The 136415-nt window shown below is 31.9% G+C and overlaps 4 protein-coding genes across 8 annotated transcripts in view; 1 reads left to right on the top strand and 3 right to left on the bottom strand.

The window, feature by feature from the left end:
- Positions 1-9564, bottom strand: part of LOC143067435 (uncharacterized) — a 16047-nt gene extending 6483 nt beyond the window's left edge. Inside the window, exons 1-2 of one of the 2 annotated variants that reach the window (XM_076240704.1) lie at positions 9393-9564; positions 6014-6148 (exon numbers count right to left, since the gene is read on the bottom strand). In XM_076240704.1, coding sequence (XP_076096819.1) covers positions 6014-6148; positions 9393-9442 — 185 coding nt within the window. In that variant the 5' untranslated portion in view covers positions 9443-9564. The remainder of the gene's footprint in view (positions 1-6013; positions 6149-9392) is intronic. The other variant, XM_076240705.1, reaches the window with a different exon arrangement.
- A 15561-nt stretch (positions 9565-25125) lies between these two features.
- On the bottom strand, positions 25126-45833 carry LOC143067437 (signal peptidase complex subunit 2-like). 3 transcript variants are annotated; one of them, XM_076240707.1, is made up of 6 exons: positions 45753-45776; positions 38153-38167; positions 35238-35321; positions 27676-27836; positions 27110-27244; positions 25126-26550 (listed from the first exon to the last, which is right to left on the bottom strand). In XM_076240707.1, exons 1-6 carry the CDS (start codon positions 45759-45761, stop codon positions 26364-26366), a joined length of 591 nt encoding a protein of 196 aa, XP_076096822.1. In that variant the 5' UTR covers positions 45762-45776; the 3' UTR covers positions 25126-26363. The 3 variants fall into 3 exon arrangements, with proteins under 3 accessions (XP_076096822.1, XP_076096823.1, XP_076096824.1); XM_076240708.1 differs by lacking the exon at positions 38153-38167 and having other exon boundaries at positions 45753-45833; XM_076240709.1 differs by lacking the exon at positions 38153-38167 and having other exon boundaries at positions 45721-45808.
- A 139-nt stretch (positions 45834-45972) lies between these two features.
- On the top strand, positions 45973-73466 carry LOC143067436 (intraflagellar transport protein 81 homolog). Its single transcript, XM_076240706.1, has 15 exons — positions 45973-46050; positions 51712-51874; positions 53200-53291; positions 57887-58067; positions 59610-59765; positions 60572-60682; positions 64531-64615; positions 65863-66026; positions 66762-66857; positions 67595-67741; positions 68363-68512; positions 68798-69016; positions 69596-69682; positions 70650-70807; positions 73112-73466. The coding sequence occupies exons 2-15, from the start codon at positions 51731-51733 to the stop codon at positions 73356-73358; spliced, it is 2037 nt and encodes a 678-aa protein (XP_076096821.1). The 5' UTR covers positions 45973-46050; positions 51712-51730; the 3' UTR covers positions 73359-73466.
- Positions 73467-82952: 9486 nt separating this feature from the next.
- On the bottom strand, positions 82953-94383 carry LOC143067438 (monocarboxylate transporter 12-like). 2 transcript variants are annotated; one of them, XM_076240711.1, is made up of 6 exons: positions 94233-94381; positions 89456-89614; positions 88322-88465; positions 86520-86666; positions 84367-85491; positions 82953-84030 (listed from the first exon to the last, which is right to left on the bottom strand). In XM_076240711.1, exons 2-6 carry the CDS (start codon positions 89604-89606, stop codon positions 83909-83911), a joined length of 1689 nt encoding a protein of 562 aa, XP_076096826.1. In that variant the 5' UTR covers positions 89607-89614; positions 94233-94381; the 3' UTR covers positions 82953-83908. The 2 variants fall into 2 exon arrangements, with proteins under 2 accessions (XP_076096826.1, XP_076096827.1); XM_076240712.1 differs by lacking the exon at positions 86520-86666 and having other exon boundaries at positions 94233-94383.
- Positions 94384-136415: the final 42032 nt, after the last annotated feature.

Raw genomic sequence — 136415 nt, forward strand, 5'->3', positions numbered from 1 at the left:
TTATTCACATCTTTATTATATCACATTCTAGACTCGGGCGAGAATTTATTCATATCTTTGATATATCACATTCTAGATTCGGGCGAGAGTTTATTCACATCTTTGATATACCACATTCTATAGACTCGGGCGAGAGTTTATTCTCATGTTTGGTATACGACATTATAGACTCGGGCGACAGTTTATTCACATCTTTGATATACCACATTCTAGACTCGGGCGAGAGTTTATTCACAATTCTGTTGTTGTGTGGAGACAGTGTACTGATAAAATTCAGAATGGAAATGGGGAATGTGCCAAAGAGACAACAACCCGACCATAGAAAAAAACAACAGCAGAAGGTCACCAACAGGTCTTTAATGTAGCGAAAAATTCCCGCACCCGGAGGCGTCCTTCAGCTGGCCCCTAAACAAATATATACTAGTTCAGTGATAATGAACGCCATACTAATTTCCAAATTGTACACAAGAAACTAAAATAATACAAGACTAACAAAGGCCAGAGGCTCCTGACTTGGAACAGGCGCAAAAATGCGGCGGGGTTAAACATGTTTGTGAGATCTCAACCCTCCCCCTATACCTCTAGCCAATGTAGAAAAGTAAACGCATAACAATACGCACATTAAAATTCAGTTCAAGAGAAGTCCGAGTCTGATGTCAGAAGATGTAACCAAAGAAAATAAACAAAATGACAATAATACATAAATAACAACAGACTACTAGCAGTTAACTGACATGCCAGCTCCAGACTTCAATTAAACTGACTGAAAGATTATGATTTCATCATATGAACATCAGGCACAATCCTTCCCGTTAGGGGTTTAGTATCATACCATCATAACATATATGAGAAGAACATAACCCGTGTCATGCCAACAACTGGTTTTTGAATAAATGTGTTTAGTTCCGATGCAAAGACCCTATAAGTGAATCAATATTCACACGCCAAAATATGCAATCTTTAATGACCTGACAACAGTATCGTAACTATATCCCCTCTTAATAAGTCTATTCAAAGGTTTTGTTAGTTTTTGAGGTGAATACTGACACCTTTGTGCTTTATAAAGAATATTTCCATAAAAAATTGGATGTGAAATACCTGAACGTATAAGAAGTCTGCATGTTGAGCTATATTTACGAATGATGTCCTTATACCGATGATAAAATTTAGTAAATGTTTTGACTAGTTTGTGATATCGAAAACCCTGGTGTAATAATTTTTCAGTAATACATAAATTTCTCTCGTTAAAATCTAAAACATTGTTACATACACGAGCGAATCGTACAAGTTGAGACATTTAAACACCGTAAGATGGTGACAAGGGAACGTCACCATCTAAAAATGGATAATTAACGATAGGAAATGAAAAATCATCTCTTTTATCATACATTTTAGTATTCAGCTTTCCGTTAGTGATATAGATATCAAGATCGAGGAAAGGGCAGTGGTCATTGTTAGTATTAGCTTTATTTAAAGTAAGTTCAACAGGATAAATTTCTTTAATATACATACTGAAGTCGTCATTATTGAGAGCCAAAATATCATCCAAATATCTAAAAGTATTATTAAATTTGTTTATCAGATGTTGTTTCGATGGGTCTTTGCTTATTTTTGTCATAAATTGTAACTCATAGCAATTCAAAAACAGGTCCGCAATAAGTGGTGCACAGTTAGTCCCCATTGGAATTCTGATAATCTGACGATATACGGAATCCCCAAAGCGAACAAAAATGTTATCTAGTAAAAATTCAAGGGCATATATAGTATCAAAGCATGTCCAATTGACATAGTTTTTTTGTTTATTGCTACTAAAAAATGACCTAAAAGAGTTTGAACATATATATTCACATTCTGATTTTTTAAATGCCCATTTAATTAGGTGTGTGAATTTTTTCTTAATGAGAATGTGAGGCAATGTGGTATACAGGGTAGAAAAATCAAAACTTTGAACAGATTCAAAATCACCAATATAAGCATGCAATTTATCAAGTACTTCCAACGAGTTCTTGACACTCCAAAAGTAATTAATTCCACTATTTTCGAAGGCCTTATTTGAACAATTTATTATCAGGTTTTTAATGGTACCAAGTGTGCTGGTAAGAAGAATAGACAATTTAGTAGTGGAACAATGGCTTGAAGACGAAATAAATCTATATTTGTAAGGTGTTTTGTGTAGCTTCGGAAGCCAATACATAGTTGGGACTTTCATTGTATTTGGCTCTGCTTGTAAAGCGGTAGATAAAAGTTTATGTTTGTTACAGATGTCGTTTTCTGAAAATGGAGTCAGTTGGAATGTTGGTGAATTGGTGATTTCTTTTTTCAGAACCTCAATGTAAAATTTACGTCAAACAATAATAATATTATTAGCAGCTTTATCGGCCGGGACAAAAACAAATTTCTTGGCTAGTTCTTTTAGTTTATGTTTGATACGAGAAATAGGTTTATTGTGGTTATTGTTAATAGTAAAATGTTCTTTAAAATGTTGAATACGTATATCAACTATCTTCATTACTGAATTAAAAAATTCGTAAGGGTTCCATGGAACCCAGTGTCTCGCCTACTTTTGCTGTTAATCGCAGACTCAACAAAAATGAGGAAAAACATCAATAAAAATTTCCCTCTCGATTGAAAGAAGCTTCCAAGTTTGGTAAAAAAATCCAGGATAGTTTATGAATCTAATAAATGTTTTATAAACTTTAACTGCAGACTGTATGTAATGTTAACTGGAAGAAAAACTAAGTCCATTTATAAGTAAAATACGGAAAAAGTGATTTTTTTTTTACAAAATTGACTTCTGAATAATATCTTATGATCAGAAACAAGCTTTTGTCTAAGTTTGGTAGAAATCCAGGATAGTTTAAGAACATTGTAAAAATTTTAAAAACTTAAACCACAGAGTGAATGTTTTGTTTCTGGCAAAAAAATTAAGTCCATTTATAAGTAAAATACGGAAAAGTGGAAATTTATTTTTACAAAATTTTCTTCTTGATACTATCTTATGATCATAAACAAGCTTCTGTCCAAGTTTGGTACAAATCAAGGATAGTTTATGAAAGTTATTAAAATTTTAAAAACTTTAACCACAGAGTGAATGTAATTTTTCCTCGCAGAAAAACTAAGTCCATTTATAAGTAAAATACGGAAAAGTGGAAATTTATTTTTACAAAATTTTCTTCTTGATACTATCTTATGATCATAAACAAGCTTCTGTCCAAGTTTGGTACAAATCAAGGATAGTTTATGAAAGTTATTAAAATTTTAAAAACTTTAACCACAGAGTGAATGTAATTTTTCCTCGCAGAAAAACTAAGTCCATTTATAAGTAAAATATGGAAAAGTGGAAATTTATTTTTACAAAATTTACTTCTGGATACTTTCTTATGATCATATTCAAGCTTCTGTCCAAGTTTGGTACAAATCAAGGATAGTTTATGAAAGTTATTAAAATTTTAAAAACTTTAACCACAGAGTGAATGTAATGTTTCCTCGCAGAAAAACTAAGTCCATTTATAAGTAAAATACGGAAAAAATGGAATTTTATTTTTACAAAATTTACTTCTGGATACTTTCTTATGATCATAAACAAGCTTCTGTCCAAGTTTGGTAGAAATTCAGTATAGTTTAAGAAAGTTATTAAAATTTCAAAAACTTTAACCACAGAGTGAATATTTGTGGACGCCGCCGACGACGACGGAATGTAGGATCGCTTAGTCTCGCTTTTTCGACTAAAGTCGAAGGCTCGACAAAAAAGAGTCCAAAGATTTTTTGTCAGCTTTTTCCCGTTTTATCCATTTCATACAGTAAGTATGGAGTGAGTCGTGGATGATATTACGACACTCATTCCAATTAATAGTTGACGGGGGACGATATTTAGGTCCTTTACTGAGGAATGATTTTAACTCTCGGTCTTGAACGATGTTAAGATCTCCTGTTATAACATGGGAAATGGGTCCATAAATATATTCGGAGGTACTACAATTACATGAAGTAGGTGTATTTTCACTGATATTAACAACTTTACACAATTGACTATAATTAAACACAAATTTCCGGATAGATTTCGTGTAAATGTAACAAATAAGAGGTAGCTCAGTATTGTCAAAATATCCAGGAATTTGTTCTTTAACAGAATGGTCGTTAAATATACCGGCAATATTTACAAAATCAAAACCTTTATTGACATAATTTATTTTAATAAAATGTTTTTTATGATCTTCAGGGCGATCAATTTTGGGAAATAGTTTAGAATAACAATATGCCATAATAATTTGAACAATTTCATACTTAGGACTGCTATATGAAATTGTGTTGCAATCCTCCAAAATTTTATTTAACTTATTAACCGGTAATGAACAGAGTTTTGTTAACAGATAATGTCTGTCGTTGTTTTTTGAAATAGAAATTAGGTCCGAAATATTGGTATGATTGGTCCGAAATTTTCTTTGATTGCGATTTGTTCTACGACCGTGAGAACGGTTTTTACGAACAGTTTTAGAAACTATATCCAAAATGTTAACGGAATCGGTTCTAGATATATTACCAATTCCCATGATATTATCATTAAGACCGAGAGGGTAGACTGTCTGTAATTTTTTAATCCAATTTAATTCAATAATTTTCCGTGATCGTACAAACTTTGAATGAGATTCACCAGGCTGCTTATTTACTACTTCTAAAGGTTGAACTGGTAAATATTTAAAAGGATGGTTGTGCTTCTTAAGGTGTTGGTAAATGATACTTTTGAATTTATTGGGTCTTTTAAAACGATACAGATGTTCTTGAGTGCGTTTAGATAAATATCGTCCAGTTTCTCCTACGTACTGAATACCACATCCCGGTTTGTTTCATGTGAGTAAATAAATAATACTGTTTGTTTTTCAAGTTATATCAGTTTCAAAATTCAAAGAAAATGTGCGACCATTAAACGTGGACCTTACCGTATTGTTGGTGGAAAGACGGGGACATGTAAGTCATTTTGTGGCATGACACTTATCGATAGAAGGGTAACCACGATTTTTATTGTTAAAAATGTTAGCGATGGTAGTATTTTTAGATAACCGATTTTGAAGATTGAGACGTGTATATACCCTTTGAACAAGTTTAGTATTTAATATTTTTCCATTTCTTAGCTTCATAATTGTTTTTTGTTAGTGAATAATGTAATAAAGGAGCAAAGACCGGCGTCCAGAATATGAACCAGCGATGAATCTGTATATATATGTCTTTAGAAATGTTTGTGTTGTTTGGTTTTTGTCTCCTTGACTTATACTAGCATACAACTCTTAATTCTTTGAAAAATAAAACAGATAAAAATGTCTAGAGATAAGTTAATCGATTGCATACATTTATCATACTGCAACATCTGAAATTCATTGCTTCATCACACACGTGGTAAACTTTTGATCTCAATATTTGTATTGCTATGAGAACATGTTAATTCGTGTGTAAATCATTATTCCTAACTACAATAATGATTATAACGTTAGTAAAGTGCGAGATCTTATTGAATGTCTGTTTTTCATCAGCACTGTCCTTTCCGCACGTGTAATCAGACTAATTACTTAATATTGGAATCTGCTTAAAATGTACTATTACACAATGATTTTTCTAGGTACAAAGATATAGTTTATAACAATGCATACTCAAAATTATAAATGAGCTTAGAACATTCTGTAAAATTCTCTGAAGAAATGTGAAAACAGAGCTTTTTCTGAACATACTTTAATTTTAGCTTTCAAATTGTTACAAATTGTTATTTCACGTTCAGTGGCAGAATTTCATTCATATTCAAGAAAACGGAATATGAGTTTTCATACTAAATTTAATAATAGTCATTTTTTTACAAAGAGTCATATTCCCTAAAAGAAATCATGTGTTTGTTTAGCATAGTCATAGAAAAACACAGATACGTTGGGAGATATTCATTTTTTCTGTGAAATAAAATTTAAAGATTTACTTTAAAACTATTATAGCACAAATATTGATCATTGTAAAGCATAATGGCGCATATTACCATCCCTTTTCTATTAGAGACCCAGGGAACAATTCTTCAACTTTACTGACACAGTGACCAAGTTCCTTATCTCTTATGCTTGGTACTTTCCTAGAATATTCAAATGCAGTAATATCCAATTTCTGACTGAAAGTCCTGAAAAGAAATAACATAAACAGTTTATGATATTTAATCAACATCATTGTAGTTACAATTTTTGATATAAGTTGATGGATAAAGTATAAGAAAATATCGCTATATGCTCACGTCACATGTTTCTGAAATAACTTTGACCAGGTAAGCTGGAGTATAAACGTTTAAAGAGCAATTTACGATAAAACATTGAATCTCAACTATTTTTTGTTGTTCTGGTTTTTGTCAAGTTATCCTTTTATCTTAAAATCAAAACACAAATAATTCTGTAAATCATAATGGCAAATACGTAAACGTTGACCGAAGGAGTTGTTACCTTGAGTTTAGAATGCATACATAGTTTATAAACTCGGAGACACAAAGACAAAAAGTGGTATTTATATCATATCGGTAGCGGTACCGATACATTTGCAACTGGTTGGGTAGTAACTGCATGATCGACAATCAGGACTACTTAGGTACGGACTATATACTGTTATTCCAATCTCCTCGTTGGAATTACGCGAATGGTATAATCCTGTTTTCGTGTATCCAACAGAAAAGAGGGACGAAAGATACCAAAGGTACAGTCAAACTCAGTAATCTAAAATAAACTGACAACACCATGGCTAAAAATGAAAAAGACAAACAGACAAACAATAGTACACATGACACAACATAGAAAACTAAAGAATAAACAACACGAACCCCACCAGAAACTAGGGCTGATCTCAGGTGCTCCGGAAGGGTAAGCAGACCCTGCTCCACATGTCACGGGCACCCGTCGTGTTGCAGAATGTTTAAGAACCTTGACGACCAATATTTTTTTTTACAGAAACTGCCGCAGTTCAAAGCAAAATTGGCATTGGTATAATATATACAAGTGTGAGGTCTATTGGATGAAGAACAAAACATCTATAGTATATGAATACTTCGACAGTACAACACAAGCCCAAAGGAACATTTCAGGCTTTTCAATTTTTGGTTCCAGAATTTTAACGACGATTTTCTTTCAGGGTAAATTGAACAATATTCTGTCGGCTAGCTTTCAAACATTTTGACGAACCAATTGGGCTAAGAAAAAAGATTCAGTTTCAATCATTCAGAAATAAGTTCAATTAGATCAATATTAAAACTGATATCCGGGTCGTTCGGTGTATATTTATAGGTACAATTGATTATATTAGATGTAATAGGTGTGGCCGTTTCTGCATAAGAATGAATTCACAAATCACCATTAATTAACTGGAAACTAAACTTTATCAACACTTTTGTGATCCTGGATCACGAATCAATGTATTAGATTGCATTTTATGCATTTTTAATCCAACTAATATATATATATATATATCAGTTTTATGTTTGTGGTTTCCTTTAAGTGATTAATATTCATTTGATGTAAATTTTCATCAGTCTTAGATCTTAATTGAGGTACAGCAAATAATTAGATGTAATGTATGATCAACCTCATACGTGAAAAAAAACTAATAGACAACAGAATTTAAAATGCATATATTAAAGGATAGTGTCTGATTACACTTTTATTAATTTTTACAAGCTGCATTACATGCCAAGATATAAAGTGTCTATACGAATACTTTATGTACTTTTCGAACTTCACAATTATAGTAAACAAAGAACTACGTTAATCCACATGGCTTATAGTGGATGCCAAGTCTCGTCAGGGGTTAAAACCAGAAAATTCTGTAATTTTGCGAAAACATTATTTAATTACGTTTCTCAACTTAGTTTGCTTTCTTAATTTTCGTTATCTATGCCAAGAATGTAACATGTTGTTGCCAACCAATTAAATAGATTACACATAAAAACATCTTAATTCTTAATCGTTAAATGATCGCGTAACATCTAATTGAATTTAGATTGCATTTATTTATTTTTATTTTTTTTTTTTGCTTTTTAGCTGGAGTGACTTTTTATACCGTCTTCGATCTAATTTGTTTTAACTGCTAGTAACTAATTTATAGTTATTTGGTATAAATCCCTTGAGTAGCTAAGTAACATTTCGGGCACCTTCAGAACGAGAAAACATGTGGTTATTTATCAACGACGTACACTATCTGTGAAAAAGGAGGCATTTGAAGTATGTATGGAAATGTTGTCTTACAAAAGTCACTTTCTTCCTATTCTTTAACCATGGGGAAATGTCGAGGCCTTAGCACATTTTTATTTACGCCGGTATTAAAATCTACACAACAGCCAAACGGAAACTTTCTAAAAATTGATTGTGCTGTAGACGAGAAGTAGTTTCCTAGTCATGGCGTGAATTTGCATGCATTAGACAGTGTGGTTGAGAACTATAATGTATTTTCTACACGTTTAATCTGTATAATGAACGAAGATTCAACTTGCTCTACCTCAAATATAGACTGATTATTAGAAAAAACAAAGGGTTCAACTCCCTCAGGCAAAGTTGCTCATCAAAGAGTCTAAGCTATTATTTTAAGTCCATTTTATTCATGTATATAGCTCCTACCTTTCCTACTTGGGGATCTAAATTAAGTTTGAATTTCAGCGTTATTGATGACAGACAGTTAATTCACGAAAGCGACTGAGTTCGGCGCACGAATTTTAAAGTGTTTTTTTTTTTCTATAATAATTATGTATCGTCTCGTAATGCTTCAAGTTATTTTCTTACTAAATTATTTCAACGTTTATCGAGATGGTCATGTATTTTTATTATTTGTACTGCGAATTCATTATAATTCGAGGGATACCAATTTTCGTGGGAAAAGGTGAAGCAGTGCCTTCGTGATGGCGTAAATGTTGTTATAATTCAGGATATTGATGAAATATTTGCAACTTGATGTTGAGGCAAACAAAAAACAATCTACTTATTCTTCTTTTCGATTTTGAAAATCAGTTAAATAAGAGTTCATGGCCAATGATGGGTGAAATAGTTTCTTTTTCATCGTTAAGGCAAACGTCTATTACAAAATATCAAAACAACAAATTCATTAAATTCCATTTATGACCAACCGATTATTTAAAAGAGAAACACTTTTCATTTTTATTTCCTTGAGATTTCCGAGCCTAGTTTAGTATTTCTAGTAAACCTGACGTATCGTATGGATCAGAGGGTATATTTACAAAGTTTCGTAACGTATGTATGCATGGTATGTACCATCAAACTGTAGTAGAACAAAACCAGTCTTTTGTATTTTTAGAAAAATAAAAAATAATATCAAGACAAAACATTAATATCTTGCACATTTAAAGCAATATAAATATATTCAAAAGAAAATCCTACCTTCCAGAAAAGTTAATTAAGAATGCAGTTATCACAATAATAAATTCCATGTCTTTGAAGGCGAATGCTGATACGAATTACTACATCGTACGCACATGCACTAATATTTATATATACAACATATAGGTGCCAAAATTCATGAATTAAAGAAACATGAGATTATTATGACGCTATTCTGTGGGTAGAGTTTTACGTTATTATCCTGTTACTGAGCACACAAGGTGAATTACAAATTCATTCATTTATCATTAAAATTCTAAAAGGTTACCTCGAACAAACGAACTGGAAACACGTTAAATTAATTACAAGTTATTTACACTGGGAGTAATACATAAATGTATAGAAGTCCTAGCATTAAATGAAATAATTACGAGCCGAATTTATCAATGAATAAGGAAAAATCGTCTGTATAATACATTTAGTGATACGTTTTGGTATATACAGCTGGAACCTGTCCGCGTAAACAAATTGAAAGAATTTCAGAAGAACAAGAATTTGAGAGTCCCACTATTATCATCATGAACATCTTTGGTTTTGAAAACGAATAACTGGTGTTCTCAGATTTTAAAAATAATATGTTTGTGTTTGATAAGAAAAAAGGATTTGGAAAAGTTTAAAAGGTAAAATTGTACATTTGACCAGAGACATATAATACAATTGTATGTTCACTGTACGATGTTTAACAATTGACAAATATATCAAATATTTGTTCCTAATAGCAAGCTTGGAAGGTCCATACATGACAAAATGAAATTTAAAATAGATTTGGCATAATAAAAACCTGCAGAATGTTGTATGACATACATGTAGGAAGTAAAGTTTAAAAGTAAGACAAATAGATGTTGTATAATAGGCTCTACAAATTCAAATTTCTTTTCAACTCTAAAATATTATTTTTTTTTAATTTAGAATACCAAAAGAGGAAAAGATGTAGTAAGTTAACAAAAGGAGTTAAAAAGAAAGGTAATCCTCGACCATGGACAGCTGTTGATACCATTATGGAGGAGATATCTGTTGCAGTTTCAATCCACACTGAAGATGAAAAGGGTCATCCAATTATGACACATCTCTGGTCGAGTTTGTACGTTCTGAGGAAATTTCTATTACATCAGAAGAAGTCAAAGGAGAACTCTTGTTAGATGAACACTCAGACCACACTTATGCAGCAAAAGAACAGCCATTTGAGAATGAAAAAATATGTACGCTTGAATTTGATTGCCATGCTGATTTTTTTCTTGCACCACTGGAAGGCACAGAGCAATTGATTACACAATACATTTGTAATTGAGATATTTGCAGTGAATGAGACACACAATGAACATGAAGAACCTTGCCTTTCTCCCATTCTCCCTTTCAGACTTTATGCAATTTATTACAAGTTAGCATCAATGATACATGTACATATATCCTTAGCTGTACAGATACCGAAATTTGCATACAGTTGAACTGTACCAGATCAGTTGCAGGGAAATTAGCATGAAGCTCTCAGTTATCATTGACAGTAACATTATAAGTGAATGTTTGATAATAAAAATATTATTTATACCTGGAATGAGTTTTGTTCTCTTATATCTTGGTTTAATTATTGAAAAAGGATGGAATGATGTGTAGTGATAGTCTAGATATATTGTATACATAAATACTTGTTCTGATTCTCAGTCTGACTGGTCCTTTTCATTTCAGAATAATGGGATGTATGACAGTATTTTTTTACAGAATGATGTAATTTGGTTTATCCAAAAGCCACACCAAATTAATTGGTTTATATGATTTATAGATATGCTTACTGTGGGGGGAAAACATAACAAACAAAAAACAAACAAAAACATAAAATTGTACGGCTTGTGATAATGGTGAAATATATTATCATGCCTTTATTATCTTTGTGTCTTTCCAAAGTAAGAAGCATGTAATTCACTTGTGGTTTGTTGCTGTATATCATATTTGGATTTTTTTGTACATAAATCGGGCGGTTAGTTTTCTTGTTTGAATTGTTAAACCTTTTTCATACATGTAAATAGACCTTGTATAGTTCGCAGTGCAGTATGGATTTTACTCATTGCTAAGAGCCTTATGGTTACCTACAGTTGTTAATGTCTGTATCATTTGGTTTCTTGTGGAGAGTTCAATATTATATTGCATATACTGTACAGAAAAGAAATGTCATACACTCGCACATCAATATATTAAAAATATGCCATGAAATATTTTCCACTGGACGTTAGGCAACCATCAATTAAATCAGCCTGATCAACAACAAAGGTAGGCGCATTTTCGTGCAGTTTGTATAAAGTAAAGCAAAAAGGTTTTAACTTACAAATCAAGTCAAATAGTTGTAAAACTATTTACACATGTGCATGTCCGTTTCAAAACTAAAAGGAGATTTTAACTAGTCCAAAAGTTAAAAAGAAAGAAAGAAGGGAAACATGTACATTTCGAAACATTTAGATATCAATGTGGCATTAAAACTGGTGTATGCTTTGAAGTCAACCTACCAAGCTGACAGAAGTATAACAGTAAAATGTTTCTTCTTACAAAAATTGTTACATGAAAAGGCAGCAATACCTGCTGCTCTGAGTCTTTATCGTATATTTATCAGTTCCCTACACTTAAAATATGGTTTAATCTCTTTCTATTCGAGGTCAAAAGTGAGACTTATAATGCCATTTTCTATTAAATGATCATTAAATGTAAGTCCTAAATACACAATCCGTGAAAAGGAGAAACCATAAATAAACCGACAATCACAAAAAAAAAAAAAAAAAACTCAATGCAAGCTCATAATGTAAATTTTGAAAAAAACACATTTAGAAAACAATTTACCGACAATCATAGAAAAAAAACTAAATACAAGCCCAATTAATAATGAACACAATAAGTATTCAATTTTTAATGATCTATACAAATTATGAATATAAGACGAAGTCGATCATGATAAACGATAAATAAACAAACAAATTAATTATCTTTTTCTACACATTAATTAATTTTATATATTTTGTAAATAGTATTTTCGGAAATAGTCTGGACACCTGTGGTGTAACAACTTCTTGTGTACCAGGTGTCAAATAAAACTCTTTTTAACAGGTTGTGATTTACCTGACCACCGAATAATTCAAGCCTAATATACATGTTACACTGTGAAACTATGTCTCCGAGACAGGTGTATATTTAATAGAAACCCATTGTGAAAGTATCAAATAAAATCACGGAACTCTGATACAATTTATTAAGTGTTAATTATTTAATATTGGTTTTTTTTTTAATTCAATATCAAATTATGTCTCTTTTTCAATAATACAACTAATACAAATCAAAATTAAAAGGACATTGAAATAAATAATTATGAACGTATGAACTCAAATTATTTAATTAATTATGTTAAATTTAACACTGAAACAGTTAATTTATGCTTAAATATTCACCATTACCTCGAGTACTTTTAATACTTTGATAATAACTCTATTACCCAAAGAGATCTCGCGAGGTTTAAATCTGGCCGTGTGATATTACGGGATCTCGCCGAGTTGCCAATCTCTTGTATTATGTCTCTGATTTGACACACTTACTTTCATATTTTGTTTTGCTGATAAATAGACGCGGCTTGTTTAACGTTTACAGTTATCTAAACATTAGCAGCTTTGCCAGATCTTCAAGGAATTTTACGAAAATTGGACAAAAGCTTTATTATATTTTATTGTCAAAAAGAGTCAATTTTTTAAAAATGTTTATTTTTAATTGTTCTGTATTTTATTGATAAAACTACTTATTTTTTTGCACTAAATTATTCTTGTAAATTGCTGCATTTAGTGTTGCATAAACAGGCAGAGAGGTGCATCTAGCAAATAGTCCCAAAACCCTACTCTTTCGCCGTATACCTGGGTCTGTAACGTTTTGGATTTCAATGAAGATAATCTTTTTTTGCTAGTAAATTATAATTAAAGTCCAGGATAGTTGATACCACACACTGCTTAAAACTTTTATTAAATTCTCTCATATAAAATTCAAATATTTTGTTATGGAAGCTTTGCTGTACCTACAAACGAGGGAGCAAAACCTTAACTTTCACGGTGATGTTGTTTATCGAGCCTTTTAATTAAGATACGATCCGGGTAAACATATTGATCTTTAAATAAACTTATTCTTAAAGGTGACCAACACTGTAATTTATCTTTGAATATTGTTTTTAACGGTATACATATAAATTTTATCAACAAATCAAAGCCTGATTTAAAAAACTAAACACTGTTGTTATGCATCATTGTTACATTCGAAGCCTATATTTGGGTGTTGCACAAAGTAAAGTTTTTACCACGTCTTCTTATTTCTATATACATTGATTTGCTTACAGTATTTGAGAAACAGATCAAACCCCCAAAACTTAACATTGACAATTGTGAACCACGAAATTGATCAATTGTTGTTTGCTTAATGTCCAGTGGATAATATTTCCTGCATTTTTGGGACAAGAACTAATAAACAATAAATGTAAGGGCACTTGAGTCATTTAAGTAGGGATTTTTGGACTACGCTGAAAACTAGTATTGGATAGGATTAGAAATTTGACATTGCAACAGGCCATCTATATATAGACCCATCAGAGCTGTTACAATGATTTTTTAACATACCAAGAGCTTGACACCATTAGCTAATGCTGTCATGGTTCTACGACCAAAAAAAAAAAACCAAATCAAATGAGTGTTGGTGTGACAAAAATGCCCCTGCCTGCATATTTCTTTTTAAAATGCAGTTAAATTAGAACAACATCGATCTATAAGTCTTCATAATACAATTCAGTTCCACATCTGAAGCCTACACTAGTACAGTTTTCATGAAAAGTTAGAAGCCAGAAGAAACAAAGAGCAAACTCAATCTTTAAGTCATCACTATTTAATGAACCCGAAAAAACATTCAGATCTGATAACTATCTGGTGTAATGATAAAATAGTACAACAAAGGTTTGTATATACAATACTTTGTTTATTTATGTATCACTGTCATTTTGCATTTAAATAGTATCTTTTGTTACCTTTCTGACATCGGACTTGGACTTAAGTTTAAACTAAGTGTAATGATGTGTTTCTCTTTATTCTTCATTGGCTATTAGTAATGGGGAGGGTTGAGATCTCACAGCATGTTTAACCCGCTGCATTTTAACGCCTGTCACAAATTAGGAGCATCTGGCATAAAAGAATGCAATAATGTATAATACTTTATTCAGTGGGGTGCCATATAGAACTCTTTCCTTTAATGTTAGTTCATTTGTATATTTTGGAGTTTAGTATGACGTCCATTTTCACCGAACTAGTACACATTTTTATTTAGGGGCCAACTGAGGTCCACCTCGATGCAGGATTTTCTCGCTGCATTGAAGACCCATTGATGGCTTTCTGCTGTTATCTGCTTTTGTTGCCTGTTTGACACATTCCCAATTTCCATTCTCAATTTTATTTATAAACCCTTGGTAGGCTAGCAATACAAAAATGTATATGCTAGCCACTTAAAAGCAGGGGCATACAAACTAAAGTTAACTTTGCAGTTGCTAAGGTCAAGGAAATTGGACAATTTAAAAACTATAAGATATCTACATATTAGATACGGATTATCTAGCTGTGCTAGCTTTTGTTCAGTTTTGTTACAGACTAGACAAAAAAGGAATTTTCCCCAACAACGGTCCATAAGCATCAACTCAAATGCTCTTTACTTTTCTGGTTTTCAAAATTTTGATAAATTTATTGGCGACAATAGCTCAAACTATCATTACTTCTAGTTTTAACTGTTAACTTCAAATGCATATTTGTTAAATATTTTAAAACATCATTTCGTGTAATCATTGAATTTCAACTTGTTAACACAGCTCTCTTTCAATTCTGCCAATTCCAGCTCTATTACAAGAGTGAACATGTTTAAAAGTCTTAAGGGGCTCTCGGGTCTAAATGATTTTTTTTATTTAATATAGGATTTCTCTATATTTTTCTATAAATGAACTTTATCTTATACTTAATAGAACCAGATGCTCCGCAGGGCGTAGCTTTATACGACCGCAGAGGTTGAACCCTGAACGGTTGGGGCAAGTATGGACACAACATTCAAGCTGGATTCAGCTCTAAATTTGGATTGTGATTAAATAGTTGACACAGCATAGGTTTCTGACACAGAATGAATGTGTTCTAATGAACTTAAAATTTTTGTTTTCTCTTAGAGCAATTCACTATGCTGTTGAATATTAATCCTCTCAAAAAAATGTTTGAAGAAATTTTCTTTTTTATTTATGAAATTTCAAATGAGAAAAATTGAACCCAATTTTTTTAATCACATCCCCCTTTCCCTTATTCCAAATCTAATCTCAATTAAAATTTCTAATGGAGTTTGCAACAATAACTACTCATTTAAATACATCATAAAATATTAAGATGTAAAAAAACTGCTTGTTATCACTGAATGGTAAAGATTATTTTAATTTATCAGTTGGTAGTAAAAAGTGAATATACATTGTATATTGTATATAACAAAAATTTAAGTTGATTCTGGACAAAGAAAGATAACTCCAATTAAAAAAAAATCTTGCTATTGCACAATATTGTGCAATTAGATATTTCTTGCCATTGCGCAATACTGTGCAATTGAAAAGACTTGCTATTGCACAATACTTAATATAATAATTTTAGATCCTGATTTGGACCAACTTGAAAACTGGGCCCATAATAAGAAATCTAAGTACATTTTTGGATTCAGCATATCAAAGAACCCCAAGATTTCAATTTTTGTTAAAATCAGACTAAGTTTAATTTTGGACCCTTTGGACTTTAGTGTAGACCAATTTGAAAACAGGACCAAAAATGAAGAATCTACATACACAGTTAGATTTGGTATATCAAAGAACCCCATTTATTCAATTTTTGATGAAATCAAACAAAGTTTAATTTTGGACCCCGATTTGGACCAACTTGAAAACTGGGCCAATAATCAAGAATCTAAGTACATTTTTAGATTCAGCATATCAAAGAACCTAACTGATTCATTTTTTGTCAAAATCAAACTAAGTTTAATTTCGGACCCTTTGGACCTTAATGTAGACCAATTTGAAAACGGGACCAAAAGTTAAGAATCTACATACACAGTCATGACAGTTAGATTCGGCATATCAAAGAACCCCAATTATTCAATTTTGATGAAATCAAACAAAGTTTAATTTTGGACCCTTTGTGCCCCTTATTCTGTTGGGACCAAAACTCCCAAAATCAATACCAACCTTCCTTTTATGGTCATAAAAATGTTTAAATTTCATAGATTTCTATTTACTTATACTAACGTTATGGTGCGAAAACCAAGAAAAATGCTTATTTGGGTCCCTTTTTGGCCCCTAATTCCTAAACTGTTGGGACCTAAACTCCCAAAATCAATACCAACCTTCCTTTTGTAGTCATTAACATTGTGTTTAAATTTCATTGATTTCTATTTACTTAAACTAAAGTTATTGTGCGAAAAACCAAGAATAATGCTTATTTGGGCCCTTTTTTGGCCCCTAATTCCTAAACTATTGAAACCAAAACTCCCAAAATCAATCCCAACCGTTCTTTTGTGGTCATAAACCTTGTGTCAAAATTTCATAGATTTCTATTAACTTAAACTAAAGTTATAGTGCGAAAACCAAGAAAATGCTTATTTGGGCCCTTTTTGGCCCCTAATTCCTATAATGTTGGGACCAAAACTCCCAAAATCAATACCAACCTTCCTTTTGTGGTCATAAACCTTGTGTTAAAATTTCGTAGATTTCCATTCACTTTTACTAAAGTTAGAGTGCGAAAACTAAAAGTATTCGGACGACGACGACGACGCAGACGACGACGCCACCGTGATAGCAATATACGACGAAAAATTTTTCAAATTTTGCGGTCGTATAACTAGAGGCTCTAAAGAGCCTGTGTCGCTCACCTTGGTCTATGTGAATATTAAACAATGGACACAGATGGATTCATGACAAAATTGTGTTTTGGTGATGGTGATGTGTTTGTAGATTTTACTTTACTAAACATTCTTGCTGCTTACAATTATCTCTATATCACAGTACTTTCTGTGGAAAATGTTATTGAAAATCTTCAAATTTTAAGAAAATTGTTAAAAATTGACTATGAAGGGCAATAACTCCTTAGGGGGTCAATTGACTATTTTGGTCATAGTGACCTATTTTTAGTTCTTACTTTGCTGTACATTATTGCTGTTTACAGTTTATCTCTATCTATAATAATATTCAAGATAACAAAAAAAACAGCAAAATTTCCTCAAAATTACCAATTCAGGGGCAGCAACCTAACAACCGATTATCTGATTCATCTGAAAATTCCAGGGCAGATAGATCGTGACCTGATCAACAATTTTACTTCCTGTCAGATTTGCTCTTAATGCTTTGGTTTTTGAGTTATAAGACAAAAACTGCATTTTACCCCCATGTTCTATTTTTAGCCATGGCGGCCATCTTGGTTTGTTGGCCGAGTTACCGGACACATTTTTTTAACTAGATACCCCAATGATGATTATGGCTAAGTTTGGTTAAATTTGGCCCAGTAGTTTCAGAGGAGAAGATTTTTGTAAAAGATTACTAAGATTTATGAAAAATGGTTAAAAATTGACTATAAAGGGCAATAACTCCTAAAGTGGTCAACTGACCATTTTGGTCATGATGACTTATTTGTAGATCTTACTTTGCTGAACATTATTGCTGTTTACAGTTTATCTCTATCTATAATAATATTCAAGATAACAACCAAAAACAGCAAAATTTCCTTAAAATTACCATTTCAGGGGCAGCAACCCAACAACGGAATGTCTGATTCATCTGAAAATTTCAGGGCAGATAGATCTTGACCTGATGAACAATTTTACCCCATGTCAGATTTGCTCTAAATGCTTTGGTTTTTGAGTTATAAGCCAAAAACTGCATTTTACCCCTATGTTCTATTTTTAGCCATGGCGGCCATCTCGGTTGGTTGGGCGGGTCACCGGACACATTTTTTAAACTAAATACCCCAATGATGATTATGGCCAAGTTTCGTTAAATTTGGCCCAGTAGTTTCAGAGAAGAAGATTTTTCTAAAAGATTACTAAGATTTACGAAAAATGGTTAAAAATTGACTATAAAGGGCAATAACTCCTAAAGGGGTCAACTGACCATTTGGGTCAGGTTGACTTATTTGTAGATCTTACTTTGCTGAACATTATTGCTGTTTACAGTTTATCTCTATCTATAATAATATTCAAGATAATAACCAAAAACAGTAAAATTTCCTTAAAATTACCAATTCAGGGGCAGCAACCCAACAACGGGTTGTCCGATTCATCTGAAAATTTCAGGGCAGATAGATCTTGACCTGATGAACAATTTTACCCCATGTCAGATTTGCTCTAAATGCTTTGGTTTTTGAGTTATAAGCCAAAAACTGCATTTTACCCCTATGTTCTATTTTTAGCCATGGCGGCCATCTTGGTTGGTTGACCGGGTCACCAGACACATTTTTTAAACTAGATACCCCAATGATGATTGTGGCCAAGTTTGGTTAAATTTGGCCCAGTAGTTTCAGAGGAGAAGATTTTTGTAAAAGTTAACGACGCCAGACGACGGACGACGGACGACGGACGCCGGACGCCAAGTGCTGAGAAAAGCTCACTTGGCCCTTTGGGCCAGGTGAGCTAAAAATGAAATACACTCACAATCTACTTTCGAAAGAAGCATACATTTTTGTTAATGTCCTTTTTTTCTGTTGAACTAATAGGAGAAATAGCGGTAATATCGAAATAACTAGAGGCTCTAAAGAGGCTGTGTCGCTCACCTTGGTCTATGTGAATATTAAACAAAGGACGCAGATGGATTCATGACAAAATTGTGTTTTGGTGATGGTGATGTGTTTGTACATCTTACTTTACTGAACATTCTTGCTGCTTACAATTATCTCTATCTATAATGAACTTGACCCAGTAGTTTCAGAGGCGAAGATTTTTGTAAAAGATAACTAAGATTTACGAAAAATGGTTAAAAATTGACTATAAAGGGCAATAACTCCTAAAGGGGTCAACTGACCATTTCGGTCATGTTGACTTATTTGTAGATCTTACTTTGCCGACATTTATTGCTTTTTACAGTTTATCTCTATCTATAATAATATTCAAGATAATAACCAAAAACAGCAAAATTTCCTTAAAATTACCAATTCAAGGGCAGCAACCCAACAACGGGTTGTCAGATTCATCTGAAAATTTCAGGGCAGATAGATCTTGACCTAATAAACAATTTTACTTCATGTCAGATTTACTTTAAATGCTTTGGTTTTTGAGTTATATGCCAAAAACTGAATTTTACCCCTATGTTCTATTTTAGCCGTGGCGACCATCTTGGTTGGTTGGCCGTTTCACGCCACACATTTTTTAAACTAAATATCCCAATGATGATTGTGGCCAAGTTTGGTTTAATTTGGCCCAGTAGTTTCAGAGGAGAAGATTTTTGTAAGATTACTAAGATTTACGAAAAATGGTTAAAAATTGACTATAAAGGGCAATAACACCTAAAGGGGTCGACTGACCATTTCAGTCATGTGACTTATTTGTAAATCTTACTTTGCTGAACATTATTGCTGTTTACAGTTTATCTCTATCTATAATAATATTCAAGATAATAACCAAAAACAGCAAAATTTCCTTAAAATTACCAATTCAGGGGCAGCAACCCAACAACAGGTTGTCCGATTCATCTGAAAATTTCAGGGCAGATAGATCTTGACCTGATAATTAATTTTACTTCGTGTCAGATTTGCTCTTAATGCTTTGGTTTTTGAGTTATAAGCCAAAAACTGAATTTTACCCCTATGTTCTATTTTTAGCTGTGGCAGCCATCTTGGTTGGTTGGCCGGGTCACGCCACACATTTTTTAAACTAGATATCCCAATGATGATTGTGGCCTAGTTTGGTTAAATTTGGCCCAGTAGTTTCAGAGGAGAAGATTTTTGTAAAAGATAACTAAGATTTACGAACTAGAGGCTCTAAAGAGCCTGTGTCGCTCACCTTGGTCTATGTGATTATTAAACAAAGGACACAGATGGATTCATGACAAAATTGTGTTTTGGTGATGGTGATGCGTTTGTAGATCTTACTTTACTGAACATTCTTGCTGCTTACAATTATCTCTATCTATAACAGTACTTTCTGTGGAAAATGTTATTGAAAATCTTCAAGTTTTAAGAAAATCGTTAAAAATTTACTATGAAGGGCAATAACTCCTTAGGGGATCAATTGACTATTTTGGTCATACTGACTTATTTTTAGTTCTTACTTTGCTGTACATTATTGCTGTTTACAGTTTACCTCTATCTATAATAATATTCAAGATAATAACAAAAAAACAACAAAATTTCCTCAAAATTACCAATTCAGGGGCAGCAACCTAACAACCGATTATCCGATTCATCTGAAAATTCCAGGGCAGATAGATCTTGACCTGATAAACAATTTTACCCGTCAGATTTGCTCTAAATGCTTTGGTTTTTGAGTTATAAGCCAAAAACTGCATTTTACCCCTATGTTCTATTTTTAGCCATGGCGGCCATCTTGGTTGGTTGGCCGGGTCACGCCACACATTTTTTAAACTAGATACCCCAATGATGATTGTGGCCAAGTTTGGTTTAATTTGGCCCAGTAGTTTCAGAGAATAAGATTTTTGTAAAAGTTAACGACGACGGACGACGCCGGACGCCGGACGCCGGACGTAAAGGGATGGGAAAAGCTCACTTGGCCCTTCGGGCCAGGTGAGCTAAAAATTTGTAAGGGTTCCACGGAACCCAGTGTCTCGCATACTTCTGCTGTTAATGGCAGACTCAACAAAAATGAGGAAAAACATCAATAAAAATTTCCCTCTCGATACTGTCTTTTGATTGAAAGAAGCTTCCAAGTTTGGTAAAAAATTCAGGATAGTTTAGGAATCTAATAAATGTTTTATAAACTTTAACTGCAGACTGTATGTAATGTTAACTGGAAGAAAAACTAAGTCCATTTATAAGTAAAATACGGAAAAAGGGAATTTTTTTTTTACAAATTTAGCTTCTGAATAATATCTTATGATCAGAAACAAGCTTTTGTCTAAGTTTGGTAGAAATCCAGGATAGTCTAAGAACATTATAAAAATTTTAAAAACTTAAACCACAGAGTGAATGTTTTGTTTCTGGCAAAAAAACTAAGTCCATTTATAAGTAAAATACGGAAAAGTGGAAATTTATTTTTACAAAATTTTCTTCTTGATACTATCTTATGATCATAAACAAGCTTCTGTCCAAGTTTGGTACAAATCAAGGATAGTTTATGAAAGTTATTAAAATTTTAAAAACTTTAACCACAGAGTGAATGTAATGTTTCCTCGCAGAAAAACTAAGTCCATTTATAAGTAAAATACGGAAAAGTGGAAATTTATTTTTTCCAAAATTTTCTTCTTGATACTATCTTATGATCATAAACAAGCTTCTGTCCAAGTTTGGTACAAATCAAGGATAGTTTATGAAAGTTATTAAAATTTTAAAAACTTTAACCACAGAGTGAATGTAATGTTTCCTCGCAGAAAAACTAAGTCCATTTATAAGTAAAATACGGAAAAAATGGAATTTTATTTTTACAAAATTTACTTCTGGATACTTTCTTATGATCATAAACAAGCTTCTGTCCAAGTTTGGTAGAAATTCAGTTTAGTTTAAGAAAGTTATTAAAATTTCAAAAACTTTAACCACAGAGTGAATATTTGTGGACGCCGCCGACGACGACGGAATGTAGGATCGCTTAGTCTCGCTTTTTCGACAAAAGTCGAAGGCTCGACAAAAATGGTTAAAAATTGACTATAAAGGGCAATAACTCCTAAAGTGGTCAACTGACCATTTTGGTCATGTTGACTTCTTTGTAGATCTTACTTTGCTGAACATTATTGCTGTTTACAGTTTATCTCTATCTATAATAATATTCAAGATAATAACCAATAAAGGGCTGCGCTTTAGCGCATGATACGCCCGTTGCTCTTTTAACTTGTCTTTTATGCTTTAAATGAATTTATATGATCAACTAGAAATATATATACAAATCAAAAGGGATGTTACATTAATATATTCACCAAAGTTTCATAAAATCCCCCTTTTTTAAGTATAAAAATTCATTACTTAAGAAAACGTAAAATCTAAAATTTATAAAAATGGAAAGGGAGCTTATGTCAATAGATATAAACAATTTATCCAAGTTGCATAAAATTTTGTGAAAGTGTTAGTTATTGTCCCAAAATTGGAAAATCCCCCCTTTTTTAAGCATAAAAATTCATAACACGGAAATGTAAAATCTGAAATTTATAAAAATTGAAAGGGAGCTTACATCAATAGATATAAACAATTCACCAAAGTTTCATGGACATTGGTGAAAGCCTTTTTGAGTTATTGTCCGAAGTGTTGAAAATCCCCCTTTTTTTATGAATAAAGCCCCATAAATCCAAAACTTAAAATCTGAAATTTATAAAAATTGAAAGGGAGCTTACATCAATAGATATAAACAATTCACCAAAGTTTCATGGACATTGGTGAAAGCCTTTTTGAGTTATTGTCCGAAGTGTTGAAAATCCCCCCTTTTTTATGAATAAAGCCCCATAAATCCAAAACTTAAAATCTGAAATTAAAAAAAAACGAAAGGGAGCTTACGTCAATAGATATAAACAATTCACTTAAGTTTCATGGAAATTGGTGAAAGTGTTTTTGAGTTATTGTCCGAAGTGTGGACGACGGACGGACAGACGGACGGACAGACGGACGGACGGACGGACAGACGGACAACGGTATACCATAATACATCCCGTCTAAAAGACGACGGGCGTATAAAAACAGCAAAATTTCCTTAAAATTACCATTTCAGGGGCAGCAACCCATCAACGGAATGTCCAATTCATCTGAGAATTTCAGGGCAGATAGATCTTGACCTGATGAACAAATTAAACCCATGTCAGATTTGCTCTTAATGCTTTGGTTTTTGAGTTATAAGCCAAAAACTGCATTTTACCCTTATGTTCTATTTTTAGCCATGGCGGCTATCTTGGTTGGTTGGCCGGGTCACCGGACACATTTTTAAAACTATATACCCCAATGATGATTATGGCCAAGTTTGGTTAAATTTGGCCCAGTAGTTTCAGAGGAGAAGATTTTTCTAAAAGATTACTAAGATTTACGAAAAATGGTTAAAAATTGACTATAAAGGGCAATAACTCCTAAAGTGGTCAACTGACCATTTCGGTCATGTTGACTTATTTGTAGATATTACTTTGCTGAACATTATTGCTGTTTACAGTTTATCTCTATCTATAATAATATTCAAGATAATAACCAAAAACAGCAAAATTTCCTTAAAATTACCAATTCAGGGGCAGCAACCCAACAACGGGTCGTCCGATTCATCTGAAAATTTCAGGGCAGATAGATCTTGACCTGATAAGCAATTTTACCCTGTGTCAGATTTGCTCTAAATGCTTTGGTTTTAGAGTTATAAGCCAGAAACTGCATTTTACCCCTATGTGCTATTTTTAGCCATGGCGGCCATCTTGGTTGGTTGGCCAGGTCACGCCACACATTTTTTAAACTAGATACCCAAATGATGATTGTGGCCAAGTTTAGTTTAATTTGGCCCAGTAGTTTCAGAGGATAAGATTTTTGTAAAAGTTAACGACGACGGAGACGGACAACGGACGCCAAGTGATGAGAAAAGCTCACTTGGCCCTTTGGGCCAGGTGAGCTAAAAAAAAACTAAATTACAGAAATCGCTAAATTTTACAATTATTTAGTTTATGTACAGCTTATTCGAAAACAATAAAAAATATAGGTCACCGATGAGTTAAAAAAGATATTTCAATTTTAATGCAAAAAATGGCATTTTTTGCACCAAAGGGAGATAATTTGAAGCTTTTTAAGTGATATCTACATTTTAAAAGTCCGCTGGGGCCAACACGAATTGATTTTTTGGAATGATATCTGTACCACATGATAAAGTAACAACTACTTAAGGTAATAAATAAAATTTGTAATGAAAAATTAATGTTTAATTTTTTTCTGAAAATCTTATACCCGCGAGCCTCCTCAAGTCTTGTCTTATTTACTGATGAGGGAATCGTCTGTTGCAAGTAGGACTTCAGTTTGTGTTTTACAAACATTCAAAATCTGAAACTTTGGACTCCATCCTTAATAAATTCTGAACAGCATGACATAGATAATAGTGCCAAGAAAGTGATATTAACATCCAACAATCAGTCAATTTAACAGAAATATCTCAATAAGTATATGGCAATGTGTATACAGGGAATGGATTATTCAGGAAGCTTTTCTACCATCTAAATCCTAAAACTTTATATAAATAATTCACACCTTCACGTCTGCTGACAGGTTATCATCCTTATGTCTCATATTCAAAGACAAAACTCAAACTAAAACAAATTGTTTTCTGGTCCCTTTCAGTGATCATTATACTTTAAATGGTTTGATCGATTTACTCGGCATTTCTATTTATTTCATGGTAAATACTCAAAGGGACATAAATCAAATTAACAGTTGACATCAGGTGAAATTTCCCAATATTTCATCTGAAGTGGTCCACAAGATTTTGTCAAGACTTCTTTGATAATTAAAACAGAAAAGGCATCACAAAATTAATCTCCTCATTGCATAAAAAAAGTATCTCATATGTATCATTTTTATATACATTTATTCCTTAACCAAGAAGTTTTACAAAATGTTTTACAACAAAGGTACAAAATGTTCTCACTATTAACAGCACCTACTAACAAAACTTCAATTATAGAATTATAATATGCACATACAACATAAGAAGGCACAGAATAGAGTCATTTCTGTCATAAAGATTACTTTCCATCACTTCCTTCCTTAAATAAATGTTATTAATCAGCAATTAATGGTAAAGTTAGTATTGATTTAAGAACAACAACACATTCAAATTAGTATATGGATTAGGATAGGTACAGAAAAAGAAATATAATTTAAGCCAAAAAGTATTTTTTGTAATAGTAGGAATTAATAACAACAAAACATTGAGTTGCATGCAGACAAAATTCAACTCTAGAATAAAGCTCCTTTTTTAAATAATCATTCAAATGACCAAGTTAACTTTAAAACCATTAATGGACAATAGACAATACTTTATTAATAAACCTCAGACACATAGGTGTACAAGAGAATTAATAACAGATTCTTTTTAAAAACATAATACAAGAATTTTATGTTGTTGCACCTCAATATATTAAACTGAATAAAAATTTAATTCACAATTTTGTACATCCACCATAGCATATAGAATAAAATGAATATATATGGTGTTTTTTAAACAATAATGGCACTGGTATTCAATGGGTGAAATAAAGCTACCATTGTAGACTTATTTGACATTATCTGTGATTTTATCAGAAATAATTTTGAACAAACCATGTCAATTAAAAGGGGGAGATAATTAAACACAGTTGCACTGAATGTGTTTATTTTTATAACTTTTATAATTCTTTTGCATTAGATTCATTTACAGGGTACAATGTTGTTTCACTTTCCATTTTCAGAACTACATTTTGAATTGATTTTAAAATGGTTTCAAATAATAAGACAGTTGGTACAACAAAATTTGTCACATTGCGTAAGCATGTTCAAAAGCAATAAATTAAGCTGCTTGAAATTTTCTCTTTTTTACAGTGAAAAACAGATATAATGAATCATGGTAACATCTTACTCTCAAAATATAAATTTACATTTTCTTACATAACATGAAATGATTAAATAAAATATTTTCTAAAGAAATGACTAGTCAAAACTGATTTTTCTTCATAACATTACTTCAACTTCTGAACATCATAATTTAAAACCTTTTTTCTTATAGCACTCAAAGACACCAACAATTAATGAAAATTTATAACAAAATGTGTCATTCTTTTTTGGATGCAGCAGCTATTCTACCCTGTAGTGTTCTAACTTCAGGTTCAAACAGTTTAAATAATAAAGTGCCTTCTTCATCAAAATAGTTGTTGACTGGTCTCTCTATTTCTTCTGATCTGCAAAGGCCTGTTTTTCCATTGGTAAATGTCATTTTCAGTTTATACAGGTGAGTGTACCTTTAAAATATAATTGCAGAATAGTATAATAAAAATTCCTTTATAACTTATGTATAACATACTGGTATGTTTCATTATAAACTGACAAAACTTATCTATGCTGTGATGCTACACTATTAGTTTTCCTGTTTGAATAGTTTTACACTAGTAATTTTTAGAGCCCTGGAATAAAGCAATTGAAATAAGTAAATTTCTTCTAAATGTGGACAAATTAAAGAATTTTCCTCAGAAAAAAGTATATGTAAATAAGTTGTATAATTAAAACTATCCATTTAGTTATTGCATGATTTTTTAAATCGAGATTTCATATGACTATAAACTTTAGTTGATTTCTGAGTGTTGTACACTATTTTATTTAGGGGCCAGCGGAGGACCACCTCAGGGTGCAGGATTTTCTTAGTGCATTGAAAACCCATTGATGGACTTCGGCTGTTGTCTTTTCTTTGGACGGGTTGTTTTCTCTTTGACATATTCTCCATTTCCATTCTCTACTGTATTGAGTAAGAAAATCGTATTGGAAAACTATATGACTTTTAAGGCCAGGTCTTAAATAGCTTACTTTTTTAGTGTTGAGGCTAATTCCCATTTATCATCAGGTTCTAATCCTGCTTTGTCTTTATCTGCTGCTACCAAGAAAATATTCTGTTCCATATATGTGGTATATAATGTCAAAACTCCCATCAGCATGAAATATCTGGTGTAGAGTTAAAGAAATTCATTATGATGTTAAGATAAATAGCTATTTCAATTAATCCTTACATTGAAATATTTTACTAGAATGGGTGAAAGCAAACAAATGACCCAGTTTTGTAAGAAAAATATAGCCCCTAGAGGAATAAAAGAACTTGAATTGCTCAGTCGTCAATCCATGTACATCATGGTCGGACATAGGGATCATTTACCCAATATGAATTTTTACAGGTATTCCAAAAACTGATGTCATTGAGATATTTCTTGTCTGTTTGTTATTTGATTGCATAATACAAATGTTGATATTTAATTGGAAAACTTGAATGTGAAAATTTTGCAAAATATTCAAGAATTTATGATGGACAGATGTAAAACAGTATACACTACCACTTCCTTTAGAGTAGAGGAATACAACCTATTTAAAGATAAGGATACGAGAGAACGCAAATGATGAGAATTGGTCGAGATTCAGGAAACGGTCTGATGTAGTCCCATACAAGGGCAAAGAGGGAAAATCCTACAGCTACAGTACAAATCAGTAAACGCAGGTCCATCAATCTGTGTTCTTCTTTAAAACCAAAATTTTCTGTCATCACCTGTAAATATCAACCAAGAAATGATTACTAACTAAAGTTTGTATGATAGAGGCATGTTTTATGAATATATTGCTACCTTTACTTTAGCTGTCAAACTAGTTTTTTTTTTAATAGTACCATGAAATTAAAGATTTTTTGTACCAGTAAAACCACTATTTAACCTACACAAGTCAACAAATTCAATAAGTAGTGTTCAGGTAAGAGTTACAAATGAAAAGTATCTGTTGAGATTATCCATACATTTGTTAGCAAAAAGTTGTTTTAATTTGTTGCTTAATAATAAACTTTGTATTGTCCATTTTCTGAGTAAAAGAATGAAATTAAAGTCATGTCTGGTATATAAGGTGTGTTTCCTATTCATGATCACAAGATAAAAAAGGTCCTACCCTTTATACCAAACTCAAGTTTAAAATGGCTCTTGAAAACGGTAATGCCTGGACAAGCCAGGAGTATGTAATTCAGTGATTCTCATTTGTTACTGTGCTACATCAGCCTACATGTTTGTTTTTTGTTCATTTTTTGTACATTAAATAGGCTGTTAGTTTACTCATTTGAATTGTTTTACATTTGTTATTACAGGGCCTTTTATATGCAGTAAGATCGTTGTTCATTGATAAAGGCTGTACTGTGACCTATAGTTGTTCATTTCTGTGTAATTTGGTCTATTGTGAAGAGTTACTTCATTGGAAATCATACATCTTTTTTACATGTTATACTTCATCCATTTTTTTACATACCATTAAAGTAAAAAACAAACTTTTTAAATTTAAATATTCAACTACAGTGTATTAAAAAAATATTGTGTTTAACCCTACGTGATGAAATGACTTATCTTTTAGGAGATATTCTAGTTTTGTTGCTACTTGATTTAAAATCATGTGCCATAAGTTTATGGTAAACGCTTATTTTGTTAAACACTGAAATGAGTTGTTCATCTCCAAAAAATTTATTTTAAATTTGAGTAATGTTGTCACTTTTGACATTCTATTTGAAATAGGTCTTTTTGTAACGAGGTCAGTGTTCTCCCCAGGCCGTTTTAGCGTCGCGATACCACGACGCTATATTTTTTCACCGTGATGCTATAATAATTCCCGCGACGCTATAATTATTTTGAAGATGCTATTTTACTTGCTATAATTATTTTGAAGATGCTATTTTACTTGTCCTCAATTTTGAACTTTCATCTATTATCGATTATGATCATAAAAATTATATCACCTTTAATTGTAATCCCTTTAAGTCGGACACTAAAGGTAATTAAGAGATTAAATAGCTAGGTGTTAATTGCCCTCAGGGTGATAACTGTTTGGATGCGAATATCCCAAGCTGACACTTGTGACATGACTAAGAGACGACATCAAAAGAGCGATGTAGGATAAAAAACTTAAATCAAATAGTTTGGGGGTGGGGGGGGGTCAACATTGCTGCAAGTTTTGTTAATAAAAAATCGATTTTACTTATATCCATATAGGTAAATCAATTTTTCTCAAATTAAGTTAAGATGGGGGGTGGGGGGGTCAGTGAAAAAACTATGTGAATTAAGTTTTTTATCCTACATTGAACTTTTGATGTCGTCCCTAATACCACGTGTCTGCAATCACCAATATCGACATGGAAAAATGCAATCACAAAACAATTCGAAATCTACGTTTTGTATTACGAAATTTCAAAGATTGAAACGATTTTTATTTTTTTTTAAAAGGTTGTTTATTTGTGAACGGGCGTGTTTTATTGGTCTCTTCTGTACATCTCCAGAATGTCTTCTGGTGAAGAGTTCAAAAAAATGAATCTGGACCTCTTCTGGAGATATTCTACGGAAGATCAATAAAATAAAAAATTTCAATTGCCGTCGATTACAACAGGTTCTTGTTATGTTGGATGAATTAAATTAAGTTTACGATTTTTTTAAGAAAATTAAGATACGTCCAGTAGACATGACTGTAAAATTGTGCTCTGTTCGTTACAATTTTCTTTATGCTTTTCTTCAATTCAATGTTGCTAAACAAATCAGGCTTTATACCCCACTATTTGATTTTTAAGAACAATCTTATCCTGCACAAGAATTCGTTAATATTTGTCTGGAATATGACTCGGATCAATTTACAAAAAGGACATCTTAGTCTATCTATTTATTTTTTAAAGTAACCGAACTGGATTATTTTTGTATAAAGCAAAGCTTTCAGGAAGTTCTCAAAATCATTTTTTTCTGGTGGTCCTTGAAGAAAATCTCCTCAGGTCCTAACTATTATTTCTAATGCAAAATTTCGATGGTCAAAACCTTCGGACTACCACTTTTCAAATGCTTTCATTATATATCGATCCATATGTTAGTATGCAACGTAAACCAGACGTTTCCTATACTTTTCTTTTTAATAAATTTTAACTGTTGGTTGTGTACTGATTGATACTTCAGTCTGGGAGAACAAGATTTATTTCAGAACTAGTTGCAACTAGCTTTGAACAAACTTCCAGTAATTGCAAATACTCTTTGTTCGATGTTTTGAGTCTATAGTCTTAATGTTAGTTGGCCGGTTTCTTTTGAGTATCTCGTACCGATCTTTTAAGTTAATCAAATTGCAACTGATTTGCACAGGTTGTTCTTATATTGTACTGCTACACTACTGTTTCAGCTTCGAGGAGGATCGAGCGCTCACAAACTAGTTGTTGTACTGTTATATCACTGTCCCTGGATAGGAAATGGTTGGAATCCCGCTACTATGTTTAATCCCGCCACATTCTGTATGTATGTGCCTGTCCCAAGTCAGTAGCCTGTAAGTCAGTGACTTACAGGCTACTGACTTGGGACAGGAACTCGGCGGTTGCCGTTTGTTGCTGTGTTACTTCTTTGTTTTTCGTTCACTTTCAATGACTTTATTTTATACATTAATTAGGCCGTTAGTTTTCTCCTTTGAATTGTTTTACATTTGTGATTTCGGGGCCTTTTATAGCTCACTATGTGGTATTGGCTTTGCTTATTGTTAAAAGCCATATGGTCAGGTGACCTATGGCTGTTAATTTTTGTATCATTTTGTCTCTTGTGAAGAGTTGTCTCATTGGCAATCATACCACATCTTCGTTGTTATATACTCAACTTCTGCCATATTCTTTATGAACCTGTCCTGTAGTTTAGTGTTTGTCGTTAGATCATGTCTCAACTCATATTTGGTATTTTTCAAATTGTTTTGTTTTGTATAATTAGGCCGTATTAGTTTTATCGTTTGAATTGTTTCACACTTTCGTGGCGTTTTATAAACGCCTTTACAGTATCGGTTTTTTTTATTGTTGAAGTCCTTACGGTTTCCTATTATTGCTTTCATCCACTACTTCATATTATGATAGTTGCGTCATCAGCAATCAGATCACATCTCTTCGTTTTTATATTATATACCCGACTTTTTCTCTCGTGTTTTCCTGAACATGCATGAAATATTTGTCACTGGGCGTTAAAAATTAGCATCATTTTTGTGTTAGATAAGAAAAAACCATCTGATATTTATTTATTTGTTGGGATGGGGGACAGGAGATTTTCGTTTATGAATATGGTTGCCTGGTAAGAGCAAAACAAAAATAGGCATGATTAGCGACAAATAAAAATGAATAATGATGTCCTCTTTCCTTCTTCATTCCTCATCTATTGATTTAAACTGACTACTAGCCCAATCATGAGTATTGAAATTAGCGTTAATCACAATGAAAATATAATAAAGAAAATGTAAAAAATTAAAAGTTCAATAAAATTGTAAAGTTTAATAAATAAAAGAAAAATTGAAATGAACTAGCAACCTCAATCAGGCATGCGCCGGGAAATCTTCAAAATGTTGATGGTTTTCTGTACCTAAAGAAGAATCAAAATCCCGTCTCTAGAATTTCAAAGAGTTGTCCCTTAACTGTTACTGTCCGTGTAGTTCTTATATTCATCCAGCTTATCGTCCTACAGATATGTCCTACTAAGGCTGTCATACCATAAAAACGTTTATAACAAAGCTCACATTCTAGTATATCTTCATTAATTAATTTATGAATGTCATTTAGACTAAACGACGCCATGTTTGTTTTGTTCCTCTGCTGTCTAAACCACCTATTTAAAAAGAAGAGGTGGAAGAGAGCCAGAAGATCTTCCCAATGCAAAAAAATAGAAATGGACCTCTTCTGGCTCACTACCAAAGAACAAAAAAACACGCCCCAACTCTCAAATTACTTTCTTTCTCTTCCGGTAGGTATGGCAAACCAATGGGAGATAACTCCAAATTACCCTAAATAATTGTACCCAGATGTGTGTAAAAATAAAATCTTTGGGTGACCTCCAATTACGGTCTTTTATTAACTTGTTAAGTCTCAGAAGGTTCTGATTGCTTTTGATAGATATTATATGAATATTCATGATTCTGTATATTATAATTTTCGGGAATATGATGAAATATTTGAGGTACAAACAAGGGTTTGAAAGTTACATTTGTTTCAAAAAAATACAAGGGAACTTTATACAGCCATAAAATGTACTTTTTTATTAAGTTTAATATATTAATTAAATAATAAGGTCCAAAAAATAAATCTAGAGAGCTGTGTTCATATCAAAATTATTTTTTATAAATTACCCTCCTTTTTGTGTATACAGAGTTATTTCCCTTGCATGGACAATTTTTGGTTAAGTTTTGATTGGAATTCAGCGGTGATAGTTTTTTTTTGCATTATACAGCCAGTTTATTGCCATTTAACGATAGTTTAACCACTTGCCATTGCACACGAGGTAGTAAGGATACTGAATAATGTGGTTTAACAACAATCAATATACGTGACTGTATGTATTTTCAACATGTTCAACTAAAAACATACATAGGAATCCATGCAGTAGCGGCAGTTCAATTCGAATGCTATTCACATTTAATGCATTTCGAACTTCAGTCCTGAATAAAATTGGTTTACAGATTTCACTGTATAAGTATTGTAACTGATATACAGATATGAACATGATGAATTTACTTTACTTTTACATACATACAGGTATTTACAGTACATAATCTGACATAATTATTTTCTTTGAAATTAGAATAATTGTTAGAAGGTTGTTGTTTATTTTTATTTATAAGCATTCACTATACATGCCATATAAGATTAAGATATATTAATTAAATAGAATGTTAATGAAAAGGGAACATTCTAAAACTATCACATGTATCATGACTATACAAAACTTTTCTTGTCTCTCATGGTACAACTGATTTTTATAGTTCATTCTTATGTTGTACTGTCACAGGTCAGGGGGAGGATTGGGCGTCCGCTAACATGTCTTCTGACATCAGACTCGGACTTCTCTTGAATTGAATTTTAAATGTACGTATTGTTATGCGTTTACTTTTCTACATTGGCTAGAGGTATAGGGGGAGGGTTGAGATCTCATAAACATGTTTAACCCCGCCACATTTTTGCGTCTGTCCCAAGTAAGGAACCTCTGGTCTTTGTTAGTCTTGTATTATTTTAATTTTAGTTTCTTGTGTACAATTTGGATATTAGTATGGCGTTCATTATCACTGAACTGGTGTATATTTGTTTAGGGGCCAGCTGAAGGACGCCTCCGGGTGTGGGATTTTCTCGTTGCATTGAAGACCTGTTGGTGGCCTTCTGCTGTTGTTTTTTCAGTGGCCGGGTTGTTGTCTCTTTGATACATTCCCCATTTCCATTCTCAATTTTATTAACACCGCCACATTCTGTATGTGTGTGCCTGTTCAAAGTCAGGAGCCTGTAATTCAGTAGTTGTTGTTTGTTAATGTGTTAAATATTTGTTTTTCATTTATTTTTTTTTACATAAGTTAGGCTGTTAGTTTTCTCATTTGAATTGTTTTACATTTGTCATTTCGGGGCCATTTATAGCTGACTATGCGGTATGGGCTTTGCTCATTGTTGAAGGCTGTACGGTGACCTATAGTTGTTAATTTCTGTGTCATTTGGTCTCTTGTGGAGAGTCATGTCTCAGATGGCAATCATACCACATCTTTTTTTATAGTCACACACACTAACATACATTTGTATATAAAGAGTAATATTCATATTTATATTTTGTTTCTTTACATTCAAATGTTTATAAAGTTTTACTTTACATTTTCAATATACCTGATGCTCTGAAAAAAGGAATATGTAAAGGTATCGTCATGTTATGTGACTTTGGACGATACAATTTCATGAGAGTGGTCGACATTTTCATGCTTTATGCTTCTATTTTGACCAAAAACCTGAATATGGAGGATTGAAATTGACTAACAAGATGTAAAAGAAGCAATATAAACAAAACTATAACCCAAATGATTAACAAAATATATTTTATTATTTTTTAAAGAGAGGAAACAGTTTTTCCAGAATAGTAAAAAATTTTCGTTTTGAAAAGTTGCAATTTCTTCGTTGTTATTATGTGTATAGATAAAAGTGAAACTGTTTTGAAAACGTCTTCACAATGCCTTTTAAATGAGGTAAAGTTTTCTTAGATCGGTTGATTTAAAAAAAATCACTTTCCGTACCTACTTCCGGTAATACGAGAGCGAGAATTTTGGTTTAGAGCTAAAATAAGTTTAATACTTCTTTAAAAAGTTATCATAATTGGCTTCAGTTTATGTCTAATCCATTTAATGCATTAAAAGCGTCTTATTCATTCACAATCTCTTGTCAAACAATGTTTATTCTCGGACTCATTTTCGTAAATTTAACTACGGCCGCCATTGCACATTTTTGTGTAAACTACTGATCGGAACCGGACCAGATATGACAAAAATCCGCATTTTCACGATAATGACAACAGATGAACAGTAGACAGAAAAATTAAACCAAGAGAGAAAACTACGCATTACCAGACTATTTGTTCGATAACTTTGTTAAAAATACATATGATTTTGATGTAAAGATAAGAAACAACTGGGACTAATTCATTGAGTGGCATGAAACAATGAATTTCATAAACATGATAAAAAAATTTAAATTGATTTTTTTTGCTTCTTTTGTTACTTTATCTTTACTTGATATAATATAAAAAGCAGTTAATTTTGTGTACTAGATAATTTAGTTTTATATATATACAGGTTGCACTATAATGAACCATTCATTCATTTGACTTATTGTTGGGTAACTGAAACCACATATTTATTTTTATTTGGCACAAGAGGAAAAAAATAATTCTGTAACTATAAATGAATAAAGAAGACATAAACTGAAACAACTGTTTTTGTGGTTATAGTTTAATTGTATTCTCAGTTATGAATTTAACAATATAAACTAAAATGTATAAAGGAAATAGCTAGAGCATCAATGCGACGCGACAAACGACATTAAAAAAACACAGTTATTTTTTTTTTACGCAAAATGTGATGCTATCCAAAATTTCTGGGGAGAACACTGGAGGTTGATATTAAATCCTACCTTTTTAGCAGCATCATCTAAGGCATTTTTTATAGCAGAACCGTCCCATTTATCTATCTTTACAGGCTTATCATCTGCTTTCCACTGAAATCATAAAAACATGATGGATTTATATAATGATGATAAAAGTTTATTTTTTCATACGCCAGAATGAGGTTTCTCTTCTAATTTAAGGCATGTTTGTTAGTACAAATGAGGTTTGTTTAAAAACAAATACTTGCAGTTGGTAAAGAAATGAAGTGCTTGTTTGTCTCTGGACTCCATTTTAGTCTCAGAGAACATGATTTATCAACTAGTAGTAATTGGCTTTGACTAGCTTTCAGTGACTGTAAGTACTCTTATCTGGGTGCTTTGTTTCTTTTGTATTTGTGCTTCATTCCAATCTTTTGAGATAAGTCATTTGATATTGATTTTTACCATTAGTTTTGAAGTTGTGCTGTTACATCACTGTCCCAGATAAGGGGAGAGTTGAGAACTCACAAACATATTTAACCCTGCCACTTTATGAATGTGTCTGATCCAAGTCAGGAGCCTGTATCAGTGTTGGTCAAGGATTCATGTCTATCATATCAGTTTTTGTAATTTTATGTTATAAATAAGGCCATAAGCATTCTTGTAACATTGCAATTACCTACAGCTTCTGTATTTGGTGGATAGTTTTCTCATTTGCAATCATACCACATCTCCTTATTCTTATAATGTAAATTGGGATGGGTAGGGAAATGAAGATGTCCGTCTCTAATTTTCATGTTGCAGTTGGTTGGGCAAAAAAGTTGGTTGATTCCTTGCATGCAGTTGACAGAGCAAGGAAGGTGTCTATCTCCCATTTCTATTAATAAAATTGATAATTGAAAGTAGTGGTTGTTTATCTCTTTATAGTATGATTAAAATTACTAGAAAGAACAAGTTGGACTCTCCATACTGAATACAATGACTTTTTTTTATTATTATGTTGACATTTCACAGGGTAAAGACAATGTCCGTCTTTTGATTTGCAAAATCTATTTGTTTCTCATTTCCATGTGGCCATTCTTGAATTTCCTTGTTATTTTGAAAAATTGAAGGTGCTTAGGTGGTTGAATTTAAGACAGAAAATGTCCATTTTCTTATAGCTTATAGTTACAAATCTTCTGGATTTATGTATATTATACCAAAATATTTACTTTTTACATTATAGAAACAAAGTATGTGCTCTCTTCAAGATTTTCAAGAAAGGTGAACATGACAAAAAAAATTACAGTGGATTCATTTATTTTCGTGGGTACCAATTTTCATGGATTGATGAAAACTTGTATTTTCATAGACATTTAATTTTGTGGTTTTGCCCAAGTCTGCATACATGATACAATGTCATAGGAAATTTGTAAATAGTTGAACATTTAAATTAGTGGTTCACATTAACCCACAAAATCCATGAAAATTGGTATCCAATGAATAATAGTTAAACCACAGTCACTAAAACTATTATTTCTGGTCAATTCCAAAAAATTACCTAGTAAGAAAGCTATATACATATGATATCTACACAGAATAATTTCAAGCATCAGATTAAATTCACCATCACCATATACAGTAAAAAGATATAAAATATTATAACCAACAACTCAAATAAGGATTGCTTTGAGAAACATCTAAGGACAAACAGTATACATGGTATATGCTGACTTTCTTACTCTTTGGATTTCCGTGTTGGTTGATAAGATTGTAATATAATCCATCAACTAAAATATAAACCAGAGGATAGACATTGGACCATCACAGAGCCCCCCCCCCCCCCCCCTCCCCTCCAGCTTGCATAAAACTTTCTACAGGGACATATCTCAAGAAAAGTTGCTTCAGGTAATTTTTCTATATTTCTAAACAGTCATAATTCTGGAACGGTAGTGGTACCAACAAAATTCAAACTTGATCTGTGGTAATAAGCATTGTGTATCAAATTTATAACATTTGGTTGAGGCAATTTTAAGTTAGATTTCCATTTGTAAAGGGACATAACTCTTAAAAGATAAACGTGACACCACCAAAATCCAACCTGGATCTGTATTTTTTGGTAATAAGCATTGAGTAAAAGTTTCATAACATTTGTTTGAGGAAATCTAATATTAGAGAACGAAAAACCAATTTCATGATGTACAAATGAAGGGTTAAACGAATCAATGATATCCCTGTTCTAAATAGGCATTACATGGTCCATGCACATTGATAAGGCCAAATAAAAATATATGTGTGGTTCCAGTAACCCTACCTTCCCTACTTTTTTGTCTAAAAAATAGCCTACCCTAAAGATTTTATTGTCATTTTTCTTTAAGCACTGTTAAAGTCAGAATGTTGCTCCCATAGACTCAATGTAAAAAAAAACATAAAATAAAAAAAAATCCCTACCTACCTACCCTAACTTTTTTTTAGATGTAACTGGAACCACACATACTTTTTTATTTGGCCTAAACAATGGTATACCCAGACCGGTTCATTTAACCATCATGCAAAAAAGTTTAACAGAGATCAATCAAGTATTAGCAATGATTAGTCCATAGTAAAAATGTATTGAAATTGCAGTCTGTAGTTTATGATTTTTAGCCCTTTTTGTGCCCTCTGGTCAGAATGTATAATTATGCACAACTTAGTTGTGTTTGAAAACTCAATTATTAAGATTTTGCACATTAATTTTCTATATTTTATGAAATATTCTGGCATGCATAAAAACGTTAAACATGTTTAAAAATGATAGAATTTTATCATACCCTTTGACACTTGAATAATTTGGAATGTCTTATAAAAGAGATGCAAAAATCACTGTTGGCATTTTCAGGTTTATAGCCTACTTGATATAATTAACAAATTTCTTTTAGTTCAAGATGTTCATCTACAAATGTATATGGTGCTCTACAGATTGATCTCTGAAACTAAAAACTAACCTGTTCTGATTCTTTCTACAATTACAAAAGTTCAAAAGTATAAATAACATTCCTTCAAAGCCATAATATAAAGCCATTACAATAGAGGTAACTGCTTTGTTTGTATTGACGACAACTAACAAAGATTAGGACTTTGAACCAGCTCATGAACATTGTAATAGCTTAACAAACACATTTTGTTACTTCAATGTTCAGGATGACAGTTCAAAGGCTAGAGATATAAATAAGACCAGAATATGAATATGACCAAACCAAAACCAAAATAATTTCCATTTATACAGTAGAAACATTAATATATTAGTAAATCAATGTTTCAAGTACTATTTGGCGGGGCAAAGAAGACCTCTTTCCCCTGTTTTCTTGCTTGCAGTTGATAGAGGAAGACAGTTATCTGTCCCTTGTTAAGAAGGTTTGTATCTCATGTTCATGCTTGTAGTTAGTACAGTAAGGCAGATGCTATCTCCATTCTATGCATGAGGTTAGCAGGGGAAGGGAGATAACTGACTTTTACTTCCACAAATGAAACCAATATATATGGTGTATCAATTCATGTAAGAACAAGTTTTGGTATATTTAATAAACTAAATATTATAACAAAGTCAACATTACATGACACTAAACTGATATTTTGTAAATTAAATTTTTATATGTGTCAACTGTATAATGTATTTTTACTTCTTGACAATTACTGTTTGCAGATGACAAGAATCATTCAGATTCCCTAGATCATGACATTTTTTTAATAAATAAATGGCTTCATAAATATATTATAATAGAAAACAAAGTACAGGTATACACATAATATTTTCAAGCAGCAGAACTACACTTGTAATACACCATTCCCCATGCCTATATATACATGTAATTTTCAAGAGTCGTCTGAGAGTTTTCACCTGAATGTCATCATGTTTAAAATGACGTAAATGCAGCAAAAGCTTCTGTAAAATTTTTGCAGAATTTTTGCAGAATTTAAATTGGATTGTTTTAAAACTCTAATTAATGCAGTAAAATAAGAATATTGGTTCTGTAGCATAGAACAACGCAAATTGACATTTGTGTTTGCACATACATGTACATGTAGGTTACAAAACATAATATGTGGATTTACATGGGAGTTAAATTGCAAAAAGTAAAATCACAAAAATACTGAACTCTGATGAAAATTCAAAACAGAAAGTCCAAACTCAAAAGCAATGCAACAGACAATTGCCATAAATACATAAATCTGTGAGTCTGCACCAAGAAAGAAGGGAAAGAAGCAGGACATTTTAAATTCAACATTAAAACACATGTAATTTAAAAAAAAAAACTTCTTCTTACCCTCTTATATTTTAGACTATTGCCATTCAGATGGTTTCATTTATTACCATTTATTTATCAAAATCAGGTAGGTTTTTTGAAAACATGAAAACTTATTTTTATATTCATATGATACATTGTGAAGTTTGGAGATTTTTTTTCCGGACTGAGGTATTCATGCATATGGTATTCAGAAAACCCTGTTAAACACTGTATCATATCAATGTTAAAAATGACCTGTCACCAAATCTATGTAATATACTGTTATGTCAGTGACAAATCGGGTGTTACATGTATCTTATGAAAAAATAAATGGTGAATGTATCAAAATATTTATTAGCCTGTACACAATAACCTATAGTCCAATCTGAATCGACCATAACATGGTTCATGCACTTGATAATTAGACTATTTAGAACTGTCCAATAAACCATCATGCAAAAAAAAATGAGAGATCAATCCTTTGTTCATAATAAAGTATATTAAATTATATGTTGACACTTGTGTCATGAAAACTAATTTTTTAAAGAAGGTAAATAATATCTATCCTGAGATAATCCAGCATGCATGAAAACCTTTAAGAATTGATAGAATTTTGTTTAAAAATCCTGTATTGGAAAAGAATTCATCGAGAATACAGCTTTCAAATAGTTAACTTATTTTTAAGTGTATCAAAGAGTACAGTCTTCTTTCTATAATAAAATTCATTTGCATTTTCATCTACAGATTGATCTCTGAAACTAAAAACTAACCTGTTCTGATTCGTTCTACAATTACAAAAGTTCATTGTATAAATAATATTCCTTCAAAGCCATAATACCAAACCATTAGTGGATCATTATTATGGTGGCATTTTTTCTGTCTTTGTGCATGTTTGTATATATTGAGTTGATTGGGTAAACATGTAGTCTGGCTGAGACAGCAACCCTATGACAAAAAGCTAAATCATTCTTGAGCAATATACATGAACATGTACAGCAGTTGCACAAGTCCAAACAAATATGCAAAGCCCTTATTTTGCACCAGGTTTATAATGTAGTAAATATTAAAAGTCAGCACAGTCATATATATATATACTAAAATATGTTTTTGATCACTCAAGATTCAAATAAAATTAAAAAAGAAAAGCATTCACCTGACATCCCTCTATTTTCATTTGAAAAATACTGTACCAAATATTGATCAATTATTAAAGGTAAAAAGATTAAAGTACATTATTATGCATCAAATAATTTACAGGACTGTATTAATTTTAATAGAAGTGCAACCTTGAGCTCCTGATTCATGTACATTTACATAAGTTGAAAAGTAAAATCAATCATGCAAACTCCACCTGTTAAAATAACCCTCAGAAACTGATCAGCTAGAACCTTATTGGGCTGATTTAGTGGGGGCATAAATGTTCATCCCGCATTTTAATAACAAAATTATGAATATTGTATTGAACTGAACTCTTGGAGGGGCTGGGGAACTGTATCTTTCAAGTCTTTGTTCCATTTTTTGGATAATTTGCAGTCCGATTTGGCTACACTGGGTCAGAGCTCCAGATAAGAATTCACAAATTGGGTTTTTTACCCACCAATTTCTTATATAATTGGGTGATAAAGTTTTTTAATTGCATTATCAATTCCAATTCACCCCTCATGTTAATATCAAATTGGGTTTTTCACCACCAAGCTCCTGAATGTATTGGGTTTTTTCATCAACACAATATTGAATATTTAGGCAATATCAACCCCAGATTTTTTTCCATCTTAAATATGTTTCTTTCTTTGTTTAGCTGTTTTATTTGGTTTAGGGTTAGGGTTAAAGGGTTATTTGCTAGCTGTTTTATTTGGTTTATTCACTGAGGAGCAATTGTAGGTTTAATTTGTGTCCCGTTCCAAACCTTCTGCCAGTTTTGTATTTTCTCACAAAAACGGATATGTGTATTCACAGGCACTCGTCTTACACCTTTATATAATAAATTCTGAGACCAGTGCCTGTGTGTGTATCCATTAATTAACCGTAAAATGAAAAAAAAAATACTACATAAACTCTAATTATACTTGAATGATTTTGGTTTATTCAATTTATATAAATCTGGGTTGTCTTTTATTAGAACTTTTGGTTTCTCATGCTTTATCATGTCATAATTGATTTGGCCTTTCACTTTTTCCAACTGATTTCGTTTTTGAAGAAACCCCGTGTTTATTAGCAATGTTGTCGTTTGAAGGTACGCAAACACGCCCGTGCTTTCGATGGGCGCTTCCTAAAAACACTGGCTGAGTCTTGTTATCATAACTTTCCCTCAGCTTTTCAAAAGAAGCAGAAAACATGCTTCTATTTAATATTTTTACCGGACATTCACTTTCGTTTTAATTCAATGTATGTTATGATAAATCTTGAGCAATGCAAAAAAAATATGACTAAATGACACACGCTAATTGGCTAAACGCCGAGAGGACCGAAATGTTTTCAAAAACACGTGTGTAAAGCAAAATATTGTCCTATGAAATATTGTTCCACAAGACAATATTTCATAACTATGTATCATGAAATATTGTCCTTGTCTATGGAAAAATGTCCAGAGAAGGACATATTTTCATAGTGAAATTTTGTCTTTATATAGACAATATTTCACAGATGAATACTGTGGAACTTCGTCTTGTTAACGGGAGGTTATATTTTGTGTGATTGAGACAATAAATGTCAATATTTCACAGATGAATACTATGAAATTTTGGTCTGTTAAAGGGAGGTTATATTTAAGTAATATTTTGTAAGTATTGAGACAATATTTCATAGACAGATTGTCATGGAATTTTGTCTCATGAAGGGGAGGTTATCAACATATATTTAAGTTAGAGAAGGTCTATAGGAATTTTTGTGTATATATTTACAAAATAAGTGATGGTCAGTACATTTAATACTTATATTTGTACAGTATTATAGGGTTATTGCATGAATATTGGGGAATATTGTCCCGAGTAGAATTTTATATTGCACGAGCTTGCGAGTGCAATATATGTTCTACGAGGGACAATATTCCGCAATATTCATGCAATAACCCTTTTATTGTATAGCAATATAATATTTGAAAGTAAAAATTGGTTTAAACTAAGATTTTGTCGTTAATGACGTCATGAATTTTGAAGATTTATTGCACTAGTGCAATATTAGAATTTATTGCACGCTAACTTTTGGTTACGTTCTGTGGGAAATATTATATTGCTATACAATAAAATGTAATACAATGAAACATACAATGGAGAGTTGTCTCATTGGCACTCATACCACATCTTCCTATATATTTGATAATTCTTTATTCTATAATAAACCATTTGTAAAGTATCTATGCAAATTTGAAACTCACTACTAGTAATGATATAAATTCCTTTCTATACAAAAAAACCATTTTAGTTATAAATCTAGAAATGTGCATGATGCATGCTTGTGTACTATTCCTAATTGTGTAACAAATTTGATTAAAAAAGATTTTCAAAGCCAGAATTGATCAGTATTTCAAAGAAAAGTATTGTCATGAACAGATTTTCATGGTGAAATATTGTCCAGAAGGAGGTGACAAAATTTCATGGACAAAGACACTATTTCATAATAAAATATTGTCAAGGACAATATTTCATTATGAAATACTGTCAGTGGACAATATTTCATTATGAAATACTGTCAGTGGACAATATTTTATATGAAATTTTGTCGGATAGACAATATTTCATGGAGGACAATATTTTATGTTACACGTGTACCTATTGAGCAATGGAAAACTCCAACAGGGACCCATTTCAGCTACTTCATGCAGGGATCTATTTTTAGAACGAAAGGAAATTTCCAATTATAAATATTATAAACATAGATTTACGCGACGACTGTAAACAGATAAGGGTAAATAACGCAAACAGTAGCCAATTAAAGGGTTGAGAACTCATGGTTTGGGCATATAATTGGGTTTTCCTTTGAATTAATTGGGTTATTGAACCCTGCAATGGGCAATTGCATTGGGTTTTTTATTATTTGTATTGCGTGATCACGCAAATACGCAGCTTATCTGGAGCTCTGCTGGGTACTAATTGTACCAGATCAGAGTTCGTGAAAATGGTCGGTCCAGTGATTTTCCTGGTGTTTAGGGGAAGGGTCCTGGGGCCCATGCAATTGGGAAAAAAAATATGGTTTGGGAAAAATATGATTGGTCTTTACGACGGCGGGCACACGGCCTAAGCTGTGTGCGCCTCGCTAGGGGGGTTTGGGGGCATGCCCCCCCCCCCCCCCCCCAAGAAAATTTTGAAAATTAGGTGCAAAATCCTGCATTCTGAGAAGGATTAACTGCATGAATTGCCTACAAAATAAGCTATCTTTTTAAGGAAAAGGATTAAAAATAAAAGTTGAATGTGTCTGAGGACACATTTGCATGCACTCAAGCTTTGTAACTTTACTCTTGAAAGGTAAAATTCAACCTATCCCTTCTGATTCTATTTATAATGATGAGAATCTATAGAAATTCTAAAAAGACACATTTGAAATCTGAAGCATTTATTTTTTAGTTTTATTTAAAATTCCAAGTTTTCCTTCATGTTTATTTTTAAACATGTCAACTAGTTGTTCCAGTTCTGTATCTGAGAGTCGGTATTTTCCTTCTTTCACTTGTTTCATCAGAAGGAAGTAGAAACGACTTTTTGAATCCAAAAGCTTCCAGCTTCCGGCATTTACTACCGTCCGCCGCCTTTAGCTTCTTTGTGTAATATTTGGAATTATGAGACATGATCTACGTTCATTTTGTTTACATTATGTCTCATTTTTTTGCTTTGTCATTGAATTATTCATTCGGATGTTTCAAGCGCAAACGTGACCAGAATATCGTAGATTGCAATGCAATCCAAAAAAGATTGCAAACCAATCATCGTCTTAAGTGAACGATAATGATAACTCCCGAAATACCCCGAACGCTCAGAGATTTGTCAACAAAATAATACACGATACGGAGATACGACAATAACAAAATCTCGCGACGATGTCCATATACGATTGGGAATTTTAGAGCTGAAAATTGGGAAAAAAAGAGAATATTTCTCTTTGGGAATGGGGCCGAAATTCGGCCCCAAAATGAGGGTTGGAAAATCACTGCGGTCCTATCGGTCAAAATGAGGCTCGGACCAGTATTTTGCAAGCTATTGCTGATCCCCATGACCGAAGTAAAAACGGTCGTTGGAGTGCATTTTTTATCGGTAATTAGTTGTCCCGCAACTAATTCCAATATGTGTTTACATCGTTCTTCAGATGTACAATCTGCTAATTTCCGGTACTGGTTTCCTGTTATAAACAAACTGAAACCTATGGAAACCAAAGTGCTGATCTACACGTAGCCTGCTAAATTTGTTCATGGCAAACAATCGGCGATTGAAATCTTAGATGGAGATAACAAATACTGAGAAAATGATTCAGATGATGAAATGGATAAGAAAATGACGTTAATTAAGAACAATCAGAAGATCAGAACTGGTCCTTCATTATTAATTTGTCCATGTTTGTGAAAAATATAACTTATAATAATAAAGTTACTTTTGGATAAAATATGTTATTATTTTTTTATTTTAGGATCAAATTGACAGATTTTTGTAGGACTGGCTAAAATTTTGTAGGACTGACAAATAATCTTGCTTTGTTGGTACCATGACCAACGGGCCAAACAAAGTTTTCGCAAACTCTGCCAGATGCTGATGTAACAAGGTGCCGATTAGACTGGAATTGCAGTTCTGCAGTTGCATGTACCAATTGCACTATTTGTTTCATCAATATACACCTTATCACTATTTGGCCGCGATTACTGCATATCACACAGGCTCCCATAAACTTTTGACGTCATAATACAAAATATCTGACACCACAATTGAGAAATGACTGTTGTATCATGTTAATAGTTCAAGCGGGACAAAAAATCTGAGATTGTCAGGTCTGTGGGAGATAGCGATAAGGTGTATTTAACATTAAGGACAATAACCCTAACCCTTTTCATCGATCCCTAGATCAGCCCTGACTGGAAAATCATTTGTTATTCTGATCAATTTAAATGCGATTATAAAAATTATAATCACTACAGTATACTAGCTCTATTGGTTGTTGGGCAACCAGATTATAGACATAGCTTTGCTATAAAGCAATATTTTTCGCATATGGAAAGTGATTTTCCGAATTTTAACGCAATACCATTGTTCAAACAGGCATGCAATCTGAAGAGCAGATATTGAAAATGTTTTGTTTACTGTTTAAATTACAATAGTTCTCATCATAGTTAAAGTAAAATTACTTTGTCCATCAAGCCGGTCTTTTTCGAAGCCATCTCGTAAAATGAAACAGGAAGTACACGTATAGAATAATCGAAAACCAAATAATGTACACCTAATATTAATCAATATACCATAAACTTTATTCTGTTTGCTATATTTATTATAATAATAAGATTTCCTTGTGTATTAACTAAAAATACTCAGAAACAAAGTAATATAAAATTTATAAAAAAAAAGTTCGAGATTATTAAAATCGTAACCGGAAGTTGTGGTAAATTCCATAGAGAAATTTATTTTGGAGAGCAGATTAGAAGATAGGTATGGTTATTTTTAAAATTTCACCTTTATGGGAAAAACCAAATGAGGTAGAAGTCAATTTAAGACATAATGCTAAGATAATTCTTCTAAATTTGAAAGTTGTTTTAGGTATTCTTTACATGAGACAATCGTTCCGATCACAAGGTCAAATTATGTGCAGTTTACTATCCTCACCCGTCACGAAAAATCATTACAATAACCAAAAAATGAGACAAACCATCCATTTCAATTACATCATCAATGATCCTGAAATCAGTGTCATCAAACCCATACTTAGGTCTAGGAGCTGTACATATTTTCTCAATTCACTTATTATTTATATACTCTAGGCTCCTTATTTTCTAACGACACCCTAATACCAACCACGAAAAATAATACGTATACGTATGTCTCAATTATTTGCAGTGAAGTTATTTCTGTATTAATAAAGACAAACACCATTATAGAGACAGCCAGGTGCGATGACCATCTTCATGATTTATTAAACACATAAAACACAAGACAAATGTCCTCAAATAGTTTTCACCACCAATGGTATCAGTTCATTCAAATAATATACAATGGCATCAGTTCATTCAAATAACATACAATCTACAAAAGAAAAGTGCATAATTAGAATATGAACTCTACATATATAAGGCATGAACTGTTATACTGAAGATTAATCTTCCTATACACAAATACATGTATACACTACTCGTTAGATGGTCTCCACTCTTGTCAATAACTTTTCTCGTGCACACACGACTTTAAATACTTAAGGAACTTCTTACTCTATTGTTATAACAATTAGCCCACTACCTGAACTCGAAAATTCATTTGCCTGTCTTAAATAAATACAATATCATTGGACAAACAAGTTAACAAAGTTGTCATTAAAGGAAATAGAGCAGCTACATGTAGGCTTCATACAAAGAAATGTTGGATCCTGTCCTGAGGAAGTAAAAAATAACCCTATTTTAGCTGTTTCGACGTCACATTTAATACGCCTGCAGCCCATGGGACCTCACCTACAAAAACATATCTACTACATGTAGATTCATTGAGATTGCCTAGCGCTCTGGTGCACACTTTATCAAAAGCAACTACAATGTACTTAAGAGAGCCTGGAACAGTTACACCACTTTAAAAAGAACTTAACCTGATTGTCCCGAGTCTAGAGCCTGTAATACAGTGGTTTTTGTTTGTTAATGTGTTACATATATTTTGTTATTTGTTTCTTTTTGGTACATAAATTAGGCCATTAGTTTTCTTCTTTGAATTGTTTTACATTAGTCATTTGGGGGCCTTTTATTGCTGATTATGCAGAATTATCTTTCCTCATTGTTGAAGGCTTAACAGTGACATAAAGTTGTTAATTTCTCTGTCATTTGAGCTCTAGTTGAGAGTTGTCTGATCATTGGCAATTATACCACATCTTCTTTTTTATATGATAAACAAATTGTGTAATAAGGGTAATAACTTATGATCAACACTGGTGCTTTGAATAATTTAGTTGTACATGTTTTATTAAGATTAACTTGGGTAAGTTATATATGGACCATAATTTGGTATTCGGCCTTTGGTTTCTTTTTGTATCCTTTTTTATAAGTTCTAAAACTTTTAACTTTTATTCTGTGGGTTGTGTTGCTGTTAGAATAGTATTAATGGAACAATTGAGTTTTTCAAGAAAAAATTAATACATTTTGATTCACCGTTTACGTGACAGGAAACCAAACAGGAAACCAATCTTTATTTTCTTTATTTTGCACAATATATTTCAAAAGACATAAATGAACACCATTACTAGAGTTACTTGCTTCATGTTAATATTTAAAATCTATTTTCAATGTTAAATTAAAGTTTTTTTAAACGCGACAGGAAACCATAAGAAACCGAAAGCATTTTTTTTAGTTTTATTTCATTGCAAAATCTGCTTAAAATAATCTGAACAGTATACTTTTTCTTAAAATCCATCTTAAATGTAACAGTATTATAAAACTCCTAAATATGTGCTTGTTTTGAAAACAATAAGTACAATTTATTCAGAAATTTCCATATTTTCTTCATTGATACAGGATACCATAATCGTTGTATCTTGATGTTTTAGCCAAAAAAATGTATTTATATTTTGTTTTGAAATTCCAGTTATATACAATTTATTCCAAATCATTGGCAATGTAAAATTCTTTAAATCCAGTAAAGAAAAAAACTTTTAACTTGTAATTAAAATCTTTAAAATAGGCACCATGTGATATTTGTGACCTGTACACCATCTACATGATTTCCACATTTTAACCTACTTTAGTGGGCTTAAATCAATAAAGTACTTCCTTTCAAGTCATGCATGGTAAAAGTTTACTTCTCCTTTGACAAGTTTATTGCGTTTCTGGAAAGTGTTTGCAGAACATGAATAAAAAAAAATAATTAAAAATTGTGACAAAGATACCAACTTTGTACATTCCAAGTGTAACGGTATATTAACATGTATTTTTGATTAAATTATCTTTATTCACCTAAAATATCCAGTAATATTCAGGGCTCACACTACTTCAGAATTATAGGGAGAAGTGACTTCTCTTTTTGAAACTGATAGGGAGAAGTGGTGAGATTTGAAAGAGAAGTGCTCATTCGCGCGGTGCGCTACAATGTTTGGATTTTACAATAGTATAAAGGGCCATATGTAAATAATGCTCTTTTTATATTGTTAAATTCATATCTGAGTAAAAAAAATACAATTAAAGTAACATTTGAAAATAAAAGTTGTTTAAGTTTTACTAAGGTTCTTGTGAGAAACTTATTCCAACTAAATATCTAGCACTAAAAAAAAAAATTATTTAAAAAAATGTAAAGAAATTATAATATATCATTATTACAATTTAATTAAAAATTATCTTGTGTATGAAATTCAGTGTTTCTCATAAAAAAATATAAAAGTTATTAAGCTGGGCCATAATATATTGAAATTAGTATAATAGTCTCAGAGTTAAGCAACTTAATCAATAGTTTGAAACAATCCATAAAAAATATAGGGAATTATATACACCAATCAATTAGATGTAACCAAAAGTCTCTTAATGTGTGTGGAATGCGTAATTTTTCCCTTTGGGATCAATATTCTTCTGTCAGCTGTTCCGTCCGTGCGTCCGTAGTAATTATTGTAAAAGTATGGATTTCGGTCATAGCTGGTCCGGTTCAGATCCGTAGTTTAGAAATCGGTCAATGTATGTATGTATGTACTCGAGATTCCGCCAATGTAGACGCACCCCTTGATTGACTGCAAGGGTACAGCGGATCCATGTACACTCCCTAAGGATTAATGGAGATGTGTCCTTTACAATATTATCCCACCACCAGAACAATCCCCACCCAACACCGCCCAAGGGAGCGTGTAGGACACCGGGAAGTCTGTTATTATGTCGGAGGAAGCCGAAGTACTCGGAGAGAACCACCGGGTCACTCGGTGGAAACAGACAAACCAGAGAGATATCAGAAGATTGATCTCCTGGTCAAAGTAGGGGACAACTTTGACCAACCGAGGCCCCCAAAGTACCCATTCTAGTTTAACTGGTGTGGGTACCAGAGATGTGTGTGAGAGGGTGAAAATTACCCTTCTGATGTACTGATATTTTTAGCACCCCGAGTGAGAATCGAACTCGGGACCTTCAGCACTGTAGCCATCGGTCTTAACCACTAGACCACGAACTCACAATGGCGGACGAATGCAAGAAAATTTACAAAAATAAACGATGTTTGACAAGTTATTTGAAAAGAAACATGACGTTTTTAATGCAATAAATGGATTAAACATTTACTGGAGGCAACTTTTATCACGTTTAAATGAAGTAACAAACTTATTTTGCCGCCGAAATTTAGGTTTATGTACGTTTTCGAGTAACAAGCACTGGAACTTGCGAAAATGCATGAAGTGATAAAAAGTTGTATTTTTATCAAATAACCTGCTACACACTGCGAAGACAATGCTTCAACCTCTTTTCCAAAGATAATGAATCGTTTATGTCTGAATTTCTTTAATTATCAATAAAAAATTGATGTTTCATCAACTTGGTAAAAATTGAAAATGTCCGACTGAAAGCAAGTATCGTCAAGAACAGGGCGACTTGATTTCGCTTTTGGTGGTCGGGGAAAGCGAAGTGACGGTCGGGAAGGCGACTTCTTTGCCCAAGTCGCCTGGTAGCGTGAGCCCTGAATATTTACTGCTGAAGCAAAATCAATCCAACGAGCATCGGCACAGTGATAAGAGACGTAATGTCGATTGAATTTTCCAAGGACGCTTTACATCGTTATCCGTAAACGAAGTGTGTTATAACGTCTGTCAAATCTGAAATCGATTTTGTCAAGTCATTGGGCATTTATTTTCACACAAGATCGTATGTAACATTATGCACATAGGAAAAATAATAGACCCCCGGCGCAATCTCTTTGAAAATTGTATTTTCCTTTTTTAAACAAGACGAAACAGGTCTACAGATTATGTTTGCTAACATCCCGTTGGAAACAAAAACAATGTTTAGACCTAGTATTTCATATATCCGGCCGTAAGGGCGTGATCACATGTGAGTCACATGTTTCACGTATGACCGGAAATGTAACTCATAACGATAACGTCATTTTCTAACTTAATTATTACGAAGAACAAAATTAAACTAGAATGTAAATCATCTCTGATTAACCTGTTTGAACATCTCGCGAGAGTTTATATTTGCATATTGTTATAAAGAATTCTATTACAACAAAGCAGATTACATCATCTAAAATTTGCGTTACGAAATCGGAAACCAAAGTAACGCTAGTGTTCTTACACCTGCTACAGAAATACTTATAGTTCTCAGCATTTTCTTGTGACTATTCTTATTGGTCGATGTTCTTTATTTTTTGAAAGCAAAAGTTACGAATTTGCCGGTGACGATTATCTATAAATCAGTCAGCGTTATACACTGCGGAAGCGAAAAGTAACGCGAGAAACGACACAAAAATATGGTCGTATAATCTTTGAAATTTGTTAATTTCAATTTTTTTTCTAGGGAAGAGTAGCATACCCTTGTATGTTGATAAAAATAAAGGCATCTTTAGATGTAGTTACAACTTTTCTTACAGTAATACACATTTTTATCACTTTTCTATCGTTATAGGAAACGAGCCCAATAGCAAATTATGGTCCATATGTGTTAACTTTGATCATACAAATGTTTTAATGTTATGGTTCAAGTCCTTGACTTATATGTACAAAAAATGTATACTGGAAAAAGATGGTGTATTTATGTTTTGGTAGAAACTTAATAAAATAACCATGCAACATGTGTATTTATAGAGCGATTATTCTATGCCTTTTGTATTAACAAAACCTGCTTCAAAGCATATATACATATTTTGAATCTGATACATTTGTTTGATTGCAGAAGAAAAGTTACTTTTAAATCTAATTTTAACAATCGACTCATGATAAGATCCAAACCTGAATGGGTATCATCTCCAGTCATGTACATTTTCAAGTAACAAATGTTACTTATATATAAATATAATACCAAAATGAACATGTACATATCAATATAAAATATGAAAAGCAATGTTGAAAAAACATCTTGAAAATCCCATTAATTTCAATACTAGGCATACATTGTACATGTTGTATCATATGTGTACCCTTTTTTTTCGTTTCAGGGAAACTATTTGTTCAGCCATGAGTGAACAATTGAAGTTCATCACTCAGGAACTGAAAAAAGAACCATTCAGTAAGACCTACAACTTGATATCCTTTGATTCTCTTGAACCACTTCAGCTGTTACAAGTTCTCAATGATATCATTGCTGTCATTGATCCCAAGGTAATGAGAAGAATAACTGAATATGAACGGAAAACAACACAAAACTTTTTAATATAAAATCCACTGATCCTTTCCATGATTTTTTTATTCAATGTACATGTAGTACAGTAAAAATAAACACCAGGGTTTACCATGTGTAAATTTTCTTTTTTCACAAACTAACACATTTTCAAGTTTTCATTCTTTCTAACAAAAACAATCACTTTGCAGCATTGTTGTCATGTTTACTATACAATCCTACTTTTCTATTTCATCATGTTTATAATTAATGTACAATACAATTAATGAACAGTTTAGTAGGCTAAATAAAAATATATGTGTGGTTCCAGTTTTCGGGCCAACCCTAGTTTAAACCCCAGACCCTAGAACTTTTTTTTGCACTTTGGAATAATAAATTTTGAACAAACCCATTCTTGGAATGTAAACTTCAATAATTAAATGCACTAACTTCTGTCATCTAAAATGTATCCCAATTGTCAGTCTGTGCCCAAACTGTTTTAGGGTTTGTCTGATCGAAAGAGAAATTTGACTTTTTCTTCTATCATGTCTATATTGTCAACTAAAAAATTTAGAAATAAGTGTGACAAAATGATTTTTTGTCTGACATTTTGTTAGGCAAACAGAGTTTGGGATACATATTTTGTTTAATAAGGATAAAAAAGCAACTAATTCTTAACAGAATCTAACTTAACCCTCAGTTTTTGGTGGGGTTAGTGTAGCCTAGTCTTTAGTTTTCTATGTTGTGTCTTCTGTACTATTACATTTTTGTACTTTTCTGTTTGTCTTTTTATTTTTATGCCCCACCTACGATAGTAAAGGGCATTATGTTTTCTGGTCTGTGGGTCCGTTTTTTCAGTCCGTTCGTCCCACCCCAGGTTAAAGTTTTTGGTCAAGGAAGTTTTTGATGAAGATGAAGTCCAATCAACTTGAAACTTAGTACACATGTTTCCTATGATATGATCTTTCTAATTTTAATGCCAAATTAGAGTTTTTATCCCAATTGCAAGGTCCACTGAACATAGAAAATGATAGTGCGAGTGGGGTATCCATGTACTTGGGACACATTTTTGTTTAGTCATGGAGTTGTCAGTTTATATTCAATCTATGAGTTTGACTGTACCTCTGGTATCTTTATTCCTTCTTTTAATCTTACTGTTAAAATTGCAGATAAAAATATCATGCCCAAAATTGTCAGAGGACTTGGGTTTTTGGTGATTGTTGTAGGCTGTTGTACAGTGTGGTATCCTATATATTCAACTCTTGTTATCATTTTTGTATGAAATGAAAAGGTATTAAAGGTTTACTAATTCAAATTTCTTTTTCAGCAAAAACTAGATATAAGAGAAGAAAGTCCTGATCAAACAGCCATACGAATATTTACTACTCTTCGTGTGCTGAAGTACAAACCTCCAAATGAGTAAGTTTCTAATCTGAGAGATCCACTCAGAGACAGTAATAATATAATGAAAAGACATTTTGTAAAACAAGTCGGCTATATTTTATTTCTATATATACTGTCTTAATTGTTTCTTATGTTGGGTAACTGTCTCATTGACATATCCCCACACCTTCCTTTAGAATGAAATTCATAACAGTGTAGCTACGGCCATTCATTGACTGGGACAAATTAGGTGAACGTTCTTCTGTTATGGCCACTGCTCACAACGTACTTATTATAGAAATTTAAACTGTGAGGTCACCAAAGGTTCTCAACACCTAAATAAAATAATTAGAAATACTAATCAAGAATAACCTAAATGTGATTTGAATATAAATAAAAATGGCCTTCAACACGGAGCCTTGGCTCACACCGAACAGCAAGCTATAAAGGTTGAATACTTAAACTTCTTTACTTGATTTTTGTCGAGTCTGCAACTTTTGTTGCAGAAAGCTTGACATAGGGATAGTGATCCGGCGGCGGCTATTGCGACGGCGTTAGCTCACTTCTTAAAAGCTTTATATTTTAGAAGGTGGAAGACCTAGATGCTTCATACTTTGTATATAGATGCTTCATGTTACGAAGTTTCCGTCAGTCACATGTCCAATGTCCTTGACCTCATTTTCATGGTTCAGTGACCACTTGAAAAAAAAGTTCAAATTTGTTGTAATGTTGAATTCTCTCTTATTATAAGTAATAGGATAACTATATTTGATATGTGCGTACCTTGCAAGGTCCTCGTGTCTGTCAGACAGTTTTCACTTGACCTCAACCTCATTTCATGGATCAGTGAACAAGGTTAAGTTTTGGTGGTCAAGTCCATATCTCAGATACTATAAGCAATAGGGCTAGTATATTCGGTGTATGGAAGGACTGTAAGGTGTACATGTCCAACTGGCAGGTGTCATCTGACCTTGACCTCATTTTCATGGTTCAGTGGTTATAGTTAAATTTTTGTGTTTTGGTCTGTTTTTCTCATACCATATGCAATAGGTCTACTATATTTGTTGTATGGAATGATTGTTAAGTGTACATGTCTAGCGGGCAGATGTCATGTGACCTTGACCTCATTTTCATGGTTCAGTGGTCAAAGTTAAGTTTTTGAGTTTTGGTCTTTTTATCTAATGCTATATGCCATAGGTCAACTATATTTGGTGTATGGAAATATTTTATGATCTTTATGTCAGTCGAGCAGGTTTTATTTAACCGTGACCTCATTTTCCTGGTTCATTGCACAGTGTTAAGTTTTTGTGTTTTGGTCTATTTTTCTTAAACTATAAGTAATGTGTCAACTATATATGTTGTATAGAAGCATTGTTAGCTGTACCTGTCTACCTGGCATGGTTCATCTGACCTGGACCTCTTTTTCAAGGTTCATTGGTCTTTGTTTAGTTATCTTGGTTAATGTTAAGTTTATGTGACAGTTGTAATAAAGCTTAGCTTTATACTTGGGACTATCAACATAATATCAATGATTAGTATAGAAGGCGAGACATTTCAGCGTGTGCACTCTTGTTTGTTATATTTTGACTATCAATTTTCCTAATATGATATCGCACGTTCTTTCAGAAAAAAAAATGACTTAATTGGCTTTAAAAGTTACAATGCATGTTGTCGTCTGTTTATGTAGAATGTGTTTCTCGTTTCTTGTTTTTATATAGATTGGACCTTTGGTTTTCCCGTTTGAATAGTACTAGTAGTTTTTGGGGCCCTTTATAGCTTGCTGTTCGATGTGAGATAAGGCTCCGTGTTGAAGGCTGTACCTTGACCTATAATGGTTTACTTTAATAAATTGTTACTTGTATGGAAAGTTGTCTCATTGGCTGATTGATCAGCTTTTTTGCGGACGTCCAAGCGATTTAACAACTGCGTTTGTCGAATTAAGTCATCTGGTCTTAAGTTTTATTTTAGAACAAATGCATAATCCACTTTCAAAAGTTGTGCAAATACACATACTTGCCATTCATTGGAAAGTCAAAAAGCTATTTTGATTAAACCTTGTGAAATTTGAATTTACATTGATGTATTGGTAAAATGTAAAAATAAGTGTATATAGGAAACTTGAAATTATTTTGTTATTTTGTGTCATGAATTTGTATTGGTGCCATCTCGTATGTTTTTAAATATTAAATAGGAATAAAGGGGTAGTCAGTTTGTCTTATACGCCAATGAGACACAAAAAAAAAAAACAAGAAGAAAAAAGGTGCTACATTCATTCTTCAACAAAAGAATACATCACAAGTATATAAGTTTTGTTAGAAACGTGAGAAATTGTGTTGGACTTGAAGATAAGGCAAAGTGAAATATATCTGAATGAATGAATCGTTTTATGGTATTAAACAAATTAAAAGATTTTTGAATTATCCAGAACTCTTCACAAACAAAACCCACATGTATATATGCATTGAATAAATAGTAGGCCATTCTGAAATGATCACACCGTAGAAGTATTTATTCTGTTAATCAATGAGATATTTTGTGAATTAACCCTGTTACCCCATCAACTTAATAGGTTTTTTTACAATGGATAAACCTATTTTTTTATTATTATTAAATGATATCAGCTCTGAACATTATTATTCTTATAAATGACACAGTTGTAAGTGATGATATAACAAGTATTTAAAACAAATTCCTTTAAAACTTTGTAAAAAGAAAGTTTCATTTTATGTATCGAAATGTGTAACAAGTGAATATTTCAATCCCCACTGGAAGGCCTCTAAAAGACTGGGTGAGCATAAAATCATGGTCGTTGACAAACAAGTTACAACTTACAAACGTTTTACCGTCGACCACACTGTTATGAAATTAATTCTATTAATTAAACCATCACACTGTCAATGTTACTTTTTTCATACTTAAAATCTGAAATTCAGGAGAAAGGATATATTGCAGCATTAATCAAAGTATGCCGCTGAAATCACATTTATTACTAGACATTACATGTATTAACTTTATTCTATGGCTTAAACATTTAGCTTTGAACTGAAACAGATATATGAATATAAATAATGATGTATTTTATTTTATTTCTATAATAGTGATGTGTAAGTATTGTTTGTGAACTTTTGCTGTGATGTAGAAATCTGCTAGTTGTTTTATCTAACTAATAAATCTATGCATGTAGCGTTTTCCCAGTTACAAGTACTTTATAAGTTACTGTCTTACAGTTCTTCTTTTAAAGCATGCAAAACAAATAATTGATTAACTTGCTTGCTATATTTGTTTGGATGATTGTAAACAATAGGTAGGTAGTCTATTTCAGTGTGTTTACTATTTACTGGAATATGATTGGACAATAAACATTAAATTCATTTCATATCAATTCTTATTGTCCAATCAAATCCCAGTAAATATAAAAACAGACTGAAACTCCGCCTACCTATTGTTTGCAAACAACCAAGCAAACATAGCAAGCAAGTTGACCAATGTTTTGTTTTGCATGCTTTTATAGAAGAACTGTAAAGAACTCAAGTAGTTTCACTATAAAAATAATATCAAAAGGATTTTAACATTTTAGAAAAAAATAAAAATTTACAAAAAGATATTATGGAGGGGATAAGGAATTTCTTGATCCTACTATTTACTGAGATTACCACTTTTTAAATGAAGATTTTTTTTTCAATTACTTCACTTGTTGTTACAATGTTGTGACATAACAGAAAGACCACTTTTGAGTAAGTAGAATACATCTATGAAGTCCTGTTCTTTGCATTAACTGACTTGATATTTTAAGTAAGTAGAATACATCTATGAAGTCCTGTTCTTTGCATTAACTGACTTGATATTTTAAGTAAGTAGAATACATCTATGAAGTCCTGTTCTTTGCATTAACTGACTTGATATTTTAAGTAAGTAGAATACATCTATGAAGTCCTGTTCTTTGCATTAACTGACTTGATATTTTAAGTAAGTAGAATACATCTATGAAGTCCTTTTCTTTGCATTAACTGACTTGATATTTTGTTTTGTAGTTTATTTTGAAATATATGAATGAAATAACTTGCTTTTTGATTGACATCTTTTTCTGACAGTTTATAAATTGTAACACACGAATGGGAAAACTCTATTGTAAGTTACTTGATTATCTTTGCTCTGTGCAACTAATTGCATGTACTTTGTGTGTGGTTAGAGTTCTGCTTTTATTTCTATAGGAGCAATCTGTTTTGAAACCCTAAATAAGAATTCAGTATACTTATGTGCATGTCAATTCTTTTTCTATTTGGGTTAGAAATATTCAGATTTTGCTTTTAAAAAAGATAATGTATGGTAAATTATTTAAAGAAATATTTTTTTTGTAATTTTCATGTATCTGAAACATGGTAATGTTGTTGGTTCTATGTGAAATGTTTAAATGAGGAGAACATTCTTTAAATGTATTATAAGTCATACATATTTCTAATTTAAATGTATAACAGAACATTTTTTCCCTCAACTTAAATGTCTGCAAATTATTTGAGATGATCTCTTATGTAAACAGCAATACATTTTATTAGTATACTAGTACATGCTGATACCTGTTTTCATCAATCTGTGTCAAAAATAAACAACTTTCAAAGATTGTCTTCTTATAGGTCCACATTTAGAGCTGGATTGGTTCAAGGAGATAAGCTAGTTATTTACCCAATTTTAGAATGGCTGTTGAAAAGGGTACCAGAATTGCAAAAGAGGGCTTATTTAGCTCGTTTTTTGGTAAAAATAGATGTCCCATCAGAGATCATGGCTGAGGAAGGTATCCCAGATTTGTATGCTCAGGTAATTTTACAAATTAATGTAATATAATTCAAATTAAAATTGAGAATGGAAATAAGGAATGTGTCAAAGAGACAATAACCCAACTGAAGAGCAGAAATCATCATAAGACCATCAATAGGTCTTCAACACAGCCAAAAAAGTCTGCACCTGGAGTCTGGCTTCATCTGGCCCCTAAACATAAAATACTTCAGAGAAAATGGGACGTCACACTTAACTTCCAAACATGTAAATGAACTAAAATTAAAAAAACAGTAGACTTAAAAAGGCCAGAGGTTCCTTACTTGGGACAGGTGCAAAAATATGGCAAGGTTAAACATGCTTAGTTAGATCTCAACCCTCCCCTTATACCTCTTGCCAATGTACAATAAACAAACACATAGCAATACACACAGTACAACTTGGTTTAAAAGAAATCCGAGTACAGTGTCATAATAGGTAGCACTCACACCACATATTCCTATATCTATAGCAGAAGAAACTAAGGAAACTGACAATGATGCATAGAAATTTACAAATGACTACTATTAGTTACTGATATGCATTATTGATCAACTGAATGCCTACATCTTGTCCCTGGATGCACAGGTCTATGTGTTCAATCTCACAATTTACTTATTTAAAATATGCAATCGACAGTGGTGAATCGAAGTTGGAAAGATCGCTCTATGAATCGAGTTTAGAAAAACACTTTAATTTAATATATAGTAGTTAAAAATAACATGGATCGATTATAAATTCATTTACAGTTCAAATGATGTGATTCTTACAGTAATGTTCAATCCATGGCGTTTGTAACATCATGTTTTGTCACCCTAGAGCCCCTTTATATTTCACTTGAACGTCGCCATTTTATGTAAACAATATATTTTGGGTAAATGTGCTTGTCCCTTCATGCATATTCCAGTTTGGGTGTTTCATATTTCACTGATGAGTTGTGGAACTGCAATGTTTGTGTACAGTCTGAGGAGTAATGAACTATGAACATTTTTAAGGGGAAAAAAAGTTTTCCAAACAATACACATTTTAATTAATTTTAGAATCTCTGAGTTTCTGTGAATATATTACTATTTCAGTAAAATTTAAATGCCAATTATCAGTAAAATGTTCATTTTATCAATTAGGCATAGATCATAATTCTTATTTTATTTTTATTCTGAGGTTTTTATAACACTATCGAGAACTGGTCAAGTTGTATTTAAAGTTGGCATATTTTTAGCATGTGAATCAAGCATGCCCCAAGGTGACGTCATTATAGGAATTAAACAACCAATCGGGTCCTTTTATTTCAAATAAGGTCAACTTTGATCAAACAAAAGGTCATGAATTGGTTTGCAGGATTATGTCGGTAAAGAGTAAAAACCAGTGTTAAATTATCGAGCACTGGTCAGTAGAGTCTAATACAATATTTGAAGATTTTACAATAAGACTCCTTGAAATCCTGACAAAATTCAAATTTAGCATTTCTTGTTCACTTTTTTTCTTATAAAATTTGTATGAAACTGAAAGTATTTATCCATGTATTTTCTTTGATGTTATTTATAGTATGAAGAACTTATGGATCAGTTCAAAGATTTACATAAACAAGCAGAAAAGTTGAGGAGTTCTGGGTTTAATACGGGTGAAATTAGAAAAGATATATCTAACATGGAAGATGAGAAAGAACAATTGAATAAAAGGATAGAAAGATTGAAGAGAAAGGTAAAGTAAATAAAAGGATAGAAAGATTGAAGAGAAAGTTAAAGTATATAAAAGGATAGAAAGATAAAGTAAATAAAAGGATAGAAAGATTGAAAAGAAAGGTAAAGGAAATCATTACATAATGTCGGATATAAGGATAGAAAGATTGAACAGAAAGGTAAAGAAAATCTTTACATAAAGTCTTATATAAGGATAGAAAGATTGAAGAGAAAGGTAAAGACAATCTTTGCATAATGTCAGATATAAGGATAGAAAGATTGAAGAGAAAGGTAAAGAAAATCTTTACATAAAGTCTTATATAATGATAGAAAGATTGAAGAGAAAGGTAAAGAAAATCATTACGTAATGTCAGATATAAGGATAGAAAGATTGAAGAGAAAGGTAAAGAAAATCAACACATAAAGTCTGATATAAGAAAATTCATAATAGAAGTTATTGCAATTGTGAAAAACCTGTTACTTGAAGTGATTTTTGTGGAATTTGACCACTGACATGCTATTTCTTTATAAGAATTTTAAATCCATTTTAAGAGATGTTTTACTTTGTGTTGATGTTAAAGATAAAAAGATTCCATTACCTCGTCTCTGATGTTGATTATTTTGTGCTGATGAGGTGTAAAGCAATCACAAATCAATCATTACCTCTGCACAAAGTTAAAGATTTATTTAGTATTTATCTTCAAGTAGAATTTTCTGGTATGATGCTTCAGTGAACTTGATTATTTAGCAGCTCATTTCAAATCTTTATAGGTTTCAGGTACTTTTAACCTGATTAATGAAGAAACTGATGTTTTGTTTTATTTGTAGGTAGAATCTCATCCAAACTCCCAAACAATGATGAATGTAGCCAGGAATTTAAGACTTGAGAGAGACAAAGAAAAGAAGCTTGCTGAACAAAGACAAGAACAAGCCACATTGGTAATTATCTGAATGTAATTGAGAGCTGGCTCAAACTAAAAGTTTCTGATTTTTATACAACTTTTGAGCACATTTTATGCCCCATTAATGGGCATTATGTTTTCTTTTATACAACTTTTGAGCACATTTTTATGCCCCATTAATGGGCATTATGTTTTCTGGTCTGTGCATCTGTTCGTTCGTCTGTCTTTTCTGCTTCAGGTTAAAGTTTTTGGTCAAGGTACCGTAGTTTTTATACGCCCATCGTCTTTTAGAACACCTGTCGTCTTTTAGACGGGACGTATTATGGTATACCGTTGGCCGTCCGTCCGTCCGTCCGTCCTTCGTCCACACTTCGGACAATAACTCAAAAACACTTTCACCAATTTCCATGAAACTTAAGTGAATTGGTTATATCTATTGACGTAAGCTCCCTTTCGTTTTTTTTTAATTTCAGATTTTAAGTTTTGGATTTATGGGGCTTTATTCATAAAAAAGGGGGGATTTTCAACACTTCGGACAATAACTCAAAAAGGCTTTCACCAATGTCCATGAAACTTTGGTGAATTGTTTATATCTATGGATGTAAGCTCCCTTTCAATTTTTATAAATTTCAGATTTTAAGTTTTGGATTTATGGGGCTTTATTCATAAAAAAGGGGGGATTTTCAACACTTTGGACAATAACTCAAAAAGGCTTTCACCAATGTCCATGAAACTTTGGTGAATTGTTTATATCTATTGATGTAAGCTCCCTTTCAATTTTTATAAATTTCAGATTTTAAGTTTTGGATTTATGGGGCTTTATTTATAAAAAAAGAGGGATTTTTAACACTTCGGACAATAACTCAAAAAGGCTTTCACCAATGTCCATGAAACTTTGGTGAATTGTTTATATCTATGGATGTAAGCTCCCTTTCAATTTTTATAAATTTCAGATTTTAAGTTTTGGATTTATGGGGCTTTATTCATAAAAAAGGGGGAATTTTCAACACTTTGGACAATAACTCAAAAAGGCCTTCACCAATGTCCATGAAACTTTGGTGAATTGTTTATATCTATTGATGTAAGCTCCCTTTCAATTTTTATAAATTTCAGATTTTAAGTTTTGGATTTATGGGGCTTTATTTATAAAAAAAAGGGGGATTTTTAACACTTCGGACAATAACTCAAAAAGGCTTTCACCAATGTCCATGAAACTTTGGTGAATTGTTTATTAGTGTTGTTCCGATGATCGGAATAAGTCAGAAATCAGTTGGTTGGGCCTGGCGATGTCGATAATCGATTGGGATTTTGTTCAATCGATTGTCGTTAAAGTTTCCGGACTTTTAGCTTGTCAACTTCCGGTCCGTTTACGGTTTGCATTTTATATGCGCAGTCAAACAAATAATAACAAAAATACAAGTCGATGACAATTACAATGTCAAACATCCTTTAATTACCAATAACCAATTTCCTTCTTTATAAACGTGACAAAAGCATTGACTATACATATTTGCAGATTGAAGGAATGTTATTTAAGATTAATAACTTTGTATGAAATACTTTCCTTCAATACCGGTACTTGTTACGGTATTTACTTGTTACTTGAGAGCGTACAAATCATTCTGATTTTAGACAAAATAATTTCTTTGCTTCATTAGAACGTATTGCAAATTGCCTTTCATTAATGTTTTATCCATTTGTAGCATAAAAAACGTCATATTCCTTTCCAAATTGCTTGCCAAACATCGTTTATTTTTGTAAATTTTCCGAAATTTGTCCGCCATTAATAAATATAAGAATCACGAATCGGATACGGTTCAACTATGTAATAATTCCGCATTCTTGCAATTATAAGTTCAGACGCACAAATGACACAATTGACAGAAAATAATGATCACAAAAATGAAAAAAATGCATTCTACACGAATTAACAGACTTTGGCTTAATCCCCTTTGTTTACTGTATATATTATAATGCAAATGCATTGTTTTATTTTTTTCTGTTAATTTTAAATTTCTTAAAGTTAAAAACTTAATATATCTTTTCCTAATTAGAAGCATTCAAATGTTTATACAGTTATGTTATTGAAATTTTATTGTTAGTTACACCATTGAAATTTAGAAATGTTAGTGTCACTGTTGGTAATTAATGTTGTAATTATGAGATAAAATATCTTTAATATGAATCGTGATTCTTATTAATTCATTGTTTCAACTGCTAAATAAATAATTATCAAAGGTACCAGGATCATAATTTAGTACGCCAGAATATGAAAGGGAAATAAAAGATTATAAATATGAATATATAAACTCTGCAATGATATGGAATATACACATTAGACATGTACAATGAGACTAAATGCATGATTTCATTTAAAACAAAAGGGCAAGGTATTATGAAGCGATTATAACCGATAGTCGGTTGGTTGCTGTCATCCGATTGTAATAGATAATCGGTTGGTAATTTCAACCGATTATCCAACACTATTGTTTATATCTATTGATGTAAGCTCCCTTTCAATTTTTATAAATTTCAGATTTTAAGTTTTGGATTTATGGGGCTTTATTCATAAAAAAAGGGGGATTTTCAACACTTCGGACAATAACTCAAAAAGGCTTTCACCAATGTCCATAAAACTTTGGTGAATTGTTTATATCTATTGATGTAAGCTCCCTTTCAATTTTTATAAATTTCAGATTTTACATTTCCGTGTTATGAATTTTTATGCTTAAAAAAGGGGGGATTTTCCAATTTTGGGACAATAACTAACACTTTCACAAAATTTTATGCAACTTTGATAAATTGTTTGTATCTATTGACATAAGCTCCCTTTCCATTTTTATAAATTTTAGATTTTACGTTTTCTTAAGTAATGAATTTTTATACTTAAAAAAAGGGGGATTTTATGAAACTTTGGTGAATATATTAATGTAACATCCCTTTTGATTTGTATATATATTTCTAGTTGATCATATAAATTCATTTAAAGCATAAAAGACAAGTTAAAAGAGCAACGGGCGTATCATGCGCTAAAGCGCAGCCCTTTATTGATGAAGTTGAAGTCCAATCTAATTGAAACTTGGTACACATGTTCCATATGATATGAACTTTCTAATTTTAATGACAAATTAAAGTTTTTACCCCATTTTGACAGTCCACTGAACATAGAAAATGATCATGTACTAGGGACACTGTTCTAGGGACACATTTTTGTTATACAACTTTTGAGCACATTTCAAAACATTTTTGTTATACAACTTTTGAGCACATTTCAAAACATGCTTATATCACATTTTTTCAAAAATTTACATAGTGGAAACAGTCGAGGATCAAGATATAAGTAGTCCTTGCATATTATAGGTACAAAATTATATTTCACTGAGAAATCTACTCAATATCATTACATGTATATTACATTGGGTGCAATGGATTATCATGAATTGGCAGTGAAGTATATATAAACCTATTATTTCAAATGTGAAATGAATGAGATAATTTAACTCCTCTGAGTATTGTCAAGATGTTGCCGATGAAGTTGCATCAAAACTGTTTAAAATGTCTCGAAAAAGAACAATTTCCATTCATTTTCTACTTTATTTCCAATAAAAAGTCCATGCTAAATGTTATAAGAAGAATAGCTTATCCAAGATTTAAGATATAAAAAAATATTCAACTTATGACGGAACAACAGTGATAATCAGCACATTTGAGAATAAATGAATTTTTAGTCACTGGTTAAACATTTTTCTATATTCCAATTCTTGGATCAATGATTGAATGATAAACAAGATTATGTATTTTTGAAATGTAATGCAAAAAGTTTATCCTAGTTCTAATATAAGAGTATAAACATGATAAAGAAAATCTCTACTTATGTGATTACAGATTCAACATGAAGAACAGAAAATCAGAAGACTTCAACAACAACTTCATGATCAGAGACAAACAAGTGTTGGGGCTAATCCAGACAGTATGTGCAATTTAGTATTACACCCTAATAGATCAAATCCTTAATAAACAAAATATAAAATATTGACGTACAACTGGTGCTATCCAGTTTGATAAATTTTGAAAAACCAAATGTTGATTATATTTGTGATAGATAATTTCCTACTATAACCATTTTGTAGATTGTCCTAGGCATGTTCCATATTTCATAAACTAATTCAACCACTTTACCCTGTTGACTACAATATTATATGCTTTTTCTTTGAACTTTGAAATGCTCTGTAAACATCAAAGTTTTAGGTAGCAATAAACAGTTAGGAAAAAATACTAAAATTTGCCCTTATGAATTTTACTATCCCCTTTTCATTGCTTTCTTGCAATATCAAGCTTACTGTTTGTGTCATATATGGGCATATGTATGTAATCAGAATCTTCCATAGATTTTTTATCCAGTATATAAAATGGTAAAATATAATTTCTTTTTTGGTGTATCCATGGCAACAATCTGCATTTATTTGTTATAAAATATTGCAAAAAGGGGGGGGAAAGATGTCACATATTTCCCCAAAATTTTATTAAAAGTAGAATTTCATTCGCTTGAAGTAATACCTTTTCTGAAACTGTGTATATATATCATTCAGTAAATCCAAAGAAAATCATATGTCTTTCGTCTCATTTTTTTGTAAAATTGCGTCAAAAACTTCGTGTAGAAAAAGAGTGTTTGTAAACAGTACATTAATTTCTGGACCGATGGCCGGTCTAGCTATGAAAATACGGATTGTCAAACAGAAAACAGCCCATAAAACATGTATAAAATAATCTTGATGCTCTTATTAACCATCTTTGAAGGCTAAATTAGCACTCATCTGTCTAAAAATGAATTTTACTACACAATAACTTTCCTATTTGAAAAATCCACAGGGGCCAAAATGCGAAACTATACTCCTAACTGTGTATTGCTACCTTAAGTTAGTATTTATATAACAATAGGAAAGAAACTATACATATTTTTTACATAAATAGTTTATTTAAAAGTTTTATTTTGTAGTTTAGAAATATATTGAATATATACCAAAGTTAAGTGGACCAATAATTTCCATAGATGAATTTAATATTCGTGCATTTTCGAATATGCTTCCAATGTCAGATTGTTAATGCTATTACATTGCAGTAAAGAAAATAAAGAATTGATGTCATTTATGCTAATTTATCTCTTGTCAACAAACTACACTAATTTATAAAGAATTATTCAACATTAATCTATTGTAGCACTTTTACAAAGACTTGAAGAAGAAACAAGGACCAATAAATACATTGTAACTGAAAGGTTACCAAAAGATATAACTGGACGTCGTAAGACTTTACAAGATTTACAACGTGTAGTTGCTGAACCAGCAATGGGACAGTCAGACTTGGATCAGCTTAATTCACAGGTATTATCACTGGAATTTATGGTACTAACAATTTTTTATTTCAATACATATTTGAGCAGTCAAAATATATTTATTTTATGATTTTTCCTTTAAGATATATACAAGAACTGACAGCATAATTGTTTTTGATGTAAAAAACTTGTCTACCTGGTATTTCATTAATTATTTACATATGATATGAATTTCGTTTTAATGTGGTTGCATGTATAATTCCCTTTACCCTTTGAGCTAACTGCCAGGAAATTATATGAATGGTAAAAAATAAAATTAAATCAAACCAAGTAAACTAATTCAGATGAAAGAAACTCTTTTTTATATGCTTCAAGTAAAATTTTCAATTTTCATTTTTCATGTCCTTGCTTTTAAATTACATTATTTTGACACATGTTTGTGAATTGGAAATATTGAGAACATTTAAGGAATGACTGTAATATTTGGTGCACACTGAATAACGCGCGTAGCTGGATATTTAACAGTGTGCAGCACATTTTTTATGTTATTTCGAGCCAATCAGAAGACGTGTTACATCCCAAATTAAATTATTCAAGTACCACCAAAATCTATGTATTTTGCACATCACAACTACATTTATAATGATTTCATGTAGGGAAAACTACACATTTTTAATTATGTATTATCCCAACATTAAAACAGACATAAATTAAAACCTGATATAATTAGTTCACTCCCCCTATCCTTTTGTTAACCTTGTTATTACACCATATACTATTACAGATATCTGAGTTAAATTCTGAGATAAATCAGCTGATGGAGAAGAGAATGTTAGCGAGTCGTGACCCAGATGATAAATCTAATCTCTTTAGACAACAGGTATGTACTTATATTATAAATTGAGAAATTTATGAATTTGCCTTTCATATCCAGAAAACTAAGGCAAATTGAGATTTGGTAACCATATATATAATTCCTAGCTTAAAAATGGGAATCGAGTCAAATGATAAAAATAAGAAGATGCGGTGAGATCGCAAATAAGACAAATCTCAATGAGAGACTGAATGGCACAGAAATTAACAACTATTTGTCACTATACAACCTTCCAACAATGACCACACCTTAATAGTAGGCTTTAAAAAAGACTGTCTGCTTCAAATTTATTTTAGAAGTTCTAATTTGCCCCTAAGTTTTGTCCAAAACATTTCAATTGATATCGGTTTCTTTGTATTCATGTGTGTACATATTATGCCGCTAATAAAAGATATTGTCACATTTTCATAATAAATGCTTTCCATTGGTGATGAATTGTTACACAAATGGTGCTACTATTTTCTTTGGACAATCAATAAGCAGATAGTCTTATTTTGCCTTGTCAATGTAAGAACTTTTGAATTCCAATTTCTTAATTTGAATTGTCATAAGATTTCTGTCTTGCAAAAGGAAAACAAGTATAAAAAATACTTTTTTTTATCTTTGAAGTTTAAAGATATAGGAGATGGGAACCATGTTTTGGGTATTTACTAAGAGTTGGCTATTGCAACTTATTCTTATATCACAGATTTTAATTGATAAGATTTTATTTCAGATATTAAGTATCTTTCTTATTTTTGTAGGCTTCTATCATTGCTCACAAGAAAGAAGCTGCAGTGGAGACTTACAGGGGACTGAGAGATGAGTATAATCATATTCAGCAGGAAATTGAACAGAAAAGAGACATGGTAAAGGAAGCTGGTGGCGGAGAGGTTCTCAAAGGGGAAGATGTAAGTATAGATATATATCGGGGGATGAGAGATACTCAAAAGGGAAGATGTAAATATGCATATAGAGGCTTATCCCTATTTTTATGCCCCACCTACGATAGTAGAGGGACATTATGTTTTCTGGTCTGTGCGTCTGTTCATCCTTCTGTTTGTTCATTCGTCCGTCTGTACCGTTTCAGGTTACAGTTTTTGGTCAAAGTAGTTTTTGATGAAGTTGAAGTGCAATCAACTTGAAACTTAGTACACATGTTTCCTATGAAATGATCTTTCTAATTTTAATGCCAAATTAGATTTTTTACCCCAATTTCACGGTCCACTGAACATAGAAAATGATAGTGCGATTGGGGCATTTGTGTACTATGGACACATCCTAGTTTATTTATCATGTTTTATGTCAAGGTCTAATTTTATATGGTTTAATGGAATTGATGCAGGTTTAATAAAGTTCTATGTGCAATTTTGTATTATACAATATATTTGACTTAAATACCATTTACAATATATATAACATACCAAATCAGATTGGATGAAAATTGTATTTTACTCTTATGTACTGTTGTTTTTTTAAAAAGGAAATGGACTTTATTTATGTACTGTTTAATTAAAGTATATTGATTTCAGTTCAAGAGGTATGTTAATAAGTTGAGGAGTAAAAGTACTATTTACAAGAAGAAGAGACAAGAAATAGCAGAAATACGAGCTGAAGTTGGTGTGCTATCAAGAACAGAGGAAATCTTAAGACAGAGGGATGAAAATATGAACATGCAATTGGTATGCTATAAATTATTTCATTATGAAATACATATATAAATTAATTTTATAAATTTGTATGTTGGTATAGTGTTTTTATTTCAATAGAAATTGTTTGTTACCTGTAACTTTTATAAATGTATATATATATTTAGTCTTTGAACATTTGTTTGTACAGATAATTTTGAATGTTTCAAGTATGGGTGATATAAATATTATTACATTATTTTAAATGAAAATGATCCTAAAATCATTTATATGTGTAGTATATACTGTCTTCATTCAACTCTTGTTAACTTATTGTAGTCTGCCCTTGAAAACAAAAAGGGTGTAGCAGGCTACAGACAGACTCAGGAAGATTTAGAGAAAGTGTCCTCAGTGAAGAGTGAATATGATGATAGAAAGGGCAAAACATTGGAGGATATGTCAGATATGGTTACCAGGATGAACAGAAAAATAGCAGAGAAAAAGGGAGCTTTGGCACCAATTATAAAGGAACTAAGACCACTAAGACAGAGGAATACAGTAGGTTTTGATTTTTAATGAATGAATTTACTATTTAAGACAATCTTTTGATAGTTTTTATACACATGATAGTTGATTTGGAATGTTATAGTACAAGATCACATTTTACCAGTAAATGTGAAACTGTAGAAATAGAAACATAATTTATATATTATAAAAAAAACCATTATTGATAATTGCTGTTGTTGTTGGATGTTGATTGTTGATTTGATACTGTGGATTCATGGATATTCTTTAGATATTCATCAGATACCAATTTTCATGTATTTTAAAACAAGTAGGGAGAAATTGCAATATTTAATTACCTCTAAGTTGAAAAAAAATTCCTACCACAAATTCAAACAATAATAAGTTATGAAATGAATAGTCAGTAACTAGTCGAAGTTTAAAGTCTCATGGATTTTAGCTCAATTTATTTGAGAATTTCTATATATAAGTTAAAGCTTGGAACCAAATGGAATTTTCCCTGACAATTAAGGATTTTGATATAAATACAATGTCTTGGTTCAGCGTTAAGCATTTACAAAAGGAGAATGAAGAATTGATGAATTTTAACATGTGATTTTTTTGGTCTTCTAGGAATTAACAGCAATTTTTGAAGAGAAGAAACATTCTTATGAAACTGCTAATGCAGGACTAGAGAGTAATATGGCAAAACTAGAACAGGTAATTTGTTGTTAACATATAACTTGGTTATTAAATAACGATCATGATTAAATGATTTGGTCCAAAGCTCAAGTTCAGCCGTAATCTGTTACCAACATCTGATAAAATATTCATCTGACAAATTCAATATTAACTGTAAGTTAAAACGTTCAAGTATTTCTGTCCAGACCAACTTCTTGTCCTTTGTTTGATTCATTTGAAATTTTGTAAAAAAATGATCATGATATTCAAATATCACTATGTGATGGACATTTTATTGTTTTGTTTATATAAAGTTATGCCCCCTTGACCTACACTTGTTTTACTTTTTTCAGAACAGACTATATGTCATTGTTATTCATCCTAGAAGGTTTATTGTATCTATGCACAATTTGATGAAGTGTTAGATTCTAAATTTGAGAATGAAAACTGTGCTTTGTGGATAGGATGATTTAGTCGAGACATCTCCTCCTAGGAAAAAAAATTATTGCCCTGTCTAGTCCCTTTTCACTTGAACTCCTCCAAGGTTAAATATATCTTCACTGAAGTTAGTTCACAGTTGGATCCTAATTTGCAGATGTGTATATGGTTAGGGTTTTCCAGTCCATTGAGTTTCCAACGATAAAATGACCATATGAACTTTGAAAGTTGGCTTGTCTTGATGCTATCTTGTCATCTCTCAAAGATGGTTCATTATATATATATATATATATTCAAAACTAAGTATGCTGTTAAATCCTGATATGGAACTAATCATGTTTGTAAGATGTACATGCATTTGATACAACATAAAATAAAACTCAAGAAAAAAGTCCAAATTTATATTATCCACTTCTTTGATTCTGGGTCACTTGCAGAATTCCCCTTCTATCAAGGATGCAGGGGAATTTGTCCAGCTTAGTGGTCAGTTCAAGTTATTTGATCAGCATAAGAATGAAGACATGACAGCATCAATTTCTTAAATGCATGTTTCTTTATTTGTTTACAGGAGGTCAGAGGTTATCATGAGGAATGTAAGCAGGAAGAATCTCGTTACCATTACCTGAATTGTATGATCAGAATGATAGAAATGCAACAACAGAAAGTAGCTGAGGAAATGAAAGCTTATACTTCATCTGATCCTTATACAAGGAAGAAAACTTTCAGGTACAGAAAAAAAGGGGAAAGTAGTAGAACCAGTAACCTCAATAAATGCCCCTGTAAAGATTTATTTATTATCTTAAATTGTTTGAGAAAATCTAATTTGTAAAATAAAAAAAGGACAATGTTTGTCCTATTTCTTAACCTATATTACCCAGGAATGCTGATAGCTTACATTTAACTGTAGCCTGCATAGAGAGTGGAACTAAATGAACTTATGTACCACAATAATATTAAAGTCTGACGGAAAAATGGGTGGGGAATGGCAGTCTAGCTAAGAAAGGCCATTTTCACCCAAAAATCAAGACTCTACAGATTTTTTTTTCTATTTTTGACTTCACTTGCAGTGTTCTCCCCAGGCCGTTTTAGCGTACCGCGACGCTATATTTTTTCACCGTGATGCTATAATAATTCCCGCGACGCTATTATAATTTTGAAGAAGCTATTTTACTTGTCCTCAATTTTGAACTTTCATCTATTATCGATTATGATCATAAAAGTTATATCACCTTTAATTGTAATCCCTTTAAGTCGGACACTAAAGGCAATTAAGAGATTAAATAGCTAGGTGTTAATTGCCCTCAGGGTGATAACTGTTAAAGTGTTTGGATGCGAATATCCCAAGCTGACACTTGTGACATGACTAATACCACGTGTCTGCAATCACCAATATCGACATGGAAAAATGCAATCACAAAACAATTCAAAATCAACGTTTTGTATTACGAAAATTTCAGAGATTGAAACGATTTTTTTTTTTTTTTAAAAGGTCGTTTATTTGTGCAACTCTCCAAAAATTACTTTCTTTCTCTTACGGTAATACGAAAGCGAGAATTTTGGTTTAGAGCTAAAATAAGTTTAATACTTCTTTAAAAAGTTATCATAATTGGCTTAAGTTTATGTTTAATCCATTTAATGCATTAAAAGCGTCTTATTCATTCACAATCTCTTGTCAAACAATGTTTATTCTCGGACTCATTTTCGTAAATTTTACTACGGCCGCCATTGCACATTTTTGTGTAAACTACGGATCGGAACCGGACCAGATATGACAAAAATCCGCATTTTCACGATAATATCAACAGATGGACAGTAGACAGAAAAATTAAACCAAGAGAGAAAACTACGCATTAACAGACTATTTGTTAGATAACTTTGTTAAAAATACATATGATTTTGATGTAAAGATAAGAAACAACTGGGACTAATTCATTGAGTGGCATGAAACAATGAATTTCATAAACATGATAAAAAAAAGTTTTTCAATTGATTTTTTTTGCTTCTTTTGCTACTTTATCTTTACTTGATATAATATAAAAAGTAGTTAATTTTGTCTACTAGATAATTTAGTTTTGTATAAATACAGGTTGCACTGTAATGAACCATTCATTCATTTGACTTATTGTTGGGTAACTGAAACCACATATTTATTTTTATTTGGCACAAGAGGAAAAAAATAATTCTGTAACTATAAATGAATAAAGAAGACATAAACTGAAACAACTGTTTTTGTGGTTATAGTTTAATTGTATTCTCAGTTATGAATTGAACAATATAAACTAAAACATATAAAGGAAATAGAGCATCAACGCGACGCGACAAACGACATTAAAAAAAATACAGTTATTTTTTTTTAACGCAAAATGTGATGCTATCCAAAATTTCTGGGGAGAACACTGACTTGGATTTCCCAAATGATATTTAGAATATAATCATGTTTAGAAATTAAAACTGTTAGAAGTTTATGATCTCAGTTCTATGTGGGACCGACTTTAAAGCCCCTCTCCCCCAAGTACACGCACACAAATTAAAAAAAAAATGTTTTTTCTCAAATTTCGGTTCAAACCTGATCTGATGAACATAAGGTCTAGAATTCAAAGCCTCAATTTAAGGGGACATCAATTATCTTATCAAAATATTTAAAAGAGCCATTGGGACCAAAGAAGGAGATTTAGAGAAGAGGTCATTATATTAAGGCCTCTCATGGGGAGGGTTAGAAAGTTAATGAAAGCAAATACTTTTTGATGTTTGTTTTTCAACTAAATTATATGTATAACAATTTTGAATTATTATTTTTGTAAACTTTCCAAAATGTTTTTACTCTAATATTTTCTTAAAATGATTGTTTAGGTATAAAAGGTTGTTATATATATGAACAAGGTAAACTTTATAATTATGCTTTGTCTTTTGGAAGTAGATTGTTGATAAATGACATGAAGCAAAACAGTTTATTGTCTTGGAATCACAAATTATGTTGAATAGAGATCAGTATAACCAATGTTCTAAATATTGGAAATATTTGTTTTTTAGAGAGTTATATCAGAGAAAAGTTCAGGAGCAAGAAAATCTTGGTAAAGGCCTAAGAGAACAGCAGAAAACTGTTCGTGAAAGTCATGGTCCAAGTATGACACAGATGAAAATGTGGAAAGACTTAGAGCGACTAATGGAATGTAAACGACAGTGTATGGAGCGTAATGCTGGAATGACTGCCCAAGGAATATCTAGTTATGGGGAAGCACCTCCAGCTGTTTTAGAAGATGACCGTTTAGTTCTGTGATATAACATTTGATCTGTTAAACTGATCATTTATTTATTTTTTATGTTTGTATTGTTGTAAAGTAACATTCCATTCTACTGTATTCCGTCCAATAAATATGGTATACTTTGATGAATTGTTATTTCAATAGCCGTCTCTCTACAGTATTCATACACAAATATCAGTAGCAGTGATTTTGCCTGTGCTTATTAATTTCACCATTTTCAAAATGAGGAGAAAAGTACCTAAAAGAGAAAAAAAATTGCCTATTTTATACCTATACAATTTGACCTGGCAATATATTTGTGACCAGTTTATAACCCCAAGATAGTTAATTGCAACAACAGGTGTCATCATTTGTGAAATGTAATTCGTTTATCCCATTGGTCATAATGAACCTCAAAACCAATATTCTTTTGAAATAAGAATAGGTCTTCAACAATTCTTTATTTTTAAGCAATTTTTCTCCTTTTTAGCTCACCTGGCCCAAAGGGTTATTATCTTGAATATTATTATAGAAAGAGATAAACTGTAAACAGCAATAATGTTCAGCAAAGTAAGATCTACAAATAAGTCAACATGACCAAAATTATCAGTTGAACCCTTAAGGAGTTATTGCCCTTTATAGTCAATTGTTAACAATTTTCATAAATTTTTAGGAAATACTTTCCACTGTAATTACTGGGCCAAGTTCATTATAGATAGAGATAATTGTAGCAACAAGAATGTTCAGTAAAGAAAGATCTACAAACACATTACCGTCACCAAAACACCATTTTGTCATGAATTTAACTTGTTTAGTTTAGTTTAAACATATTTTATTTGCTGAATTAAAGCAAAATGGATTAGACACAAGTAAATCATACTTATGAAGTCTTCTCCATAATACAATATAAAGTTACAATAATAGTATAATATAATGGACATCCATATAAAACATACAATTTATGCAATATAATACTAGCTTTGATAGGTGAACAAAGAGGACAGAAAGTAAAAAGAGAAAAAAGAAAGTTTGAAAAGTCGTATAAATCTGTGACGATGACTTGTGAATTGATGACAATGATGACGTTCGGTGTCAGTAATAATAACGTTCTATCAAGGCATAAGAAATCTGTTTGACCTTTTTATGAAATTTTGAACATGTTTGAAAATTTGAATATTTTGTTCGTTCTAATTCCAAGTGTCCGCAAATTAATAGTTTTGTATCTAAAACAAAGTTTTCAGATAGCCAGTTAAGGTTATGGAATAAGGTTTTTCTACATAGTTTGTATTTTGGGCAAACGAAGAAGTAATGGTAGACATCCTCAGTATCGGACCCACAATGGCAAGAAGGATCATCTATAATATTAGCTCTAAATATGTTATTGTTTAAGAATGAAGCGGAACATCGCAATTGCGTTAAGATTATATTTAATTTCCTTTGGCCGTACAAATAAAACGTTTCAATTTTACATAATAGACTATCGTTTTTTAATTCTTTCTTAAATTTAGAAATAGAGTCGACACTGCGAATTTTTGGATCAAGTTTATTCCATTCACGTATAGTAGAAGGAATAAACGATTCAGTAGTAAGGGAAAGTCTACAAAATGGAACAATAATATCATGACCATTTTGCAACGGGTAGTTGGTTGTACTTTGTACACAAGGAGGTACAAGATTACATAAATATTCTGGTGCATGCTTTTGGTTCATGTTATAAAACATCTGTAATTTTCGTCTCCTTCTTTCAAAAAGAAATTCCCAGCCAACCTCAGAATATAAAGTTTCAGTTTTTGTAAATATTGGTAGACCTGTTACTATTCTTGCGGCCTCTGATTGCAAATTTTCTAATTTATGTGAGTAGCCTATTCCACAATTATCCCACACTTCCGTGGCATATTCAAAAATGGGTCGAATAAAAACTAAGTATAGTTTTTCTAAATTATTTCGAGATAATCGGTATTTAAGTTTACGTAGAACATTTAAGTGTTTCTTTACACTTGTAATTATACTTTCAATATGATTGTTCCATTTTGCGTCACTACTGAAATTAACTCCCAGGTGCTTATGAGATGTACTTAAAGGTATATTTTTACTATTTAAGGAAAAGCTAAGGTCTGGAGTCTCAATATTTGAAAATATCATAATTTCGGTTTTATCTGGGTTAAATGACATAAGCCATTTAGAAGACCATACATCCAGCTCTTTCAAGTCGCGATTGATAACAGATTTAATCTGTTCTCCGTCGTTACCAGAATAATTGAATGATGTGTCGGCAGCAAATAGCCGACACAGTGAAGTAAGCTTATCAGCAATATCATTAATATATAAGACAAAGAGAAGAGGGCCCAAAACTGATCCCTGGGGTACACCAGCTGAGACATTACAGAAGGAAGAAGACGAGTTATTTAATACTACTCTCTGTTTTCTGTCGTGTAGATAATCCTGAAACCAATTCAATACGTTTAGTCAACACCATACGCTTTCATTTTACATATAAGACCCCTATGCCAAACTTTGTCGAAAGCTTTAGAGAAGTCACAGAATACAAAACAGTTTATATCTCTTTTTTCCAAGGAGTTTAATATGCAATTACATATTTCTAGGAGTTGATGAACAGTTGAATTTTTAGGGAGAAATCCTGATTGATACTCATAAATTAATTTATTAGCTTTTAAATGATTGTATAACGGTAAGTTCTTAAACACAACTCTTTCCATATCTTTTCCTACACAACTAATTAAGGATATCGGTCTATAATTTGATGGCAGAGATGAGTCTCCCTTTTTGAAAATGGGTATCAGATTTGCTATCTTCCAGCTAGTTGGGTATATCCCCTCTCTTAAGGACTAATTAAATATAATATGCAGCGGAACTGCTACCTTTTCTGGACACAGCTTTAGCATCTTATGACTGATCACATCAGGACCAGATGCTTTGTTTGGATCTAATATCTGAATAATGTCTATTATTTCTTTTATATTTACTTGGATGTCTGAAAACTAACTATTAGTTTTTGTATCAAATTCGGGCAAATCAACATGATCATCATCTAGCTTTGAAATCATACTAAAATATTTGTTTAACAAATTACATTTCTCCTCATCTTAATATACAGTATCATTCAGTTCATTATCATTTATAATATTTTGGAGAGGGGGTATGTTTTCTGAACCTTTTTTGGATTTAATTAACGTTTTAATTAATTTCCAATACGTTTTGGAGTTTGAGGGTTGTTTCGATATTAGACAGTCTAAATTTGTTTCAAAATTTTCTTTGGCGATTTTTTTCATATTATTTACTTTATTTCTCTGTTTTTTGTACTTCATAATATTATTTTCACAATTATATTTAATCGCTTTTTTTCTTAATCTATCTCGAATTCGAATTTCACGTCTTATGTCATTATTGAACCAGTGTTTGTCATTATGTCGTACAGTTACTATTTTAGTAGGAATGCATTTTTGGTGGAAGAAGACGTCAAGTCTTCTGAAGACCTATGGGACCGACTTTAAACTCATTGAGCCTCCGTATGCCGCATTCGTTTCTGTGTATTACAATTTCATAACAACTTAAGATTCCTGACACCGATTTTTACACATGATTAAGCATCTGAATCATTTAATTTGTAAATTAGGATTGAAAAACAATTTTATTCCTTTCTCAATTTTATCTATCGTAAATATGACCTTTTTATTTATGTAAATTAATAGATTTCATCTCATCCACACGAAATCCATGAACGTTATTTGTTTACTTGTAACCGGATGTTTTTGCTGTAGATATTTGTAGTACGCATGCGTGACTTTGGTATCGGGACAACTCGCCCTGTTTACAAGTTCGCCCTTGAAGTTACGAATTTGCAATCTTGCAGACAAGAGGATTTTGTTTTTAATAAATAAAAAGGATCTATTTCTTATTAAATTGGTGTCTTTATTCATTGTTTTCCTTGTCATGTGAATTAGATGCCTTTCTACTTCAAATGGTTTGAATCTATTTATAAAATTATTCAAGACTCAGTTGACAAGAGCAGTACGTTACTGTTGGGAGAATTTGATTAAACTCTAAATGCTCATAGAATAAGAAATATAATTGAAACTGAATGTACCTCCTTCTGAATAATTTATTGCAATTTAAATATAAATCCCTTTTGACAAGAGAAATCTGACTTTTGTCAGAAATATTTTTTTCACATGTGCAAAGGTTAGCACGTGTGGCGGCCATATTGGTTTGTTTACAAATATGTGAAGAAGCCTGTAGAACCATGACCTAAACATAAATAGTCTCTGAAAGCGTAAACTTTATGCAATACTATTTTATCAATCATGATTATTTTCATAAATTTAAATTTGATTATTTAAAGAAATAAAATTATAACAATTACGATTTTAGATAAGAGATTCTACTCAGACATGCTGTGATCTATTTATAGCCAAATTAGTTTACCTGTGTGAAAATGTAAATAATTTGTTTACTAAACAAGTAAAGACAAACTATGGATGGAAGATGATAATTTACATAAATATTTCATGACATTTGATTGATTTTAATAAATATAGGATTTAAAAACTGCAAGTGGAAACAAATTTAATCATTAGCTACATAATCAGCTGATAATTTTTCTCGCAACCATCGTGGTGATGTAACTGATAAAAATCACTCCATCAATCCTCCAACCCTTTCACATATTAAGCAATAGATCTACTTATTATTGTAAAATATTCATTGAATATACATTCATCGTCTAATTGAATATATCGGGTAATCGGATATTTTTAGCTGAAATTTTGGGTATCCGATTGTCCGGAGTCTACTGTACTACCATAAACATGATAAAGATAGTAAATAGTATTTTTTTTCACTAATTTATTGACATAATACTGGTTGTAACATATTTTATTTTTTTATTCAGGTTGGGACCCCCCCCCCATTATGAGTGGTGTCCCTTAAATAAGGGACTGTTCCTAAAACAAGGGGTCATTTTACTGTTGAAAAAAATAGAAAGAACATTTTTAAGATTTTTATTAAACTCAAAAGTGGGAAAATTCTTATATTTGGAACAACTTTTCTAAATGAGGGGTCAAGTTAATAAAGAAGATATAAGTTTAGAAACAACAGAAAATTCTTTTGACATATTTTGACCATTTAGTACTTAATAGATGCATAGTTCTTGGGGGAAAGTTTCATCAAATAATATGAATAAAAATGTGCTCATTTTTTACAGTGGGTTGTAATGTTCTTCCAATAAGGTTACCCCTCATTTGGAGTGTTGTTCCCAACCTGTTAAAGGTCCATCTTTGTGTGCATAATTCAAAATTGAAAATTTCAACAAGCATCTAATATTCTTACGCAAGAAAATAAACACTGATCTGCTAGCTTCATCTCTTCTACCGATTAAATAACTAGAATCATACAAACAGACTTAAGAAAAAGGCATGTAAGTTCATCATACAAATATGACACTATTTCTAGACAATCAAGATCGTACAAAATACTTCGCTTAAAATTGTAACCTTAAAATTGTTGTTGTGCACTAAAAACCCCTATGGGAACTTTCAACAGTTGGCGGGTATGTAACAAACCTTACTATTTTTATGCTCCATTTATGGGCATTATGTTTTCTGGTCTGTCCGTTCGTCCTGCTTCTGGTTATAAAGTTTATGGTCGAGGTAGTTTTTGATGAAGTTGAAATCCAATCAACTTGAAACTTAGTGCACATGTGTTCCTTATGATATGATCTTCTTAATTTTACTGCCAATTTAAAGATTTTACCTAATTTTCACAGTCCACTGAACATAGAAAATGATTGTACGGATGGGAAATCCATGTACTTGTACATGACCTTTTCTTGTTTGAAGAAAAAAAATATACATCATAACGATAATGGATCAAAGCAGCCTTGGTAAGTGGGGCTGCTTTCGTGGTAATTCAGGTTACCTTTTATTCACCTTCTTCCACCTCAGAGCTATCAGCTCTTTGATTTTAGCTATTTTCAAAAATTCTATTGTAAAACATTCACACATCTCATTAGTGGTTTTACTTTCGGGAAGCATAGTATTCCAGTCTATTTCGTCTAATTTCTCAGCAAATTTGGATTTATCAGCCCGATCGTATAGCCATATTTATCTTTTAAAAGATTTAAAGTCGGACATTGGACATTCGAGAAATGCAATAGGTGCATCATGATCACTAATTGCAGATGGAGTTTTTAGAAGATTTGAAAAGGAACATGACATAGAGTCACTAATAATAATCGGATCTAGCAGAGTGCTACTATGGTCCGTTACTCTAGTAGGTAATTCAATAACGTTGGTTAAATTGAACAAATTTAATGTGTCAATCAGTTTGTTATTATGCGTAGTAAGTAAGTTCAAATCGCCCGTTATTACCATCCTCTCATTGACCTGCAAACCCATCCCAATTGCATGATTTAATCGTGTCCAGTAGTTATTATCTGAATTAGGCGATCGATAAGTGTGACACAATAGGAAACTTTGACCTTTAACATGGATATTGACAAAAAGGGATTCGTCTTCTTTCGTTTCGAGTGCATATATTCGATTGAGTCCGATATCATCTTTGACATAAATGAGTAAACCACCACCAAAGCTGTTTCTATCTTTTCGGACTATATTTGAAGAGAAGGAATCAAGTTTTATATGAATTTATCTGTGTCTATTGTTAATATGCACATAGACCAAGGTGAGCGACACAGGCTCTTGAGAGCCTCTAGTTGTATTTATTTTGTAAATTATTGTCCAACCTTAATGTATTACCACCAAATCATTCTCTATTTTCTTTTTTTTTACACATTTTCTATTTTCTTTATACCACAACCAGAACTTTGGTAAGGAGGACAGTAAAATTTACTCTTTTTAGATCAATCATGTGTGTAGTCTAGTGATATGACTCAGATCAAACATACTTTATTCTTTGATGTGATATGAATCTTTTTTTTAATCATACCAGCTGTTATGTTTTAATCTGTTTTGTTACTGTCGAACCTCATGTTGTCAAATTTGGTTGTGCCAAAGACTGGAATGAGTGGAATGAGTGGAAATAATTTCTGGTTTCAGGTAAAATTCCTGTCTGATCAATGAATAATTACCTCTGATGAGTCAACTCAGTTGTTTCCAATACTTGGTTACGTCAAGAAAATTTAATGTCCCGTCAATGTAAATGTAAATTGACCCGGCCTTGGAACAGTAGATATAGCATAATATATACATTCCTGATTGACCCTGATGTTTCGAAGTTTGAAAGTAAAAATTATCAAAAGATGCAGACCTAATGATAAAAATGCAGATAGCATGTATTTCTTATCAGTGCTGATCCAGAAATTTTCATTGATGGGGGCCCACTGGCTGCCTAAGAGGAGGCCCCGCTCCTGTCACGTTCCAGTTTCCCTATATAACCAATCAATTTTTTTCCATAAAAGGGGGGGGGGGCTCCAACTTATGTAACTAATCATTTTCAAAAGAGATTAAAGCTGGGTAAACATACTTGTTTGAATGACAGTTAAAATGACATGTTTATGGTGACCCATAATTAAAACATTTGTTGATAGTCCAAGCAAAACATTAGTGTGTTGAACATATTTCAGCTGACAAAATAAACGAAACAAATTTAAATGACACAAGCTAAGATTGAATGAATTGTTAGAATTTAAATTCATTAATTACAATTAATAAAAGATTGAAAGCTATGAAAAATTTATAATGATATAATGTAGAGTAAAAGACCTCATCAGGGACCATTCAAAACTTGTTCAGTTCCACAGGTGGTTTCATAATTTATAGTGACTGACCTTTGTAAATATTTGTGTATACTTTTGATTTTATCTGTGAATGATTTGTTTATGTACTTTTGTGCTTATTTATGAGATTTGAATACACAATCAAAGTACAAGTCAAACACTTTCGTCCAGTCCTTTCCACTTCAACATAAAATGGTTTGACAGTATATATTTATTTGCATTCTTATGAAATGTTGAACAAGGAAGACAGCAAACTGGGTTTTCTGTATTTTTAAAGGCGCTTTCAGCTTTTTTTATCATGCCAAATTATATGCCTATTTTCCAATCTAACAAGAACCATCACTACAGAATGGCAAATGAAAAATGCCAATTTATAACAGATAAACAGTTTTTAATGTAGTTAAAGTCCAATCAACTTGAAACTTAGTACACTGTTCCCTATGATATAATCTTTCTTATTTTAATGCCAAATTAGAGTTTTTACCCCAATTTTACGGTCCACTAAACATAGAAAATGGTAGTACGTGTGGGGTTTCAGTGTACTATTGACACATTCTTGTTTAAATCAGTTTCAACATACATGCATTTAAATTCTAAAGGCATCGGTCAAGTGGTTAATTTGTAATTGCACTTAAACGACATAAACTTAAAGTACCATTAGATCCTAAACGGTAAACGAGGAAAATCATCAATATTGAATATGACCTCAATTTTGTCATCAGGAACAACATATTACAAGTTGAAAACCAATGGTTGAAGGTTTTATAAGTAATTGAAGATCATCGAACAAAAAAGACATAAAGTGCCAATTGCCAAAATATCATGGACCACAACTCCTGAACAGTAAAAGTGAAAAATTCAATTTTGAACTTGACCCCCATTTTGTCATTAGAATCAACATATTAAAGTGTGTAAAGCATTGGTTGAACACCTATAAAAAAAAAGAAGTTACCAGGTGACAAAATAAATTAGAAGTCAAAAAAAAAAAGAAAACAACAGTATCAACTATAAAAAGTTTGAAAAATGAACACAAGTTCACAAAATAGTTTGCAGAAAAATAAATGAATCGTGAATGAATTACAATGGTATTGAAAAGGGATAAGCAAAAACATTCAGTAAGCACTCAAGTTTTGGTAATAGTCATAAACAATTTGAACAGACAGTAGATTGATATTGTAAGACACATATCATGATAGCTACGATAAAACTTTCCAAGAGCGGACTTCCAAATTTTAGAATCACAGGTTTAATATCATAGATTCAATCAAAGAAGTCCTGAAAGGATTGATTGATTGTTTATTTGGTTGCTAGCTTAACGTCCATTTTTGTATAAACGGTGTATATTTAAGTATCGATTTGTCTAGGATACTTATCAGAATAATGAACCATTTTGACAGACACTTTTTTCTTCTTAATTGATTAAATAAGATTATTTACTGAGGGATATATATGTCTTCTCTCGGTAATATTTCATTCTCGATCTGATTGCAATGCTTGACAACCGTTATTTATTCTTTCACGATCATTTCTCTCGATAAATCAAATGACACCCGATAAATCAAATGACACCCTTGTTTCTGGGTTTATCAAATATATCAACCGCGTTCAAACGTTGTGCAGTTTAAACCTATAAACCAACAATTCAACGGTATCTTCAGAACACCTAGCTGCGGAACCGTACTGCAGCTACAGAACACATGCCAATATTCTAAAGCCTATTCCTGCATTTCAGACTAATATTGTGACAGATATTTGACATAAATATTGGACATAGCTGACGTTACAAATATAAATTAAATTTTACTTTTAAAAATAAGAAAGGTAATTATTTTGTTAATCAATATGTATACTGTGGAATAATGCAAACAGTTCTCTGGTCATTTAAAGATTATTTATTATCACCAAAGTCAAATTGACCTCTCTATTATATATGGAACATTCACTTATGCAACATTTGACCTTATTCCGGACAGTAACCATAGTAGGTAATTTCTAATTAAATCGTGACAAAGAAAGCCACGTTGGCATAACATCAGTTAAATGATTGCTATAAGTGGAAATTCTGCTTTGAGACGTCAAAGTTTGAATTTTGAAACTTATAAGGTGTCAGTCGATCCCAGCCTGCATCTACATCGGCAACAACGCCCGAAATGTCTTTACAGCCGCAGCAATGCCATACACCATCAAAGGCATTGTTCCCAGCTAGTTTCCCCACTAAGATGTTCCCAGCTAGTTTCCCCCATCATGGAAAGATTCCAAGACCACCCCTCGAAGAGTCATTCGTCTGTTGAGAGTTTGGGTCTTTAAAGAACAACTAACTATGCAGACCAACATACTACATAACATGAACAATACGAATTCTACACAAATAATTTTGTTATAATACTAAGACAAAATTAAGTGACAATTTAAGACTTTATGCATGATTTTTTTTTTATTGTTTTCTAAAAAACAAACGAGATTAAAAACGTTATCACAGAGATTTCTTTTGTCCTATAACACCCCACATGAAAATAAGGACGTGTTCTCAGAGATTTCTTTTGTCCTATAACACCACCATAAAAACAAGGAAGTATTCTCAGAGATTTCTGTGTCCTTTAAAACTACACATGAGATTAAAGAAGTTATCTCAGAGATTTCTGTTGTCCTATAAAACCACACATGCGATTTCGGAAGTTATCTCAGAGATTTCTGTTGTCCTCTCAAATCCCACATGAGATTTCGGAAGTTATCTCAGAGATTTCTGTTGTCCTCTCAAATCCCACATGAGATTTGGGAAGTTATCTCAGAGATTTGTGTTGTTATTTAACTCCTAACATCAGATTACGACAGTTATCTCAGAGATTTCTGTTTAACAAGGAGACCACATGTAAACACAACAACTGCAATGAATTCACATCCGGCCATAAAAAGGAACGATGTTATATAGGTTCCAGTCACGTCTCTAAGGTACCCTGAAATAAAAAAAATAAAAATAAAACAATAATGAAGTTGACAGCTGTTGTCTTATTTTCAGCTTTGCAAATGTTAACATTTGCCGGTAAAACTCAATACAAGTATATCATTTCAGTGTTGGTGTTTAGTATTGTTAACTATACTTTTTGTATGTTCATTTCCAGTTTATTAAACATTACATTTATGTTTTTATTCTAAAACTGAGATTGTCAGACCCTTTTGGTTTTATACCCTAAAACTTTTTATGATGGCTTTCCAAAATTTTATTTTTAAAAAACGGACGAAGGAATTCACAGCAGTTTTTCTTTTATTAGAGGTACTCCAATATGACTTACCTATGAATGGAGCTGAACACCCTAACGTCACACCTTGACCTAATACCAAAATTCCCATTGCCGACCTAAAATTATCTATTCCTAGAAAATCGGCCACAACTGATGGAGTCATAGCAAATATACCTCCAGCACAGAATCCAGCAATGACGGCAAGTAACACAAAGTGCCAGTACTCAGTGTATAGAGGCGATAGTGCCAAGCAAACAGTTGTTATGGACAATGTTATTAAGATTGATTGGTGGTTTTTTAGTATTTTTCTGTCTGTTATCACTCCATTCACTAATCTTCCACTAAAATCACAAGCATTTACAATTGAGACGAGACTGGCTACTCTCTCTGGACTGACACCATTGTCCTTTGCGAATGGAGCAATGAAAATGATTACATAAGCAGATCCAATGCTTCCGAAACAGTACACGAATAAGAATACACACATAAACCAATGATGAAATACAGTACAATCAACAAAGAATTTCAATCTGTTCGAACAATTCAATGTGACATTACTTTCAACAGAATCACATGACTTGAATGTATCAACTTTCAGTTCCGAAAGAGACATGCTTACTACACCACTCTCTCCTAGTACACGTGTAATGTTGGAGTTTGAAATTTGATTAAGAAATTTATTAAATGATCCACTATGTTCTGTCACTCCTAAATGTTGTGACGAAAATGAATTGATCTTTAGACCATTCACATTATCAATCATTGGATAAGTTAAAGATTCACTGTAACTTCGTTCTCGATCATTATTTCCTAGTAATAGCTGATGTGATGTTTTGTCTATGGAGTCTTTAGTGGGTAATTGATAGAGTGAATTTGCTTTCTTTATATCATCATTTGTTTGATCTTCCATGAGGATTTCAACATCCTCCTGAGCCTTCAATCGTTTTGGTCTTAACAGTAAAGCAATAGCTACAACATTTAGTTGTATTCCTCCAGTTATCAAGGTGCCTCCTCGAAGTCCATATTCTTTTATAAGATACGTATAGACTGGCGGGAAAACAAACCCGCCAAAACTAAACCCAGCTACAACAACGGCTTGAGCTAGATTTCTTCTTTTAACAAAGTAAAGACTGATCAGATACAATAAAGGACCATGACAGAGAGAAAATGCAGCTCCTAAAAAAGAAAAAAGGAAATATTAAAAAGCATTAACACAGCGTGAAAATAAAAAAAAAATATCACAAACTAAATACATTATAGGGGATTCGTTTTTGTTACCAAAACTGCAATAGAAGTATATTGAGGTATAATATATAACATTTGAACTGATTGAAGATTGATTATTGTGTGTCATATGCAATAGTTGCGTGAATTTCTAATACTAAAAAAAGTCTATTACCTAAAATGAAAAAAAGCTCCAAAGTGTAATCATGTTAACATCATTTGGATAGCACACGGATTTTCTATCAAACCCATGGCAAATCAGTTGATAAGATACAACTTTGTTTTACATAAACCTAATTGACCAAAATCAACGAATAAGAATGGATCTCAAAATGTTTCATGAAAACTATAGCAAAGACATGTACAATTCTTATAAATTCGTTTATTTGTATATTAATCAAATTTTGGGGTAAATTTACCATTAACATACTGACAATGTTATCATATTCAAAATGAATGTAATAAAGACCTTCATGTATACAGACGGTTGCATAATTGGGCAATGTGCGAAGAAAATGTTACCGCAATCCTGACCCGCTTGTATCGTAGCTACGATAAACTTGCGTCGAAGAATCTTTACGCTTATAGTAAACATGTCAAACAATGACTCGGATACATGAAAATCATTATTTCACCACCAATTTTGAATTATCTTTACGCATTGTCTTTTATGAAATAATTGTACATTCTTTGCTGTTCTGAAGAAATTGTTTGATAATAACGGTGTTGTGCAAAAAAAGCGCCCATTTGAGTTTTGTATTTTTCAACTTTTTTTTTTAATCTTTTTTAGACGAAAAAAATCCTGAATTTGATGAGTTTATTTGATGAACATTTTTTTGGGGGTATAGAAAGCTAACTTGGACATAGTATTTCATTAAAAGATACTCTATGCAAATGTTAACTTTAAAAGCTTTTAAAGTATTTTAACTGACTGCTAAACAATAACACTTGACTTATAACTGCCAATTGTCAATTCGTACCAATCATAACACCATTCGTTATTATAAGTATATGGACTGTTTCAATAAAACTGCAGGAAATGAAAGCAGCACTTGCCAGTAGCCCAGTGACTATGCAAAACTGTCTGGTAGTGAAGTATCTTAATCCAATAGTCAGCACTGGAAGAGCTATAAATAGAAAACATATAATTCATGGTTCTGTAGCACAACACACAGTATTTGAAGTTTAAACTTGGTTTCCAGAATTTGAAATTAATGTTCAATAGCCATGGTGATTTCTGAGAGGGAAATTTTTGAAACAGTTTACAGACGGGCGGACGGACGGATTGATGACAATAGTCCTGGTGATTTCTGAAAGGAAGTTTTTCGGAACAGATTACAGACGGGCGGACGGATTGACAACAATAGTCCTGGTGATTTCTGAGAGAAAGTTGTTTGGAACAGTAAATACAGACAGGCAGACGGATTGATGACAATATTCCTGGTGATTTCTGAGAGGATTTTTTTCGGAACAGTTTACAGACGGCCAGACTGATGCACGACAATAGTCCTTGTGATTTCAAAGAGGAAGATTTTTGGAAACAGTTTACAGACGGGCGGACGGATTGATGACAATAGTCTTGGTGATTTCTGAGAGGATTTTTTTCGGAACAGTTTACAGCCGGTGGACGATTGACGACAATAGTTTTTATGATTTCCAAGAGGAAGATTTTTGGAACATTTTACAGACGGGCGGACGGATTGACGACAATAGTCCTGTTTATTTCTGAGATGAAGATTTTTGGAAAAGTTTGCAGACGGGCGGACGGATTGACGATAATAGTCCTGGTGATTTCTAAGATGAAGATTTTTTGGAAAAGTTGACAGACGGGCGGACGGATTGACGACACTATTTTTTGTGATTTCCAAGAAGATGATTTTTGGAAAAGTTGACAGACGGGCGGACGGATTGGCGACAATAGTCCTGGTGATTTCTGAGATGAAGATTTTCGGAACAGTTTACAGACGGGCGGACGGATTGGCGACAATATGCTTGGTGGTTTATTGGAGGATATTTTTTTTTGGAACAGTTGAACGACGGTCCGACGACAAAGGATGATAATAGCATGGGAGCTAAAGCTAGTTTTACCAATTATCATATTTCTTTATCTTTACAAATAGCTTACCATTCTTTGTAATTTTTTCAATAACTTTATATTTTTGTAATTTGGTGGTAGTGATAGATCTTTCATTGTCTCTTTACAATTTATTCACAACTTTTTTCGACTGAGAAATTTAGAGCTTCACATATTTAAAAGACACCAGTGTATTGTTGAAGACTTTATGTTGACCTCTTGATGTATTTTGATTGTTTGTGTCGTTTGGGTTGCTGCCTTGTTAAAGTATACACCACATATCACACCATGCAAATATAACATACAACTTAACAGAAACAAAGCGACAGGAATAATAAGTGCTAACAATAACTGATCTTTATCGTTGCGAATATTCACTACTACTGTTATTCAACATGTTGAAAACAATTGCACTGAATAACAATAAAAAAAGAAGATGCGTTATGATTGCTAATGAGACAACTCTCCACAAAATACCAAAATGACACAAAACTTAACAACTATAGGTCACCGTACGGCCATCAACAATGAGCAAAGCCCATATCGCATATTCAGCTATAAAAGGCCCCGAAATGACAATGTAAAACTATTCAAACGAGAAAACAAACGGCAATATTTATGTACAAAAAAATGAACGAAAAAACAAATATGTAACACATAAACAAACGACAACTATTCTTCATCATATAACACACCATTGATACTTACTAAAAAGGCTATATGTACCCTGTAGTACACCAGGTATAACGGCAGTGATCGAAGAACTAGCACCAAACTCATCTATAAAACCATTGAAGAATACACCAAATCCTTTCATTGTAGATCCAAATACACAAAAAAGAACTGTTGATCCTTATATAAAACAAAAGAAAAGAAAGTTTTTATGCAAGCTTAGTACTTTTAAGATATTTTGTTTATTGCTAAAAGATAAAAACTAGTAGAAAATGTTTGTATGTGCGTTTTGGCTGTCTTAGCCATAAATGAATGTATATGCCGTCTAACCAATATATATTGTGTTGATGTTGTCTTAACCATATATTAGGTGTTTATACGGTCTTAGTCATATTTAAGGTGTTTATGCCGTCTTAGTCGCATATTATGTATTATATTGTCTTAGACATATATAAGGCGTATATATTGTCTAAACCACATATGTTTATGATGTCTTAGCCATGAATAGGGTGCATGTTTATGCTGTCTTAGTCATATATGAGATGTTCTTGCTGTCTACTCTTAGTTCAATATATGGTATATATATACTGTCTTAGCCATTATGAACAACATATGAGATGTTCAGGCTTAGTCATAAATATATGTGGTGTGTCTGTTGTCTAAGTTATATTTAAGGTCATAGCCGTATATTAGGTGTTTATGTTTTCCTAGACGGACGGTAATTTTGTTATGTTACTTTTGGCAATATATAAGGTGTTTAATATGTTTTGACCAAAGATGAGGGTTTAGATGTCTTGAAATTAAGATGCTTACATTGAAACTTTTGATATTTTTAGTCAGAGGTCACATTTTTATTCCAACTTCACAAACTTTGTCAAACCCAATCACCATGTTATACAGGTTAAAGAATAATATCTTATGAAAAAATGTAGTTTTTATGTAAACACCCAGTCTTCTCAGTCATCGCTTAGGAATCCGCATCGATAAAGCGATGATTTTTTTTTTAAAGATTTATAAACTATTTTTTTCATATTTGATGGGTTTTAAAACTGTAAGTGTGTTTTGTTTAAATATTTACAATACTTTCTGTGTCATTTGGTCTCTTGTTGAGAGATGTTTCATTAGCAAAAGTACCACATCTTCCCTTTTATAAACCCGACTGATATTTACCTGCTAAGACGACCCAGGCCCATCCACCGTCAACATTCTTATCGTCATGTGAATCTGAATCAAGGTTATCCCCTGTATCGGTTTCGGCTTCAGAACCTTCAGTATATGAATCGTTTTCATATTGGTTCACTGTTTTTTCACATTCTGTCATGACGCCCTCTGCATGAAATACATTCATAAGATAGAAAATAAAAAATGCTTATAAACACATATGCTAAATTTATTACTACAATGATTTGTTTTACTTTCTGTAACTTTATAACCTGGACATTCTATTGTAATAACTTTGTGCGTAAATACTATGTTGAGTGAGCAAAATTTGGCAGAACTATGGAATAAATGATTTTATACTGCTTTATTTCCTAAATATAGTAACACTACGGAAGCGTATTAGGGACATAGAAAAAAATAAAATTGGCAGTGAACTTTTTTTTCAAAGTCGAAATTTTGACTTTACAAAATCTCGAAATTTTGACTTTAACTTGAAATTTTGACTTTTCAAATCCCGAAATTTTGACTTAAACTTGAAATTTTGACTTTCTAAAATCTTGAAATTTCGACTTAATGAAAAGTCGAAATTTTGACTTTTTGAAACTCGAAATTTCGACTTATAAAAAGTCGAAATTTCCATTTTAAACTCGAAATTTCGACTTTTTTAAAACTCGAAATTTCGACTTTTTTAACACTCGAAATTTCGACTTATTTAAAACTCGAAATTTCAACTTATTTTTAAACTCAAAATTTCGACTTTTTTAAAACTCGAAATTTCGACTTATTTTAAACTCGAAATTTCAACTTATTTTTAAACTCAAAATTTCGACTTTTTAAACTCGAAACTTCGACTTATTTTAAACTCGAAATTTCAACTTATTTTAAACTCAAAATTTCAACTTATTTTAAACTCAAAATTTCGACTTTTTGTAAACTCAAAATTTCGACTTTTTTTTTAAATCGAAATTTCGACTTTGATCTCAAAATTTCGACTGTTGAAATCTCGAAATTTTAACTTTTTCTAAGTACTTTTAAAACTTTGATGTTAGTATTCAAACACAGTTATACCAATTTTAGAAGGAGTAGACATGGACGCAAATTATTAAAGCGTCATCCACACATTTTGGCAATTTATATTTTGAAATTGGTTTTGTTCTTAAATTAAGATATGGATTAGTTTTAATATTGAATTCGGAAAGAACATGCATGTTGACAGAAAAAAAAAATGTTTTCCCATTTCCATGTTTTAGTTCCCACGACACTGTCATAGAATCGTCAGATCTGAGAACATTAAGCATCGCAGTTTCAAAGGCCTGTTTGGTTTCCCATTTATAGACCTTTTTAACATCTCTCGACACCGACTAATGACACCTACAGTTTACAGGTAAAATGGAGGGGTCGTCTCAAATTAAAAAAAACATCATGATTATCATAACGTATACAAGCCATATTCGATTTGGCGGTTATATACTGTATTGACTATATAGCTACAGAAGATATATCAAACACAAATTAAATAAATATTTGTCTATCAAATAGTATTCTTATTACATGTATTACCACGACATTTCACGTTAAATTGATTAAAAAATCTCTGCAATCATTCCGCATTCGTTTTAGTTTAGGATTATGCGAGTCTGCTAAAGATTGTGTCGCATGACAATAACGATAAATTTGTTTCTGTAAAATTATTAGGGAACGACAATATAACTTCAGGGGGGTGGGGGTCACGTTTTTTTTCATTTTTTTTTAAAATTCTAATCCCCAATTTAATAAGGAAAAAAATCTGGTCAGGCAGGTGACAAAAAAAAGTATTTCGGAATGCAGATTTCTCCAATACCTTATGGTATTGAATTTTGAAAAAATAAGTTGATAGAATGCGTTGAAAAACTATAAGAATTTCGAAAGAAGAGAAATCTGACCGAGACCTCCCCATTCCCCCTATTTTTTTAAGTTAAATAGTTGCTCCCTTATGAAATTTTTGAAATTTATGACAGATAATTACTGGACTGTCTGTCCGTCCGTTATACACTTGTAAACACGATCAAGTTAGTGTTTTCAACTGATTTTCACCTAACCTGAGGTACATGTGCAATACTATGGGAGGGGTAAAAACGTGTTCCTGTCATTGAGAATCTTTAGGAAAGTTGAATTACTGCCAATGAAATAAACTTCAAGCAAAAAAAATCAGTATAGAAATCAGTACTGTTATTTTCAATCTTTACTTTTGAGACGACCCCGTACATCTTACCTGTCGTAGTCGTTCTCAATTGTAGGTGTAGACAATTGTTGAAAAGGTCTAATAGCAAGTCACTGACTTTGCCTTGTTTAAACAATGGTAAATCAAGTAGCCAAAAATGCCATGCATATTCAGGACGACAAATGAGCTACAAGTTGACATTCTTATGACACAACTATTAACCCTTGTCTTTATGAATTTATTTAGACTGTTGAATAAAAGTATTGTCGAATAAAAGTATGTCGTAATATAGGTGTGTCGGATGATACACATATCTGAAGTCCAGACTTGAAATATATATTTGAACGTGAAACATATTTTATTTATTCTTCGGCAAGAACAAGATTTCTATCTAAAATAACCTCTTTAAAATGGTTTAGTTTATTAAAATATGCTTATTAAGTTTATGATGTATATGGCTCTCCGCTTGCTGATATAAATGACTGTGAATGTGGTAATCACAAACGTATAAATACTTAGGAAAAGTCGAAATTTTGAGTTTAAAACAAGTCGAAATTTTGAGTTTAAAAAAGTCGAAATTTTGAGTTTAAAAGAAGTCGAAATTTCGAGTTTAGAAAAAGCCGAAATTTCGAGTTTTAAAAAAGTCGAAATTTTGAGTTTAAAGTCGAAATTTCAAGATAAGAAAAGTTAAAATTTCGAGTTAAAAAAAAGTTCACTGCCAATTTTATTTTTTCTATGTCCCTAATACGCTTCCGTATAACACAGCTATATTTTGTGCAATGTCAATTTCATCATGAATCACTTTTCCCACAATCAGGGGTTCCTTAAAGGATAAAAAATTTGAAATAAATAGCTATCAATGTTTAACTTCAGTTGCAGTATAAAAACAATATTAGGTCAGTGTCAGAAAAATATAAAAGTAGAATCGAGCCCTTCCCCAGTTTCTCAGCCTCATACCAATAAGTTTATATTTTTCTGACATTTACTTATATTGTATTATGTATAATATACATTGTATTCACATTTATTTCACTTCAATTTCACTGCTCGTGTTATATCCATATTAAAGAGTTAAGGCTAAAAATAATATCGATCAAGAAGTTGTTAAAATATTTACGAATACCTCTTGTAATGTGCATTTTATCTGCATGTGTAATCTAAATAACATTTGCACTAAACGAAAAAAGTTTTACATTTAAATTTTCGATAAGTCAAACGTTCCGAGATACGTTGTCATTTTTATTCATTTAAAAATTGTATAGAGTTTACAAGAAAACAATCGTTTTTTATTAACATATGTTCAAACAAAGGTAATAAAATTTAATCTGATGAATAAATCAGAAAACGAACTTTGTTTCACATATGTTAATAAAAAACCATTGGTGGGCTTCGGTTGTTCTCTTTCCTTTGGTCGGGCTGTTGTCTCTTTGACACACTCCTATTTCCATTCTCGATTTAACCATTTAATGGTAATAAAGAGGTCAAGTGATGGATTCAGTCAATTTCGTTATTTTTATGCTATAATATGTTTTATTTGTGAATAATTTTCTAAGTTTTCTTTTTCAGCCTGTCTATTTTTGTTGTCAGACAACTCTTCATGTAAGGGCAACAACCGAAAAATAAAGGTCGTCTTACGTTTTAATAACTGTCAAATTTTCTCGGTCTGTTATGGCTTTCATTATATAAGCCAGTAATAAATAATGTTTTTGACTTCAATATTTATAAGAAAAATTAAAAATCTAAAGCACAATAGTGCCAATTTCGATTGAAATCAAAAAGATTTCGGACCACCATATTCTTTCTGAAGTTTTTATAAAGTAGTAAATTAGAGTCAAGAATTATATAGATATAGGAAGATGTGGTATGAGTGCCAATGAGACAACTCTCCATCCAAATAACAATTTATAAATGTAAACCACTTGTATTCAAATCTCAAAATATCCATAAAGATGTAAATCAGGGTAAAACACAAAATCCAAAGGAAACGAATGAACCCATAAAGATGTAAATCAGGGTAAAACACAAAATCCAAAGGAAACGAATGAACCCATAAAGATGTAAATCAGGGTAAAACACAAAATCCAAAGGAAACGAATGAACCCATAAAGATGTAAATCAGGGTAAAACACAAAATCCAAAGGAAACGAATGAACCCATAAAACGAGAAAAACCGGATGCAGTGTTATTTGCTATGCATCCATCAAAATGAAATAGTGATTTTTTTTTTAAAAGACAACCTGTTGCTATGTCGCAGTTTTCAATGATATACTGTTACCAAGTGCAAACGAACTTGTAATCTGCATAGATATCTTTATCTGGTATGCAAGATAATAATAATTCAATTCATTCATAAAAATACGTTTTACATCAAAATACTGAGATCGTATATTGTTCTGTCGTCTTGGTAGTGGAATGGACACGTAAACCACCATCCCCAGTGCTGAAAGCAATATATCCAGTGTTGGTTTATATTTAACTTTGGATACATCGTTACAAATATAATTCACAGATGGAAGAAAAATTGTACACTGAAAAAAATAAGGAATTCTGAAACATATATTTCTACAAGCTTATATAAATACTTACAGGTGAAATAGAATAAAATAATACAGGAAATCCTCTTGTTATCCTTGGCCTTACATAAATTATACGACAAAAGTGCAACATGTAAAATTGCCTGTGAATCAACGACAAGATAACTATGTTGACATATTTAAAGTTCAAAGTTCCAGAAGTATGTTGACAACCGAGGATGATCCTTAACCATGCATGATTCATGCACATTGTTAAGGAACGACGAGCTAACAGAAAGCACAAGGTCATTACGTTATTTCATCTGGAATCTACACTCACCTGATTTAATATAGACCACATAGAAAATAAGATGAAGTTTAGAGGAAAAAAAGGGACAGTAAGAAAATATTATAACTGGGGGACTGATTGATTGATCGTGCGAACCTAATGTTAATAGATGCCAAATATTTCAAACATATTCAGGAAAATTACTTTATAATGAATTTGTTAATGTCTGTGTCATTTTGGTCTTTTGTGGATAGTTGTCTAATTGACAATCATACCACATCTTCTTTTTTTTTTTTTTTTTTTTTTTTTTTTATATTATCCTGTTTCCACTAGACCGGTATATTATGCACTATAATGTCCTTAATAATAATTATCATTCAACAGTTATAAATATATTTATGTCACTCGACTAGCAGGCATTTTTCGGACTGCAAAGCCAAAGTATTAAATCGCTCTTGCTTATACAAAATTATGTTGTTACTAAACCTACACCAAGCACATTACGACACAAATGAGGCGGGTTCTTACGAAATAAATATAAAACATAAAGACCGGATCCAACCTTTAATAAACACATGATAATTTTTTTTTGATCTTGTTTACACTTAGTAGTTAGAAATAAACAATATTCTATTCTAATAAATCATTGGCTGAGGTAGCATAATGGTAAATTCCCGACTTTACACAAGACGCCCATAATTTCCAGTGACAGATACAATTATTCGTACATGTCATGCAATTTCCCTTTATGTAGAAATTTTACCTTGAAATCAGAACTTTGCACACTGAAATATGACCAGAGATAAAGCCCCAACGTAAAGTGAAAACAATAAAAAAAAACTAAAAAAAAAAAAAAAAAAAACTGTATAAAAGCATTGTTTATTAAAGAAAATCACAAAAATACTGAACTTAGAGGAAAATCAATTCGGAAAGTCCATAACCACATGGCAAAATCAAATAACAAAACACATCAAAAACGAACGGACAAGAACTGTCATATTCCTGACTTGGTACAGGCATTTTCAAATGTAGAAAATGGTGGATTAAACCTGGTTCTATAGCGCTAACCCTCTCACTTTATTGACAGTCTCATCAAATCCGTTATATTTACATTGATGCGTTAAATAAACAGACACAATAAATAAAATAGTCAAAATATGGGTACATCAGTCATCATCGTATAACATTTTTAAAAGGGAACAACTTAACAGAACACAAAAACATCTACTATCTACGAACACATTGATTGATTTGAGTGTCTGACGTCAGAAATTTTTTATACGTCACATAAATTTGTCGTTCAATGTGCATACAAACAATTTTAAAATTTACATAGGCAATGTAAGCATACAGGGTTAAAAAATCAAAAGTATGTAAGAGACCAAGATTTAAACTAGTCCAAAAGTTATAAGAATCCAAAAATAGTTAATTCCACTACGCGATTGAATGATTTTGACGTTTATGGTTCAACGTATATAGTTATTCATAATAGACATATATCATAATGACATATAATAGACCAACATCATACTGACGGGATCTTTTAAAGTACAGAGTCACGTTATAAGAACACAAAAAAATACAAAAATGTCGAATAAACAAAACAAACCACCAAAAAAATGAAAGCCAATACAAACACATTGACGAGATGTATAAGTACCGAACCACGTCAAACGGATATCACATAAAACCATTCAACAGTAAAAGTAATATTAATTATAGAACAAAGACAAATGAAAGAACAATAAAACATGTTGTTAAGATGATAAACAACATCAGTACGCAGAATCTATACATCAAGACCATCGTGTATTATTTGAGAAGTTGATACGGAATATTTATCAACAAGGTCTTGGTACATTAAATGGCTTAAAAAGTCATAAGCAAACAACCTTGACTAAAAAAATGTAGCTTACATAACTTTAAAAAGTCATAAAAATATCACACATTGGTACAATATCAAAACATATTTGATTGTCGAACATGGTCAATCTTAAACAGTTGATCTTGGTTCATTATAAACATTTTAGTGTTTGCCAAAGTAAGACCTGTTGGATCGTCTCCGTTGTCGGTATCCATTGTAACCAACTGCAATACGATCTTCGTCTGAATTACTGTGACTGTCTGGTTGTGGTTTGAATTTGCATATTTGTAAATTCGTTCTATTTTCGACGTGAGGTTGACTAGATTTATCAATCGGTTCAATGAGGTAAACATGACGGTCTGAGTCTATACACTTTATGGCTTGAAACTGTACGGAATTCTACTTGTCCTGAATCTTACTTCGGCCTTGTACTCTATTATGAATAAGTACTCGAGTACAAACTCCAATTTTATGTTCGGACGCTTTGCTTTCTCTCGTAAAGCAACTTCTTTCCTTAAGTGCTCTCCTGAAATAAAACGGAGAAAACCCTGTAGATGCATGAACTGTTGAGTTGTATGTGAAAATTTATTGTTGTTTCTGTTTTTGGTGTTAGGGTTCGAAGTAGGTCATGTAAAGTCCTAGTAAATATTTCGCACTTGACCATTACCTTGTGGATGATAAGGAGTGGTTCTGCTCTTTTTGAATATTGCAAAGCTCACTTATAAGTAAGTTCCTCACCAGATCAGAATGGGTACTTTTAGGTATTCCATAACTCCCAAACCATTAAGAAACTGGTGTTTTGGCTGTAGATGCTGCATTTTGATTTCGTGTTAAAATCGCTATTATAAATTTCGAAAATTCGTGTAATTACTTGAACATTTTCCCGGCCATCGCTTACTGGTTCTAGAATAGTATAATCTATAGCTAGGATTTCATTTGGTTTGCTTGGTACCAAGTGACTCATTGGAACTGATTTGCGCTGACATGGCATTTTTGAAACATTACAACGTTTGCATGCTTGCAGTAATTTTCAATGTCTTTGAAGAGCCCAGTCCAGTAACACGAACGAATCAAGCTTATTTCCGGTTTCCGATTCCCAAATGACTTGCTTGTTCATAAAGCCTTTCTAACACTTGCTTTTGGAAAGCTTCTGGTACATCGAATTGATGTGTCTCACCTTGTTGTGCATCAATCACTTCTTTATAAAGAATCCCGTTTTGCGAAACATTCTGTCCCTTTGTCGCAACATAGAAATAACTTGAGGAGACTCTTTTATTCTCTCACTTGATGACCGTTTCCCATTGAAGTATATTAAACACTGTTTAATTGTATTGTCGCTATTTTGCATTGGCTTCATGTCACCTTTACTATATCTCGGTAACGCACTAACTTGATTACATAACGCCTTTAATATCTCATCCTTGTGAGGTGGTTCTGTTTTCTTCTCAACTTCACATTCGATTGATTCTACGGTTCTCTGATTTGCTATAACACGTAAATCGGTCGGTACATCGGTCGTGTAACTAGGCAACCATCGCATTGGCAGCGAGATTCCCTTTTCCAGAACGGTTCGAAATTGTAAAATTAAACCGAATTAACTGAGCTGCTCATCATTGTTCATAGCTTCTCGCTTGTCTGTAAGTGTGACAGAGGATTAATGTCTGTTTTAATTTCAAATTTTGAACCAAGTTAGTAGTCTTTAAATGTGTCAGTTACTGCCCATTTGACAGCTAACAAGTTTTACAGAGCTATAGTTGGCATCATATCTTTCACTAGATCTTAGTGTGCGGCTGGTATAGGATATTACAAGAAGACCTTTCCCTTTATTTTGAATTAAGCCTGCTCTAAGAAACTAGCATCAGTTTCTAAAAATAATTTCACATTTATATCTGCATACCTTAGTTTAGGTGATGACGTCAGATTCTCTTTTATATATGTGAGAGCTTCGGAGCATGCGTCTGCCCATGAAAGTTGCATTTGCTTATTTGACTTCTGATTTGACTTTTCCTTGTAACAGAAACTAATCAGGTGATATTAAGGTCTAGCTACATGTATACACTTTCGAACAAACCTACGATACTTATTCGCAAATCGAACAAAAGAAAGCAAGTCCTTTACGGTCTCTGATTTCGGACATTTATTTACAACATCCACTTTATCTGGATCGATTGCGATGCTATCTGAAAATATAATGTAGCCCATATCTTTCACTTGGTTTTTATTCTTTATGTTCTTTTATCTTCGTTAGCACTTTTTGTTATCTAATTTTGTTAAACGTTCTTCTGTCGATGAAGAGTAAAACAACAAATAATCAAGGTGTATAAGCAAATTTAGAAGACCGAAGTATTAAAAATGTGCTACATTAACCGTTGAATTGTGGCTGGACTATTACACAATCCGAATGGCATTCAAGAATATTCATATAGTCCTAATGGTGTACTAAAAGCAGTTTCATATTGGTCGTTGGGATGCATTGCGATTTAATGAGACGACTAGCAAGGTCGATAGTGCTTTTTGCTCCATGCAGTACATTCAATGTATTATCTATTCGTGGTAGCGGAAATACATCACGGAGTGTTTTAGTATTTAACTTCCGGTAATCAATACATAGGCGTATATAATAGTCTTTTTTCCTTGCGGCAACAATCGAGGCCGCATACTGACTTATACTTTCTTCTTTGATATTTTTCGCCAGAAGGTGTTTTATATGCCCTTTCACTTCTTCGTATTGATTTGTCGGAAAACGTCTATAAGGCTTGAGCTACTGGTTTATAATCGGACAACTTAATTTGATGCTGCATGATAGTGCTGTTTCCCAGACCTAGATCTTTCGATATGCAAACTTCCTCCTCAATCAATTCCATTATTTTCCGCTATTCAGTTTCGCTAAAATTTAGTTCTTTTAAGAAGTCAAAGGATTTTTTTTCAAATTAATTTCAGCCTTTAAAACTACTGTTTCTTCATTATCATTGGTTTTGAAAAATTGTACTTTTAATTCTCCTCGGTTAACCAAACAAGTTACTTCTTTTATAACCCCAATCCTAGTATTCAATTTTAGCCATCAATCAGCTGACTTCAAATATGCTCACAGGATATCGGTTTCTTTCTGTAATTGACGCAGAGTCAATTACCATGACATCCGTATTCCTCGATAACGGTTCAATGTTCATAATTTTGTCCTTTGACGTAGTCTGTGTTGGTCCTGCGACAGTTACAATGCTAACAGAATAAGCGGGTATACAAATTTCAGAATTTCATGTTTCTCATGCAAAACCCTCAATTTCAGAATTTTCAGGTTTAACTAAGTTGTTTATAGTTTGGCAAATATCAACACGTTGAGATATCATGTGCATACCTCTAAGGCAATATAAGTCATTCCTGTTTACTCAAGGAGAAATCTTTAAAATCAAAATTCCTCTGTACTTAATGGTTTCGCCAAATAAAGGTAAATATTCATTTGTTACGATATATCCGACGTATGGAATGACTATTCCATTGGATGCTCTTAGCCGAATCCAACTCTTATCCTGATGAAATTGAAAATTTTACATTAACAACGTATTGAAACAGATTCGGAAATAGTACTGACCATATATATAATATCTAAAATTCATTTGGATAAAAACTAAGACAGAGCGTTCCGAAAAGGAAACAGATTACACTTTATGTTGTGAGTGCAAAATTAATTTTAAGGGCTGTCAATCATTCTAAGATAACTCCAATATACACTCTTAGCAGATAAGATGATCTTAAGACAATTTAATACATTCAAGTATAGGCGAGTGTAATATTTGAAAAATACGTCTAATTAAAGACTTCGATGCATCCACCTATCATACGGCTAATTTCTTTTTTAAATGAAAGAATAAAGAGTTAACTTTGATTTTTGCCCGGTCGTTACAAAATGGTACGATGCAGTTTTTTGTAAAATTAACGTTTATTTCAGAAATTACTTGAACATTATTAAATTACGACATGTTTTTCAGGCAAAGGAAATTAGTCGTCACTCTTTTTTTAGGCAGAATAACTAAAAGTGAATTAGATCCATAAAATATTGAAAAACAATATTTACACCTGTAAGTCCACATGCTTTTGCATTCCTGGTAAATATTTGACATTTTATACGAAAACTTTTGTAATCCTGACCTTTTCGGATCTACAATTTAATTCTTATTAAATGTTTTTGCACTCTTCCCGTTTTAGAAAAAAACAAATTACTCGTCAGTTATTGTTTTTTCATTCAAGACCCAGACTTTATCTCAACATTTCTTAAAACCACGAATTTCTGTAAGTTTATGTATTGGGTAAAATTAATATAATTTCTGGAATTCCTTATCTTCTTCGTTATCGGTTTTTGACTGAATATGTTAGTCGATTTCCGTGTACTGAATAGTGCTATTAGAGTACGATAAAATTTGAACGGTTCTATATCTATCTTTTACTTCAGTGAGCTTAAATAGATATAAAATCGTCCGAAATCAAATAAAATCAATCTAAAACATAGTTTTGGAGTTCTGTCGAATTCATCCCTTTCTAAATAAAGAATCGTATTGGAAAATGTTTAAAAAATTTCCGGGTCGTGTTGAATTTTCACAGTCTAGTTAAAAGGAAACCCTTCCTATTCTAAAAAGCAAAAACTATTCATTGATTGGCACAGATGCATGGTCTGTCAGGTAATTACTACAAAGAAACTATATAGTTCATCACTTAAATGAAGATACAGTTGTATTGCCGCAGTGGGAAAACGAAAAGATTAGGTTTACAGAAGTATGGAAAAAAAATAAAAACATCCAAATTTGAAAGTACAAAATATCAGAAGAGTTTCTATAAATATTTCAAAAATTTGTAAAACTTATTGTCTTCTGTTTAGTCTGTACAAAGACTTTGTACTACACATATCAATTTTACTGAGCCAATCTCTTCTCATATACCAGCGGGGGCAGTAGATCTACAACTCATTCCTATTTGTCTGTTTGTATATTTTGAAATGTATAAAGCCTATAAGCAAGTAACACAACTCAAGTTCATAAGGTATCCTCTGAGTAGCAAGCTCAAAAGCTGTATTGAGTGTAGCTACACTTATCTCCTACAATGGTCTGATTTACAAAATAACTCATGAAACTTTTACTATTAAAGCTTTATACCCTCGAGCTTGATGTTCCTAATTATAAATTAACTGTTAACAAAAATTTGAATTTGTGAAATACTATGACTTTTCTATCTCAGAAATAGATTTAATTAGTTTTATTTGGCAAAACCTTTAGGAATTTTTGGTCCTCAATGCTCTTCAACTTCGTTCTTTATCTGGCTTTTTTTAACATTTTTTTATTCGAGCGTCATTGATGAATCTTCGGTAGACGAAACGCGCGTCTGGCGTAATATGAAATTTCAGTCCAGTTATATACGAGTTTATTTTCTACATGACAAAATATCAAAAGCTGTTTTAATTTGTACTCCGTTGGATTCGCAGTATGATATTGTGGTATATATTAATTTTGAAGCAGTTTGTATTCCTGTTTTTTTTTATACAATGAATGGATAATGAAATTCATCTCCTATTCTATTTCAACAAATATGACAAATTCGCTCATTTGTTTGTATTTTAGTCCATCTTCCCGTTTCTAGAGAAAATTTTAAATTAGAGCATCTGAATTTTACTATATAAATTCTGACACACGCCCCCCCCCCCCACCCCCCAATTTAATCGAATAGGTTTCGAAACAAAATTTCTGTTTGTAATATAAATAAAATAAATCTCTTGAAGAGGTCTTCATTTGGGTAAATCCATTGTTGGATAAATTTATCATTCAGTTGTCCAAGCTAATCTAGTTTATCCAATGGAAGTTGATCTTGCCAAAAAAACTAATTCCATTCTCTTAATCTTATTTTTTTGTGGTATTGAAAATGTCATTTGAGCACTAACTTATTCATAATGTAAGATAATTTGTTATTCTCCAATACTAAACTATTACAAAACAATATCATTTTACGTTAACAACAATTTCCAAAGAGAATCGTCCGTGTTCAACATAAACCATATAATTTGGTGTACTGCTTCCTAATTTCTGAAAACGTTTTTGCAAAATTGAAAGTGTATTTTCTCAATGCTATCTTTAGTTTCAAATCCCCATACCTCTGGGGCATATAATAATACAGGACTAACTAATGAGTCAAAAGGTTCAAGCTGCAAATCGACGGGAATAAATGTATTTTTTATTTTTCGTGTGTTACACAAACTACCATTGTAATTGAAAAGTACACTAAGGTAGCAGTAGAAATCAACTAAATCAATGCTTTCTCCATATATCATAAAATTCTGATTTCTTTTTGCTTTCTTATTACAACAAATCTCTGCTTTAGGTTTTCTTTTGTTAATCTTTAGTATTCATTTTTTTTATAATCTTTAAAACCTATACAAGTTTTTATTTGTAATCCTTCTGCACTTTCCGAAAATTGCGCAGTATCCTATGCATATAGTGTAATACACAATTTAACATACATTTGTAATGATTACAAGCACATATTTGAAATATTATTTAGACTTTCTATATTATTTTCAACAAAATAATTTGTAAATCATTAAACAAGAAAGAAAACAAAAAAGGTGATACTCTACTAATCGATTTCTTGTTACATGTTGATGCCATTTTAAGGGAATAACACTCTTTTATTAAGAACACCTCCCGCGAAATTAAATGTAAAAATGAAAACAAAATTAATCCAAATTAAGATACGTTCTGAATGTTTGCGTTTAAATTCGTCTGATCATAGGTAGGCCATGAAACTTGATCACTTTTTCAGAGCCTTCGCTTCTAGTTAATCGTTTCTTAGTCTTTCAACTTCATCTGAACCATCAGAGAGGTTATTTTCACCAGCAGCACTGCTAGTAATGTAACTTATTTGAGAAAACGACTTGTCACAGAAAAGTTGAAAATATAATTGTAATTTTTAAATAAGGAAAAATTTGTTGCATCCAGTGTCGACCTTTGGAAAATGGTTAATGACATCAGTACGTTCTTATCACCACCCCTTGGTTAATATTTAAAAAGGGTTTTCTTAAGATTCCCAAATACTTAGTTAATTATTTGAGCAATAATTTTGAATAGTGTTGAATAATTAAGTTGATTAGATTTTTGCCAATTTACATATTTAGTACATGTGGTAAATGAACTATTTATTATTATTATAAATCCAACGATTAACAGTTCGTTTATAAACTTGTGGTTTTGCGAAATACCCGCGTTAGCCTTTGGTCCGTAACACCCAATGTGGGGGACACATTATGCCAAATGAAGTCCGAGGGTCAGTATTGAGGGTGTTGGATAATGGACCGCTATTTCACTGTCTTACAACTTCTGATGAAGCCTACTGTCTTACTATCTCAAGACCCATCGATCAGAACTTCAACATCGTGGTTAGCGGGCTACCAAGCTGACCAACTTGGCAACAAAAGCAGCCGTTGTGGAGGCAGTAATCAACACCAAAATAGTCAACATATCAAAAAGATCTTACCAAAACCAAAAATGGTGGCCATCATTCTCAACTTTCCATCGTCACGCATGAAAATATTTAAACGCGCACCAAACGCCTTCGAGCAGCAAGCAGACCGTGTGAGGGCCGTAAAACCAGTCCAGGTCGTTAAACGATTCAATCATCATCATAATGACATTTAATCGGATACCTAATATAGGAAAAGTGTCACTTTGTCTGTACGTTTAAGAAACTGCTTTCTTTGGGCAACGAGTTGACCGTCTTAAGCCATATTTTATATGAGCCAGAGGTTTCGCTACCTATAACCAAGATTCAATCCACTTTATTTTCATTAAAATGTCACAAACCAAGTCAGGAATATCGCAGTTGTTTTCTAATAGTCGGTTTCAATGTAGTTGGCGTCTGTTTTTATTGCACATTAATGTTTTTGTTGTTCCGTTATTATCGTCGTTGTTAAGTATTTTGTAACCCGGATGTGTTTCCCTCAACCGATTTATGACTTTTGAGCAGCGGTATAACACTGTTGCCCTTATTTATACCCAATATATCCTCAGAATCCATCTTTACCTTTATTCCCAGTGATGGAAAAAAATAAGTTTTTATTGTTGTTATATTATCCACTTTATATGAACAAAATAGTGCTAATAATCCGATAACTGATTTTAATAGAATATATATATTTAACTCATTTCAATACCAAGGTATCATAGTTAAATTACAAGTAATTGCTTCAATATGATTAATTGACTAATGTTTGATACACTCATCATAAACGCAAAAGGGCTTTTTGGTGGCTAGAGCTAATTCAAATATTTGAATAGCTGAAATATAAAGTCATCAAGTTATTCCTAATATTCTTAGAAATGTGGTGTGCAGACTAATATTACATGGATTAATTGACAGAGGTGTAAAGATGCCAACAAGAATTAAATAATACCAAATTAATATGTTTAAATGACGGACTATTATAACTAACATAAAATAGATGTTCAAAATAGTTATTAAACAAATAAAAAAGGCCCATTGATATAATTAGATAAACAACACATATCAAAATATAGATTCCAGACAAAAACTAATTTCTTTTAAATAAATTGAACAATAGTTTCGTTTTGAGTAGTATTTACAATACTTAATTAAGTTTACGAATATCGACAAAACTATATATTTAAATAACAAATTTGTTGTAAAAACTGTTTAAACTTGTGTTTCTTCTTTCAATTCCTAAAATGTCTTGTGAGTCATATATTGATGACACACACATCTTTGTAACATTTAAGATTTTTAAAAATACCTCTTTCCGACACATGTACAGTTGTTCTTAATTTAAAGTTGATGGACGTGAATAGCTTCTGTTTGATAAATGCTCGACGCAACACTTTGGTGGGGGATATTGTTTATAATCGGTCTGAAACAAATACGCTGATCCAAAGGTTGATGGAAACCGTGATTATATTCTGTTTGACACAAATTCTTGGAAAAGAACTCTGATGGAGACATTTTTAACAAAGCTGCACTGACCGAAACGTTGATAGGAACCTTGAAAAAATAACATCTTGTTAGGAGTCCTTATTTCTGTGATTCTATATTGTCAACACACTGTATACATCAAACTTATTATATTTTGTAACTATATATTTCCAACAAAATGGCATGACTTTTGTGTCACACTGAAAGATCGAAAAATTATTCAAATTGACACATAAATGAAATATGCAATCAAACAAACCACAATAGCGACATAGAATACACACAGACAAACAAAATCTAAAGCGTTTGCCACATCCTTTCCTGTTATGTTATTATCTACATCATCAATCTCTTTCTTGTGATCTTCCATTGGTAAAACAACATTATGTTTCTTCTTCAACCCCCACTTTGCTAAGTTCTTCAATGGGGTGATAATTTCGTGTGTGGTTTTCTTAAAGGAATATTTCGAAATAACTACGACACTTACCACGATAAGACCGCTGAGTGAAATTATTGTTATCATGACAGCTAAAAGTACGCACATCGGATTGGAAGATGTTGGAATAGCGGCGGACACTAATGTTAAGAATATGGCGTAGGAAAGTAATATTGTCATTGCTAGAGATACACGTTCGCCTGATTCCACTGGAATAACGAAGACCAAGGGATTCAAGAGAGCAAATAATAAAGTTGGTAAAATCATCATCACGACATAATACAAAGACTGACGCTTTATTCTAAGTTTTACGTTGAACGTGCTGAAATTGTTCTTGGTCTCAACAAATGTTGAATGATCCAAAAGGGTCCAGTCCGAATTCGGTGTATACCAGTCTAACTTTGCTTTGTCAGACACAGGAGAAACTATTAACTCTGATGTTGATAATCCACAGTTAAAAAACAAAAAAATACATTCCTGTGTGTCAAAAGGAAATTTGGCAACATTAGTAGGACATTTTGCCTTCATTATTCCTCCTGGGCTTGTGTAAACCTGTCCAGTGCACACTAAAGTAGAAAAAAACACTACTCTATTCCCGATAGGTTCGATTTGTTCTGCTGAATTTGCAAGAAAAATTAGAGGTGTCCAGATATCAGATGGGTCTATGATTATATAATACAAGTTGTCAAAAGACCAAAATTCCCATTTAAGTACTGGGTCAGTCCAATTAAGAAGTATAGATCCCATTATGGCAATTGTTTCGTCAACTTCATTGATGGATATGAAAGAATTTAGGTAAAAGTCTACCCCGACATCAAGTTGCTGAGAATGGTCAGCTAACGGCATTATCCTTTTACTGTAGTTTGTTAACAAATTGGAGTACAGCTTTTGTACAGTAGCGTGACTGTGACAGTGTATCTCAGAAAGAAGAAGAATTAACACAGCTGAAAGTGTCAGAGTCGTACACATCATTTTTGGTGATATACAATAATTCAACCAAACCAAATTTTAACTCCAGAATACTGCCCTAAAATTTATTTAAGCTGATATATAGATTGATCAACAACAATATGATATGTCAATAGTAGTTATTATCGTCGTCGTTTAATTATAATGGATAATTGGGAAATCATGTAAACAATTCAAACACATGGTAAACTTGTATAAACAGTTTAATGAATGATATTCAATAACATATTGAACCGATATCATTATAAATGAGTCTAATTGAGTCCAGGAAAAAACACCTTAGCAACTTCATGGTAGTATATATAAATATAAACAACATAATGTATAAATTCGATGAGATTAAAGAACTAATATATTATAAAATTGTAGATCTCCTTATAGTTGCAGACAAATCGTCTAAATTTATGATAACTGGTTCAAAATAGATGGTTACAAAATTCATCTGCATGACAGAAACACGCAATCTAGGTGGTGGCATCATGTTACTGATAAATTCTGACTTTCCATCTAGTCGTAGAGCTAGAAAAGTTTAGAGAACATTAGTTTAGAGGTTCGTAAATAACATAATTGTATTTATAAACCCCCATGCACCAGTATCTTACAATAACTTTTCAGGAAACTTTACAAAAAATTATAGACTAATGTATAATGAACAATAATAATATTTGGGACTTGGCGACCTAAATTTTGACATGTTGAATAACAAAAAATGTCAATCTATCACCTTCTAATAATTCTTTCAACTTATTACAATTAATATTAAGAGCTTAAAAGCTTATGTTATTATAGTAATATGTGAATCGAATCAAAATAAAACTTTGGTACTCGTATTAGTATTCGTACAAAATTTAAACTTTAATTTTGGAAAAAAACCAAAGTACTTTACAAAGAGATCCTTCTTAAAAAAATAAAGCGTAAGTTTGTACACATATAATCAACCAAGGTTTCGAAAGGAGTGTTATTGTTCAGTCAGTAGGTATATTGTTATTAAATTATATTGCAAGAACGTTTGTAACTTTCGTTTTGATTGGATAACGTCACTAATATTCATGGCATAAATTGGCTATGAGGCGCAAGCGCAGACGATATATGACAGATTTTTAATACATGTTTTAACATTGTTTTCATTAGTTATCAGTTTCATTAGAATGGAGATAACGATATTGTATTTTAATTTTAAGCTCCGACGGCTTCAATTGGTGATTTGATGGTCGCTAACTTGTCGACAGTAATCTTAATTTGCGACTATGAATTCACCAATTGATGCCGTCAGAGCATGAAATACAAGATATATATCTCCTTATTGCCATCAGCAGTGGCATCGACCAAGTAGTGTAAATATTTATCAAATGTATCAGGCTTATAATTTTATACGCCAGACGCGCGTTTCATCTACAAAACAAGAGGCTCTTAAGAGCCTGAACCGCTCACATGTATTTCCGAGGAATAGATTTTAAAATGTTAACAAACTTGGTGAACAAATTGTTTACAATGGTCTTAAAAGGCACTAACTCCTTAAGGGGTCAATTGACAATTTTGGTCATATTAGCTTTTGTAGATCTTACTTTGCTGAAAATTATTGCTTTTACAGTTTATATCTTTCTATAATAGTATTCAAGATAATAACAAAAACTGCAAAACTGCCTTAAAATGGCAGATTAGTGGCAGGAACCCAACAATCAATAGGTTGTTCAATTCGTCTGAAAATTGTAGGGTTAATAGATCGTGACCAAATGTACAATGTTTCCCTGGTCAAATTTGCTTTAATAGCTTAAGGTTTGCTCCGACGGGCATCAATTGGTTCAAAAGAGAATGATTAAGGTAGCACAATACAAAGATTTGTTCACTCCAAATCAGACAATTTAAACTGATGTAATTCATTTCATCCTTCTTTATATTTTATAAATGAGGTACCAAAAGAAAGAAAAAAGATCAATCTTTTTAAAAACATCAATAAAACAAATTTTATACCCAATTAAATTTAGGGGCTTATAATTTTTTTCCTCGGAAAAGGGGGGAGGGGGCTGGTCATTTTGAAATCAAAGATACAAAATTTCTGGATCCCCCTATAATATTTCACTTTTTTTCATTTGATCCACTCCAGTAAAAACATTTAAAAAATGTTGATCCCCCCTCTATCAAACATGCAAAAATTTTAACATGCAAAACACTTATCATGTTTTTTCATATTGAAAATGATATATTCTCAGTGGATTTAGTCAAACTTATATTTGAGGGAAAATTGTCTTGAAATAAGGCACTCCCATTAGGCCTCTTCCATGAATATAAGTAGGTAGCGCAAGCCAGTGTTTTGAGTAATTTTTTTTCTAATTTCCAGTATTGAGCTATTAAAGAAAACTTAATCCTAAGTAACTCTAAAAAATAACTTTTTGAAACAGTAAGAATACATTATTTACTAAGAGGAATCTATTACATGCATGTCCTTCTCTTGAACACTGCATAAACTTAAGTTTCATGTCAGGACTTATTGAAATGTCAATTGAGTCACTAAACTTTTATATGGAGGTACTCATTTATTGTCACATTTTATAAATGTGTGATAGTGTATGTAGCCTTAAAATTTTGACTCGAAGTCTATTAGCCCAATAGTACAAATTTTGCGGGAGTATAAATGGACCCAAAGAGATCTTGTAATGAAAACATTAGTGGTGCTCATCATCTCAAAACCATTTTGTATTCAATATTCAACTGTTTGCCTGCAGATTCTAAGATGACTATTTAATCATTTATTGGAAAATTGTTACTCTACACTACATTCTTTCATGACTTGCTTTGTATTTTTGGACAAAATTTTGCACAAATTGCTGTAGATTTCGCTTTAATTTATGCTTAATTTCTCTCAAACTATTTAACTGATTAAATCAAAACTTGGCAGTAATGCTTGTTAATTTAGTGATCAAAGTGAGTGATATACATGTATAAGAACTGCATTATTTGGATTATGAAGCACCAACATCACCAAATTCTTGTGATGTCTTACTCAACTGTATATAAATGGTGCTAAAATATATTTCGATTTGACTGTTGCAATGTTCTTTTGACATTTTGTCTCTTGAAGTGTGTGAAATACTTATTTCCATGTGTAAACAATATTGATCCCCTACTTTGAATTTATAAATAAAATTGAACCCCCTTTTCCACACACAGAAAAAAACTTGATCTCCTGTATTTTGACCAGCCCCCCTCGCAGATAAATAATGATAAGTCCCTTAGCGATCTCTTATACATTGATGTTTCAAACTTCAATGAAGATTTTTGAGAGAATGAAATACAATATGAAAAATCTGAGACATGGTTTTGGAGGTCAAACTGTGTTGTGCAAGAATCTATAAAATATTTTTGGATGCTATGAATAACCCAAATGCTTGATTCATTCAAGTATGGACATCACTATATAGCAACTAATTACATAACAATTGATTATGTAATAATTATTTCATAATGAAATTTTCACAATTAGAAAGATTATTCCTTCTTTTTTAATTTTTGGTACCTCATGTATAAAATTTAAACAAGGATGAGTGGAATAACATCGGTTTAAAGATGTCTGATGGGCGATGAAAAATGTTTGTATTGTGCTACCTTTAGTCATTTTTACCCTAACCATTGTGTCTGAGCTATTATATTTACTGTTCTGGAGCTCTTTTCACAAAAATATCTTATGACAAAAAATAATGATTAATTCTAACTGAGTATTGATTCTTACATAACTTTTAATTGTTTAACCCTGCACACAACCATTCCTCATGTGAAATTATAATTGTTTTGAGTATATATTGAACGACAAAATATTTTCCGATCTTAACATTGTCTGACGCCAAACAATGAATTTGTTTTTTTTAATTTCTTTCCGTTATGAATTTTCCTCGGAGTTCAGTATTTTTGTTATTTTACTTTTTAAAACTAACGAATATTTTTCTCGTAAGATGTTTTGTGAAAAGAATCGCTTTCTTAAAGTAAACCTATAAAGACATGCCTCATAATAACTAATAGTCATCGGCAAGCTTGTAATGTAACTACCCGGGCTCCTCCGGGAAGAGGCAGTATTCAGCCATTTGGTTTAAGCAATTCATTTATTTTCAAAAAACTTTTCTACCTCAGTTAATATCAAATTTTTTAGGAATTTTGGGTCCTGCTTCATCTTCCTCTCTTCAACGTCGTATTTATTTTGCCGTCTTAACTTTTTGTGATTCGAGCGTCACTGATGAGTCTTTTTTAAACAAAACGCGCTTCTGGGGGACAAAACTCAAACCCGGTATATACGATGGGTTTAATTCAAATGTCTACTTAAATTATAATTTTAAATCAAGCTACTTATATTATAACATCTCTATGTATAGTAAAGTTTTAGGAAAAAAAGCTGTAGAAACCTCACAATTTAGCTGATGACTTTTGTACAGAATTGAAGACCTTTAGGAAAATATAATATTCATTTGACGCGCTTAAAAAACAGAGGGAAAATAATGGCTCGTCGAACTTTTCTCCTTTTTAGTTAGGAGTACACATACATTTTATATATCTTTTCATACACTGCACGAATAATGTGTTTATCTTCCAATTTGACACCGAACTTAAGCGTATACTTCTTTTTTTTTTCAATCGCAGAATTATTTTTTGTATGATCTCAAATTAAACAAAGATGTAAACAGTAATTCATTTTAACTGTACGCTACAGAAGTTAACGTACATTGTTGTTAATACTTATATCAGTTTATAACTTTGTTCAAAATAATCCATTAAAAATGAAATGAGCTTTTTGAAAATCATATGTAATGTAATTATCGGTTCTGTAGCAACCACAAAAACAACATGTTTTATTTCCTATCAAATGGGCATACAAAGAACATATAACAATGTATGACAAAAAAAACAAAAAAAAAAAACCCAAAAAAAACACCAACGACACATAATCAGGTATGCATACAAATACATAAACAGTTTAACTATGTACCCTCTTGACCAAATATTAACAAACAAATATTTAGGAATTTTTGTTTTGGTGAGGTACAACCCCCTGCACAAATTCTGGATCCGCCTGGAATTGCAGGATAAATAAGTAGTACATCATCGTGAATAATGGTACAAATATTACCGGGTCCACTCATTTTTGAGATAATTTGAATAAGTGTTCAATACTTTTTTTTTAGAAGAATTGATGATTTATAGATACAAAGGATTAAATCATTGAATTGTATTTTTTTTGCTATCAGAACTTTCAAGTACATAAAGCTTATTTCAGTAATTCTAATCATTTTGAAATATAAAATATGTCACAAATGTCATAACCTGCGGTAAAAATATTAGGATAAAGCGTACACAATGTATGTCCGCTGTTACTTTGTATGAACAAGGACCCGTATCTAAAGCAGGCAAGATCAGTAAAGATTCATCTCCAGTATCTTACGATAATGTTATACGTAAAGACTAGATATATTATATTGAAGTATTCTTTCGACAGCATTAATTAATATCATCCCATGGCCAAACAGAACGAAATATTGACGGTGACCATGGAAGAGAATTGAATGTCGAATGATGAAATCAGCAGTTTGTAAAGGAGGTTAACGAGTATCTGTGTCACAAACAACCATTATATTTTCTGTTATTTTATAATCATTTGTTGTGCTGTATTTTCATTTACATTTATCTCGAACAAAATGATTCAAAGTTAAAATTATTCAAATTGACACATAAATGAAATATGCAATCAAACAAACCACAATAGCGATATAGAATACACACAGACAAACACAATCTAAAGCGTTTGCCACATCCTTTCCTGTTATGTTATCATCTATATCATCAATCTCTTTCTTGTGATGTTCCATTGGTAAAACAACATTACGTTTCTTCTTCATACTCCAGTTTGCCAATCTTTTTAATGGGGAGTTTATTTCCGCTGCGTTTTCTTCAAAATAATATTTAGAAATAACTATGACACTTACCACCATTAGATCACTAAGTAAAATTATTGTTATCATGACAGCTAAAAGTACGCACATCGGATTGGAAGATGTTGGAATAGCGGCGGACACTAAAGTTAAGAATATGGCGTAGGAAAGTAATATTGTCATTGCTAGAGATACACGTTCGCCTGATTCCACTGGAATAACGAAGACCAAGGGATTCAAGAGAGCAAATAACAGAGTTGGTAAAATCATCATCACGACATAATACAAAGACTGACGCTTTATTCTAAGTTTTACGTTGAACGTGCTGAAATTGTTCTTGGTCTCAACAAATGTTGAATGATCCAAAAGGGTCCAGTCCGAATTCGGTGTATACCAGTCTAACTTTGCTTTGTCAGACACAGGAGAAACTATTAACTCTGATGTTGATAATCCACAGTTAAAAAACAAAAAAATACATTCCTGTGTGTCAAAAGGAAATTTGGCAACATTAGTAGGACATTTTGCCTTCATTATTCCTCCTGGGCTTGTGTTTACCTGTCCAGTGCTCACTAAAGTAGAAAAAAACACTACTCTATTCAAAAAAATACATTCCTGTGTGTCATGATTATATAATACAAGTTGTCAAAAGACCAAAAATTCCCTTTTAAGTACTGGGTCAGTCCAATTAAGAAGTATAGATCCCATTATGGAAATGGTTTCGTCAACTTCATCGATGGATATGAAAGAATTTAGGTAAAAGTCTACCCCGACATCAAGTTGCTGAGAATGGTCAGCTAACGGCATTATCCTTTTACTGTAGTTTGTTAACAAATTGGAGTACAGCTTTTGTACAGTAGCGTGACTGTGACAGTGTATCTCAGAAAGAAGAATAATTAACACAGCTGAAAGTGTCAGAGTCGTGGTGATATATAATAATTCAACCAAACCAAATTTTAACTCCAGAATACTGCCCTAAAATTTATTTAAGCTGATATATAGATTGATCAACAACAATATGGTATGTCAATAGTATTTATTATCGTCGTCGTTTAATTATAATGGATAATTGGGAAATCATGTAAACAATTCAAACACATGGTAACCTTGTATAAACAGTTTAATGAATGATATTCAATAACATATTGAACCGATATCATTATAAATGAGTCTAATTGAGTCCAGGAAAAAACACCTAAGCAACTTCATGGTAGTATATATAAATATAAACAACATAATGTATGAATTCGATGAGATTAAAGAACTAATATATTATAAAATTGTAGATCTCCTTATAGTTGCAGACAAATCGTTTAAATTTATGATAACAGGTTCAAAATAGATGGTTACAAAATTCATCGGCATGACAGAAACACGCAATCTAGGTGGTGGCATCATGTTACTGATAAATTCTGACTTTCCATCTAGTCGTAGAGCTAGAAAAGTTTAGAGAACATTAGTTTAGAGGTTCGTAAATAACATAATTGGATGATGATAAGTATTTATAAACCCCGATGCACCAGTATCTTACAATAACTTTTCAGGAAACTTTACAAAAAATTATAGACTAATGTATAATGAACACTTATAATATTTTTGGACTTGGCGACCTAAATTTTGACATGTTGAATAACAAAAAATGTCAATCTATCACCTTCTAATAATACTTTCAACTTATCACAATTAATATGCTTATGTTTGTATTGTTATATGTGAATCGAATCAAAATAAAACTTTGGTATTGGTATTAGTATTCGTACGAAATTTTATATTTAATTTTGGAAAAAAACCTAAGTACTTTATAAAGAGATCCTTCTTAAAACAAACCGAAATGTAAGTTTGAATTCGGATAGAAATAAAATAAACAAAATAGATAAATGCGCCATATGATTTGTAGCGTAAATTACAGAGGAAAAACGTTAAACTAGTCCAGGTCATTTCATGAAATTAATGGATAAATATCTAAACAAGATTCTGCACCAAGAGATCGTCAATTTCTAAATAATTTTTAATCCACTAATCATCCCTTTCAAAGGTTTTCGTAAGGGATAACGATTCGGTGGATTAATATAAAATATATGTGACACAGACAACAATTAATACTAATGTTTCATTTATCGTAATTATAGTCCTTCCTTTTTGTCTCGATTATAACATCACCATGATATTGTTTACCAAATGTGTGATTACCATGAGTTGTTTTTACCCTTCTTGAACACTTTAGATAAACTAAGGTTTCGAAAGGATTCTTATTGTCCAGTCAGTATGTAGATTGTTATTTGATGTTGAGTTATAATTATGTTAATTATATTGTAACAACGTTTGTAATTTCGGTTTGATTGGATAACGTCACTTATTTTCATGACATCAATTGGCAAATGATGATATGGGACGCAAGCGCAGACGATACATGACACATTTTTATACATGATTTAACATTGTGTTCTGTCAGTTTCATTAGAATGGAGATAATAATATTGTATCTTTATTTAAAGCTCCGACGGCATCAATTGGTGATTTGATGGTCGCTAACGCGTCGACAGTAACCTTAATTTGCGACTATCAAACACCAATTGATGCTGTCGGAGCTTAAAATACAAGACATATATCTCCTAATTGCCATCAGCAGTATCAGGATATGACTTTATACGCCAGACGCGCGTTTCATCTACAAAACAAGAGGCTCTGAAGAGCCTGAATCGCTCACATGTATTTCCGAGGAATAGATTTTTAAATGTTAACAAACTTGGTGAACAAATTGTTTAAATTGGTCTTAAAAGGCACTAACTCCTTAAGGGGTCAATTGACAATTTTGGTCATATTAGCTTTTGTAGATCTTACTTTGCTGAAAATTATTGCTTTTACAGTTTATATCTTTCTATAATAGTATTCAAGATAATAACAAAAACTGCAAAAATGCCTTAAAATGGCAGATTAGTGGCAGGAACCCAACAATCAATAGGTTGTTCAATTCGTCTGAAAATTGTAGGGTTAAATAGAAACTTCGCCAAAAAATCAAAAATTGATATTATGTTCATTCTGTATAAAAATGCTCAAATTCATAGATATTAAAGTTTTATTCCGCTAGATAAGCGATCACCATCGATTTTAAATTTAGAGTATCAATTCTCTCCGTTCAGCCATTTTGTCTTCTTTCCCGATTTATAACACCGATATGTCTATAAACCACAAAGAAACAAAACTACAGTAACCGATGTAGTCGTAATTGCGTGTCGATATCTTGTCAATCGTACCGGGTTGTTTTATCCGACTAACTAACTTGATACGGAACATATTCTTATTTTTTTTTAAATTACCGTGGTCTGTTGTTTTTAAACTGTTAATATTGGAATTAGGTATAAAGTCAAAATTTAAATCATAAATAAATGTTCCGGGAAAATTGTTTTCGAAAATCTTATTTGTTCATAATTCATTAAAGTAATAATTTTTATTCAAATAAATTCTGATCTTCCCTCATCTGATCACCACTATGACTAAAGGTATTACTTCCAAAGGTATTGTGAGGGGTGTGAGGTGACACGTCCAGGTATTCAAGCGATTTCCTCACGGCCTTGCAAGTTCATGCATCGTTTCACTTCCGCAGGTATTGATCAGTGTACACGGGCGATAACTTAAAACTTTCCATTTTGAATTATCAGATGTATAATATACAACTGTCTTACTTGTCATTACTAAACTCATACGCTTGTTTATAAATAACATATCTGGTGTAAAGAATATTATTCATAAAAATGAAAATAATACCAAAAAAAATAAGATTTGATGAAATTAAAATCTAATTAAATATTTTTTCCAAGGGTGAATTTTGGAAAATGTAAAATATACTCATTGTCAATAGTGAAGGACAGATTGGAACATACCAGAAAAATGATTTAAAAAAAATGTACGCACTTGTCGACGATTCGTTTATACGACTGGGTAGAAAGTTACGCCGGAACTATAGCGCAATTTAAAATATATACATGTATACATTGAACATAAGAAAAAAAATATATTTCGAATAAATTGGGGTAAAAGTTTTGTAAATAGACTAGTCCACGTATGCCAACAGTATGTAATCATCGAATGTCGATAGACTATTGTATACCAGAAGAAAAGGAAGAAGAGAACCAATTTGATTTAAATACAGGCCGATGTATAACTTGCTTTGGTTCATCGAAGTTGTGGACATAGTAAAATCACTAATTTATATTTCAATAAGATTGTTCTCGAACACAGGAAAGAACTCGTCATCACATTTGTTGTATATATATGCCACTGGACGAACACTAATTATAACCAAAGGATGGGAATATTTTGCTGGGAAACTATTGAGTATCAAAGTTTCGAATTAATTTCGGGATTTTTTTTTTCTTAGTATTCAATAACAGAAAAAAAGAATAAATTACTTGTCCGCTAAAAAGGGGTATTCTTGTCAGATAAAAGACTTTTGATTATATCTTAAAAAAAAAGGTAAATATGACATTAAATTGGTTCTGTCTTTTTTTTAAAACATCGTTAAAAAGTTGTGTGTGTAAGGTGAACGCCACAAGAACCATGTAATACTAGTACGAGAGTATAGCATGTAAACATTCCTTCTCAATAATATGGTTGTATTTGAAATCTTTTCATACAGATTGACAACTCATAGTCCGATATGCATGTAATATTTGCCACATGACGCCCATAGTTCTTTCTACCATCATCATCTTATTCTTTGAAATTGCTGTAAATTAACATCGATGGTTCACACCCAAACAAAATGGGAGCAATGAACCTTCAGAGCTTCTCCGTGTTATACACTTGTGAAACTTAATATATAGACGAAATTTCTGTATTAAAATGAATCTACATCTCACAATCAGGATTTTCAAATAACGATTTTGAGTAATTTCCTTACAAATCAATATAAACGTATGGCAAGATATAACCATGAAGGAATTTATGAAACAGAAGATGAGTTTGATGATTGCCAATGAGACAACTATCCACAAAAGACCAAAATGACACAAACATTACCAATCATAGGTCACCGTACGGCCTTCAACAATGAGCACCGCATATAGTCAGCTATAAAAGGCCCCGATGAGACAATGTAAAACAATTCAAGCGAGAAAACTAATGGCCTTATTTATGTAAAAAAATGAATTGTTTTTGTCAGACGTAAGAACTCATCACTATCATAAACGTATACGTATATATGCATGTAGTTTCAGAACAAGCGGTCGATGTCGATAGTCCGTTTTCTAACTATTCAGAGTTAGACATGTCACTTGTTCCTTTTTGGAAGCCTACATATTTCCCCGTCTAACGATGGGAACTCTTTCTGGCTGTGTTGACTATAAATGCTTGCATGGTAATTCTGTCGTTTATCTATACAAGGGGTTGCATTTACTCTCCTTTCCTAACAAACAAACTAACGAAACGCTACTAGTCTGCTTTCTCTGGAGCTCATCCTCAATGGCGCTTATACGTCAGGAAACTTACATGTATACTAATAATGATTGTTTTAAGAACAACGATGTAGGGACGAACTATTCTAAATTCGTCAATATCAGTTATGCATTTCTAAAATATAAGTTTTATTACAACTACTGTATTACTTATTTGGATTAATGACGGCTATCATGTTCAACAATGCACAAATATTATCATAGAATTTAAAAAAAAATGTACACAAATCCTCAAAATAAATGCCTTAGTTTAAGATTTCAATACAAGTTAAGAAATTCCGGTAAAGTCAATGATATCAAACAGATGTGCAATGGGATATCAAATTGGGTAATATTGCATTCAGTTTTATTAAAGATTAAAACTACTATTTTTTACTTCATATTTGAATCTTTACACCAATTGCCGCTAAGAAAGTAATAAAAATTGTTTCCTGTTATTTTTATACACTTTCGGAATTACGAATCTGAATTTTATTTTCAATTAATTTACACAATTTAATTATTGTATCTTTATTCTCATCGTGTATTAAATCTTAGTGGATTACCACATCATACTCTTTCTAATCCTTTCTGTTTATCCTTTCCAATAACAACATTTATACCTGTGTACGCTTGAACTCACACCTGCGGCTAAATAGCTACAAGGTAAACGAATTGACCTCAAACCGAGAAATATACAGTGACCTTTACAAAATAATATACACGCTCTGCTCACACATTAGTTGCATTGAAATGGTAATCAAAACAATAACGGTAAATAGAACTGAAATATTTTCAGTTCAATATCAGTAAAAATGTTCAATAAATATTTTATGAAAAAAATCTCAACAATAATTAATGAAATTTTTTCGAAAACATTTACTAGAGATAATTTTATAGGAGTTTAATTCAATCAATACAAAATGGTATATGCATATTCATTTTCGTTCATTCTTATATTGTGGTTAATAACTACGACCATTTGTCAGCTGTGCGCTTTTAATTACGTATATTGTCGATAAGCTATAAGAGTTAAACAGATTTAATTTTTCCCCAGAATTCAACAAATCGGGCTTAAACGTCACGACCCACTCGAGAATTCAACCAAAAAAGTTACAAATACTTGATTTTCTCCGTTATTAAAAGAATTATAAATTTAAAACTTTGCAAATGTGTTTTTTATGTTAAGATGAACATAATTAGATGATAAGTAAAAAATCGCGGAATTTACCTTTAACTGCATCATTCAATTGAAATTATGCCACCGGCTTTAAAAGCATTTTTGTATTGTCTTTTGGACAATGGCGCATATGCGGCAGTAAATAAAGAGTACGATATACCCATTGACAAAGTTCTTGGATGTATGGCCTTAGCATAATGTATAGGATCTATAAATAGACATTTTTTATGGACACACTTTTGATAATTATTTTAAAACAAGTGTGGATGATCATAAGATTAGAAAACAATAAAGATGGGGCATACATTCTACATGGTATTATTTCTTTCCTTATTTAAGACAATGTCGACATACTACAGAAACAATACAAGTTCTCTGTATGACTTTAGTTGGCTAAAAGGCAACATCGGTCCGATGCCAATTATATTTACTGGTATGATGTTATCTGACTTTCTGCAAGATTTTATCTGTTCACTCAAAGGTATAGGTAAAGGGGGAGGGTTGAGATCTCAAAAATAATGTTTAACCCCACCGTATTTTTGCCCCGGTCCCAAATCAGGAGCCTCTGGCCTTTGTAAGTCTTGTATGATTTTTGATTTTAATTCCTTGTGTATATTTAGTTGTTATTTTAGTATGTTTAGTATGACGTCCATTATCACTTCAACATAATATACATTTTTGGTTAGGGGACAGCTGGAGAACGCCTCCGGGTATCGGAGATTCTCGCTGCTTTGATGACTTTCGGCTGTAGTCTGCTTTTTGATTGGGTTGTTGTCTCTTTGGCACATTCCTCATGTCTATTCGCAATTTTAAAATCAATCTGAAGTGGATCTTGTGTCGGCTTTGAGCAAAACTTCTGCTTTACCGATTTATGTCCACGACAAGGAAGTAGTATTTGTAGGAATATATTGACCGATAAGAATGATGGGATTACAAGTTAAAATGAAGCTATGATATTCCGATATCGCAACATACCGACATCTAATTGATCCGACATCCAATTGGTCCAACGTTTTTACGATAACGGAATATTAACATTAGAAAGCCAAATAAAGGGTTCATTATTAGAAGTGGTTTGAAGCGGTGAAACGAGTACTGGAAAAAAGTAAATATATTAGTGCCAAAGTAGGCAAAAGTCAACACCAGCGTAATTAAAAGTACAAAGTACTTTGTCAAGTGTTGTGTGATTAATTAAATATCCCAAGATTCACGGCGGCCGATTAAAGTAATCTAACACAGTTTGACGTACAATGAGTGATCATATTTTCCTTGTGATAATTCATATCCAAATTGTCTATTTGTTGATATAAATATACTAGTAGCACTTTACTCATTTTAGTAATGTTAGTTAGTTCTCTTAGCATATCTGATTTAGTGATATATGAAATTGCTGACATTAAATGGAGGAAACTCAACATATTGCACTACAATAATATTTTTTTTTTGAGCCCTATAGTTGTCTGATCTTGACGCGGTTGGCAGGCTTTTAAACTTAAAGGGGATCATACGTTTCCTCCATTTAATGTCAGTTCATTATGGGACTTTTCTATGAAATTTAAAAAATACGTCAGATGTCATATTCCCCCTTTGCCTGAAATATTTTGTTACGGATTATTTTTATAAAATTTGCAGATATACATGTATGTGTGTAAATACCTGCAATCAGTTTTCAAAGAATCCGAGAGACAACGTTACGTAACATACATTACCGTTAAAATAGACCGAAATTAATTAATACTTTGATAGAGATGTATTTTCCTAGCAGTAATACAGTGTTTATGCAGTATTGTTTCGTTTTTGCATTTGTTTTAACTCGATTTTTCTACTGGAAATATCCATGAAGTGAAATTACATAAAAAGAATTGCACCAACATTTCTTTTTACGACCAGAATATTTAGAAAGTGCACATTCTTAGCTTTCCAGATATATAATTTAGGTATATGCATTAAAAATTTAAAAAAAAATGCTCTCATAGTACTAGCCTAGTTATCTCTTTTACATTATCAATTAATATCAATAAACATATATTGTTTCATCAGGGTGTTACTGCACAATATTTCAGCTTGATTTCATTTCATATCATTTGACACAGAACCAAAAGTAGGATGACAACCATGGGTAACAGTTAAAACAAAATAACAAAATAATTAATTATCAGTTTTGTATTTGTTTCTGTGTCACAAACAAACTCCTATATTTTATTATTTTACGATTAATATTTTCCGATACAAAAATACTTTTAAATTAAAACGTAAACGAAATATCCAGTCAAACAAACACAAATAGCGGCATAGAATATACACAGGCAAACACAATCTAAAGCGTTAGCTACATCCTTCCCCGTTACATTTACTTCTATTTCATTAATCTGTTTATTAGGATCATTAACCGGTAATACAACATTGCGTTTTTTCTCCAACCTCCATTTTGCAAATCTCTTCAGTGGTGAACTTAATCCAGCTGTTGTTTCCTCATAATAATATTTCGAAACCATTATGACACTTCCGACGATAAAACCACTAAGCGAAATTATTGTTATCATGACAGCTAAAAGTACGCACATCGGATTGGAGGATGTTGGAATAGCGGCCGACACTAAAGTTAAAAATATGGCATAGGAAAGTAATATTGTCATTGCTAGAGATACACGTTCACCTGATTCCACTGGGATAACGAAGACCAAGGGATTCAAGAGAGCGAACAACAGAGTTGGTAAAATCATCATCACGGCATAGTACAAAGACTGACGCTTTATTTTAATTTTTACGTTGAACGTGCTATAATCGTTGTAAACCTCAACAAATGTTGAATATTCCAAAAGGGTCCAATCTGAATTAGGTGTATACCAATATAACCTCGCTTGGTTAGACAAAGCAGACAATGTTAATGTGGTATTTGTTATTCCCCAGTTGAAAAACATCAATTTACATTCCTGTGTGTCAAAAGGAAATTTTGCAACATTAGTAGGACACTTTGCTTTCATTATTCCTCCCGGGCTATAGTAAACATCTCCAGTGCTAGTTAGAGTAGAATAAAACGTAACTCCATGTCCAATAGGTTCCATGTTATCTGCCACATTTACTAGAAACATTAGAGGTTTCCATATGTCAGATGGGTCTATGGTTAAAGCAAACAAGTTATCAAAAGATGAGTAATCCCACTTGAGTGCAGGGTCAGTCCAATTGAGTAACATAACTCCCATAATCGAAATGGTTTCGTCAACTTCATTGATGGATATGAAAGAATTTAGGTAAAAGTCCACGCCGACATTAAGCTTTTGAGAATGGTCAGCTAACGGTGTTATCCTTTTACTATAGTTTGTTAACAATTGTGAATACAGATTTTGTGCGGTAGCATGACTTTGACATTGTATACCATGTAGGAAATTATAAATTACGAACAAAACAATATATTTGATATGCATGTTAATTAACAATCCTTTTATCTAAATAAGAACCTTTCACATAAGAATGCCTCAATAAACTTTATCACCGCTACCATTAATACGAGTATGGTACGTCATAGTATCGTCACCTGATCATCTTCTTATAATTGATGATTGGAAAATTCCGCAAACAATCCATATAGTAATATGAGTAAACTGTAATTCAGTTTTCACTGCAAGCTTTTAAAACACAATCTAAAGAATTTACGACAATCCTTCCTTAATCTTAAATACCCTCAACAATGGTTATATTAAACGTGACACTAATCACTGGACCCGATCGAGTTCACACGAAGTAAAATGTTATTCATTGAAATACGAAATGTTAAAGAGGCATTAGCTACTATCTAAATATGAATGTATTTTTTTAAGTATTTATAAAAACGAAATCCCACTAAGGGAAGAACAACAAATTTAAAGATCTAACATTGTTGAGCTATGCATACAATATAATATTCCTTATAAATATCAGCACAACAATGTTTAGTTAGGTGCACAAGAGGATAGTATATATACACGTTGACACATTTATATATCCAATACATTAACACTAAACATACAAATGTATGCATTGTAAAATACAACAAAATGTCAATTTACAAATAACCATTCAACTAAAAAAAAAGACAAACATAAATCAGAAGTACCGTGTTAGTAAAAAAAAAATATTGCTAAGTTGTCCTTTTTAACATTTTTTTATTCGAGCGTCTTTGGTAGACGAAACGCGCGTCTGGCGTAAATATGAAATTTCAGTCCTGGTATATATGATGAGTTTATTTACAATATTTTCATATAAGATATATTTTGCTAATCAAATCCCCTGAATTCATTAGCAATTATAAACACAGGGATGAACCTTAGCGTCATTGTTGTAGCGCTAAGGGACATTGTTCACAACCAGGAATGAAATAAAATATTTAAAGTTGAAAAAAAGAAAAAAAAAAGTTTATTTACAACCACTGGGTCGGTGCCACTTCTAGTGGAGATTTTTTCCCCGAGGGTATCACCAACCAAGTAGTCAGCACTTCTGTGTTGATTTGAGTTATCATTGATATGTTCATAATTATATATCAACTGTTAACAAAATTTTGAATTTGTGAAATACAATTGCTTTTCTACCTCAGAAATAGATTTACTTAGCTTATTTGACAAAACCTTTAGGAATTTTTGGTCCTCAATGCTCTTCAACTTCGTTCTTTGTTTGGTCTTTTTAACATTTTCTGATTCGAGCGTTATTATTGAGTCTTTGGTAGACGAAACGCGCGTCTGGGGTATATATAAAATTTCTGTCCTTGTATACATGATGAGTTCATTTACAACCACTGGGTCGATGCCACTGCTGGTGAAGATTAATTATCCAGATGGTATCACCAGCCCTGTAGTCAGCACTTTTCTGTTGATTTGAGTTATCATTGATATGTTCCTAATTTTGAATTAAATGTTAACAAAATTTTGAATTTGTGAAATACTATGGCTTTTCTACCTCAGACATAGATTTACTTAGCTTATTTGACAAAACCTTTAGGAATTTTTGGTCCTCAATGCTCTTCAACTTCGTACTTTATTTGGTCTTTTTAACATTTTTTTATTCGAGCGTCACTGATGAGTCTTTGGTAGACGAAACGCGCGTCTGGCGTAAATATGAAATTTCAGTTCTTGTACATATGGTGAGTTTATTTACAACCACTGGGTCGATGCCATTGCTGGTGGAAATTTTTTCCCCGAGGGTATCACCAGCCCAGTAGTTAACACTTCTGTGTTGATTGAATTTATCATTGATATGGTAATAATTATAAATTAACTGTTAACAAAATTTTGAATTTGTGAAATACTATGGCTTTCCTACCTCAGAAATAGATTTACTTAGATTTATTTGGCAAAACCTTTAGGAATTTTTGGTCTTCAATGCACTTCAACTTCTTTCTCTTTTTGGCCTTTTTAACATTTTCTTATTCGAGCGTCATTGATGAGTCTTCGGTAGACGAAACGCCCGTCTGGCGTAAATATGAAATTTCAGTCCAGGTATATATGAGTTTGTTTTCTACATGACAAAATATCAAAATCTGTTTTAATTTGTACTCCGTTGGATTCGCAGTACAATATTGTGGTAGCAGTTTGTTTTCCTGTGTTTTTTTTTATACAATGAATAGATAATGAAATTCATCTCCTATTCTATTTCAACAAATATGACGAATTCGCTCATCTGTTTGTATTCTAGTCCACGCCCCAACTTAATCGAATAGGTTTCGAAACGAATATTGTAATATAAATAAAATAAATCTCTTGAAGAGGTCTTCATTTGGGTAAATCCAATGTTGGATAAATATATCATTCAGCTGTCGTGAAATTATGTTCTTGAAAACCAAGCTTATCCAGTTTATCCAATGGAAGTTGATCTTGCCAAAAAAACTAATTCCATTCTCGTAATCTTATTTTTTTGTTGTATTGAAAATGTCATTTGAGCACTAACTTATACATAATGTAAGATAATTTGTTATTCTCCAATACTAAACTATTACAAAACAATATCATTTTACGTTAACAACAATTTCCAAAGAGAATCGTCCGTGTTCAACATAAACCATATGATTTGGTGTACTGCTTCTAAATTTCTGAAAACGTTTTTGCAAAATTGAAAGTGTATTTTCTCAATGCTATCTTTAGTTTCAAATCCCCATACCTCTGGGGCATATAATAATACAGGACTAACTGATGCGTCAAAAAGTTCAAGCTGCAAATCGACGGGAATAAATGTATTTTTTATTTTTCGTGTGTTACAAAAACTACCATTGTAATTGAAAAGTACACTAAGGTAGCAGTATAAATCAACTAAATCAATGCTTTCTCCATATATCATAAAATTCTGATTTCTTTTTGCTTTCTTATTACAACAAATCTCTGCTTTAGGTTTTCTTTTGTTAATCTTTAGTATTCATTTTTTTTATAATCTTTAAAACCTATACAAGTTTTTATTTGTAATCCTTCTGCACTTTCCGAAAATTGCGCAGTATCCTATGCATATAGTGTAATACACAATTTAACATACATTTGTAATGATTACAAGCACATATTTGAAATATTATTTAGACTTTCTATATTGATTTTAACAAAATAATTTCTAAATCATTAAACAAGAAAGAAAACAAAAAAGGTGATACTCTACTAATCGATTTCTTGTTACATGTTGATGCCATTTTAAGGGAATAACACTCTTTTATTAAGAACACCTCCCAAGATATTAAATGTAAAAATAAAAACAAAATTAATCCAAATTAAAATCAGAATGTTTGCGTTTAAATTCGTCTGATCATAGGTAGGCCATGAAACGTGATAACTTTTTCAGAGCCTTCACTTCTAGTTAATCGTTTCTTAGTCTTTCAACTTAATCTGAACCATCAGAGAGGTTATTTTCACCAGCAGAACTGCTAGTTATGTAACTTATTTGAGAAAACGACTTGTCACAGAAAAGTTGAAAATATAATTGTAATTTTTAAATAAGGAAAAATTTGTTGCATCCAGTGTCGACCTTTGGAAAATGGTTAATGACATCAGTACGTTCTTATCACCACCCCTTGGTTAATATTTAAAAAGGGTTTTCTTAAGATTCCCAAATACTTAGTTAATTATTTGAGCAATAATTTTGAATAGTGTTGAATAATTAACTTGATTAGATTTTTGCCAATTTACATATTTAGTACATGTGGTAAATGAACTATTTATTATGGTATAATTTTCCTCGGATTATTATATAGATAATAGTGGTGAGACCTTTACATCCATACACAACGTCTAATCATACGTCAAATGAGTATTACTTTCTGTTTCTATTCTGTAGATGTTTTTCCAAGCGAGTACTTGAGTAACGCTCGGTAAATCCAACGAGTACCCTATTAGAAAATCTTCCCCGAGTTACTAATTTGAGAATACGACTTGTCACAGAAAAGTTGACAATATAATTGTAATTTCGAATTGATTAAATATATATATAGAAGATACATGATAGCTGCTAAACCCCACAAGAAAGGGGCATCCGTTTATTGATGTTTGAGATGACAATCAGTCCGGTCACTACAACGGAAAGGACGTGCTGGGTCTACTCAATTTTACCTGCAATCTACGATGTTGGTTTACTGATAGATGGATCGCCGACACACAACTTTCGATAAAAAAAAAATAAAAAAATAAATCCAACCATTAACAGTTCGTTTATAAACTTGTGGTTTTGCGAAATACCCGCGTTAGCTTTTGGTCCGTAACACCCAATGTGGGGGACACATTATGCCAAATGAAGTCCGAGGGTCAGTATTGAAGGTGTTGGATAATGGACTGCTATTTCACTGTCTTACAACTTCTGATGAAGCCTACTGTCTTACTATCTCAAGATCCATCGATCAGAACTTCAACATCGTGGTTAGCGGGCTACCAAGCTGACCAACTTGGCAACAAAAGCAGCCGTTGTGGAGGCAGTAATCAACACCAAAATAGTCAACATATCAAAAAGATCTTACCAAAACCAAAAATGGTGGCCATTATTCTCAACTTTCCATCGTCACGCATGAAAATATTTAAACGCGCACCAAACGCCTTCGAGCAGCAAGCATACCGTGTGAGGGCCGTAAAACCAGTCCAGGTCGTTAAACGATTCCATCATCATCATAATGACATTTAATCGGATACCTAATATAGGAAAAGTGTCACTTTGTCTGTACGTTTAAGAAACTGCTTTCTTTGGGCAACGAGTTGACCGTCTTAAGCCATATTTTATATGAGCCAGAGGTTTCGCTACCTATAACCAAGATTCAATCCACTTTATTTTCATTAAAATGTCACAAACCAAGTCAGGAATATCGCAGTTGTTTTCTAATAGTCGGTTTTAATGTAGTTGGCGTCTGTTTTTATTGCACATTAATGTTTTTGTTGTTCCGTTATTATCGTCGTTGTTAAGTATTTTGTAACCCGGATGTGTTTCCCTCAACCGATTTATGACTTTTGAGCAGCGGTATAACACTGTTGCCCTTATTTATACCCAATATATCCTCAGAATCCATCTTTACCTTTATTCCCAGTGATGGAAAAAAATAAGTTTTAATTGTTGTTATATTATCCACTTTATATGAACAAAATAGTGCTAATAATCCGATAACTGATTTTAATAGAATATACATATTTAGCTCATTTCAATACCAAGGTATCATAGTTAAATTACCAGTAATTGCTTCAATATGATTGATTGATTAATGTTTGATACACTCATCATCCACGCAAAAGGGCTTTTTCGGGGCTAGAGCTAATTTAAATATTTGAATAGCTGAAATATAAAGTCCTCAAGTTATTCCTAATATTCGTAGAAATGTGGCGTGCAGACTAATATTACATGGATTAATTGACATAGTTGTAAAGAGGCCAACAAGAATTAAATAATACCAAATTAATATGTTTAAATGACTTACATAAAATAGATGTTCAAAATAGTTATTAAACAAATAAAAAAAGGCCTATTTATATAATTAGAAAAAACAACACATATCAAAATATAGATTCGAGACAAAGACTAATTTCTTTTAAATGAATTGAACAACAGTTTCGTTTTGAGTAGTATTTACACTACTTAGTTAAATTTACGAATATCGATAAAACTAACATTTGAATAACAAATTTGTTGTAAAAACTGTTTAAACTTCTTCTTTCAATTCCTAAAATGTCTTGTGAGTCACATATTGATGACACACAAATCTTTGTAACATTTAAGATTTTTAAAAATACTTTCCGACACATGTACAGTTGTTCTTAATTTGAAGTTGATGGACGCGAATAGCTGCTGTTTGATAAATGCTCCACACAACACTGTGGTAGGGGATATTGTTTATAATCTGTCTGACACAAATACGCTGATCCAAATGTTGATAGAAACCGTAATTATATTCTAGTTGACACAAATTCTTGAAACAAAACTCTGATGGAGACCTTTTTAACAGAGCTGCACTGACCGAAACGTTGATAGGAACCTTGGAAAAATTACATCTTGTTAGGAGTCCTTATTTCTGTGATTCTATATTGTCAACACACTGTATACATTATACTTATTATCTTTTGTAACTATATATTTCCAACAAAATGACATGACTTTTATGTCACACTGAAAGATCGGCAAATTATTCAAATTGACACATACATGAAATATGCAATCAAACAAACCACAATAGCGATATAGAATACACACAGACAAACAAAATCTAAAGCGTTTGCCACATCCTTCCCTGTTATGTTATAATCTATATCATCAATCTCCTTCGTGTGATCTTCCATTGGTAAAACAACATTACGTTTCTTCTTCAACCCCCACTTTGCCAAGTTCTTCAATTGGGTGATGATTTCGTCTGTGGTTTTCTTAAAGGAATATTTTGAAATAACTACGACACTTACCACGATAAGACCGCTGAGTGAAATTATTGTTATCATGACAGCTAAAAGTACGCACATCGGATTGGAAGATGTTGGAATAGCGGTGGACACTAAAGTTAAGAATATGGCGTAGGAAAGTAATATTGTCATAGCTAGAGATATCCGTTCGCCTGATTCCACTGGAATAACGAAGACCAAGGGATTCAAGAGAGCAAACAACAGAGTTGGTAAAATCATCATCACGACATAATACAAAGACTGACGCTTTATTGTAAGTTTTACGTTGAACGTGCTGAAATTGTTCTTGGTCTCAACAAATGTTGAATAATCCAAAAGGATCCAGTCCGAATTCGGTGTATACCAGTCTAACTTTGCTTTGTCAGACACAGGAGAAAATATTAACTCTGATGTTGATAATCCCCAGTTAAAAAACAAAAAAATACATTCCTGTGTGTCAAAAGGAAATTTGGCAACATTAGTAGGACATTTTGCCTTCATTATTCCTCCTGGGCTTGTGTAAACCTGTCCAGTGCACACTAAAGCAGAAAAAAACTCCATTCCCGATAGGTTCGATTTGTTCTGCTGAATTTGCAAGAAAAATTAGAGGTGTCCAGATATCAGATGGGTCTATGATTTTTAATACAAGTTGTCAAAAGACCAAAATTCCCATTTAAGTACTGGGTCAGTCAAATTAAGAAGTATAGATCCCATTATGGAAATGGTTTCGTCAACTTCATTGATGGATATGAAAGAATTTAGATAAAAGTCTACCCCGACATCAAGTTGCTGAGAATGGTCAGCTAACGGCATTATCCTTTTACTGTAGTTTGTTAACAAATTGGAATACAGATTTTGTACAAAAGTGTGATTGTGACAGTGTATCTCAGAAAGAAGAATAATTAACACAGTTGAAAGTGTCAGAGTCGTACACATCATTTTTTGTGATATATAGCAATTCAACCAAACCAAATTGTAACTCCAGAATACTGCCCTAAAATTTATTTAAGCTGATATATAGATTGATCAACATCAATATGGTATGTCAATAGTAGTTATTATCGTCGTCGTTTAACTATAATGGATAATTGGGAAATCATGTAAACAATTCAACAGCATGGTGAACTTGTATAAACAGTTTAAATGAATGATATTCAATAACATATTGAACTGATATCATTATGAATGAGTCTAATTGAGTCCAGGAAAAGGCACCAAAGCAACTTCATGGTAGCATATATAAATATAAACAGCATAATGTTTAAATTCGATGAGATTAAAGAACTATTATATTATAAAATCGTAGATCTAATACTAGTAGTTGCAGACAAATCGTTTAAATTTATAATAACTTGTTAAAAGTAGATGATTACAAACTTCATCGGCATGACAGAAACACGCAATTTAGATGGTGCATCGTGTTACTGATAAATTCTGACTTTCCATCTAATCGTAGAGCTGACAAAGTTTAGAAAACATTAGTTCAGAGGTTCGTAAATAATATAATTGGATGATGATAGGTATTTATAAACTCCCTTTGCACCAGTTTTTGACAAAAACGTTTTTAGGAAACTTTACAAAAAAATATAGACTAATTAGTAATATTTGGTGACTTGGCGACCTAAATTTTGACATGTTGAATGGCAAAAAATGTCAACCTATCACCTTCTAATAACTAATTCAACTTATTACAATTAATATTAAGAGCTTAAAAGCTTATGTTTGTATTGTTGTATGTGAATCGAATCCAAATAAAACTTCGGTATTCGTATTAGTATTAGTACGAAATTTTAATTTGGAATTTAATTTTGGAAAAAACCCAAGTACTTTATAAAGAGATCCTTCTTAAAAAAACCCATACAAAATGTAAGTTTGAATTCGGATTGAAATAAAATAAACAAAATAGATAAATGCGCCTTATGATATGTAGCATGAATTACAGAGTAAAAATGTTAAACTAGTCCAGGTCATTTCATGGAATTAATGGATAATTATTTAATAGCTAAACAAGATCCTGCGCCAAGAGTTTGTCAATTTCTAAATAATTTTTAATCCACTAATCATCCCTTTCAAAGGTTTTCGTAAGGGATAACGATTCGGTGGATTACTATAAAATATATGTGACACAGACAACAATTAATAATAAGTCTCGGTTATTGTATAGAAAGGTATATACTATGAAAATTAGAGCGCGGGGCTTTGCCCAAAGCTCTTATTTTCATAGTATATACCTTTCTATACAATATCCAATTTAGCACATATTTACAACTTGAGTAATCCTGTAATTAGTCTTTTGATATGTTTTGGATGACTGGATGTAGCTCATTTACGTAGTTTTGTCAATCTACTCACTATTATATCCTTGTAAAAACGGGATTTCAAAAGGCCCTTGACTTTAGAATGTAAAGAAGGTAGCTGCTGGTGTAAGTATGTTTATTGATATAAACGAAGCGTTGTTTTACTATACATGTACATGGTAAGATGACAAAATGAATTGACAAAGAGCAGACAATTCTTAAATTGCAGTGAAAGCGTTACATTCTTGAAAACATTTTTTTAATTTCACATAAAACCTAAAACTATCTTGAAAATGCTTTTGAATGAGTACAAACAGTTGAATCCCACATCCTTGGTTGAAACACCTTTTAAAAATGGCTGGATTTGCCTCTGGTATGTACCCATAGGTAGTCTATTGGATAGTTTATATGCATGAAATATTTGTCACTGGACATTAGGCAACCAATTATCGACCAATTTATGACTAAATATATCAAATTGCTTTATTAATAATTTCCCTTCAAAAGATTCATGGTTGACTCTTCTTGTGTACAAAGTAATTGCATGGAAGATAAAGGATTACAAATTAAAATTGAATTGTACTTTAATCAAGGTATAAAGCACCATAATTATTACTCCTTATTTAAATGAAAGAAACTTTTTTAATTGTCAAAACAAAATTAAGATAAAAAGATTTATTAGTTGGATGTTAAAAATCTGTTTGAAAACTAATTACAAACTATTTAGTTAAATTTGGAACACAGAATTTATTTCAAAATAGCCAGTAGCAATTTGTATTTCAATATCTTGATTACGATACAATGAAATCTTACCATTGTGGTCATTCATGCGTAGTTACTAAGTACACGGAAAAAGTATGTACTATGAAAATTAGAAGGCAAATTCAAGCAATTTGATTGGACGAGAAGTTGTAAGTATGTGCTAATGTTTCCTTTATCGTAATTATAGTCCTTCCCTTTTGTCTCGATTATAACATCACTATGATATTGTTTACCAAATGTGTGGTTACCATGAGTTGTTTTTAGCCTTCCTGAACACCTTAGATCAACTAAGGTTTCGAAAGGATTGCTATGGTTCAGTCAGTAGTTATATTGTTATTTGGTGTTGTGTGTAAATGTTAATTATAATGCAACAACATTTGTAACTTTCGTTTTGATTGGATAAATTTTCATGACATCCCTTGGCGAATGATGCCATGGGACGCAAGCGCAGACGAAATATGACTGATTTCTAATACATGATTTAACATTGTATTCTGTAAGTTTTATTAGAATGGAGATAATAATATTGTATCTTTATTTAAAGCTCCGACGGCATCAATTGGTGATTTGATGGTCGCTACCTTGTCGACAGTAACCTTAATTTGCGACTATGAAACACCAATTGATGCTGCCGGAGCTTAAAATACAAGACAGATATCTCCTAATTGCCATCAGCAGTATCAGGATATGACTTTATACGCCAGACGCGCGTTTCATCTACAAAACAAGAAGCTCCCAAGAGCCTGAACCGCTCACATGTATTTCCGAGGAATAGATTTTAAAATGTTAACAACTTGGTGAACAAATTGTTTAAAATGGTCTTAAAAGGCACTAACTCCTTTAGGGGTCAATTGACAATTTTGGTCATATTAGCTTTTGTAGATCTTACTTTGCTGAAAATTATTGCTTTTACAGTTTATATCTTTCTATAATAGTATTCAAGATAATAACAAAAACTGCAAAAATGCCTTAAAATGGCAGATTAGTGGCAGGAACCCAACAATCAATAGGTTGTTCAATTCGTCTGAAAATTGTAGGGTTAATAGATCGTGACCAATTGAACAATGTTTCCCTGGTCAAATTTGCTTTAATAGCTTAAGGTTTGCTCCGACGGCATCAATTGGTTCAAAAGAGAATGATTAAGGTAGCACAATACAAAGATTTATTCACTCCAAATCAGACAATTTAAACTGATGTAATTCATTTCATCCTTCTTTATATTTTATAAATGAGGTACCAAAAGAAAGAAAAAAGATCAATCTTTTCAAAAACATCAATAGAACAAATTTTATACCCAATTAAATTTAGGGGCATATAATTTTTTACCTGGGAAAAGGTTTTTTTTTTGGTGATATATAATAATTCAACCAAACCAAATTTTAACTCCAGAATACTGCCCTAAAATTTATCTAAGCTGATATATAGATTGATCAACAACAATATGGTATGTCAATAGTAGTTATTATCGTCGTCGTTTAAATATAATGGATAATTAAGAAATCATGTAAACAATTCAAACACATGGTAAACTTGTATAAACAGTTTAAATGAATGATATTCAATAACATATTGAACCGATATCATTATAAATGAGTCTAATTGAGTCCAGGAAAAAACACCTAAGCAACTTCATGGTAGTATATATAAATATAAACAACATAATGTATAAATTCGATGAGATTAAAGAACTAATATATTATAAAATTGTAGATCTCCTTATAGTTGCAGACAAATCGCTTAAATTTATGATAACTTGTTCAAAATAGATGGTTACAAACTTCATCGGCATGACAGAAACACGCAATCTAGGTGGTGACATCATGTTACTGATAAATTCTGACTTTCAATCTAGTCGTAGAGCTGGAAAAGTTTAGAGAACACTAGTTTAGAGGTTCGTAAATAACATAATTGGATGATGATAAGTATTTATAAACCCCCATGCAACAGTATCTGACAATAACTTTTCAGGAAACTTTACAAAAAATTATAGACTAATGTATAATGAACACTAATAATATATTTGGACTTGGCGACCTAACTTTTGACATGTTGAATAACAAAATATGTCAATCTATCACCTTCTAATAACTAATTCAACTTAGCACAAATAGTATAAAGAGCTTAAATGCTTATGTTTGTATTGTTCTATGTGAATCGAATCAAAATAAAACTTTGGTATTCGTATAAGTATTCGTACAAAATTTTAAATTTAATTTTGGAAAAAACCCAAAGTACTTTACCAAGAGATCCTTCTTAAAAAAACCAAAATGTAAGTTTGAATTCAGATCAAAATAGTTAGAGAGCAAAAAAAGTATAAAGTTAAAGAGCAAAATTCCAAAAAGTTGTGCCAAATACGGCCGAGGTTATCTTTTCCGGGGATAAGAAAGTTCAGAGTATTCTCAATAATTCATACTTTAACAAACAGTAAATTTATAAAAATCATATAATTGATATTCATGTTATAACCGAGGCGCGGAGAATGTCGCCTTGGTAGAGAATGTATCTTTCTTATCGGTTTCATTTCCCTGGAAGATCGTTCGAAGAAATTGTTGAAAAGACATACTAGTAGCTCAATTTGACATGGATTGATATATCCCTCCTGTGGCAATTAAAAGCATTTGAAAAAAAAGGTTGTGCAAGTTTCTGTTTGTTTACAATTGCCTGATCCATATCAGCATAAATGTTTAGTTCAGACTAGATTGCTTTCAAGACTTTGTTACGTTCATTAGAAACTGAGTACCCAAGCACACTAATTATGAAAAATAAAAGCCAAATTATATTTTTGACCAAAATTTCACGGTTTATTAAAAAAAAAACCGAAAGTGTGAACTGGGCTTGTTGTCTTTTTGAATATGTAATAATCATGTCATAATGAAATTATCACAATTTCAAAGATTATTCCTTCTTTTTTTTTTGTACCTCATTTATAAAGTTTAAAGAAGGATGAGTGGAATTGCATATTCAGTTTAAAGATGAAAAATCTTTATATTGTGCTACTTTTAGTCAGTTACACACTGTTATTATATTTACTGTTCTGGAGCATTTTTCACAAAAATATCTTCTGACAAAAAATAATGATTAATTTTAACTGAATATTAATTCTTACATAACTTTTGATATTTTAACCCTGCACACAACCATTCCCCATGTGAAAGTATAATTGTTTTGAGTATATATTGAACGACAAAATAGTTTTCAATGTTTACATTGTCTGACGCCAAACACGCGAAACAATGAATGTGTTTTTCAATATGATAATTGTTGTGCTTTTGAGATTGTAGAACAGTGATGACTGCTATAACCATATTTTGACTATTCTACCGATTATGTCAGTTTTGTTCACGCATCGTTGTAAAAATAACGGAATTTGATGCGACTGTCATTCAAGTGAGAGGTTTAGCGCTATAAAACCAGGTTCACTCTACCATTTTCTACATTTAAAAATGCCTGTACCAAGTCAGGAATATTGCAGTTGTTGTCCACTCGTTTGATGTTATTTTATCATTTGATTTTGCCATCTCATTCGGAACTTTCCGTTCTGAATTTTTCTCGGAGTTCAGTATTTTTGAGATTTCACTTTTTAAGACTAATGAATATTTTTCTCGTAAGATGTTTTGTGAATAGAATCGCTTTCTTAAAGTAAACCAATAAAGACATGCTTCATAATAAGTCAGAGGCAAGCTTGTAATGTAACTACCCGGGCTCCTCCGGGAAGAGGCAGTACTAAGCCATTTTTTTTAAGCAATTCATTTATTTTCAAACCTCAGTTAATATCAAATTTTCTAGGAATTTTGGGTCCTGCTTCATCATCAACGTCGTATTTATTTGGCCTTTTTAACTTTTTGTGATTCGAGCGTCACTGATGAATCTTTTGTTAACAAAACGCGCGTCTGGGGGTTATGATGGGTTTAATTCAAATGTCTACTTAAATTATAATTTTAAATCAAGCTACTTATATTTTAACATTTCTATGTATAGTAAAGTTTTAGAAAAAAAAGCTGTAGAAACCTCACAATTTAGCTGATGACTTTTGTACAGAATTTAAGACTTTTAGAAAAATATAATATTCATTTGACGCGCTTTAAAAACAGAGGGAAAATAATGGCTCGTCGAACTTTTCTCCTATCTAGTTAGGAGTATACTTACATTTTATAAATCTTTTCATACACTGCACGATAATGTGTTTATTTTCCAATTTGACATCGAACTTAAGCGTATAATTCGTTTTCTTTCAAATCGCAGAATTGTTTTTTTGTATGAAATCACAGACGCGGAGCGCAACGAGGATCTCAAATTAAACAAAGATGTAAAC

This window comes from Mytilus galloprovincialis, chromosome 3, assembly GCF_965363235.1.
Source record: "Mytilus galloprovincialis chromosome 3, xbMytGall1.hap1.1, whole genome shotgun sequence".
In the NCBI taxonomy this organism is placed as follows: domain Eukaryota; kingdom Metazoa; phylum Mollusca; class Bivalvia; order Mytilida; family Mytilidae; genus Mytilus; species Mytilus galloprovincialis.

Coding starts and splice junctions, on each gene's coding strand:
- LOC143067437 (XM_076240708.1), bottom strand. CDS start 45,785: ATGGCTTCGAAAAAGACCGGCTTGATGGACAAA. Junction 27,837..35,237: donor TAGATGATGCTGCTAAAAAG/GTAGGATTTAAT, acceptor TGATATTTACAG/GTGATGACAGAAAATTTTGG. Junction 27,245..27,675: donor CTCATCATTTGCGTTCTCTC/GTATCCTTATCT, acceptor ACTCTACACCAG/ATATTTCATGCTGATGGGAG.
- LOC143067438 (XM_076240711.1), bottom strand. CDS start 89,606: ATGACAGAATGTGAAAAAACAGTGAACCAATATGAAAACGATTCATAT. Junction 85,492..86,519: donor AACGAATGGTGTTATGATTG/GTACGAATTGAC, acceptor TTTCTTTTTTAG/GAGCTGCATTTTCTCTCTGT. Junction 84,031..84,366: donor GTGTTCAGCTCCATTCATAG/GTAAGTCATATT, acceptor TTTTTATTTCAG/GGTACCTTAGAGACGTGACT.
- LOC143067436 (XM_076240706.1), top strand. CDS start 51,731: ATGAGTGAACAATTGAAGTTCATCACTCAGGAACTGAAAAAAGAACCA. Junction 51,875..53,199: donor TTGCTGTCATTGATCCCAAG/GTAATGAGAAGA, acceptor TTTCTTTTTCAG/CAAAAACTAGATATAAGAGA. Junction 60,683..64,530: donor GACAAGAACAAGCCACATTG/GTAATTATCTGA, acceptor ATGTGATTACAG/ATTCAACATGAAGAACAGAA.